We start from the raw sequence: 125,674 nt of genomic DNA, 5'->3' as shown, positions 1-125,674 counted from the left end.
GGTCTCAAAGTATGTTTGGTCCATGGTGAACAAGGTACTTGAAAGGGTTAACACCTTCTTTCTTGACTTTGTAATACCTTATGTCCGTGTAAAATATAAACTGAGTTAAGCCTAATTCATTTTCATTTCTACCTTTGCTTTTCCTACTTTGACATGTCAAAAGGTGCATTGTTTTGAAAGCCCATCTCTACACATCCATTTCCACTCCCACAGGTGTTTCCACTTGACTAATCAGACTGTGTGGCCTTTACAGGCTCAGCTTGATTGACATGTATTAAAGGGTGGAACGGTCCACTGAGGTCCCTGTGGACGGGATGGCATGTTGTAACGAGGTTTGAGTACATACAGCAAATACTTGAAGCCAGGTTACTTCACGAGTGGAAACGGGGCATTGAAGGTGATGTGTAATCCTGATTGATTCAGTGATTTTTTTGGCCCTGTTTGTATTGGATCTAAAGGCTGGTTAACCACTGTAGGAGGAGACGTTGGACAGTTTTTTTGTCTCGTTCCAGTGATTGGCATGTCTGGGTGAAGGCGTTGGATATGCGTTAGCATGTTGATGTATTTCCACTCACGCACCAACAACGCCGACCCACAGTCCTCGTTTTATCCACCACTTTCTCACCTGTACTACTGAAACTGACTGGGAAACCAAATTTTCCCCGTGGGTCGCCACCACTCGCCGTAGAGAGGCTCTCTTCTTAGTGCTGCTGGCTCGGACTCATATGAAGGGAAATATGGGGCAAAAGGTGAGAGCTAGCAGAACAAAAAAATCTGAACTATGTGTAAATTTGCAATTGTAAAAATAAAATTCAGGGTTCTATCACCAGATGAGAGACACCTCTGTCCGTCTTATTCATGTAGCATGGAGCTACCGTTAGCTAACTAGCCAACGGCCGGAGCCAACTCACAATCAGACTGAACAATGTTCTTGAAAAAAATGCTAATAAACAATACAAAAAATAAAAACAACACAGCAATATATTTCTTGTCCTGCCTATGCACCACCTGTCTGTACTTTGTATCTCCATTGCACTTTTCTGGTTAGACACAAACTGCATTTTGTTGTCTTTGTACTTGTACTCTGCACAATGACAATAAAGTTGAATCTAATCTAATAAAAAAAAAAAGATGGATGTCTTTGCACAAGAGCAGTACACACAAGTATGCGCCGTTTGGGACGTCATTTTCTCTAACTCCATAACTGTGTGTGCTCTCAGCAACTTCCTATTATTTAACCTTCTGAGACCTAAGGTCATTTTATAGCTCATTGTCCGTCTGCTTCTATTTTCTATAAAAGCTTGTAAAACCTCAACCCTGGTGTCTCCAGTCCAAGTCAACATCATTTCTTTCAGAACAAACTGGGTTATTAGGATATTTGTGCTGCACTGAGGTCACTTGAATTTTAAAAATGGTTGTAGGACCTAAAGGGAACGTGAATCTTCCAATTATGTATTGATATCACACACAGAGCAGTACGAGCTGAGCCAGTCTCCTCTAAAACACTTCTCGTATCCTGGGAGTCAAGAAAAACATTAGAACTCTACAACTATGCATTTATTTTTAGCTTAATTTACCCAACAGAACAGCTTTGGAGTCATTGGAATGAGTTGAAGTGTGGTCGTCTCGCTCCCCCCTAGCACCTGTGAGCTGAACCCCCCCCCCCCTTGCGACTTTCAGTTAGCGTGTCGCCGACTCAGCGTCAGGAAGTGTAGCGTGATATCAGGTCTTGCTAACAAGATAGCGATGGATTTCTTTTGGTGTTTTTTCACAGTATCGTCATGACTGAGCCGGTAAAAGGGAAACAGAAACTTAAGAAAGCATTGTTGGAGGAACAGAAAAAGAGGAAACTGCAGACTGACAGAGGGAAGAGTCAGACACAAGGAACAGAGGAGCTGCCTAATATTTATTCAGAAGCTGGAGGTGGAGCTCAATAGACAATACCTGCGAGAAAAAAGTGAGAAAACAGCCAAGAAATGGCCAGAACTGCATTGCTCCCTTTAATTGAAGTGTTTTCCTCTTCACTGAGGTGTGGGGTTTGAACAGTAGCTGAGAGTGATTGGTCTGCCAATGAGGCAAATTTTCGAGCCTCGTTGGATGCCAACCACCATCTACAGTAGGTAATCACTGGCTAGCTATGCAGGAGTACCTCATACCTTTTACCAGTTCAGGTGGTTAATAGTTATGGTCAAATGAAGCTTCATTAAGCTTTCTGAACAATGTTCTTCATTTTCTGAACACATTCACTCAGTAGTGTTTTAAATGTAATGTGCTGTATTTATATAGCGCTTTTCCAGTCTTAACAACTGCTCAAAGCGCTTTTACATCTACAGGGAACATTCACCATTCACACACATTCATACACTGTGGCCGGGGCTGCCGTACAAGGTGCCACCTTCTCATCAGATAAACATTCACACACATTCACACTCCGATGCGCAGCACCGGGGGCAACTCGGGGTTCAGTGTCTTGCCCAAGGACACTTCGACAATGACTGCACGGGCGGTGATCGAACCACCAACCTTCCGATTGGCAGGCAACCGCTCTACCACTGAGCCACAGCCGCCCCTAACTTGTGATTGGCTTTTTGGCTTATTATGGTTTTGGATCTGTGATTGCCCATAGGTGCTCTCAGTCCAGCAACTCTCCCGCTCATTTTTGTTAGTTTTACTCTGTCCAGCATAAATCACTGACACCATACCTCGCACTCATCCATGCATACATACTCACCTCTGACTAAACTGACTACCACCATCATTGAATTATCATTTCTTCTGTTGTGGTCATGTTCTCGTGTTTCCTTCAACCTTGCACACGGTCTTTTGTCCTGGCCTTTTCATGGGGTCATGACAAGCATCTAGGGTCGGTGTTTTAAAACAAAGAAAACACAACTGAAGCTGAAAATGCAGTGACAGGTGGATGAACACTGGCACAAGCACATGAATGGAAGTTGTAATTCTGTTTTTTCGTCTGACATTGAGACCCTAGTCGACCCAGTCCAAACCATCGCGGTAAGCCTCACTGGGTGTCCAAACTAAAATGAAAAGAGGAACTTGGTAGACTCCTTACTGATGTTTACATCTGTACTCACTATGCCCTTTTTTAAAGCACCAGCCAATCACAAGTGTTATATGTGAATAATCAATGTGTGAGTAATCAGGAAGCATAAAAGATAGTGGCAAGGTCTACCAAATGTTTAACTTTACAACCCATAAACTGTTCCTTCAAATGTGGATCACAAATTATCCAGACCATAGGTTTAAAGAGCAGAGTGGCGCAGCGGAAGCGTGCTGGCCCATAACCCAGAGGTCAATGGATCGAACCATCCTCTGCTAATTGCCATGCTTTGTGACTGGACTGTACTGCCACCTGATCACATTTACCAACGCATCTGTTGGCTGCAGTGTCTGAAGTTATACGTTCCATCTGCTGAAAAGTACACTCTTAATGGTATGTCAGGTTATTTCATCCATAAACACAAACAATAAATTACTACAATACTGTAAATAGATAATAGAAACTGTAAATCATGTACATTAAAGTGCTTGTTGTGTTGTCTGATACTCTGAGGTATTAAAAAGGGGGCATACCGCTTAGTTTGTTTACAGGAGGTCTTGGGCTGAATCTCATTTCTCTATCTCCCACCCTTTCCCTTGTTTTTGCGGGTTCACGCGAAACCTAGTGTTGTCCCAATACTCTTTTTGAACAAGGGAAAAGGGTTGTATGGCCCTTGGAACCATAGACAGTGAAATACAAAATCAAGGAGGACGCGAGCTTACTTGAAACAGGAGGAAACAGCAGCTGATCCACTTTGGGGCTGAAAGCGAGCAGAAGTTTCTTAAATCCTGTGTTCATGTTGTACCCATTCATTATTGCTTTGGTACTGAATTACTGTAATCATTTGTAATTAATTCTTGTTCATGCACTTGGTGGCACTTGGTTTTGATACAAGACACTGATGAAAGTGTGTGTGTGTGTGTGTGTGTTTTGTGGGGTGGGGGGGGGGGGGGGGGACTTACTGCCCAACGGCATCAGACTTGTCAGAATATCAGAACAGCTCTAGTTATTTGTTTGTGGTCTTGTGTGTATTTTTTTTTTGGTTTTACACATTTGAGTGCCTTTTTATGTTGTGACATGTTAGTTATGGTTCTAATAGTTGATAACGTTCGTTAATATTATATATATTTTTTTAATGTTTTTGCCTATTATGTTTAATTTATCACCAATAAAGACGGATTTTTGTTAACAAAATGTTTTTCTGAACACCAATGACATTCAAAACGGTGATAACTGAAACAGATATACAACACACACCATGTATACAGAGTGTATATGTATGTATACATGATACATGTGTATACACATATGTATTGCAAACAGACCTAAGTACTACACAGATAAGAACATCTGCCTCTGCACCACCAAAGTGAACATAAAATAACTATAAAATATATAAATATGTACATGCATATGTCACTGTTGTCAAAACCTACAGTCAACAGACAGAGACGGCATCTTGGAAGTTTGTGATTAATACTGCATGATGATGTAACCAAGTGGTGTCCCATTTTATAGGGGTATGTTTTCACCCCTACCCTACCCCCTACCTGGCTCAGTGGTAGAGCGTATGCTTTCCATGTATGAGGACCTGGCATCTCCAGCAGGTATTATGGTAGAGTCTTTAAAAGAGCTGCAAAAGATATTACCTCCTGTGGTAATCTGACTGGTAGGGTTATAGAACATAGTGGTAGACTAAGACCTCCTGTGGTAATCTGACTGGTAGACAGCACAACAAGCACGTTAAACATACATGTTTTACTTGCTATTTTACAGTGTTTATGTACTTGTACTGTGGTATATGTATTGTGTTATGCTGCAGTTTTTATGGGTGTTACATATTATGAGCACTGTAGTTTCCATTTTTATGGAAGAAATAAACTTGACATGCCATTAAGTTTACTCTTCAACAGGTGGAGACATTTCACTTCAGACACTTAACAGATGCTTGTTAACAGCCTGGACATAGACTTAATGCAGATACAAAGCATAGGAATTAGCAGAGGATGGTTTCGGTCCATCGACCTCTGGGTTATGGGCCCAGCACGCTTCCGCTGCGCCACTCTGCTCTGCATGGCTCAAACAAAAGAAATAGTATTTAACTATGATTTTACACGCGCCGAAAGCGGGACTAATGTGCGACGCAAAGTTCTACACAATTCAGTGTAATAATAATCTAATTCAGAGCAAAATACCGTAGGGTGCCTGCCACGTCCACACGTGGTGCTGCTCCTCGGTGAATGAGACACTACTCTTGGAGAGAGAAGCTCCGATTTCTCCTGTTGCCAGAGTCTTAGGTAAGCAAAATAATTTTATCTCGTAAGAGACTTGTTGTTCTTGCACATAACCGTGTTCCTGTTGCTCCTCACACAGAGAGTGAAATCACGTTAGTAAATGTCTGGTCTTGACATGTTTACAACTTGATCGTGTTTTTCAGCATATTATTTAGGTAGTTTGTTTCCCCATCCTGTATATATTCAAATATTTGTTCTTTTAATCCTATTATTATTATTTTTTCATGTATATTGTACGTATATTTCATTTATATTTTTAGTCTGTGCTGTGTGACTGTTGTACGCTGCTGTAACACTATAATTTCCCTTTTTTTGGATCAATAAATATCTATCTATCTATCTATCTATCTATCTGTCTATCTATCTATCTATCAAACTCATCGAAGCAGAAGCAAAAATCCAAATGTCACATTCCTTGCTAGGTCTACACAATGTTGTGATGTTAAAACGTAATTTCATTCCTCTTTGGTGTTGCATTGCGATAACAAATAGCTACATTTGTGTAAAGTAATCAACAGGCTTCATGTCCGTGTTGAGTAGGGAGATAAATGTAATGCATACCCCTAAGTTTTTTCTTCTTCTAATATTTATCATGAAACGAGGAAGCGATATAGAGCCCTAATAAACAGAAAGTGAGAAAAACAGCAGTGAGAGAAACAAATCAAGGGACTGAAGAGCAGGAAGAGGGAGAGCCAGAGGAGTTAGGAGAGAGGGCATGTGATGAAAGGGAGGGATCTGACACAAAGAGGGATATTCCAGAGGGTGAGGAGGATGAAGAAGAGGGTGAGGAGGATGAAGAAGAGGGTGAAGAGCATGAAAAAGTGTGTCCTTAAAATGGTGCTTTCTGCTGGAAAATTCTTTTTTTGTGTCAATACGGCTCTGTTTCTTTTTTTAAAGTACGTATTTGGCCTACATTTTGAAATGCATGCAGGTACACATGCATACAGTGGTAAGCATGCGTTTAGGAACCCATGCTGAAGTTGACTTAAAAGAGGAATTAAAAAAAATCATCTTTAGAAATTGATCTTAATGCCTTAATTTAATAAAAAGGAAAAAGCCAACCTTTAAGTATACCAAATGCATTGTCCAGCGATGGTGGTATAGTGGTGAGCATAGCAGTAGTTTTCTTTGTGTGGTTACTTGCTTTATTTGTCACAAAGTACCAGAAGGTTACTTGCCCAACCCAATTGGAAAAAATATTAGATCTCTGTTATAGTACAAACAAGGGAGCATTTCAATCAATCAAGCTGCCTCCACGAGGATCCACAGACACAGGCAGTGAACTACAATTTGCAATTTGTTTAGAGTTTATGAACATTTGAGCAAACATATACAGTGCGCTTTTTCAGGTTGTTGTGGCCGAGTGGTTAAGGCGATGGACTAGAAATCCATTGGGGTCTCCCCCGGCAGGTTCAAATCCTGCCGACAACGAAAGGTGATCTATAAGAGTGGCAGCAAACAAATGACACCTCACGGTTTACCAAATTGCAGATTGCCTTCACAAACCATATTGTGTTATCTCATAGGTACTGGAAGCCACCAATGTGTTCTTTGTCTGTGTTACAAGATTTGCAGTGAACGTTGTATTGTCCACTGGTGTGTTACTTTTTGACTATGATTTATACCATTAGCAGTGCAATTATTTTGCCCAGGTTTGATTTCCATCCACCGCAGTTGCATTTACAGGTTTTTGAAGCCATGTACACATTAACATTACATGTTTTACCCAGGTTTCTTCTTTTATTCAGTGATATTTCAATATCCTGTGGGAGTCATCCCAAAAGGATTAAGTCTAAGTCTATCTCAGGAAAAAGAAAAAAAAATCTGAAAATCTTCAGGGGATGTAGCTATTGTCTTTTTCCTTGCGAAGTTTTTTTTTTCCAATAACATTTATAAGCATACCGTTAGTTACGGTGCCTGTGTTTGTCATGATGTGGAGAACTGGTACTTGTGCAATGTGCTTGCAGGTAGTGTGGCCGAGTGGTCTAAGGCGCTGGATTAAGGTTTCAGTCTCTCTTGAGGTGTGGGTTCAATCCCCCCACTGCCATCTACATTTATTACACAGCTGGAAGCCAACCATGTGATCTCTTACAGCTGTATCAATGGGCTGAACTGTGGTGAAGTAACTAGAATCATCCATCAATTACTTGCTGAGATTGTTCCTTGTTAACCTGAGGTTCAACAATTGGTGAAACCTTCCTTTCCAGCGCTTTGGAGTAGAAAATCAACAAATAATTGTGATAATTTGATCTCCATATTGATCAAAGTAATTGTCGTTATCATTTTGGCTATAATAATGCAGCCAAAGAGATTTTATCAACCAGGTTGGGCAAGTACCTTTCTGCTGACTTCTTGTAAAAAAAAAAAAAAAAAAAAAAAAAGCAAGTAACATCAAGAATGGGAAGTGTGTTCATTTACATTGTCGCCCTTTGATAGTTCAGTTGGTAGAGTGGAGGATTGTAGAGGCATAAATCTGAAAATCTTAGGTCACTGGTTCAAATCCGGGTCAAAGGAGCACTCTTTTAAAGATCACAGATCAATGAAGTCTTTCTGATTTTGATGTAGAGATGGACAGACAACCCAAAAGCATAATACTTCTTGCCGAGACAGAACAAGAAAAAAAAGAAGAGGTGGGGGAGACAGAGTTAAGTCCTGACAGAATATTGAACTACAGACAAAAGATGTGAAATAGTGCCAAGTGTGACCAGAAGAATTGGAAAAAAAACTAGCTTCTCTTCTTTCCTGTTTTGTACACAACCCAAAGTTTTACAAATAAAATATAACTTTCCCCGAATCCCTCAGTTGAATCACAGTCAATATTTGTCTCACAAACCATCTCAATGTCCAATTTAAATAATTTATCCAACAGAATTGAAACTTTAACTTACCCCCGCTGTTTGAAATTAAACATTATAATTTCATAATTAATATGAAAATCATTGGTTAAATGTAGTTTTTCATTACTTACAAGTTACTGTTTGAAAAACTGAAAAGAATTGTTAATGAGACAGAGGCAGATGAAGTGTTTATGACCATCAATGATGACAAAAGGATACATCCGCTGTCGGGGGTCTGATTTAAAGGAAATTGCACTCTTTTAAAAGTGTTGGGGTTCTAGCGTTAAACTAATGAGGAAGAATTTGACAAATCTAAGTCAACCAAAAAAAAGTCCACGAACTTACTCTTTCAAATGTTATACCTGAATCTTTGAAGTCCTGACCATTCCCTGACCGGGAATTGAACCCGGGCCATAGCGGTGAGAGCGCTGAATCCTAGCCACTAGATCATCAGGGAGTCTCATCTATCAACTTTATCTTTGACACCATAAAAGCTAGAGTCTAATACAATAAATATATTACAGGTCAGTACATAAATACAGTAAAATAGAACTGTAAAACATGTACATTTAAAGTGCTTGTCGTGCTTTCTGATAGTCTGAGGTATAAAAGAGAGAGCATACCGCTTAGTTTGTGTGACAGGAGGTCTTAGTCTACCTCTACGTTCTATAACCCTACCAGTCAGATTACCACAGGAGGTTATATCTTCTGCAGCTCTTTTAAAGACTCTACCATAATACCTGCTGGAGATGCCAGGTCCTCATACATGTAAAGCATGAACTCTACCACTGAGCTACATCCCCTGAAGATTTTCAGATTTTTAAAAGTTTTTTCTGAGATAGACTTAGACTTATCTTTATTAATCCTTTTAGGATGACTCCCGCAGAAATTGACATATCACTGAATAAAAGAAGAAACCTGGGTAAAACATGTAATGTTAATGTTTTATATGACTTCAAAACCTGTAAATGTACTGCGATGGCTGGAAATCAAACCTGGGCAAAATGATTGCACTGCTATGGTATAAATCATAGTCAAAAAGTACACACCTGTTGCCTTTCTGCTGGACAATACAACGTTCACTGCAAATCTTGTAACACAGACTGAAAATAAATGCATTGATGGAGATGAGTGCTTCCACTACTTCTGAGATAAGACTGTCTTTGCTATCACTCTTGAGGACACCTCTCGTTGTCGGCAGGATTCAAACCTGCACGGGGAGACCTCAATGGTCAATATTAGTCCATCGCCATAACCGCTTGGCCACAACTACCTGCAATTTAGTGCCGACCTATTGGAACAAATGTTCATAAACTTTCGATTGCTATTCAAATATGCACTAATCCTTTCAATTGTTGAGTATAGCAGGACATGGGTAAAGTGCACCAAGTTTTTAGACACTTGATAAGTTAGTCATCCACTTTATGGCCTTTCAATACTTGCTGCATTGTTTCATTTTCTCTTTCAGAATAAGAGCTTCTGCAGCTCTTTGCAGACTGGACAAGGAATACCTGCTGGAGATGCTGGAGATTGAACCCCAGTCCTCACACATGCAAAGCATGCGCTCTACCACTGAGCTACATCCCCTGAAAGTTTCCAAATTTATTTTACTTTTTCTAAGATCATGATAAGAGAAGAACGCTATCGGAAAACTGACTCGGTCAGTGGAGCCATGAAAAGACCCCATGACAATCTACCTGACCATAGCCTTTCAAGTCAGTGACAATCTAAGCTGCATTTCCTTTTTACCAAAATTCAATTTCCAATTTTGGTAAAATGTTTTGTGTCAAAAGTAGTCTATTGTTCAAAATAATCAGACAGCTCAATCTGGCAGTGTTGCCATAACAAAACACCACATGCCAAACAAACTACTTGAACATTGCCCTTCTAGTCACTGACTGATCACGTTTCCTTGATGCAAAATTGCTAATATTTTTTATTGGTTTGTTTATTTGGATCCCCATTCGCTTCAGCATGAACTAAAAGCTTTTCTTCCTGGGGTCCTACATCCTTTCTTTGACAATACTCTTCATGACATTTCATTACACACACACAGACATAAATTAGAAAACACTAACCATAATTAAATCTTAAAGTTAACGCAATTTATACAAGAAATAAAATAAAAGACCTACTCCGAATAGATGAATCATTTAAGAAATAAGATAACAAAAGCCCTATAACAAACTAATTTTAAATTACATATTTAATTCCTTTGAATAAATATGTCTTAAGTGATTTTTTAAACCATACTGAGAGTTGTGTTTGATAGTCGTTGGGAGAGAGTTCCATTCACACATCGCTCTGTACCCGACAGAACGCTAAATTGATTTAGTTTTCACTTTAGGTAAAATAAAACTCCCCTCCTACTGCACGCCTCGTTGGATAATGATGTGTAGCAGTACTAAAGGACAGTTTTCTGTTTGAAATAAAAAGTGTTTTGTTTGTTATAACGTTATGTAAAAAAACCATTAGCAAATACACAATCTATTTTTAACTTTAAACCATGAGAGTTGTTCATGCATGTTATCAACATTTGATCTAAACCCACACGAGAGAACCACAAGTGCAACTTAAATCTGAATTTTTTACGTATCTGTGGTGTGAAGATGTTTGCACACCTTTTAATAACTGACAAGGTGTTGCCCATTTTAGTTACCACCTTCTGAATGTGTTTGTCCCAACACAATCTATCGTCAATTATCACACCCAAAAGTTTAGCCTCTTCTCTTTGCTCTACAGAAGTTTGCTCTATACTGAGTTCAAGTTTTGGTTTGGAACATTAAAAAAACGAGTTCCAAGCACTAAACTAGTAGTTTTAGATCCATTGAGATCAGTTTGTTACTTCTGATCCAGTCCACCACTGACTATAACTCTCTCTGTAGTTTAGTAAACAGATGGTAAATCGTTAGTAAAGATTGTGAAGAGGAGTGGCCCACAACAACTTCCTTGAGGAACTCCGTGTTCCACAAGCCTGAAAAACTTTCATTAAAGTTAACTAATTGTCTCCTATCAGTCAAATAACTTTCCATCCATAATAATGCAGTTTGTGAAAAACCATAATATTCCAGTTTTTTTAACATATAGTTGTGGTCAATTATATCAAATGCTGCAGTAAAATCAAGCATCACAACACCTATTATTTTCTCTCGTCCATATCCTTAAACCAGTCATCAACCATCTGAGTCAGGCAGTGGCAGTTGAGTGTTTTTCCTCTGTATGTTGCAAGCTGAAAACTGTAATAAATTATTATTAAAAAATAAAACTGAATCTGTTCATAAACATTCTTTCCATATTTTACAGAGAATTGGTAATAAGCTTATTGTCTACTGTTTTATCCCAGAAACGGCATTTCTTATTCTTGGTATTGGCACAACTTTACATATCTTCCATGCTTGCAACATATATTTTCCATGAAACACATTAATTATATGAGCAATAGTAGGACAATGATTTTAAACTATTGGCTTAATCCACTTATATTCAAGATAGTCCACACCAGGTGGTTTGTTTGACAATTCATCAGAAGCTACATGTTTTACTTTCCATGATCTTATTTATCAATGTTTTTGACAAATCGTGTTTGTTAGCTGTGTAGTATTTTAAGATTATTTATTTATGAAATAATCATTGACACAATTTGCTATATTACTTGGTTTTAGTAAGAAAATCACCTTCATTTTTCTATCTAAAAGGTCTATCTCTGTAGGGATCCATCCCATAATGTTGTCACACACTTAGAATAATAATCTGGTCTTTCAGCACTTTTAGTGATGGAAACGTTCTCTTGTCAAGGAGTTTAAACACAGAAACGGCAGAAAGGATAATCCCCAATCAAGTCACAATAATCAGCATGATGCCTCGTTTAATTTATTTATTTTAACTACAAAACAATACTTGAGAGCGAACAATTAAAAATGGCCAACTTCTAGTTTGTTGGTAATGATGAGAGGACCAATTTACACAAATATTTCTAAACCCACTATTTAAGGGTGACAAAAATGTTTTCCTAAAATAAAAATTACAATGACTTTCTGCCAGCCAAAAAGATGTATGTTTCTAGAGATGAGAAGAAAGTTTTTACAAAATCAAAAAGTTTCAAACATGTCTACGTTTTCCAACCAAAACGTCTTTAAACGTCTTAATGTTTCTCCTTGGGCCTTCTCCTTCCCACGGTGGGTACATTGTGGTTAGGGTTGGGTACCGAAACCGGTGCTAGTACGGCACCGGTGCCTTAACACCCGGTATCTATCAACCGATAGTAACGGGGATTTTGGGGCCTCGTTTCGGTTCTACTGAAATACCAGCGCTGCCCTTTTCCATCTAGTGGTTGTTTTTCTCATTTAGCAGCAATTGCTCGAAAAATACGTTATTGTTATTACATTTTTTTCCATTTATTTTGGACCATATAGCAATAAACAAGCTGTTCTCAAATGTTCCTTAAATGTTTGTTTTTTTATATATACATTAAAAAAATTATTTTTAAAAGGATGGGGTCAGGCACCGATTCTGGTGTCTAAATGGTAAAGGGTTCTGAGGACAGGCAGAAAACAGTCCAGCTGATCCACAATAACATACATGTTGATCAGAAGATAAAGTTACTGCTGGTCAGCCTTCAATGTGGAGAGAAGATCAGAATATAACAACACAGCTATCAGGGCATGAGGAGGAGGAAACAGCTTGGCTCTGAAACATGTTCACAACGAGGCAGGTGAATGCGTTTGTGAGTTTTAAGGCTACTACTACAAGAAAAGGTTTCCCACATTGTTCACCCAGTACGGCTTCTCTCCAGTGTGAATACGCTGGTGAGATTTAAGGTACCACTATGAGAAAATGTTTTCCCACATTGTTCACACCAGTACGGTTTCTCTCCAGTGTGAATACGCTGGTGAGTTTTAAAGGCATCCCCACGAGCAAAAGTTTCCCCACATTGTTCACAGCTGTAAGGTTCTCTCCAGTGTGAATGCGCTGGTGAGTTTAAGGTGACCACGCTGAGAAAAGGTTTTCCCCACTTGTTCACAGCTGTAGGTTTCTCTCCAGTGTGAATGCGCTGGTGGTTGTTAAGGTTTTAAGGGACCACTCTTAGAAAGTTTGTCCACATTGTTCACACCAGTACGGCTTCTCTCCAGTGTGAATACGATGGTGAGTTTAAGGTGACCACTCTGAAAAAGGTTTTTCCACATTGTTCACAGCTGTACGGCTTCTCTCCAGTGTGAATGTGCTGGTGTGTTTTTAGGGTACTTTGTAGTAATGAAAGCTGCCCCACATTGATCACAGCTGTACGACTTCTCTCCAGTGTGAACTCTCTGATGAATCTTAAATATCCTGATGTTGTGAAGGATTTGTCACAGTGCTGACACGGTGACGTTTGACTCCTCTTCCTCTCCGTTTCTATCAACAGACAGAAAAACCAAGAGAGTGAGTTAGTGAGGTGCCATGCTGTAGAGCTATCTTAAACTAGAAACAACATTTAGAGCATGTCTATGGAACATTGTTTGACTGACGCATTACCTTTCTTAATTATCTGCCTACATCACTATTATGGAGTTGCATTATGGTAAATTAACATCCATTGTTGGTTGTTAGTTTGTGATAAATAAACTACTTTTGATCAATTTATGTGTGGTCTCCATTTTGTTGCCAGCCTTTAGCCAGATGTTTAGTAACAAATGGGGGATCATTCAGGATTTTTAGTGTCGGGAAAGTTGTAAAAGATTTTAGCTTTCAGTGGTATCTGTAGGGGTTACCGTGTTGTCTTCATGTTGCTGGAACAGCTCTACTCCAGTAAGTAAATTGGAACCATTGTCCCTGATAGCCTTAGATGAGGGGCACCAGTTGACCTTTGACCTTTGTTTTTGAGGTTGTCGTTTTTGCTAAATCAAATGTGTATAGCCAGCAGTATTGTGTAAGTAAGTAATATGGTAGTGTATGTGGTATTGTCCACACAAGCTCCATTTCCTCAAGCATTTCTGAAGCTCAGCAGAGCTTTCTGCTGTGCTTGGAATAAAACTGCTGAGCATCACTGACTCCTCTGAAAAACACAAGCGTATATGTCGTGGTCAAGGATGTTTAAAAAATAGCTTTGATGTACAGTTGTGTTCAAAATAATAGCATCACTAAACTCAATCATATTTTTTGGTAAAGTGATATTTCTACAAGGCAAATAATAAAAGTCTAGAAAACCAACAGTCATGACCTGCATGCTGCTCATTCTGTGGAATTGAAGCTGTAATTGAAAGGAGCATGTTCAAAATAATAGCAGTGTTGTGTTCAATTAGTGAGCTGATTGATTCTGTGAAGAAAAGGTGTCAGTTATGGCATATTTTAATCTATATACTGTATATATACATATTTAAGGAAGGAAGGAAGTACATGTTGTGCATGCTTGTTATAGTGCATTTCACGCTGAAATACTCAGCAAAATGGCTCGTTCCAGACATTGCTCTGAGGAACAGAGGACTTTGATAAAAAGTTGATGTGAGAGGGGAAAACATATAAGAAGTGCAGAAGATTATAAGCTGCTCAGCCAAAATGATTTCAAATGCCTTGAAATGGCATCCAAAGCCTGACCGACGTGGGAAACAACCAAAGGACACATTGACTGGCCAACGGAGAAAGGAGAGCAACATTCTGGGGACTGATGAGATAGGGAAACTGGTCTTTTTGGGTCTAGGAGCCGCAGACAGTTTGTCCTCCGACCCCCCTGCACTGAAATCAAGCCCAGTCCACTGTGAAGACAGTAAAGCATGGTGGTTAGGGATGTTTCTCATACTGTGGTGTGGGCCTGTTTATCACATACCAGGGATCATGGATCAGTTCAATACATCAGAATACTTGAAGGGTCATGTTGCTTATGCTGAAGAGGAATTGCCTTTGAAACGGGTCTTTCAACAAGACAAGGACCCAAAACACACCAGGAAGGACCAAAGTCTTGGTTCCAGATGAACCAGATGGAGGTATGGAGCGGCCAGCACAACCCCGGACCTCAATCCCAGAGAACACTTGTAGGGTGACATCATAAATGCTGTTTCTGAGGCCAAACCAGTTATGCAGAGGGATTATGGGATGTAGTTCAATGGTCCGGCTGGAATACCTGTTCACAGGTGACTCCATGCAACACAGATATGAAGCAGTTCTCAGAAATAATGGTTATGCAACTAAATATTAGTGCAGGGATTCAAAACCCTGACACATTTTTCAGTTTACAGTAAACATTTGAGTTTGTAAAGAAAAATGCAAATACTGCTAATATTCCTTTTCTTCACTTCCTGTAAAGGTAGGAACACAAACTTGATCAATGTGGTAATGTTCTGATTTGGAAATTGAACGGCCAGTGTTCCCAATGCATGGTATTAGGAAATTAAAAGCTATTCTAAGGATTTGGAGCATTATCACTTCTTTAAAAACACAGCTGTTATTCTGAGCACAAACTGTATGTAAAGGTTTTGCCATACAAAGGTGAATGATTGGTCGAAAGGGGGGTGGCCTACTACACCCCCCCAACATAAAAGCATGTCCATTGATCTGCGTTTGTAGAGAAAACAGACAGAGTGAGTGAGATAGTAAGGGGCCATGGTGGAGAGAGCTAAGTAAACCAGAAGCATCGTTCACAGCATGTCTGTGTTTAAGTTTCAGCTGCATTACCATGGTTACGCGTGTGTGTGTGTGTGTGTGTGTGTGTTAATAAGTTTGGATTGAATATCTGCGTGGCCTTTTTGTTTCCGGTCTAGACATGCTCTTTATGGAAAGACCTAGGAGATAATAAATCCCAGAGTCGGTCTAGACCTGCTCTTTATCTTTATGGAAGCACAAAGAGAAAACTGATGTTGTGATTTAGCGCTATATAAATAAAACTCAATTGAACTTGGACTCTTCAGTCTGGAGTACCCTCTTTCCTTCACTCACCTCTCCTCCCTGACAACTTTCCTCTTGCCCTCCTTCTTCTTTTCTCCTCCTCCTCCTCCTCCTCGTGTTTCTGCATGTATCTGTGAAAGGTCCAGGTCCAGGTCTGTTGTGGCTCCATGTGTTCTCCTCACTGGAAAGGTGAGTGCAGACGAAGAACATCTCCTCACACTTTGTTTTTTAGGAAATACATTCTCACTCTAATTATCATTCCTGTTATTCCTTTTTTTCTATTTCTAAGGTTATTTGTGGTCTGCAACTTAGAGTCAAATTACAAAACTTTCAACTCTCAGGCATGATACCATGCTGACACTTATTTGCAATATGTAAATATATTAAATATATCAGGACCAAGAACACCAAGCATTAATATTATAGACTCATACTTACTCTGAGAACCCTTCCATTTCAGCAGAAACTCTACTCTTCCCTTCACCACTCTGCGGTCCAAAACCTCTTCCACCACATACTCCTCTTCCTCCTCCTCCTTCACTGCTGCTTCAGGCTGCTCCTCCTTTCCTGCTCTGGTCGCCACCTTACTGTTGCTGAGGACGCCTTTGGTAGACCCACGGGGTGGGGTAGGGGGGACATGCAGAGATAATGATACAAGGGTTAGAAGAACTAATGGGAGGTGTGAGTGAATTCTAGCTTACCATGTTTTGCTGTATTCAAATCAAAAGTTTTCTTCATGACAACACAGAACGTGTGTGTGTGTTTTTTTTAAATACAAAAAAGTTATTGCATTTTCTGACATTTTGTCACTTTCTCAATGTAGTGGTCCTTTTTAATGTTTTTTCCAATGTTGTTTGTTACTTCTGATGATGACATTTTCAGCTTATTTTGAAGGCCCATTTTTTGTGATGAAAAAACGACAATGGGTCGAATTTGACCCGAGGGTTAACATTTTCTATATTGGACATGATATCCTAAAACATTTTTGCATTTTATTTTGGGATGTTACATGTTATGTTTGAGAACCTGTGAATGAAACATTTCCATTTAAGGACTAAATAAATCTCTAATGTTCACTTAGTTGTTTGCCTTTTTTTTCTTTCAGGAGTTAAAAAGGAACTTTTTTGCAACTAAAAGGTACAAAATGGCTTTGTCACTGGGGCGGTACCTTAACGGGACAACATGGTACCTTTTCTAAAGGTACTGGTTGTACCTTGGTTTAAGGTACATTATTGATCCTCAAAGGTATAATATTGTCCCTTAGAAGGAAGAAACAGGTAAGGTACAAATTTGATCCTCTTATTCAAGGTACAAATACGTACCTTTGAGGGTACCACCCCAGTGACAAGCTTTTGTTCCTTAAAAGGTATTGTTTTGTACTTTTATTTTGATGGTATAAGGTGGAAGGTCTACAGTTCATATTAATTAACAACGGTATTGGGTATCGACAGATACACAAAGCCCAGGCATCGGGACTGGGGCTCTGAAAGAGTCAGATCAGTGCATCCCTAAATAAAACTGGCAACAACCTGGTCGCATCAGCTGATTTGCAGCAGACATTCATTTTCAGAGTCAAATTCCAGCAGGAGTCCTCTCAGGACAGATCTAGTAGGGGTACGCCACATTATCTACTTTACAGAGAGACAACCATTTGACACGAGCAAGCATTTGGTGGAACAGTGGCAGACACCAGGGCCAAGCCAGTACGGTTATATGATAGGAGAACACTGACCTGAACACGGCTGCTATCAGAGGCCCAGTCTGCTGCTGGTCTTCTGGGGACCTCGTTGCTCCGCTGCTCCTGGTTCTGGTTTGTCCTCCTCCTTCCTCTCTGGTCCTGAAGTCCAGCAGATCTCACTGTGGCTGCTTACACTGGGAAGAAATCTAAAGGGAAAACGTGGACTTTGGAGTTAACACACACAACTTTATTAGGTCATTTCCCCTCACACCGCTACGGTGGCCCACACGGTTCAAACACACACACACACAACAGATACAACACACACACACAAAAGATACAACACACACACACAAGAAGATACAACACGCACACACAGCTGGAGGAGCTGACGGCGGACCCGGCTGCAAAGGGAGTAGCGGGGGTGCAGCCTAATGTGCTTCACCGAGACGGGCTGTGTGAACGTTGCTGCTGCAGCTACAGATCAAATTCACACTGTTGTCTCTCAACTTCAAAACCAGCACCCCCATCCCCCTCATCTCCGGGGACTTCAATCATGCTTCCCTGTCCTCTGCTCCCCCCCCTTCACCCAGTATGTTAAATGCCCCACCAGGGGCGTCACAACTTGGATTTACTGTATGCAAACATCAAAGATGCATTACACTCTCCCCCACCTCCCCCCACTCGGCCGCTCAGATCACAACCTGGTCCACCTGGTCCCAGACTACCCCCCTGTGGGGGCCAAACAAACAACCTGTGGAGAGGCTTGTGAAGCAGTGGTTTGAGGAGGTCAGTGATAGGCTCAGAAATGCTTTGAAACTACAGACTGGGAAGCACTCTGCACCCCCACGGCACCGACACAGACAGCATGACCAAATGCATCACAGACTAGATGAACTTCTGTGTGGAGAACACTGGGCCCTCCAAGTTGGTCCAGTGTTTTCCAACAACAAAACCTGGGGACCTCTGAGATAAAAGCTCTGCTGTATGAGAAGAAGAGGGTCTTTGCATCAGGGGACAGAGAGGAGCTGCACAGAGTCCAGAAGGAACTCCGGCTCAAGATCAGGAGGGGGAAGGTCATCTATGGGAGAAAATTAGAAAAGAGTCTGGAACAGAACAAGACCAGGGACGTCTGGAGAGGGCTGCAGAACATCTCAGGTCACAGCAGAGGGGGGGGGGGGGGGGGAACCAAGCCAGCGGAGACCAGGACTGGGCAGATGAGCTGAATTGGTTTTAACAGATTGGGACTCTGCCTACTCGCCTTCTTCACCCCCCCCCCCCTCTTTCACACCTCCCCTAGCCTACTCCCCCCCAGCCTGCCACCTTCAACGACCCTCAAATCAATATTACAATAAGCCCACCAGCCCCTCCTCCCCCTGCTCAACACACACACAAAAGCTACATCACACACACAAATGCTACAACACACAAAGACACAAATGCTACAACACACACACAAAGCTACATCACACACACAAAAGCTACAACACACAAAGACACAAATGCTACAACCACACACCAAGCTACAACACACAGACACACAAGCTACAACACGCACACACAAAGCTACAACACACACACAAAGCTACAACCACACACAAAAGCTACACACACACACAAAAGCTACAACACACACACAAGCTACAACACACAAAGACACAAATGCTACACACACACACACAAGCTACAAAAACACAGACACACAAGCTACAACACGCACACACACAAGCTACAACACACACAATAGCTACAACACACACACAAAGCTACAACACCACACACAAGCTACAACACACACACACAAGCTACAACACACACACACACACACACACAAGCACAACAACACACACACACACAAGCTACAAACACACACACAAACGCTACAACACAACACAAACGCTACAACACCACACACAAAAGCTACAACACGCACACAAAAAGCTACAACACGCAGACACAGGTACAATACACACAAAAGCTCAACACACACACAAAGTTACAATACACACAAAACGCTACAACATACACATAAAAGCTACAATACACACACAAAAGCTACAACACACACACAAAAGCTACAACACACTGGCGTGGTAAAGGGCAGTTATCAATGTGTTTACCGGGTGTGTGCGGGTTCACCTGGAGCTCTGTCTTCTTAAACTCACTAATAAAAAGAACACAGCTATCCTGCAGCCAGCCGAGATCACAGTGAAGCAACGAGACTTCCGGTTTCCTCCAAGTCAGGGTTTTTCAGAATAAAGTTCAAAATGAAAGAAGGTCGCCGCCTGGAGGCCAGGAGGGGAACAACAGCTCACATTCACTTAATGAATCAGTTAGAGGTGGACTGGGACAGTATTTGGTCATTTTGGTATTGTGCGATGACGTCACACTGGGGAGAGAAGTCTCAGCTGGCACTAGAAATACGGAGACTGACTGGGATGAGGAAGAGGAGGAAAGGCCAGCAGCTGTATAATCACAAACCTGACAGGTGAGAGGGCAAATGAGGAATTGTCAAGATTGTGGGGAAGTCTCCTTCATTTCTCCTTCATTTATCTCCTTTATTTAGCAACGCAACAATGCATACGATGACTTACTTATTACTGTCAGTGAATAGCAGCGAGTTCCGTGAACGTTTTCTTTAATCTAGTGACAGGGATCATGTCGTTAGTTCGGATAAGTACTGGTACATTATCTAGATATAGGAATAGAAGGCATCCCCGAGTGTTATTTCTAAGTGTTTACCTCTTCCTCCGGTGAAAACGTGTCGCTGTGTTGGCCGGTGTGTGTGTGTGGGGCGGCAAAGCTGCGGTGGAGAGGGGTGGTGTAGGGGAGTAGCATACGGTCGGATAGCTCATACGCGCACACTCTGGCTACTCTTCATTTATCTTAACGTCATAAATGTAAATAATGTCCAGGATCTCCGGGAAAGAAACGATATGCGTGTGTCCGTTTCAAACACCACTGCAGGTTGATTGTGGGCGACAACGCCGTCGTGGTTAGCTTACCGAAACTCTACTGCCGAAGTTGGTGGCTAGCTACGAGACGTTAGCTTGATCCGCTAGCATCTGTAAAGGCTAACTATAGCCATTATATATATATATATATAACTATAGCTTTGTGTGTAACGTAACAAACCCCCCCCATCTCGTAGGAGCGATGCTTACTATTCCCTTCAATACAATTATGGTTCAAAAGGCGCACTAATGCCACAAGTATGATGTTGACAACATGGACGCATACATAGGCAACACCAAAGGCAGTCGTAATATTTACCTAGCAGGCTAGGCTAACGCTGTTGTGCTAACGTCCGGCGGCGTAGCGTTAGCTAGCTCTAAACTTGTGAAACGCCTAACAACATCCCCCGTCTAAGCTGTGTTTCACTTTCAGGTCTTTGAGTTCTTGGTTACGTCCGTCTTTGAAAAATCTGCCCGCCTAACACGGACAAATTGTACCCACCTTCCTACCTAGCTAGCTAACCTACAGCTAGCTAGCTCGCTAGCTATACCGGTTTGCTAGCTAGCTATAGCTATAGCTCTATCTCTCTCTCTTTAAATATATCTATCAATACTGTCTATCTGTCTATATGTCTAGCTATATATATAGGCTATCTATGTATATGTATGTATTATCTATAATCTGTTGCTGAACACTCTTTCTTACACTGTATCTTCTATCTCTTGTAACTCTCAATGGTCTCTCTAAGCTGGCTGGCCTATCGTCTCCCTTGTGTGACATCATGCAATGCATTGTGGGAGAAAAGCAAACCACTGTAAAATATGACCTACTTTTTCGTGTTATTTATGTTATGTGATACTTTTCAATATCATATACAGTGGATAACGTTTGAATGTTATTACCAACAATCAATAAGTGAATTCGTTGGAAAATTAACCTGCAACATGGGCTTTAAAATCAAGTACATTTTAAAAAACTTAACACTGAAAAAACACAACCAAACTGTCAATACAGTAACGTAAGTAATGTAATTCCTTATTTTCCACCTCTGCCAATACCTCACTATAAAGTGTGTATTAAATGAACCAAACTGAGTGAAACTATGTGAATTCCCCTCACCGGATATACGTATAAAGGGATGTCATTCCTCTACATCTGTGTTACTTCTTAACATTAATAGAATAATTCTACAACGTATGAATTTCTGGTGTCGATGTGCATTTGATCCGATGACGCCGTGACATCTTCATAACTTCAGAGTCAGAGAGACGTCAGAACCAGTCCAACCTGTTCCCAGGAATCTTTTAGTTTGCCTATAATCTGCATTTATTTTAGAGAACTATATATATATATATATAGATATATATATATAGTTGGTTGTTTTTTAATAAAAAAAAAAAATTCAAGTATTTTATTCTTAGCTTGAAAGTTGATGTGAGCTTTTACTTTGAAAAGTAAGAGATAGAGCCTATTTTTTAAGTTTTTATTCCAGTGCAAGCTTTTATTTTGAAATTTAGATCTGGCGACGGCACCAGGTGGGATGGCAGAAGGATTTTTTTTAGTTTGCCTGTAATCTGCATTTATTTTTTAGACAGAAATATATTTTGTAAGTATTTTATTCATAGCATGATAGTCAACGCAAGCTTATTTTTATTCAGATGCGAGCTTTATTTTGAAAAGTAGAAGCTCGGGGATGGCACCAGGCGGGACGGCATGACATGGGATGCTCCAGGCTGCAGCCATACACTCTTGGACCCAGTCAGTGTGGAGAAGTCCCCCATCAGATGATGGAGTTCTACTATCTGTCCACTAGATGGAGCTAACTGACCATTAATGAGCTGAAGATCGCAACTTGTACAGCAGCAGGTATCTCTCCAAGTGACCTCCATGTGACATACATCGACGTATACATTGTACATTTAGCTTTAGTACTTACTACCTTGATACTTCCCCCACAACAGCCCTGTTTCTCATGTGGTCTTGGGAAAATGAATTGCCCCACCTTTCCCTAGGACCAACGTATAGGAGACAGGCTAAATTATTCACAACGTCTGCTCATACGGGCTGTTTAGGGTGAAGAAAGCTAGCTAGTCTGGGCCTAACCCTAGTTAGCGGAGCGTCTGTTCCCTGGAATGTTGTTGTTTCTTCATTTTTTTTGGAGCCGGCACAGCATCGTGAAAAGTTAATCTACTGTCAGCTGTTGTCAGAGGACGCAGGGGAGGGAAACAAGAAATAAAAAACACAAACTCTCAAAACCCAAACTGCAGATCCGCTCACTGGACAGTCATGAAGTCGTTTCCTGTATATCTGTAATTTAATGTAAAAAAAATACAGACACTTTATGATCCATTTCTGTGTGAAAGGGCTGCACACACCTCGTAAAAAACATACAGACTATCGTGTTTGTCCGCTTGTAGAGCAGATAGTGAAGTTCCGGCTGTAATAGGCCTGTGTGGTTAACTCAGCTGCAAACGCAGCAGTAGATCTCTATCTTTGGTTGGTCTGGAGTCCGGTCAGGTCTACCCGGCAGCACCGAAGCTCAGGATGGGATAGGAGCGACAACCCTCTAATATGCACCCCCCCCGCTGCTCTCTGGCCGCTGTCACCAGTTTGGTGATTTGGTGAAGCGTAGTGTTGAACATCAGCTCCTCTTACGTTACGCGTGCAATGGAGCCGGCCAGCAGAGTTAAAATACTTCTATTGGAGGATTATAATATATGGTCTATTGGTAAAGCTTCATTGATCACTTTAAGGGGGGGGGGCACATTTTGTCCCCACCGGGCCTAAAATAATTCAGCAGAGTCAGGGACATGTAGACCAGAAAGGGTAATATAATCAATATATATACAGTCTATGGGTAATCCCATGCATCCCGTTATTTCTTTCAGCTAGAATATAAAGTGCAGCTTCCAGCATGAAGCGTATCCCACAATCCACTGCAACATGAGGTCACACAGGTGGGACGCCGCCTGTGCTCCAGAGACCCGTTGACAAATGTAAGTAGATATTAAATTAATTTCTAACACCGCTGCTTTTGCTGTGTTGATTTGCGAGCTGCAGTCAGGAGAAAGATGCTTTTATTGTTTTAATTTGGAGATATTCTCCTCACCCAAGAGGGAGGGAGCGGTGAATGTAAAGGTAAATGTCAAGCAGTGGAAAAAAAAAAGTACTAAGGTAGTAAATATTAACAGCTAAATGTACTTAAAGTATCAAAGTAATATGCCACACGGAGGCCACTTGGAGAGATACCTGCTGCTGTACAAGTTGCTGATCTTCAGCTCATTAGATGGTCAGTTAGCTCCATCTAGTGGACAGATAGTAGAACTCCATCATCTGATGAAACTCAGTACACAGAGACCTCAAACTGTCTGACAACAACAGGAAGGTGACAAATGTGAAGGAGGATCAGTCATTCCTGGAGTCTGAACTGGTCTGATGGTGGTTACTCTGTCTGTCACAATAACAGAAGAACAGTCCTCACTTCCTGTTCTGTCTCTAACAGAGTAGCAGTGTATGTGGACGTTCCTGCTGGCTCTCTGTCCTTCTACACAGTCTCCTCTGACTCACTGATCCACCTCCACACCTTCAACACCACATTCACTCAGCCTCTCTATCCTGGGTTTGGGTTCTGGCCTGGTTCCTCAGTGTCTCTGTGTCCGCTGCAGGACTGAGAGTCTCTCCTGTGGACAGAAACACTGACTGAAGATCAGCTGCTGAAATCAAAGTTCAGTCTGTTCACCATCACACACTCTGCACTGTGAAGCAGATCTGAGTAGTAGCTCAGTCCGTAGGGAGTTGGGTTGGTTGATTTATTCATCTGACTTGTAGAATAACATCAATGATCGACTTGTTTTAAATGTCGGGGAATGTGGAACAACTTAATGCAAAATGAGTTCAATAAAACACATGCTGATTATTTGATGGATGTATTCTTCCTGTTGTGTCTGTGTTTACACTCCTAATTAAAAGGTTAAGTTTCGTTCCACTAAAGGTTCTCTTGTTGTCTCTGACAGACTCAGAGTCTAACAACATCATGGGATGGATCCCTACAGAGATAGACCTTTAGTTAAAGAGAAAGATCCTTTTAGTTTAACATGAATCAACCCCGACATCACCATCACCAAACCCACCAGACTCCATGTAAATAATCACTACTTTTAGCGTGTATAGAGCAGCATATCTCCACCAGACTCCATGTAAATAATCACTACTTTTAGCGTGTATAGAGCAGCATATATATGTAAATGGGTGAATTAAGAGTTTATTTCAACCAGACCAGAGTGGTGATTGTTGGAACAGTGGGAAAAGGAACCAAGACCGCTTTTTAAATATTTTTTTCCTTTTCTATCGACTATAAATGAGATGTTTAATATTCAAAAAATTGCTATGTTATTTAAATGTTGCCTGGTGGAAACATATATTTGAAAACTTACACTATATTTAGTTATTTATCTAGTACTTACACATTTTTAAATATTTAAGTGCTGTATATATTAATACTCCAGTAAAACAGTCCAGTTGTTGAGTAATGAGTAATTGTCCACCTCTAACTGATTTATTAAGTGAATGTGGAGCTGTTGGTTCCCTCCTGACCTCCAGGGGGCGACCTTCTCTCATTTTGAACTTATTCTGAAAAACCCTGACTTGGAGAAACCGGAAGTCTCGTTGCTTCACTGTGCTCTCTGGCTGGCGGGAGAGCTGAGTTCTTTGTTATTAGCTAGTTTTAAGAAGACGGAGCTTCAGGTAAACACACGCACACACGTTAACACTTTAATAACGTCTCTTACATGGCTATCAAAGCGACTAGACGCCGTAGCTACGCCTGCGTTAGCTTCCCATTCGGCGGGGAAACAGGACGTCCGTTGCTGAGCAACCGTGTGCTCCGTGTGTTGCTACTTACAGTTCGGTGCGTTCGGTAAACCCACGTCACGTGGTGGGACCAGTCGCTTTGCTTTAGTGTTTCTAATATTCTAGACAAGGGGTTCCCTAAACTTTCAGCCCGCGACCCTCAAAGTAACGGTGCAAGTACTCGCGACCCCCCCCCCCCCCCCACTTTAAACATTGCGCGCAATCGCGCAACGCACTACAGGCGTATCCAAACATGAGCATATTGACAACACAAAATAACACAACAGCCATGACATTATTCTACAGTAATTTACTCAGTACTTTAATTTGAACTTAATCTCACCTAATGAGGTGGATGTGCAATATGTTTGGAGCACAGCAAGTTAAAAAGCTCTATATTTTAATTTAAAATAGTTTTTATATACATTACACACTATAGGCCCAAAAAAATAAAATCCCTTTTACCTATTTCGGCCATACAGTATTTGGTATTTCGTGGTGTTGGTTTTAATCTTTCAATGTGGTCCAAAATACTTTGCTACAGCTGAAACTTGTGCTCAATGCAGACAAACCAAATGTATGCTTTTCACAGACCTTCGGAACAGGCCACTGAATGTTCCCTCAGTGGTTACTCTTGATGGACGGGAAATACAGACTGTTACAACTATAAGTATCTTGGTATTGTTATTGATGACTGCCTATCTTTAAGCCTCATGTTCACTGTCTAGTGAGAAAGTTTAGACTAAAATTGGGTTTTTACTTTCGAAATAAGCTGTGCTTTTCTTTTAATGTTAAAAAACGGTTAGTGGCATCAACTTTTTTAACTGTGCGGGATTATGGTGATATACTATATATGCATTCATCTGCTCAATGCCTTCAGATGATTGACGCAGCCTATCATGCATCGTTGAGATTTATTACTAATTGTAGAGTTCACACCCTCACTGTGAGCTGTATTCTCGTGTAGGGTGGTCTGCCTTGGCTACACGGAGGCTTTGTCATTGGTATACATTTATATATAAGGCTATTCTTGGTGCGCTTCCATCTTATTTATGTTCACTTCTTATGAAGAAAAGTACTGGTCATTACTCTCTCCGTCCTCAGGCTGTTGTCTGTTTTCTGTCCACGGGTCAGGACTGAGCTGGGTAAAAAGGCCCTTTACATGGAATTTGCTGCAGAAGAACTTGAAACTTAGTAAATGGTTCCTTTGAGTATTTTTAAGCTGAAAATGAGAAGCTTTGAGTTGGACTCCCTCACATGTCAATGTTTAATTGAGATTTTATTGAAAGTGCATATTTGGTTTTCATGTGTGTGTCTTTGTACGTATGTAATGATGTGATGTAATTTTGATGCCCATCTGGCCAGGTCTCCCTTGCAAAAGAGATTTTTAATCTCAATGGGTATTACCTGGTTAAATAAGGATAAATAAAAATAAAAAAATCTTGCACGGTTGAAGATGCAAATTGGTTGCTTAGTTACCATCAGCGTGTCAGAGAAACGTCATAAGCGGTCTGGAGTGTAACAAACTGTGGGCATCAGCGATGGGGCGAAGGTAAAGCCAGAGTTGGTCACGCAGGCTACCACCATGAGTACGGCGGGGATGGACTCCGTTCTGGACCAGAAGGCAGCGCCGGGCGCCGCTTGTGGAAGGAGCGGTACACGGAGCTAGATGGCCGCTGGCTGCCTACGTGTTTATACAACTTTATACATCCTCAAACTGGCTGGAATCACACACATCCTCTCCAAGGAGGGCACCAGCAGGGACATTGTCTGGAGGAAGTTCAGGCAGAATGGCAGAGGAGCTGAGACACGAGTTTAGAGGAGGAAGGAGCGGGGGCGCGGTCCGAGCAGGGGGGGGGGGGGCTGTCAACTGGGAGTAGCCTATATGGATGTGTGCTGGTACAACTTCTCCACAAAGAGCATTCTGACGAAGATGGCTGAAATGATCATCAGAAATGCTCTTTGTGGAGAAGTTGTACAGCCCAGGTTTCAGGTGCATCATGTAGGAACACTTGCTGTTCTGCCTCCAGCGGTCTGATCGTCTGTGCTGCTTCTTTCAGACCAAAACTTGCACAATCAAAGCTTCTACGCACAAGCTGTGCATTTGGTGAACAGTCAGTTGCACACATCCATATAGGCTACTCCCAGTTGACAGCATGAATTTCTTATTTACTTTATCATCATTAGGCCACTTCTACTCCTACTACATCTTTCACCAACTAATGTAGGTACGTAAGTGTAGGCCTAAGCATGTTGGTGGACTTGTTCCATAAATACATTGTTGGTACGGATGTATACACTTGTATACACAAGTCTTTAAAGCCTTGAAAAACGAATTTCTCTAGAAAATAAAATATACAAAGAATGCATGTGTAGCCTACTGTGGTCAGGTCCTTAAAACGCCTCATGTATTTGGAGTGTGTGAGTGCCCCCTAGTGGAGTTATTGCATTGTGTTTGGATTGGTTCTATAAAGATAGGGGGAAACACTGATGTTATTTACTTAATAACAATAAAGCGAGCTCAATCAAAACTAGACAATTCATTTTGCAAGGTGAAAGTCTCATGGTTTTAATTTTTGGAGGTTAGTAGCCTTCCCTGATTTTACTAAGAGCAAATAAGTACAATATCAGTGGACGTTAATCAATTGTGTCTGCAGCAAACCTTTCACAAATGATACCATATTCAATGAAAACACAATACAGTTAAGCTGCCTACAATTTCAGTTTACCGATGGCCGTACTAATAGCAAAACAGACTGTAGAAAAAGAGACAAGCCTCTCCCAAATCCACTGAGCTTTGCTCATACTTGTGCTGGGTTGGATTCATTTGGTCTGTTCTTGTTCTTTACTGATTGGGTGATAACAGTACAAATGTATTGGCTTTGGAAAAGACAGGGTGGAGTCCATTAGAATTTTAACACAACGCGTTTTGATACGCGTTCTGATACGTGTCCCGATCCACGTAAAAAGCGGCGTTAAATGATCAATCCGCGGCGTTTTTTACGGCGCTGACGTAATGCGTCATGTGACGCGCGACCGATCCACGTAAAAGGCGGCGTTAAAGGAGCATTCCGCGGCGCTTTTAACGCCGCTTTGACATTGAACGACGTAAAAAACGGGGGTCTGACCATTCAAAACGCAAAGCGGAAGTGACGTTCAAGATCCTTTTGGCCTTCCATAGACACCAACACAGAGGCAGTGACAGGTTAGGTTATAAATGTTCAAAGAAAATACTTTTAGGTGTTATTTGCATGTTTACATACCGTATTTTTCAGATGTGAATGAAATAATTACGTTTTACTATGCCATGATATGAGTTATTGAAGCACCTGGGCAACTTAAGTGAATAATTAAACACGTTAAATTTTACATTTTGGTGTTATTTCGTTTTTCTAAAGATATCCTAACACAATACCTGCATTAAAATTGCAATTAGGTATTTATCATGACAGATTATAGAGTTTAGAATCTTGCGGTTCCAGTACTTTTGGAATCCCGGCAGTTGTGGTGTTAATGTTGGAGACCGCTACTCGGAAAGAAAGAAAATCAAAACAGCTGTTCCCTTTTTATTTGGTTGCTTGGTTTTATTTTAAATTTAGCCACTAGTTTTATCTTGTGTTAAAATAATGGCTAACTCTATGCTATTTCTAATTGTTTTTAAATTTTTATTTTATTTCTGGAAATCAACTCGCGACCCCCCCTCTCTGGCTCGCGACCCCCCTGGGGGTCCTGACCCCCACTTTGGGAATCACTGATGTAGTTTGATTTCATTGTTTTTTTTTTTTTTTTTTTTTCCTGCAGTATATGGTGAAGGATGAGAATCCATGTGTTTAAATGTGTTGTCCAAAGAGTGTCGGCTCAGAGCGGCTACCGAAAGGAAAGAACAGGGTGGCTGTCATGTGACCTGAGGGGAGAGAGGAGCGTCACTTGGCCGAGGAGAGTCGCCTTCAAGCAAAAAATACTATTACTGGAAGACCAGTTGTTCTGGCCACAACAGTGTTTGATGGTTAGTGTTCGGGTGTAGTTGTGGTGTGCATGTTGTCTCATTTATAACTGGTCTTATGGTTGATTGTAGTATTGTTAAACTGAAGTAAAAGTTACCATCTTACACTGAACCTAATGTTACCAGCAATAGTTCAGGAAGTTGAACATGAATATTTATTGTTCTGATATTTCATTATAAAATGTAAGTGTCCTTCTGTGTAACAGTCTGTTTACAATGTTGCATATGTAGATTGTGATTTTGGACAGTAAAAACTAAACAGGGACGCTACATAAAGGTCGTTATTACTTGCATTTAATCTTCAAATATGCGTCACATCGCCTGAAATCTTAGACCCTCAGGATTCAGATAAGACCACATTCAAAAAATACTATGATATAAGCAGGTAAATAACTGCAATCAAGTAATAATACTGAAAAGGAAAGCAGCAATCAAAGTGTGCTAACTTACCTGCACATTCTTACATTTACCCGGTTCGGCGACATTGTGCCATTGAGTTTTTTTTTTTTTTTTTTTTTTTTAATGAGTTGCCAACAGTCCAAGGAATAGTAAGATCAAAGCCATTTTGTCCAAATCTAGCCATTTGTCTCACAATCTTGAAGTTTCTGACCGAATTACAATGTAAACACGGGAAACAGTAGTTCACTTCCGCACATATTTTCCAATCTTTTTCCTCAAGCGAGAAGTCTAACTCTAAATTTGGGTGTTAACATTGTTCTACAAAGTCTTACGAATCAAACCAGACCTCTCATGAGGCAATCTGTTCCCGGGATGCAGAGATGGACAGCTTGGAAGCCAATGAATTCTAGGCATTCGATTTGGACCATCCTCATTTCGATCAACAGTTATATCAACCAGTATCAATGTCATGTTGCGTGCATTGGTGAGCGTATTGTTTGTAAACAGAGCGACTTTTAGTGATTTGTCTACTAGCTGGAAACATTATTACACACTTGTAAAGATGTTTGGAGGAAAAAAGTGGATCATGGCGGAGGAGGCAGCTGCTATATTGGTCAAAAGACCAAATGAAGAAGTAATTTCCTCTTCTGAAAGTGAAGTTTACATACATTATTACATTATAATTATTTGAGTAGTTATAGTGTGAAAACTGATTTCTGTCGGAGTTTGTAAGCAAGGGGGAAGGGTGCTGTGTGTGTGCTTCTGTGTGCTTGTGGTCGAGCATGTACTGTAACAGTGTGGATCCTTGTGTGGACCACATTTCTGCGCTTAGTCTTGACATCTATTGTAATTAACATAAATTCAGCTGGGCCTTTATAGAAGATTACACTGTTTTCTTTCTTTTAACTCCCTTTCATACAGTAGATGAGATTTGGATACTTTCTCAGACTGTGAAGGTAACCACATGGTGGAGGCCCAGCCATTGTTTTGCTGCACCATAAGCATATCCAACATAGAGTGTGTGGGGGTATAGCTCAGTGGTAGAGCATTTGACTGCAGATCAAGAGGTCCCCAGTTCAAATCTGGGTGCCCCCTGCAACGATGTGTGTAGGTGACCATCTTTATGATAGTACTTGGTGATACTGGATAAAAGCTTGCATTTAACTAATGTTGCTTCTTTCCAGAAGCCCTTGTGCTTTCTCCCCTCTCAGACTGCTGCTGTGGTCCTGCTGGACGCCCTGCACTACTACTATTATTAGTAATAGTTCCATTACCTTTACTGCTGCCATAATTACCACCAGTCCTCTTTTCATTTCTTTCTTTCTTTCTTTCTCTCTCTCTCTCTCTCTCTCTCTCTCTCTCTCTCTCTCTCTCTCTCTCTCCTCTCTCTCTTCTCTCTCTCTCTCTCTCTCTCTCTCCTAAGTAACATCTGCAAAAGGTAGTGGTGGGATTTGATCCCACACCTCCAGCGAGACTGGAGCCTAAATCCAGCGCCTTAGACCACTCAGCCACACTACCTGTGCACACCATCACACCAAATCATGACACACACACGGACCGTAACTAATGGTATGATTGTTAATGTCATTGGAAACAAACTTTTGCAAGGAAAAAGTCAATACTTTATTGAAAAAGGCCAGTACTTAATGTCTCCACCTGCTGAAGAGTAAACTTAACAGCATCTCAAATTTACTTCATCCATAAAAAAAGAAACTGTGCTCATACCTGCCGTAACACCCATAAACACTGGAGCATAATACAATAAATATACTACACTACAGTACAAGTACATAAATACAGTAAAATAGAAAGTGTATAACATGTACATTTAAAGTGCTTGTTGTGCTGTCTGAAAATTGAATTATCACTGAATAAAAGAAGAAACCTGGGTAAAACATGTAATGGTAATGTTGTATATGGCTTCAAAACCTTTAAATGCAGCTGCTGTGGCTGGAAATCAAACCCGGGATAAATGCTTGCACTGCTACGATATAAATCATAGACGAAAGGAAACACACCTGTTGTCTTTCTGCTGGACAATACAATGCTCACTGCAAATCTCTGAAATAACCATAGACCCACAATTTCCATTCACATGCTCGTGCTATTGTTCAACCACCTGCCACTGTATTTTCAGCATCAGTTGTGTTTTTTTGTCTTTAAAGCAGCTGCCCCGTGTGAGGGTTGAACTCACGACCTTCAGATTATGAGACTGACGCGCTGCCTACTGCGCCAACGAGGCTATGAAAGCTGCTGAAATGGTCGGGAAAATTTCAGAAATACTAACAATTTGGTCTTTAATCTCATAAAAACAATGTTTCTGGAAACCTATGTACTCACACAAAGGCTAAGACTGACCCTAAATGCTTTGTCATGACCCCATGAAACAACCAGGACAAAAGACCGTGTGCAAAGGTTGAAGGAAATGCGATTATATGACTACAACAAAAGAAATGATAATTCAACGATGGTGGTAGTCAGATTAGTCAGAGGTGAATGTGTATGCATGGATGAGTGTGAGGTATGGTGTCAGTGATTTATGCTGGACAGTGTAAAACTAACAAAGATGAGCGGGAGAGGTGCTGGGCTGAGAGACCTCTAGGACAATCACAGATGCACAACCAATAATAAAACACTACTGAGTGAATGTGTTCAGAAAATGAAGAACATTGTTCAGAAAGCTTAATGAAGCTTCATTTGACCATATCTATTAACTACCTGAAAGAAATTAAGTCTCTGGAAATATTATGACCTAAGCAATTAGACAAAATAGTGCAACGTAATTTTGAACCGCTCCTAGAAAGAAATCATAGGTAGCCATTGAATTCGAAACTTCTGAAGTTATTGTTGATCTCAGAAACAATGATGAACGACACCATCCTATCACAACGCCCATGTTTGTGTCTTTGTTATGCAAATACTCTGGAAGTCTACTTATTAAGAGTATGCATTCCCATTTTTCCCAATTGATTGAAAAAAGCCTTCCTGAGATTGTTGATCTCAGAAATAACCAGAATCACAACTTCCATGTATGTGATATGTGCCAGTGTTCAATCACCTGTCACTGCATTTTCAGCATCAGATGTGTTTTTTATTTTAAAACACCTGCCTCGTGTGAGGGTTGAACTCACGACCTTCAGATTATGAGACTGACGCACTGCCTACTGCGCCAACAAGGCTATGAAAGCTATCGCAATGGTTGGGAAAGTTTCAGAAATACTAACAATTTGGTCGTCAATCTTAATAAAAACAATGTATATGGAGACCTATGTATTCACACAAAGGCTAAGATCAACCCTAGATGCTTTGTCATGACCCAGAACATATTTGTCCACTTTCTCATCTTCTTTTCTCACCAATCAAACTCAAAGCTCCCTTCCATTTTTTGCCAATCCTGAGAGACTTCAAATCCATTTCTTGTCAATCAAAAAGGCGCCTCCTCTTGGCAACGCCCATCTCCATTTCCTACCAATCCAAACGCATTTTCTGCTTAAGAGAGACTTTGCATTTATAATTTGGAACTAACGAAGGCAAGGAGGTCTTCTCTGATATTATCTCTGGAAACAATAATAATTCATGTGCTTTGTTTGCTACTGTCGATAGGTTAACAAACCCTCCAGTACCAGTAGCATCTGAACTGTTATCTACCAAGGCCTGCAATGACTTTGCCTCCTTCTTCATAGACAAAATCCAGAAGATTAGACAAAAAATAGTCAGTGCCTCCATATCCAGTACAGGATATGTGTTGTCACAGTGTTCAAGCAAAACTAGTTCCAATATGAAAGAATTTCATACGATCAACCATAAAAACCTGTGAAGCATGCACGCTACCACTGAGCTACATCCCCTAAAGATTGTCAGATCCAGGGGGGCCCCGTGTTATCACATTCACATTCACAGAATGAGAAGTGCTTATGGCTATGGTAGCTCCCTTCGATAGCTCAGTTGGTAGAGCGGAGGACTGTAGAGGTATAGAACTGAAATCCTTAGGTCGCTGGTTCAAATCCGGCTCGAAGGAGAACATTTTTTCCAGAGGCTACCTTCAAGGATCAATAAAGTGTTTTTGATTCTGATGTACAGATGGATGGATGACCTAAAAGCACAATACTTCTTCCCGAGACATAACAAGAAACAAAAAAAAAAATAGGTGTGGGAGACAGAGTTAAGCCCCGACAGAATAGAGAACTACAGACAAACCATGTGAAATAGTGCCAAGTGTAACCAGAAGAACTGGAAAAAAAACTAGAACTATAAAGTACAAACCTTTCTTTAAGAAATCTTTATTGTGCTCACAAGGGCCCTTATTTATGAAATGTGCATACGACCTAAAACAGGCGTAGGACGGGGGTACGCCGATTCCTACGCAGAGTACGGCATTTATCAATTTGAACGTGAGCGTGGGCTGCAAAAAAAATCTCACGTCTGGTCCCACCTTCATGAGCCGTCTCTCTGCCTGCATATTTGAGTGGGATGCAGGGGACCTCTCTCTGTTACGAGCAACTGGGAGGGGCAAACGGAAGGGACCTCATGGTGGTGCCACTGCTGGACCAGGTGCGCATGGAGCACATCAAGAAGGGCCCTATCAAGAAGGGGGGTGTTGTCCTGACCAAGTATGGCTGTGCCAGAGGGTCCACGTCTCTGGAATTCTTTCATTGCTACCTGACCAGGTTCATTCTGTCTAAGTAGTATGTGTTTCATGATTGTACTTTTGTTTTTGAATGGTAAATGAACAACTGTGCTGGAATTTGTAATCAAAAACATGACCTTTCCCATTTTGACAAACTGTTTTGATCACTTGAGGTATTTCAATGAAGTCTTTGGTATAGGACAGTTACCTTGCAATCTAAAACTGTATATCCTATTGTCTCTGGAACAATAGTTGGCAGTTGGAGGAGTAATGGCTCTTTACAGTGAATATGCAAAAGAAGATGTTCATAAATTCAGTCCAGGTAAATGCTCAGCCCATATTCACACAGACCTAAACCTACTCACTTAATGCTGGTTACAATATTCTAAACTCAACAATGCCAGAGAAAAATGACAAAGAGTGACAACATTTTCCAATAAAGTATTGGCTTTTTCCTTGCGAAAGTTTTATTCCAATGACATTGACAAATATACCGTTAGTTAAGGTCCCTGTGTTTCTCACGATGTGGAGAACTGATACATGCAGGTAGTGTGGCCGAGTGGTCTAAGGCGCTGGATTTAGGCTCCAGTCTCTCTGGAGGCGTGGGTTCAAATCCCACCACTGCCACTTGCTGATGTTACATAGGTGGAAGACAAACCAAATGTTGACTTGAATTTGTATCAGTTACATTATACTCCTATGACATAGCTTGGTGAAGTGACTAAAGTCATTAGTGGCTACGTATTAGACTCCTTGCTGAATCTGTTGTTTTTATCTTTACTGGCAATTCCCTGTTTTTAAATGAACACCCAATCTTAAGTGTTCAATGTGAAATACTCATTCATCAACAAAATTGTCAGTAACTATGACGCGGCGCATACGCTACCACTACCATCCAAAGACTGAGACTGCAGGTATATGTTATATGCCCGTATATGTTTAACGTGTTCATATGTTTCGTTAATTTTCACAATGTTTAAAATCTTCAATTAACCTAGTCATTCTCCATTTGCCCACAGTAATCCCTCAGCTTTCTTGTGCGCACATTTTAACATCTAAAACTACGGTGCCATTCCTCGCCTAAAACAATATGACTCATTCCACAAAGTGAAAAGGAAACTCACACCTACAAAGACAAACTTGATAGATGTGACTCCCTGATGGTCTAGTGGCTAGGATTCGGCGCTCTCACCGCCGCGGCCCGGGTTCAATTCCCGGTCAGGCAATGGTCAGGACTTGACAGATACAGATGTAACATTTGAAAGAGAAACTTTTTGGTTAACTTAGATATGTCAAATTCTTCCTCATTAGTTTAACGCTAGAACCCCAACACTTTTAAAGAGTACCATTTCCTTTAAATCAAACCCCCGACAACTGATGTATCCTTTTGTCGTCTTTGATGGGTCATAAATACTTCATCTGCAATTATATCATAATTCATCTAACAATTATTTTCCTTTTTCAAACAGTAACTAAACCCCTGACCAACATTTGTAACCTGAAAACCAATGTATGTGAGTGTCAAGTAAAGTTATTGTTGGATTCAGGTCCAAATGTGGACATTTTATTGCGTTGCAAAGGTGCATAACAGATTGCTTTCTACTTACCTGGAGCAATGCAAAGCAGGGGGGGGGGCAACTAGTCAAGGAACAGCAAGAGACTTGGTATTTAAGACTACAAACTGACTATGTGACAGATGTGTAATCTGTCATGTCCTGCCTTCTGAAGCTCTAGCCAGGCGCCATTCCTCTTCACCATCTACACCACAGACTTCAACTACCACACAGAGTCCTGCCATCTTCAGAAGTTTTCTGATGACTCTGCTGTGGTTGGATGTATCAGCGAGGGGGACGAGGCTGAGTACAGAGCTGTGGTGGGGGGGGACTTTGTCACATGGAGTGAGCAGAACCATCTACAGCTCAACGTGGCAAAGACCAAGGAGCTGGTGGTGGATCTAAGGAGAGCCAAGGCAGCAGTGAGCCCTGTTTCCATCCAGGGGGTCAGTGTGGACATTGTGGAGGACTACAAATACCTGGGAGTGCACTTGGACAATAAACTGGACTGGGCCAAGAACACTCAAGCCCTCTACAGGAAGGGCCAAAGCCGTCTCTACTTTCTGAGGAGGCTGAGGTCCTTCAACATCTGCAGGACAATGCTGAGGATGTTTTATGAGTCTGTGGTGGCCAGTGCTATTCTCTTTGCTGTTGCATGCTGGGGCAGCAGGCTGAGGGTAGCGGACGCCAACAGACTCAACAAACTGATTCGCAAGGCCAGTGACGTCGTGGGGGTGGATCTGGACTCTCTGTCGGTGGTGTCAGAGAGGAGGACGCTGTCCAAACTACATGCCATCTTGGACAATGTCTCGCACCCACTCCATGGCTTGCTGCTCAATCACAGGAGCACTTTCAGTGATAGACTCATTCTCCCAAAATGCACCACAGAGCGCCACAGGAAGTTGTTCCTGCCTGTGGCCATCAAACTTTATAACTCTTCGCTCTAAGACACTCAGAGAGGTTGAAACTGGACAATATTATCTGTATTATCTGTTTTGTGCAATAACACTGGCCTGACATGTGTGCAATACTCAACTGCTACAATTATTATTATTATTATTATTTTACTTTTCACCATTGCAATTCCTAAATTATGTTAATTATGCAAATAATGTATAGTAACATTCTTTTAACTATGTAAATACCGTACATGTCCACACTCCTTATATTTCTTTATTTGTATTTCTACTCTGATATTTATACTATTTGTGCAACTGCAACACAGAGTTTCCCTTCGGTATCAATAAAGTATTTCTGATTCTGAAGGCAATTAAAACTGTTAACATATGGTCTTCCTTATCTTTGTAACGGCCTTTAAGCTTCCCCTGGCAAAATTGTATTGTATTATGTTTATTATGTTTGTATTATATACTTTAATATGTCATTAGTGTTCTGTTTCCTATTTTTGCAATAAAGATGACATGAAAAAGCTCACTGCTTAACAGCTATGTTTTCATAAATCACATGTGTGAGCCTGCTGGCTCTGGGAGGCGGGGCTTAGGCTCCCATTGGATGTTCCTATCACGCTATGAACCCTTGGAAAGGGAACGTGATTGGCTACAACTGGCATGATTGGCGTGTTGATAGCCAATGAGAGCTGTTTCTAAGATGGCCGCTCAGAGAGATGACGCAGCGTAATGGCGCTCCACAGTGGGACGTCGGGGGCTGTTCCGGGGGGAAAACTAAACCGATAAAGGCGGGGATAGTTTGATTGTGTAGGCAGCAACATGAGGAATACAAACATACCCAGCAACACGGTGCAGGGCGAGGAGACGGAACGAGGTCGGCACATGAAGTTAGCAGCTAGTTAGCACGGACTCTACAGGACAATACTCCCAACCTGGATGAATTCTTTACACCTGGGGACACTTCCGGACTACAGGATTATTAATAAGCCAGGAAAGGACGGGGGTGAAGGTTTAGGAGCTCCTACAGGTAGGGAAGAGGCATCATTTTCTCCTTCTTTTCTTCAGTATTATGAGCACTAAGATGATGAATAATGTTCCAGTAAATGAAGTGAATGGTTGAACTGCAGAGAATGGACCAATCAGACTGGAGAGGCTGTTCCGTTTCATAATGATAGCCACTGGCCCAGCAGCACGAGGCTTTGAACGCACCTTTGTTCCTTTGATGTTGATCCGGTATTATGTGCCTTCTGGTTTTTCCCCCTCCAGGGGCCTGTTGCACGAAACCAGGATAAGGGAATAAACCGGGATATTCAAGTTATCCTGGATGAATTGAGCTTGACTTGGTTGCACGAAACCAGGGTAAATTAAACCCAGCCAAGTTACCATGGAGATTAATTCTTTGCAGCTAGCCTGGTCCAGAGCAGGCTAGAGGCTAGCTTCACCTCCTGGTTACTTTCCGTATTATATGTAGGGCTGCACAATAATGGCCAAAATGATTATCATGATTATTTTGATCAATATTGTGATCACAATTGTTTGTTGATTTTAACTAAAACACATTTTATTGTCACATAGGGTATTTATAACTGCTTTCATATCCATATTATGCTACATTCTTCTTATGTTGAAGTTCTATGTTGTACATATACAGCTGCAACACATGGAAATGAAAATTATCTGAAATTGCCTAGTATATATTTAAAAAAAAAAATGTATCTCTGATAAAGCTCCTTCACTTGTTTTCAACAATAACTGATAAAAAAAGCTAAGGGGGATACAATGGACGCTACTCACAGAGAGACGGCTGACTCATTAGGAATGGATGGGGGGGGGGCGATGGACGTACTCACAGAGAGACGGCTGACTCATTAGGAATGGATGGGGGGGCGATGGACGTACTCACTTAGAGACGGCTGACTCATTAGGAATGAATGGGGGGGGTGATGGACGTACTCAGAGATTGACGACTGACTCATTAGGAATGGGTCCAGCAGGTTTCGTCCGTCTCACACGCTGTCCCTCTACGAAGACAGGTTTGCCCCTCATGCTTAACAAAATACAGCTGTGTTAATAATAATTAAAACTGTGGACAAATGTCAGAAGCTCGACACCGGTGCAGTCGCCGCTCTGTCTCTGTTGCTGGGGAGCCTGTGTTAGTGAATGGGGGGGGGGCTGCGCGGAGACTAAGAGTGAGAGACAAACAAAGGCACAGCTTTACAGAAGAAATGGGTCATGTAACGCAAAATTAAACCATATTGATATAAACAACGTTGCTTTGTTTATGGAGAGGCAGCGGATGCGACCTAGAGGAAAAATATTACTCATGCCCTAGAGCCCTGTAAGCTAACAGACACTAACTAGCACCCTAGAGCCCTGTAAGCTAACAGACACTAACTAGCACCCTAGAGCCCTGTGAGCTAACAGACACTAACTAGCACCCTAGAGTAGGGTGACCAGACGTCCCCCGAATTCACTCACACCTCCAAGTTCTTCTAACCCTTGTATCATTATCTCTGCATGTCCCCCCCCCCCCGCCTCCTTGGGTCTACTAAAGGCACCTTCAGCAGACGGCAAGCTGGCGACCAGAGCAGGAAAGAAGCGCAAGAAGGAGGAGGTGGAAGAGGAAGAAGAGGAGTATGTGGTGGAGGGTTTTGGACCGCAGAGTGGTGAAGGGAAGAGTAGAGTTTCTGCTGAAATGGAAGGGGTTCTCAGAGTAAGTATGAGTCTAGAATATTAATGCTTGGTGTTCTTGATCCTGAGATATATATAATTACATATTGCAAATAAGTGTCAGCATGGTATCATGCCTCTAAAGTTGAAGGTTTGGTATTTTGACACTACGTTGCAGACCCACAAATTAAGGTTATTTCAAGATGGCAACAGAAAAAGGAATAATAGGAATGATAATTAGCGTGAGAATCGATTGTCTAAAAACAAAGTGTGAGGAGATGTTCTTCCGTCTGCACTCACCTTTCCAGTGAAGATAACACATGGGAGCCACAAGACAACCTGGACCTGGACCTTATCACCGAGTACCTGCAGAAACACGAGGAGACGGAGGAGAAGAAGAAGGAGGGCAAGAGGAAAGATGTCAGGGAGGAGGAGGTGAGTGAAGGAAAGAGGGTACTCCAGACTGAAGAGTCCCAGAAATCTAATCTCAATATTAATGAATGCACACAGAGGGCTTCTCTTTTAGGATTTATATATTATACCGTAATTCCTCAAAGAAAAACCATTAGTCAATTAAACTGCATCCCTCTGATAGTGGTCAGGGGGGCAACACGGATAAATAAAGGCCGGGAAAATCAGAGTGGATAATCTCCTCGGTGCCTTTCATATAATGAGAAGTCAAGTTTATCGTAATGTACATTTCGACCAGTTTAATTTAACAGATTCAATATATTTTCTTCTCATTGTGTTTTTTTGGATTATGGTCCTCATGTAAAGTATTATTTTTTGTGATCACATTTTTTTTTTTATAATTAAAAAACAGAGAGAGAACAAATCCCTTGAGATGGAGAGGCTGAGAACCCTTCAGATACAACATCCAGTAAAAATGTGTGAAACACTCAAAGAAAATGTTCCATTTTCAAGTTTCCAGCACTACCAATCCCAGACCCCCCCCCGCTTGTTACCGCCTGGCTCAAGGCCGGCAATACAAACGCCCCACAGAGATATCAATCCCAACTTTATTAACACACAAAGAGCGTAGTCATGGTAATGCAAGGCAGCTTTATCTGTAGAGCACATTTCAGCAACAAGGCAATTCAAAGTGCTTTACACAAAAACAGTTAAAAATAAAAACAGATAAAAAACAAGAATAAAAGTTACAGTGCAGTATAAGAAATTACACATTAAAGAAATGAACAACCGTTTTAAAGAAGGCACATCAAAAAGAAAGGTCTTCTGCCTTGATTTAAAAGAACTGAGAGATGTTGTGATCCAGTCTCTTGGTCTTAGTGAGGACTGGAGGGATGTGAACCACTCCACTCCATTTTTTAGAGAGACCTGTAAAGACCACGTCACAGTAGTCATGTCTACTGAAGATGAAAGCATGGACAAGTTTTTCCAAATCCTCTTGACACATAAGTCCTTTAACCCTTGATATGTTCTTAGGGATAGTAGCTGACTTTGTAATTGTCTTAATGTGGCTGTTAAAGTTCAGGTCTGAGTCCATGACTACACCAAGATTTCTGGCTTTGTCTGTTTTTTAACATTGTTGTTTGAAGCTGAGCGCGGACTTTTAATCGTTCCTCTTTTGCTCCAAAAACAACCACCTCAGTTTTTCCTTCATTTAATTTCAGAAAGTTCTGGCACATCCAGCTGTTAATTTGTTTAATGCAATTAGTCAGTTTTTGTATTGGAATATAGTCCCCTGGCGATAAGGTTATGTAAATTTGTGTGTCGTACGCATAACTATGGTAACTTATTTTGTTGTTCTCCATAATCTGAGCCAGTGGAAGCATGTAGATGTTAAACACAAGAGGCCCCAGAACGGAGCCTTGGGGAACTCCTCACGTCATATTTTTATGCTCAGATGTATAATTACTTATTGACACAAAGTAATCCCTATTCTGTAAGTAGGATTCAAACCAGTTTAGTACTGAGCCAGAAAGTCCAGCCCAGTTTTCCAATCAGTCTAGTAATATGTCATGGTCGACCGTGTCAAATGCAGAACTGAGATTAAGTAATACTGAGACTGAAATTTAGATACTATCTGTGATAAGGTGGATGTCATTAAATACTTTGACAAGAGCCGTCTTAGTGCTGTGGTGTGGTCGGAAACCAGACTGAAAGGTATTAAAACTGTTGTTCAGTGACAAGAAATGGTTGACTTGTTGATAAACCGCTTTTTCAATGATTATGTATCAGGTAATGCATCAGCCCAACGTAAACACAGACATGCTGTGAATGATGTTTCTGGTTTTACTTAGCTCGCTTCATCATAGAGCCTTACTAACTCACTCACTCTGTCTGTTGCTATAGAAACGGAGATCAATGGACACGTACAGTATGTATTCTTCAGATTGCATGAGCCATTCATTGGCTCAGCTCAGTCGTGCTTTCCAACAGACTGAAAGGCGCCCAATTTGCATGTCGCTGATCAACACTAGATCTCTCACAAATAAGACTTTTATATTGAACTGAGGGTACATAATGACATTGTCTTGTCTGTAGATGCCGGGAATCCTACTGTTTTAGTCCTTTTGGACCTCACAGCGGCGTTTGATACAGTGGACCATGCAGTCCTCCTCTCACGCCTTGAGAGTTGTGTAGGCATCAAAGGCTCGGCAATCAAATGGTTCAGCTCCTATCTGTCAGATAGGAGTTTTTCTGTTATGATTGGTGACCTCTCCTCGTCAGTTGCTCCTCTCTCTTGTGGGGTACCACAGGGATCCATTCTTGGCCCTATTTTGTTTTCTTTATATATGCTTCCTTTAGGGGCGATTATTGGGAAGCACAACCTGTCATTTTATTGCTACGCAGATGATTTGCAAATCTATTTGCCAATAAAAGCAAATGACAATGTTGCACTAAACTCCCTGCTAAGCTGTATCGCTGATATTGTTGTGGCTCGCAGATAATTTTCTTAATTTGAATGATAATAAAACGGAGTGTATTATTTTCAGTACTCCAGGCATGCAGAATGGTCCAGCTGTGAGTTTGGGAGCTCTGGCTTCCTGCACGAGATCTGTTGTCAAAAACTTGGGGTTGACTTTTGATTGCAGCATGAAATTTGAAAAGCAGATCAGTCACGTTGTTAAAATGAGCTTCTTCCAGCTTCGCCTGCTGGCTAAAGTTAAGCCCTTTCTGAGCAGGCACGACCTAGAAAAGGCTATTCATGCTTTTATCAGTTCAAGGTTGGACTACTGTAATGCCCTCTATGTTGGTCTGAATCAGACGTCCATCTCAACTTGTTCAAAATGCTGCTGCTCGCTTTTTAACAAATAAGTCTAGACGTGCACACATCATTCCCATTCTCTACACCCTGCATCGGCTCCCTGTGCGTTTTAGAATAGATTTTATTGTTTGTTTTTAAAGCTTTAAATGGTCTTGCCCCAGAGTATTTGTCTGAAATTTTAACTGTACGGGAACACAACCTGTCATTGCGGTCTTCAAATCAGTTGGTTTTAGAATTCACAAGGTACAGGTATAAACGGTGGGGTGATCAGGCTTTTGCAGTTGCCGCCCCAAGACTCTGGAAAAAGTTACCCCCTGATATACGTACTGTTACAGATGTCGCTCTTTTTAGGTCCAAACTTAAAACATATCTGTTCAGTCTTGCTTTTAATACGTAGAAGTGGTGTGACAACTTCATTCTTTTGTTTCTTTGTAACCTTTTCTGATTTTACTGTTTTCCATATTTACTCTTTTTATTGTATGTTGTGTTTTTACTCATTTTGTTAAGCACTTTGGACACCTGTTGGTAGTTGTAAGGTGCTATATAAATACATTTTGATTGATTGATTTGATTTGATTCATTAATTAAATCTGTAGCGCCCCTAAAGGGCCGATATTCAACAGATTTGTTTGACATCTTAAGATGCTATATGGCAAAAGTACGTTTTGCACATTTCACGATTTTGTAAAAGAAATCCCAACCCCAAGTAGATGTGACTTTTGTAAATAGAGACCCAGACAAACCTTTTACGTATCTCGTCAATATTAAATCCTATCAACAGAAACCAGTGACGCTACTGAGAAGTAGTTAAACTAGTATTGCTACTGCCCAATAATCTTCAGCATAAGGCAACGTGACCTCTTCAAGTATTCTGATGTATTGAAATTGATTTACGATCCCTGGTATGTGATAAACAGGCCCAACACCACAGTATGAGAAACATCCCATAACCACCATGCTTCACTGTCTTGACTGGGGCTTAATTTAAGTGCAGATTATAATCTTCTGCACTTCTTTATATGTTTTCCCCTCTCATATCAACTTTTTATTCAAAGTCCTCTGTTCCTCAGAGCAATGTCTGGACCGAGCCATTTTGCTTTATGAGTATTTCAGTGTGAAATGCAATATAACCAGCATGCGCAACATGTGCTTCCTTCCTTCCTTAAATATGTATGTATATATATATATATATATATATATATATATATATATAGAGTATAGATATAGAGTATATGGATTAAATATGGGCTATAACTGACACCTGTTTCTTCACAGAATAATTAGCTCACTAATTGAACACAACACTGCTATTATTATGAACATGCTCCTTTCAATTACAGATTAAATTCCACAGAATGAGCAGCATGCATGTCATGACTGTTGGTTTGGCCTATGTTTGTCAGAGGCGTCAGTGATGCTCAGCAGTTTTATTCCAGAGCACAGCAGAAAGCTCTGCTAAGCTTCAGAAATGCTTAAGGAAATGTAGCTTGTGTGGAAAATACCACATTCCACTACCATATTACTTACTTACACAATAATGCTGGCTATACATGTTTGATTTAGCAAAAACAAAAACCTAAAACAAAAGTTCAAAGGTCAACTGGTGCCCCTCATTGTTAATGCCTATCAGGGACAATGGTTCCAATTTACTTTACTGGAGTAGAGCTGTTCCAGCAACATGGAGACAACACGGTAACCCCTACAGATACCAGTGAAAGCTAAAAATCTGTGGGAAAATGTTACATTTACAACTTTCCCGCACAAAAAAATCCCGGATGATCCCCCATTTGTTACTAAACAGCTGGCTAAAAGGCTGGCAACAAAATGTAGGCCACACATAATTGATAAAGATAAAGATTGAAAAAGTAGTTCATATATCACAAACTAACCAACACTGGATGTTCCATTTCCCCTAATGCAACTCCATAATAGTGATGTTGGCAGATAATTAAGAAAGGTAATGTGTCAGTCAAACAATGTTCCATAGACATGCTCTAAATGTTGTTTCTAGTTTAAGATAGAGCTCTACAGCATGGCACCTCACTAACTCACTCTCTTGGTTTTTCTCTGTTGATAGAAACGGAGAGGAAGAGGAGTCAAACATCACCGCTGTCAGCAGTGTGACAAATCCTTCACATCATCTGGATATTTAAAGATTCATCAGAGAGTTCACACTGGAGAGAAGCCTTACAGCTGTGATCAATGTGGGGCAGCGTTTTCTCAGAGTTGTGACCTTAAAAGACACCAGCGCATTCACACTGGAGAGAAGCCGTACAGCTGTGAACAATGTGGAAAAACCTTTACTCATAGTATTACCCTTAAAAGACACCAGCACATTCACACTGGAGAGAAGCCGTACTGGTGTGAACAATGTGGGGAAACCTTTTCTCAGCATAGTAACCTTAAAACTCACCAGCGCACTCACACTGGAGAGAAGCCGTACTGGTGTGAACAATGTGGGGAAACCTTTTCTCAGAGTAGTAACCTTGAAAGACACCAGCGTATTCACACTGGAGAGAAGCCGTACAGCTGTGAACAATGTGGGGCAACGTTTTCTCAGAGTAGTAGCCTTAAAAGACACCAGCGCATTCACACTGCCTCGTTGTGAACATGTTTCAGTGCCAAGCTGTTTCCTCCTCCTCATGCCCTGATAGCTGTGTTGTTATATTCTAATCTTCTCTCCACATTGAAGGCTGACCAGCAGTAACTTTATCTTCTGAGCAGCATGTATGTTATTGTGGATCAGCTGGACTGTTTTCTGCCTTTCCTCAGAACTCTTTACCATTTAGGGACCAGAATCGGTGCCTGAACCCATCCTTTTAAAAATACATTTTTTAAATGTATATTTAAAAAAAAAGGAGCACAAAAAGACAGTCAGCAACATTTAAGAACGGCTTGCTTATTACTATATGGTCCAAATTAAATGTAATATTTCTCCAGTAAATTGCTGCTTAATGACAAAAACAACCACTAGATGGAAAAAGGCAGCCCTGGTATTTCAGTAGCACCAAGATCCCCGTTACTATTTGGTCCGATAGATACCGGGTGTTAAGGCACCGGTGCCGTACTAGCACCGGGTTTCGGTACCCAACCCTAACCACAATGTACCCACCGTGGGAAGGAGAAGGCCCAAAGGAGAAACATTAAGACGTTTAAAGATGTTTTGGTTGGAAAACGTAGACATGTTTGAAACTTTTATTTTTTTGAAACTTTCTTCTCATCTCTAGAAACATACAAATTATTTTGGGCTGACAGGAAGTCATTGTAATAATCTTAGGAATACATTTTTGTACCCCTTATCTATTTCTAAACTCCCAAAAGTTGGCAGAAAATATAACTTTTGAGCATTGTGAGTTTAAAAAGTGCAAATTCAATATTTGTGTAAATTGGTCCAAACAGTCCTCACCATTACAGCATACTAGAAGTTGGCCATTTTTAATTGTTTTAAAAAAAGTTATTGTTGTTTTGCAGTTTTAACATGTTTTTCTACTTCGTGGAATTTCATTTAATAATCTTTCTCTGACATTTCATATTTTCTGTGATTGAATGTGGTTTCAAATCTGTTGTCTGTTCAGACAATTAAACGAGGCCTCGTGCTGATTATTTGTGACTTGATATGGTGGATTTATCCTTCCTGCCGTTTCTGTGTTTAAACTCCTTGATAAGAGAACGTTTCCATCCACTAAAAGTGCTGAAAGATTCAGATTATTATGCTAAGTGTGTGACAACATTATGGGATGGATCCCACAGAGATAGACCTTTTAGTTAAAGAATAAGATCCTTTTAGTTTAACATGAAACAGCCCCGAAATCACCATCACCAAACCCACCAGACTCCATGTAAATAATCACTACTTTTAGCGTGTATAGAGCAGCATATCTCCACCAGACTCCATGTAAATAACCTGGGGTCTTATTTATAAAACTGCATGTATAATAAAATAAAATAAATCAGATTTATTAAAACCATGTGCATGCACATCTGTAAGTAATATTTTGTTTATAAATCATATATTATCTAGAAGTGTGCATATGTGAATCAGCATCTTATCCCTCCCTGTACACGCCCACTTTTAATTTTAATATATTGTTATTTAAAGAATAACTTGTGTATATTTCAACCTGGGGCCTGTTGCACGAAACTAGGATAAGGGATTAAGCCGGGATATTCAAGTTATCCTGGATGAATTTAGCTTGGACTCGGTTGCACGAAACCAGATTGAATTAAGCCCAGCCAAGTAACCATGGAGATTTATTCTTTGCTGCTAGCCTGGTCCAGAGCCGGCTAACAGCCAGGCTAAGATTAATCCTGGAGTCTCATGTGTTAAATCAGCTGCCGTCTGATCCGAAATAAACGTGTTTAACAGTTATTCCGTTGTCTTCTGCATGTGTTCTGCTTTATTAAGTTAAGTTTTATTTAAACCCTACTACAGTTGTTTAGATGTTAGGAATGGTTGCCCTGGCACTCTGATGCGGAGTGGGACTTTTCCCGGTGGGACGGTACTGTCTCGAGGCTGCCTGGCGTGTGGCCGGTGGTCGGTGGCCGCTGCCTGCCAGCAGACCTGCGAGTCGCGTCAGTGTCCACTCTCTTTGTAAAAGTAGAGATGAGCGGCGCAGCGTCCGTGGTCTCAGCTTCAGGTTTATACAGGACGCGCCCTGGAGATTAAGTGTGACGATATTAATGTAGCGATATTCCCAGATGATATTAATGGCAGACTGGTCAGAGACCAATACATTCATGATTTCATTTTCTTGTTGCTTTTCCTTCTCTAATAAAGGGTAGTTTGTGTTACTCCTTAATAAGTGGGCCTAATGTTTTTCTTTATTATAGCTTACATTGGTTTCATAACCTTCTCCATAAGTCTCATATCACCGGACTAATAACGTGGTCTACGTACAGTAGCCTACGTATGTAGTGTAGTTTACATTCATCACACCGGGAACACCACAATGCTTCTTCATCTTTTTATTTTGGTGCGGTCACTTGTCAGAAGAATAAAAAGACATGAATATTGTTTTACATATGCTCACAGCGTGTATTGAAGTCACTTACTTTTTTTCTAGTTGTCCCTTTCTGATTGTTCTGTATGAACATTAATTGTACAAAGAATTAGGAATATCTTAGAGATTTGTGCATGGTTGTAAAACATGTTCTCACGTTGTGAATAAGGGTTTGAAATTAAGCCTATAGTCCTTGGTCCATTTCCCGAGGAACATTAGTTCCCTCTGCTCTCTTTTGAGGCAAAGGCTATATTTTTACACCCCCACACATTCAGTCGGGTCCACTATTTTGGGCTTTTTCTCTCCGTTTGATAAGAGCCGTATTTCCCTTTTTCCATATTCTTCCCTCCTCGTTACTTTCCATTGGAAGCTGCTGCTCATTGGGTGAAACATATGGCGCATGCGTCTTCTCATCTCTGCATCAGTAAATCTGTGATCGATACCGTGGTCTATTTGAGAAAGCCGTGAACGTGCACTTATCCCAGCTAGCTACACCTGGCTGGACATAGCTCCACCTGTTCATCCTGGCTCGGCAAACCGATTAAGCCGCGATGAGCGGATCACACTAAGCTGCGCTTTTTCACTTATCCTGGATATCTTTATTTTACTTTCGTGCAACAGGCCCCTGGTCTGTGCAGCTTCGATAGGTTACTATAAATATCCTGGTGTATGCTAATAGTACAGGGAGATCCTACAAAAAGAGTAAATCAATATGCTGTATATTCAGCACTGTTGAAGTCACACAGTGAAGTTTGTTAACTGTGCTTTTGCAAATTATTCCTTTTAGCACAAAGAGTTTTTTATTAGTAATCAGCAATGGTCCCCCTGATATCTGACAAGCAGGCAGAAACCAAGCTAAAATCAGGAGAATATCATTGTTTTTCTCATGATAATGTGATATTGCAGAGGTTTACATACAGACACATATCTGTCATAGGCCATGACTGCCAACAGGAAGAATTCTGAACCCCCTAGAGTTTAATATATAAACCACTGAAAGAGACAGGCTGAATAAGATATGGTCTGTTGTTCAGATAAAAAGTCTATCAAAAGCTTTGGATAGTGGGCACCCAGATAGCTCAGTTGGTAGACCGAGTCCCTGTATATAGAAATGTACTCCTTGACGCAGAGAGCCTGGGATCGGGTCTGGCCTGCGGCTCTTTGCTGCATGTCACTCCCCCTTTCATATCTTTAACTCTCCTGTCAATAAAAGGCCTAAAAAAGCCCCAAAAAATAATCTTTAAAAAGAAAAAACTTTGGATAGATAGCATAGCATCAAGTATATACATAATTTCTTATTTATTTATTATCCATTAAGGTTGTCCAAAATGAAATGGTAATGAAAAAAAACAGGAATAATACTGAAAGTCTCACATAACCTGAGATTGCCTTATTCAGTCTTCAGTGCCTGATCTTGGTGCAGCAAACACAGAAATGTAATCTGTGATCTGTTTTAGTGTGTTAGTCAGACTGTTTCAGACTCTTTCAACCTCCATGGATTTTTATGAAACTTTCCAAACTTGATCAGACTATAGAGGCCGGAAATCATTAACAGTATGTTGATAAACATTACAGGTTATGTGACTCCATCATAATTAGAATGACAGAGACATCTGGAAAGGTAAAAGGAGCACTCATATAGCCCTCTAATGTCCAGAGTTTGGAAGAAGTTTATCTGATTTCAAATTTCTTTTTGAATTCTTGTTATTTTCCACAATAAAATTTGTATTATTGTTTAAAATTCTAACCCTTTACATACAATAGTACTAATTCAAATGTCAGTGCTGGTTGTCAATAGTCTATTTTACTATGGAAACAAACATGAAAATGCAATATGCATTCGGTGATTACATGACAGACAGATAAAAACAATGTGCTGGATTTTATAGAAATCACAGGAAAGAAATTGACATCACACTGTTGGAGCTCATGCTTTTTAAGTTTATTAATATTATAAACAATTACTTAAATTAAAGGACTTCCTAGAATCTTTGCATTTTTATGTTGTAATTAATGTATACAGTTTAAACAATATATGTTATCCAATATACTGTTTATATATAAGTTAAATGTGTCTTGACTTAATCTCTAAGGTGTTTATGAATTTCTTTCATTTTCAGTCCATATATGTGCAAATTAAAACAGAGTACAGAATAATTTGTAAAGACATGAGCGCACTTTGAAGAACAATTTCTTGAGGTTTTTATAGATTTCTTTCATTTTGAGTCCATACATGATTGGATTAAAAAGAGGATGATAAATTACTAGCTGTAAAGACATTATTAAACGTACAGTTTTAGGGACATCAGTTTCCAGTCGAGCTAGAAGTACATCATATGACATCAAGCAGGAAAAGTTGATCAGAACCAACAGGTGGGGTAAACAGGTCTGTGCAGCTTTCCTCCTGACTTCTCTACTACTTCGATAGGTTACTATAAATATCCTGGTGTATGTAAAGAGTATGAAGAGTACAGGGAGAGGTACAGATCCTACAAAAAGAATTAATCCAAATATATTCATCACTGTTGAACTTACACAGTGAAGTTTGTTAATTGTGCTATTGCAAATTATTCCTTTCAAGACAAAGTAACAGAGTTTTTTATTAGCAATCAGCAACGGTCCCACTGAAAACTGACAAGTGGGCAGAACCCAAGCAAAAATCAGGAGAATATTAACAGTTGTTTCTCTCATGATAACGTGATATTGCAGAGGTTTACATATAGACACATCAGAGATGTAGCATGGGGCTAGTCCATGAAGGGCTTTAAAAACGAACAATAAAATCTTAAAATCAATCCTAAAATTAACTGGGAGCCAGTAAAGAGAGGCAAGGACAGGGGTGATATGACCTCTTTTAAGAGTTCCAGTAAGGAGACGAGCGGCAGCGTTTTGAACCAGTTTTAGTTGAGAGAGGGAAGCCTGGCTAACACCTACATACAGAGCATTACAATAGTCAAGGCGTGTTGTAATAAAAGCATGTATAACCCTCTCAAAGTCAGTGAAGGATAAAAAGGCTTTAAGCTTAGTAAGAAGCCTAAGTTGAAAGAAACTTGCTTTCACAACAGAATTGATCTACTTCTCCATTTTAAAATCACAATCCATTTTTACACCAAGGTTTGTTACAACAGACTTAACATAAGGTTGAAAAATGCCCAGGTCTATTTGTGAGACATCAGAGGTGCCACTGGGTCTAAAAACCATAAGCTCAGTTTTACTCTTGTTAAAGTTTAAAAAAATTAAGGCAATCCAGGCTTTAATATCATTAAAACAGTCAACTAATCTTGCTAAAGAACTACCATCATTTCTCTTGATGGGCAGGTAGATTTGTGAATCATCTGCATAAAGATGGAGGCTGAAGTTGTGTCTTTTTAAGATACTTCCAAGGGGAAGCAGATAGTGAAAAAAGAATTGGCCCAAGAATCGAACCCTGGGGAACTCCACATGTGAGGGACACAGAAGGTGAAATAATGCCACCAAAACTGACTCTAAAATCTCTCTCTGACAAGTATGACCTAAACCACTCTAAGGCAGTGCCCCTAATCCCCACGCCATGCTCGAGGTGAGAAATAAGGATGCTGTTGTCAACTGTGTCAAATGCTGCTGTAAAATCTAAAAGAACAAGAATTACATAATCTCCAGATTGCAGATTCAGTGCTATGAAATGTCTTAAAACCAGATTGGAACACCTCAAGAACACCATGCGTATCTAAAAATGACTGCAACTGTAAAAGAACTGCCTTCTCTAAAATCTTTGAGACAAAAGGGAGTTTAGATATTGGGCGATAGTTTGAAAGTCCAGATGTGTCCAAATTAGTTTTTTTGAGGAGTGGCTGCACCACTGCTTGTTTAAAAAAGCCTGGTACAGAACCTGAAGTAAGGCTGCTGATGACTGAGCTTCTCACCCGTTCTCTAAGGGAGACGCCAGCCCCCCTCTTGAGGAACCCCATTTCGGCCGCTTGGATCCTGGATCTTGTTCCACCTATGGTCATGACCCATTCTTCATCACCATAGGTGAGGGTAGGAACCAAAACTGACCGGTAGATCGAGAGTTTTGCCTTCAGGCTCAGCTCTATTTTTGTCACAACGGTGCAATTAATGGAATGTAATACGGCACCTGCTGCTCCGATTCTCCGACCAATCTCACGCTCCATGGTCTTCACTCATGAACAAGACAACAAGGTATTTGAACCTTACTAAACACCTTACTACACTTAATCAGTTTCCTGCTGATAACCACAGCCTCAGATTTAGAAGTGCTGATCCTCATCCCAGCCGCTTCAAACTTGGCTGCAAACCAATCCAGTGAGTGCTGAAGGTCACAGACCAATAATACCATCAGGACCACATCATCTGCAAAACGCAGCGATGAGATCCCCAGCCCACCAAAACTGCAACCCCTCCCCACCCCAACTACACCTCGATAACCTGTCCATAAATACAACAAACCGGTTTGGTGACAAAGCGCAGCCCTGGCGGAGGCCAACCCTCACCTGGAACGAGTCCGCCTTACTGCCGAGAACCCGGACACAGCTCTCGCGTTGGTCATACAGATATTGGATGGCCCTGAGAAGGAATCTCCCGTTATACGCCTTCTTCAGATCCACAAAACACATGTAGACTGGTTGGGCATACTCCCAGGCTCCCACCAGGATCCTTGCGAGAGTGAAGATCTGATCCATTGTTCCACAACCAGGACGGAATCCTCATTGTTCCTCATCAACCCGTGGTGTGACTATCGGCCAAACCCTCCTTTCCATCACCTTCAAGTAGACTTTAACAGGGAGGCTGAGAAGTGTGATACCCCTGTAATTGGCACACACCCTCTGGTCCCCCTTTTTGAAGAGGGGAACCACCACCCCGGTCTGCCACTCCCAAGGCACTGTCCCAGACTTCCACGCAGTGTTGAAGAGGCGTGTCAACCAAGACAGCCCCTCCACACCCAGAGCTTTCAGCATTTCTGGACGGATCTCATCAATCGTCCTCCTTGGGCTCGTCAGCTCTGTGCGTTGCTGTGGTAATCTTACACTAACCAACCAGTAGCAGTTTCCAGTTTTCCTGCGGCAGGGATGCACGGCCAAAAGGATAAAAACGAGAAACACAGCTACTTTTTTAACATTATCAAAGACTTGTAAAAGAAAGCTTTCTGGATATGAGCCAACCTTTTCAAAAAGCTGGTTGAAGGCATGAAGAAGGGATGCTGTGTTCACACGCTGCAACAAGTCCTCCACCGCTGGAACACGCTGAAATATTACAACATACTAGAATACTGTGTGCATTGAAACGTAGTCGTAGCTTCACCTGCAAATACCTCCCACTGTGGCTTTTATTCAGTTAGTTTAAAGGCCTCTTCTCTTAATGAATCAAGCCAATATGTTTGTAATAAGGCTCCAGAACGATGCATAAAACTGTTTTTTGATCATATAGCTTGTCAGTGCCTTCTGAAATTGTAAAAAAAAAAACATGAGCCTTTATTCTCTGCCACTTATTCTCTGCACACAGGGATAGTTGGGATCTTTGATGTGGAGTTGTATGAGGTACTTATCTGTAGTCAGTGTATTGTATTTTGCAGAATCTAATTAGATTTATAAAAATATAATCAGAAAAAATAAATATAATGGCACCCATATGAAGAAGTTTAGTCCTCCACACGGGGTTCAAATCCGATCAGGCTGATGTGTTTAATTGTTCTCATAAGAAGAATAAATAATGACCTGTTGACCTATTACTGTGATAATGACTTCAGCCAACCTTGCTACTTGTGAAGAGCCCTTCCAGCCCCAGTGCTGACTGTGGTTGTGATAACTGTGGTTTCTCAGTTGTCCCCTGAGGCCGAACACTGTGACCACTGGGTGATAATTATCTGGCTGCAGTCAGACCCCCCCTGAGGCCTGGCATGGTGTCCATCCACGCTAATGACACTCATTACTGTCTCCTTGCATCAGCCGGTGGCTTCTGTGGACGCCATATTGGTGTTGTCGAAATAGATTGCATCATACTAATTGGAGGCACACACACACACACACACACACACACACACACACACACACACACACACACACACACACTAAAAAACAATCCAAAACAACTACAATGTCCTTGTAGATTAACTTTCTGAGGACTTTGTTACCATACTCTGACCTCCTATAACATTACAAAGGTTTATTAAGAGCATTGTAAATTAAAAAGGAATCATAAAAAGATGGGGGGGGGGGTTACATTTGGAGAACAGCCGCAGAATTTCCGAGATTGAAGACCTAAATGGTGGTATCCTCAGAGTTACTGCATGTATATGCATATATACATACAGTACATGAGTCCAACATATCAAAGATAAATTGGCCTAGCGGCTCCAGGTTTCGGATGAGCTTTCCCACTCCCCCGGACCACCGGAACCCTCTGACCAAATGCTCCAGGGTTGGTTTTAACCAGACCAAACGGCGTAAGGTGTGAAAGCAGAAAGTGATGGGAAGACCTTCTAGTCCCTTTGTATCCTCAGTGAATCAAATTATTATGTTAGTTATGCAAATATCCTAAATTAGACAACATAAGACACTCTCTCCAAAAGTCGATTTTGACGTTCTTTCTATTTGGATCAATTCTTTTTGTCATTAAAGTTTTAATTTCTTCATACACATATTAATATACAATCAAAGCGTCAACAGACAGTATCCCCCCCTCCCATATACAAAGGCCTCCTGCAAATCAACATTTGCTTTTTTTTGAAACATCCAAAGTATACATTCAGTAGGATGTCTATGATTTTTTCTATTTGGATCCATTCTTAACATTTGAAGGAAAAAATGAAGCAGAGAATGTATGAGACACAGTATTGTATTTTCATATGTTTTTCTCCTTTCAGGTAAATATATAAAGGGACCAGCTTAGTTTTAGAGGTGTTGGGAGGGTGGGTAGATGTTTGATTGTTTACATTTTTTATATCTTAACACTGAAAATCTTTAATCAACAGATATTGTTTAAAAAGAAAAGTCCTACATTTTAAGATTAAAGTGGAAGATTTACAGATGTCTAGACATAATTTGGAAATCAGAGAGAATGCAGCTTTAAGGAGCTTCATTGGCTTCACTTCTTTTACACATTAGACCCAGAACTCGGTCCGTTCTCTTTACCGTCTGGGCTTCCCAACAGCTTTGGTCTGACGCTCTCTCCAGAAAAGAACAGAATCTCACTTTTAATGTAATCACGTTTAATGTTTTCTGTTAGTTTTTTTCCATTTCCTGTTTAATTTCTAACAATCAGTACACTGATAACGTACAAAATAAATTAGGTTTATTGACAATACATGCTTTTTTTTAAATCATCTTAGCAATTTCTGAATTTCTCTGTGTATTTTTCTTCGACAAATTTGTCAGGGCTGCAAACACGAAAAGATGGTCACTTATATCATCATAACCACTTAGTACTCTTTTTATAATTTCATCTGTAAAGATGTTATCAATTAAAATTGCGCTCAGTTGTTATTCTAGTTGGCTTTAAGATTGTAGGTAATACACTTTACATTGTGTCGATAAAATCTCTGCTTTAATTTTAACAATTCGTTTTTGAATCCTTTACAATCCCATGATTGTCTCCATTTGTTGATAGCCTGACCGAAGCTTTCTCACATTATCGCCCGTTGTCTTTCCCTTTCCCTTTTAGCTTTTAGTTCTTGGTTTAATGTCCTTTATGTAATGGCCCTGCCCCAGTATCAGCCATAACTACAGCAGATAACATCAAAAATAACATTAAAATATAATTATAGACCTTTCATAAAGAAATCTCCTGCTTCATTTTACCTGGCTCAAAAGGCTGGATACACTAACCCAGCATTTCAGGTGTAATGATGAAATCTGTGACCTGTCAGAATGTGTTACTGTAGCGCCGTCTACCTGCTGCTAATCATTCTGTCACTTCACAGGAAATATGGAACCCAGACACAGGACTTAATAAAAACTAAATTAAAATGGCGTTCTGTTCACTGTTAGTCTCATTTGCTGCTACAGGTCATTGAAGACCATTGTTTGAAAAATGACAGCATCAGAACCATTAAAATGTAACATATAGTCAATTTAACCAAGTTTACATATATTGTATTGTAGCGCTCCCCCCTGGGCTGCAGCGTGTAATAAGGAGGTGATGACTGATTTACAACTTCTGTGCATTTTATTTAAGAAACAGCTTAACTCCGGTCACTGTTGGCCGTGACCATGCCGAACATTCAGACCACAACAACAGCAGGAAGCAACCCCCCCCCCCATAGAACCAAATTGACCTCTGCTGGTAACATTAGTGCATAACACTAACACATTGCTTAACTGATGAACTCTTGATAACAGGGACACATTAACTCTGCTCATTACAGTATATTGTATCCTTGTGTTTCATTTATTTTTATATTCTGTGCTGTGTGACGGATTTTGGTGCTGCAACACTGTAATTTCCAATTTTATTGGGATCAATAAATATCTATCTATCTATCTATCTATCTATCTATCTATCTATCTATCTATCTATCTATCTATCTGCCAGATCTGTCTCATTGTCTGTCCCTCCTGATTTGGGTTTGTTTGCGTCCCTTCCTGTGGACCCTGTGTGGACAGGTTTCTGCTCTCAGTGTAACAGAAAAACAGGATAAAGGTTCAGCTGCTGCCTCAGTCTGCTGTAGTCAGGGGAGGGTGCTGTGTACTATTCTAAATGTTCACATACACTGATGCAGAGACTGTTTTCTGAATAACTGCTGGACACACCACAGGACACATATGAACACTATATGCAGTATATGGTTTCTACTGTTTATATCAGCTGTTATAAGACACAAAAGTGGAGAACTTCACTATGCTAAAGCTTTCCGAAAGATTGAATGTAATTGCAAATATATCACTTGTGGAAAAGAACCTTTTAAATGTCTGTCATGAATGAGCCTTGTTAACCTGGAGACATCTCTTTTTCATTCATTCAACTCTAATATTGTTCAACGAAAAATGTGAGGTTGCTTGTGCATTTTGTTATGTGACACTGACCCTTTTCTTCCATGTCAATGTTTTTAACATGTCTTTCTGAACTATCAAAATTGTTAGAAATATGCACTTTATGCAACTTACATGAATGCAGATTTATTCTAAGTGTTGAGTCACTGTTAAAATAGGACATTTTGCTGTGAACATTTTAATCTCAATTACTGTATCTCCATCTGTTCTCACTTCTCTTCTTCCAGCTCTGCTGTTGTGCAGACATGATGAGCAACAACAGCCTGAATCCTTTGTATTTTCGGTTCACTCTGTTTGCAGACTTTGGGCCCCTCAGGTATCTGTTCTTCAGTCTGTGTCTGTTGCTCTACATGACTATTGTCTCTGCTAACGTTGTCATTATTCTGACAGTCTGTCTGGAGAAGTCTCTGCATCAGCCCATGTATATTTTTATCAGCTGTCTGTCTTTTAACTCTCTGTACGGCTCAGCCGGCTTCTTCCCCAGGTTTCTGATGGACCTTCTGTCTGACACTCATTTAATCTCACGTCCATTATGTTTCATTCAGATGTATGTTATTTACACCTATTTATCATGTGAGCTGACTCTCCTCGGCATCATGGCCTATGATAGATTTGTTGCTATTTGCCAGCCTTTACACTATTACAGGAAAATGACATTTAAGATGGTAACACAGCTTGTGATTTTTGCCGTGCTCTACCCTGTATTTGCTATGGGCTTCTCTTTCTATCTTACTGTCAGATTACCACTGTGTGGCAATAAACTGAATAGGCTGTTCTGTTCCAACTGGCCTGTGGTTCAGCTCTCCTGTGTGGACACAACTCTGAACAACATAGTAGGTCTGTATCTTTTGGTCACAACCATCTTCATCCCTCTCTTCTTTGTCCTGTACACCTATCTCCGTATCCTGCTTGTTTGCAGGAGAAGCTCGTCTGAATTCAGAGGAAAGGCGTTCCAGACCTGCCTGCCTCACATCATCACATTCACCACCTATTCTCTCTCTGTCTTCTGTGAGCTGTCATTGAGTCGATTTGAGACTGATAAAAGGAATCCTATCATCACAGTTGTTTTATCTTTACAGTATTTGATGGTCCCCCCCATTAATAACCCTCTAGTTTACGGCCTGAGTCTCCCTCAAATCAAAGTAGTAATTATTAGATTTTTGAAGAAGATTCCTCCTGCAAAAATTTGAATTTTAAAATGCACATTAAGCAAACCATATATTGCAGTGCTTCAAAATATGCTTCTACAATATGTGAAAATGTATTTATCCATTTAAAAAGATTCATTTTATTTATTTATCTCAAACAATCAACAGCGTTGCAAGACAACAACAGTGAAAACAAAAAATTAAAACCATTGTATGATACACAAACAATCAGAATTTAACTAATACAATAAATAAATATATATATATATATATATATATACAGTATATAAGCATTAGTTTGAGAAGGAGCAGGTGGAAGCAATTAAAAATTACCCCTATTTCACAAAATCATCTTATTACAAAGTAAAACAATATGCAAATATAGAGTATCAGATCTCCCACTAACTTACAACACTATACAACAATATCTTTGCATTATATTTCCATTTCATGTTTGGGTTTCTTTTCTGTATTGGTCCAGTAATTTCAATTTTATAATCCCTTTTTGAACTAAATAATATTATGGCTCTTTTTAAAGTGATTGTTTAGTCCATCCCATAATCTCACCCCACAAACTGAAACACACATGCTTATAACAGTAGTTCATAATGTCCTCTTAGATGATTTCCCTCGGCTACATGATCCATTATTTTCTTTAACTTTAAACATAAATTGTGCAGTTTTGAATGTAACAATGTCCATAAATATCAACAAATGTGAATTAAAAACAGATGATTAGTGTGTTCATGTATGTGATTTATTATCCTGATTGCTCTTTATTGCAATGTGCAAATATTATTTCTAGGTACAGTATTTCCCCAAACTCCCACACAATATAACAAATATGGTAAAAAGTGTGCAGTACAGAGTATGTAATGTATTTTGGATCAATATTTAGTTGTAGTTGTTTGCAATATACTAATACTCCTGGCCATCTTCATGCACAGATATTTAATAAGGGGCTTCCAGAACAGTTCAACCCCCAGAAATGTAATTTCATAGACTCTTTTGATTGTTTTATTATTAATAACTAATTTAACATCTGTATTTGTGGTATGATTTCCAAATAAATGCATTTGATTTTGTTTAAAGTTAAGTTTAAGTTTAAAAATAACTTATTGAAATCAAAACAGAGTTTTAATTTATTCACTTTGTAAGTTATCCTCACAACATACTGCTGTTACATACATTTTAAGGGGGGGCTTTTTAAACTCACATTGTGGTGTGGATTGTCTCAACTGTTCATAAAAAAATCTATTTCCCACACAGTAAATGTTAAAGCACGTGTTAGAATATTAAACATCGCCTTTTTTAGGCCGATTGGACGCCAATTAAACTTGGGCCATTGATACCATAACCTAGAACTGTGGTTTCCAAACTTTTTCACATCCAGTACAGGACGCCCAAACTGACACTCATTCGGCCAGGGGACCCCATTTGACAGAATGGGTGAATTAAATCCATGATTAAAATAGTCAGACATTCTGATCATGGTGTTACAAATGGCATTGGATTATAATAAAAATAGTCATTCTCCCTTTTGCTGGGGACCCCATAAACCCCCTCAGGGACCCCTTTGGTTTCCCAGACCCCACGTTGGGAACCACTGACCTAGATCAAACTACAATTGACAGGATTTTAGGTGTGTTTGATTGGAATTTGGTCTCACAATATTTGAACTTGTTTGTTACACGGTTGATTCCGTTTTAATATTATTTGTGGATTGTGGGGATTGACTTACCCTTTTTTTACTATAGAATTATAATGATCCTCTCCGGGAAACCATCACCTTATCGTGGTGGAGAGGTTTGTGTGTCCCTATGAACCTGAGGGCTGTGTTGTCTGGAGCTGTGTGCTCCTGGTAGGGTCTACCATGGCAAAATGATCTTTTTTGTGCATCCCTGTGGAGGCTGGGGCATTGAACCTGAGTGGACATGTTCAAAGTTTCCATTGCTGAAGCTGTGGTGGCGAGCTGTGGTCTTAGGGTCTTAGGTGCCTCAAGGGCGGTAACCCACAAACACCTGGTGGACACCATTGGTCAGGGAAGCCGTCCGAGTGAAGAAGGAGTCTTTCCGGATATGTTATCTCAGCGGACTCCGGAGGCAGTGGCAAGATATCAACGGGCCCAAAGGACTGCAGCCTCTGCTGTGACAGAGGTAAAGCAGGGAGACGTTCAGAGAAGACATGGAGAAGGACTTAAAGTCAGCACCAAGGTGCTTCTGGAAAACCGTTCGCCACATCAAGAGAGGGAAGGAATGAATCATCTAAACTGTATACAGTAAGGATGGGACGTTGTTGACCTCAACTGGGGAGGTAATAGGGCAGTGCAAGGAGCTCTTTGAGGAACTCCTAAATCCAGTTGACACGTCCTCTGTGGTAGAGGCGGAAGGGGAGGATGATGGGGATTGTCGTCATTTCCTGGTGGAGGTTGCTGAGTTAACCTAACCTCTTTCAAGTAACATTGTTCATCATGGACAAGACAAATAATTTTAAGTAATAACAGTTGATAAAATAGCTTGGTAAATTTTATTAATTTTTTCACATTAATTTTCCTAACATCTACTGATACCACTCTGATCATATTCCCTTCCTCAATGCTCCATAAGAAACAAAGAACAATCATCAATGACAGGGAGCATATGAAGTGAATCATTACTCTCTGTCAGCTTCACACTCAGAAAGGAATATCACAACTCATCATCGTGGTCAGGGAGACCAAACACTTTAGAAACACATTCCTCAAGTCAGAAACTCTAGAAATGATCCCTGAAAGTATAGTCTTGGTTAGACTGAGGGGGGGGAACTGCATCTCATTCACTGCAGAGTGATTGTCACTCAGGGTTCAGAGGGACAGAAGCTAATCGTTACGTGCTCCAGATGACTCTGAGGTGTGAAAATCTATTTAGATCTTTAAGAAGACCGATATGTAGATTGAATTAGATTTTCAGTCACTGTTGTCTCAATACTTCAGTGTCAGCCTACTTATTCTCTACAATAAATGCTCCAGTCCTTTCTTTGCATTAATACTGGTTCTTAACATGCTTCTACTGGCTCAGATTAGGGAAAACAACAAAGTAAGTTACCATAGTTATGCAGGCAACACACTACTTTACATAACCTTATCGCCAGGGGACTATAGTCCAATACATAAACTGACTAAGTGCATTGAACAAATTAACGGCTGGATGTGATAGAACTTTCTGAAATTAAATGAAGGAAAAACTGAGGTGGTTTGTTTTTGGAGCAAAAGAGGAACGATTAAATCTGCGCTCAGCTTCAAACAACAATGTTAAAAACAAAAGACAAGCCAGAATCTTGGTGTATTCATGGACTCTGACCTGAACTTTAACAGCCACATTAAGACAATTACAAAGTCCAGCCTATATCACCTTAAGAATATATCAAGGGTTAAAGGACTTATGTGTCAACAGGATTTGGAAAAACTTGTCCATGCCTTTATCTTCAGTAGACTTGACTACTGTAACGGGGTCTTTACAGGTCTCCCTAAAAAATCAATCAGACAGCTGCAGCTGATTCAGAATGCTGCTGCTCGGGTCCTCACTAAGACCAAGAGACTGGATCACATCACTCCAGTTCTGAAGTCTTTACACTGGCTTCCTGTGTCTCACAGAATTGATTTCAAAGTACTTTTGATAGTTTATAAATCACTAACGGTTTAGGTCCAAAATACATTTCTGATCTGCTACTACACTATGACCCCCCCAGACCTCTCAGGTCATCTGGGACAGGTCTACTTTCTGTCCCCAGAGTCAGAACTAAACAGGGTGAAGCAGCTTTCAGTTTCTATGCTCCTCATATCTGGATAAACTCCCAGAAACTTGTAGATCCGCTGCTACTCTCATTCTTTTAAATCAAGCTGAAGACCTTTCTTTTTGATGCTGCTTTCTTTAAATGATGCTCATTTCTTTAAATTTCTTATGCTGCACTGTAACTTTTATTCTTGTGTTTTATGTGTCTATTTTTTTTAACTGTCTATTCATGTGTTTTACCGGTTTTTAATGCTTATGATTTTTAACTGTTTTTACTTGTATTTTATCTGTTTAACTGATTTTGTGTAAAGCACTTTGAATTGCCCTGTTGCTGAAATGTGCTATACAAATAAAGCTGCCTTGCCTTGCCTTCAGAAGGCAGGACATGACAGATTACACATTTGTCACATAGTCAGTTTGTATTCTTAAATACCAAGTCTCTTGCTGTCCCTTGACTAGTTGCCCCCACCCCTGCTTTGCATCGCTCCAGGTATGTAGAAAAAAATTCTCTTATGCACCTTTGCATTGCGCTAAAATGTCAAAATTTGGACCTGAATCCAAAATAACATTCCTCAACATTCACATACATTGGTTTTCAGTTAAAAAATGTGGGTCAGGGGTTTAGTTACTGTTTGAAAAAATGAAAAGAATGGTTATTGAGATAGAGGCAGATGAAGTGTTTATGACCCATCAATGATGACAAAAGGATACATCCGCTGTCGGGGATCTGATTTAAAGGAAATGGTACTCTTTAAAAATGTCGGGGTTCTATCTTTAAACTAAGAATTTGACAAATATAAATCAACCAAAACTAGTCCAGGAGCTTTCTCTTTTAAATGTAACACCTGTATTTGTAAAGCCCTGACCATTCCCTGACCGGGAATTGAACCCGGGCCGCGGCGGTGAGATCGCGGAATCCTAGCCACTAGACCATCAGGGAGTCACATCTCTCAGAGTTATTTTTGTAGATGTGATTTTCCTTTGTGTGTAATTTAGCATCTTTCTCATCTTTTCTCTCATTTCCTCTTTTTTTCCTCCTTTTTCCTCTTCCTTTTCTTCTTTTTCCTTCGTCCCTCTCTCTTCCCCTTTTTCCTCTTCTTTCACCCCCCTATTAGACTGTTGATCCCCAGCTTTGGCACAATGGATAAAGAGTCTGACTTTGGACTCTAGGTTTGACTCCTGGCTAGCTCGTACTGTCTTTAGCGACTAAATCTCTTGTTCGTCATTTCCAACTTTACCCCCCAGTACAAATTCTACAAAGAAAATGTACATCTATAAAGAGCCAAATGATGAGTAATTAAAGTAATCTAAGCCTCTAAGTGTCAGTCAACTACAGCAATAATAAGGCTCTTGCTGTTGTTTTTCTGTTTTTGCTTGCTAATCATCTTTCCTTGAAAAAAAATTTTTCCCTGAAGGACAGAATCAGCAGTGCTAGATAAACCATCCATGAAATTTTCATTTGTTAGTCAACAATCTGTGAAAGCGGGAAAATATCAGTAGAGTTTATATTCAGAGTTCCCACTATGCTTTCACAACAACAAGGCCCTACTGCTACCAAGTGGCTGATCGTATAGTGGTTAGTACTCTGCTTGTTGCTGCACCAACTCCGGTTCAAATCCGGGTCCCGGCAGCTTTGTAAAGCCGGTTCTCTTTTAGGCCTCCAAATTGTTCATCCTCTGCTTCATTTTACATTGATAGAAACTGCAAAGCAGGGGTGGCCAACTAGTCAAGGAACAGCAAGAGACTTGGTATTTAGAATACAAACTGACTTGGACAAGATGTGTAATCTGTCTGTCCTGCCTTCTGTCTGAAGCTCTAGCCAGGCGCCATTCCTCGCCTAAAACATATATCAGTCCAGTGAGTGAAAGGAAACTCACATATACAAAGATACATTTCCTTGATGTGACTCCCTGATGGTCTAGTGGCTAGGATTCGGCGCTCTCACCGCCGTGCCCTGGGTTCAATTCCCGGTCAGGGAATTTACTTGAAGTATTCAGGTGTAACATTTGAAAGAATTTTTGGTTCATTTAGATTTGTCAAATTCTTCCTCATTAGTTTATTGCTAGAACCCCAACACTTTTAAAAGAGTAGCATTTCCTTTAAATCAGACCCCCGACAGCGGATGTCCTTTTGTCATCATTGATGGGTCATAAACACTTCATCTGCCTCTATCTCAATAACAATTCTTTTCATTTTTTCAAACAGTAACTTGTAATGGAAATTTACATTTAACCAATGATTTTCATATTTATTATTCATGATAAGATCTCCAATGCCTCTCAGAGTATATGACTTCTGTATCTTTCCTCTGTGTCTTCTCCTTGTAGGAGACAACTGAATTTGTTATGTCTTTGCATTTTCCCACCAAGGAGGGCTCGCTGATTCCACTCGGAAATCAAAATGACAAGGAAGCAATTTTAAACAGCAGGGGTAAGTTAAAGTTTCAATTCTGTTAGATAAATTATTTAAATTGGACATTGAGATGGTTTGTGAGACAAATATTGACTGTGATTTAACTGAGGGATTCGGGGAAAGTTTATTTTGGTTTGTGTAAAAGTTTGGGTTGTGTACAAAACAGGAGAAAGTAGGAGCTAGTTTTTTTGCAATTCTTCTGGTCACACTTGGCACTATTTCACATCTTTTGTCTGTAGTGCTCTATTCTGTCAGGACTTAATTCTGTCTCTCCCACCTCTTCTTTTTTTCTTGTTCTGTCTTGGCAAGAATTGTTATGCTTTTGGGTCGTCTGTCTATCTCTACATCAGAATCAGAAAGACTTCACTGATCTGTGAAGGGAAACTCTGGAAAAGACTGCTCCTTCGAGCCGGATTTGAACCGCGACCTAAGGATTTCAGCTTTATACCTCTACAGTCAAGCGTTGGTGGTATAGTGGTGAGCATAGCTGCCTTCCAAGCAGTTGACCTGGGTTCAATTCCCAGGCATTGCAGTAGCTTTCTTTGAGTGATGTTACTTGCTTTTTTTTTTTTTTTTTACAAGAAGTCAGCAGAAAGGTTACTTGCCCAACCTGGTTTTATGAAATCTCTTTGAGCTGCATGATTATGGCCAAAATGATAATGGCAATTACTTTGATCAATATGGAGATCAAGATTAATTATCACAATTATTTGTTGATTTTCTACTCAAAGTGCTGGAATAGGAGCGTTCACCAACCTCAGGTTAACAAGGAACAATCTCAGCAAGGTGATTGATGGATGATTCTAGTTACTTCACCAAGTTCAGCCCAAATGATACACATACAGACTTGGGTGGCTTCCAGCTATGTAATATTTGAAAGTTGCAGTGATGGGACTTGAACCCATGCCTCCAGAGAGACTAGAGCCTTAATCCAGGGCCTTTGACCACTCGGCTACATTACCAGCATGCAACTCTTCGCCACATCGTGACACGCACAGGGACTGTACTAATGGTATGCTGTTAATGTTATTGGGAAAAAAACCTTTGCAAGGAAAAAGCCACTTTATTGTAAAATGCCAATACTTGTTATACATTAGAAAAAATGTTATAACACTTTGTCATTTTTCTCTGACATTGATTTTAGAATATTGTAACCAGCATTAAGTGAGTAGTTTAGGTCTGTGTGAATATGGGCTGAATTTGAGAACATCTTCTTTTGCATATTCACTGTAAAGAGCCATTACTCCTCCATATTGGGCGACAAAATTTGGGTTTCCTGAAAAAAGTTCTTTAAGTACAGGTAAACTTAGTATGCTAAAAAAGAATTTAGAAGAAAAGAAGAAAATTGTTAGCGGGCCAAAATGAAAAGCACTCAAGATCTGATTTAAATAGAGAAAAATAATCAATGTTCTAATCAGTGGTTGAATGAAGCCAACTGTAATAAAATAAAAGAAAAAAAAGAGGGTGCATCAACAGTTACCATCAACCTTTACAAAAAAATCTTTATTATTCCTTTTTTTCTACACTAAAGTGGGTAACAATAATATAATAATAGTATAATAAATAATAATAATGGTGATAATGTTGATGACAATGATGACAACATGCAGTAACAGTTACATGTAGGATGCTGTTCACTTCAGGAAGGTAGGAATAAATAATACAGTGTTTCAGTTTTCATTCATAAAAGATGCCAAACAATCCTTGCAATCAGATCAAAACTAAGCCTTTCTGTAAGGTGTGGGGAAGAACTTAACAATGATTATTTATTTGCAATTATTATTTATTGTATCAATATTTACAACCCAGCCCAGCTTTTTAACTGAGGAACACCCCAAATTCTGGAAAGTGATTTCCAAATAAGGCAATAAACAGTTTTTAAACTGGAAAACTGGACTAAAATAAAGAAACTGATGGAATATCTGCCTTGTGGACTATTAAATTACTAAGAACTGTTCATTTTAAAAGACAGTAGGGGGCAGTAAAATGCCTAGACTGGCAGTAGACTTGATGTTCCACAGTTCGATGGTTTGAATCCCAGCCGTGGCTTGCCACAAAATTTAAAAACATCCAAAAAATTCTTTAAGTGTTCATGGGGGGCTAAAATACCTTCATGTCTTCAATTTTCTCATTTCCTCTCTCTTTTCTTCTTTCTTTTTTCTTCCCCCTTCTCTTCCTTTCTCCCCCCCCCCCGCCCCCCAACAGACTATTGTTCCCCGCTTTGGCGCAGCGGGAGTGTGCAGGGCCCATAGCCCAGAGATTGATTGATCAAAACCATCCTCTGCTATTCCTAGGCTTTGTATCAGTCTGTTGATGTTTAACAAAGCAAATTAAATGTCTGCACCTGCTAAAGGTTTAACTTAATAGCATGTGAAGTTTTTTTTCATCCATAAAAATAGAAACTACAGTGCTCATACCTGCTGTAACACCCATAAAAACTGGTATAAAAAAACATAAAACATTAAATACATTACACTACAGTTAAAAAATACTGTAAATAGCACCATGTATGTTTAAAATGCTTGTTGTGCTGTCTACCATCAGATTACCACAGGAGGTAATATCTTCTGCAGCTCTTTTAAAGACTCTACCATAATACCTGCTGGAGATGCCAGGTCCTCATACATGTAAAGCATGAGCTCTACCACTGAGCTACATCCCCTGAAGATTTTCAGATTTTTTAGACTTTTTTTTCTGAGATAGACTCAGACGTATCTTTATTAATCCTTTTGTGATGACTCTCGCAACGATGCTATACAACGTTCACTGCAAATCTTGTAAACAGACTGAGACTGAGAAACACGTTGGTGGAGACTGGTGGCTTCCAGTACTTGTGAGATAACACAATATTGTTCACAAAGGTACAGCTGCAATTCGGTAACCTGTGATTTATCAAATTGTATCATTGGTTTGCTACCACTCTTAAAGCATGCCTCTCGTTGTCGGCAGGATTCGAACCTGCAAGGGGAGACCCAATGGATTTCTAGTCCATCGCCTTAACCACTCGGCCACGACGACCTGAAAAGCAGTGCTATACCTGTTTGGACAAATGTTCAGAAACTTTTCAACTGGTTACAAGAAGTTACCAGACACGAGCAAATTGCAAATCGTAGTGCACTGCCTGTTCCTGTATATCCTTGTGGAGGCAGCTTGATTGATTGATTTGCTCCCTTATTTGGACCCACAGAGATCTAATATTTTATCAAATCGGGTTGGGCAAGTAACCTTTCTGGTTACTTCTTGACAAAAAAAGCAAGTAACCACACAAAGAAAGATACTGCGATGGCTGGGACTTTTCTCTGCATCGTGACACGCAGAGGGACCGTAACTGACGATATGCTAATGTTATTGGAACAAAACTTTCGCAAGGCAAAAACCAATACTTTATTGAAAAATGTTAATAATAATAATACATTTTATTTACAGCGCCTTTCTAAGCACTCAAGGTCGCTTTACAGACATAAAAGATAGATACAGGCAAAAGAAAAGTTATGAACAGTTATGAAAAAATGCCAGAGAAAAATGACAAAGTGTGATAACATTTTTTAATAAAATATTGGCAGTTTTTAATAAAGTAATGGCTTTTTCCTTGCAAAGGTTTTTTTCCCCAATAACATTAACAAGCATACCGTTAGTTACGATGCCGGTGTTTGTCACAATGTAGAGAGTTCATGCATGCAGGTAGTGTGGCCGAGTGGTCTAAGGCGCTGGATTAAGGCTCCAGTCTCTCTGGAGTCGTGGGTTCAAATCCCACCACTGCCATTTGCATTTATTACACAGCTGAAAGCCAACCGATGTGATGTCTTACAGCTGTGTCATTTGGGCTGAACTTGCTGAAGTAGCTAGAATGATCCATCAATCACCTTGCTGAGATTGTTCCGTGTTAACCTGAGTTCACGATTGGTGAATCTTCCTTTCCAGCACTTTATCGAATTTATTAATTATTTATCTAAATTATCATGATTAGAATCTTGGCCATCTTGGTGCAGCCCAACCAGATCTAATGTTTTATCCAACCAGGTTGGGCAAGTAACCTTTCTGCGGACTTCTTGTAAAAAAAAGCAAGTAACATCACTCAAAGAAAGCTACTGCGATGGCTGGGAATCAAACCCAGGTCAACTGCTTGGAAGAAATCTATGCTCACCACTATACCACCATCACTGGGAAATACAATGTTCACTTCAAATCTTCTAAAACATCTGGGCATTGAGACTGAAAGTGTGATCTGTCACTGAAAATCCCTCCAGGGGGTCCTCTGTTACCACATCCACAAGAATGGGAAGTGTGTGTAATTATGCTATCTCACTTTGATAGCTCAGTTGGTAGAGCGGAGGACTGTAGAGGCATAAAGCTGAAATCCTTAGGTCGCTGGTTCAAATCTGGCTCGAAGGAGCAGTTTTTTCCAGAGTTTCCCTTCAGGGATCAATAAAGAATTTCTGATTCTGATGTAGAGATGGACAGACGACCCAAAAGCATAATTCTTCTTGCCAAGACAGAACAAGAAACAAAAAGAAAGAGGTGGGGCAGATAGAGTTAAAGAACCTTTTTTCAGGACACCGACATTTTGTCGCTCAACATGGCAGGCATTCTATGCATCCAGGGCCCAATGTTTTACCATTTCATCCACTACGGGCCCCGAAGGAAACAAGTGACTGTGAACTCTTGTTACCCATAGCAACGACAGGTAACAACAAGTAGAAGTACTTCTCTCTTTTCGTATAATCGCCACTATACGGCCCAGTTTCATCTCGGTAAATTTTGCAGAAATCCTGCAAACAGCTACGATGACTGTTTATCTGTAAGGATTTTAAAAATCTATCTGTCAACCCCGTCTTAACCGTATTGGATGGAATGATGTCAAGTTGCGCTTTTTATCTGTAACACATAAAAATCTGGATGCAACAAAGAACCATTTTCTCCTGTTCTGTACACAACCCAAAGTTTAAAAAAAAAAAAAAAAAAGATAACTTTCACAGAATCCCTCAGTTAAATCAGAGTCAGTAACTTTACATGTGTTGACAATAAAGATGCTCACAAAACGCTGTACTTTCAATTGGGTTTCTCGTGCACATTCATGTCCTCTTGAATACAAAGAACTGCTAAGTTCTTTATTCCCAATATCAACTCTCAGACATTAGTTCCAAATGAAAACAGTTATTATCAGAAGTGGGTTTGAACCCACGCCTAAAGTAGAGACTGCTACCTGAACGCAGCGCCTTGGACCGCTCGGCCATCCTGACTGATCCTACAGATGTTCAGTAGGACCTGTTTGAAAAATTATGATATAGTAAATTAAACGTCATGAAATGGTAGTTTCTCAGTCATCCATGTCATAGTTAACAAGGGAAGGTTTCTCAACTGTCAGCCCAAATATACGGGCGTTAATGGAGACATGGAAGAAAGTCACCAGGGTGGCAATGTGCTTGACAATGGCAATACATTGCACGGGATGTGAAGGCAATGTGCAATACAGGCCAAATCCTATGGTGGGAATCAAGATCCACCAATGTTTCTGTCCACAATGTCCACCTGAATCCACAAATATACCTGACAGATGGGAAATAAACTGATAATTGTCTTTGTGCTCTAAACGTGTCAAATATTGCCGTACAATGCCCACATTGAGTCCTGATGTGTCCGTTTTGGTTCCTGATCCATGCTGTTACCCCAAAAGTCCATAACTAGGCCGAGGGCAACTGGACTTGGTAAAATGTCCTCCGCAGATGTTTTGTCTCTCATCCAAGAGACTTCTTTAGTTTTTTTACATTACTTTTTATGAATTTTTGACATACTATACTATGACTTTTCATGACTTTTTATGAAATTTTACAACATCTTATACTATGCCTTTTTATGCCTTTTTATGAATTTTTGTCATACTTATATACTATGACTTATGAATTTTTTGACATACTCTAAAATGAATTTTTATGACATTTTAGGAATTTTTGTCATACTATACTATGACTTATGATTTTTTTGACATACTCTAAAATGAATTTTTATGACATTTTATTAATTTTTCTCATACTATACTATGACTTACGATTTTTTCAACATACTATGACTTCTTTTGAAAAGGGGAATTAGCTCAGATGGTAGAGCGCTTGCTTAGCATGCGAGAGGTAGCGGGATCAATGCCCGCGTTCTCCAGAGGACTTTAGATTCTTCTTGCTTTACAACAAGAAATATAAATCTGGACTTGTTAAGACATACTACACTACAACTTTTTAGGAATATTATACTATGACTTTTATGATTTTTTTGACATACTATACTATGACTTTTATGAATTTTCAACATACTATGACAATTTCTGAAAAGGGGGAATTAGCTCAAATGGTAGAGCGCTTGATTAGCATGCGAGAGGTAGCGGGATCAATGCCCGCATTCTCCAGAGGACTTGGATTCTTCTTGTTTTACAACAAGAACTTTAAATTTGGACTTGTTACGACATACTACACTACGACTTTTTTAACCCAGGTTTCAAGAAAGTAAAAAAAATCAGACAAACTTCAGGGGATGCAGCTCAGTGGTCGAATGCATGATTTGAATTTATAAGGACCTGGTTCAGTCCCTGGCATCTCCATCAGGTGTTATGGTCCAGTCTGTAAAAGAGCTTTAGATGATCTTACTCTGACGGATGAAAGGAAATAATGCAACAAGTGTAACAAAGGCAATAAAGTGGAAGATTAACTTAATAAGTGTCTGATGACTCTGTGCACTTTAACCATGTCCAGCTTGACTCAGCAACTGAGACGGATTTGAACAAATTTGTATAGCACAGTGTTGTGTATCCTTGCATGTATGGTACTTCATGCAAAAATCAGTCTCAATGCCCAGATGTGTTGCAAGATTTGCAGTCAACATTGTATTGCCCAGTGATGATGGTATAGTGGTCAGCATAGCTACCTCCCCCGCAATTGACCTGGGTTTGTTTCCCAACCATTGCAGTTTATTTGTCAAGAAGTAACCAGAAAGGTTACCTGCCCAACCCGGTTTGATAAAACATTAGATCTCTGTTATGGTACAAATAAGGGAACATATCAATCAAACAAGCTGCCTCCACGAGGATCCACAGACACAGGAAGTGCACTACGATTTGCACTTTGCCCGTGTCTGGTAACTACTGCTAACTAATTGAAAAGTTTATGAAAGTTTGTGTAAACAGGTATAGCTCTTCTTTTCAGGTTGTCGTGGCCGAGTTGTTGAGGCGATGGACTAGAAATCCATTGGGGTCTCCCCGCACAGGTTCGACTCCTGCCGATAACGAGAGCCATTCTTTCAGTGGTAGCAAATCAATGACACATCACAGTTTACCAAATTGCAGATGTGCCTTTATGAACAAAACTAAATGTTACCTCATAGTTACTGGAAGACACCAGTCTCCACCAATATATTTCATTTCAGTCTCTGTTACAAGATTTGCAGTGATTGTCTAGCAGAAAGGCAACAGGTGTGTTACTTGTTACTTTTTTGACTATGATTTTGTACCATAGCAGTGCAATAATTTTGCCCAGGTTTGATTTCCAGCCACTGCAGTTGCATTTACAGGTTTTGAAGCCATATACAACATTAACATTACATGTTTTACCCAGGTTACTTCTTTTATTCAGTGATATTTCAATTTCCTCGTGAGAGTCATCCCAAAAGGATTAATAAAGATAAGTCTATCTCAGAAAAAAGTCAAAAAAATCTGAAAATCTTCAGGGGATGTAGCTCAGTGGTAGGAAGCATACGATATTACCTCCTGTGGTAATCTGACTGGTAGGGTTATAGATCGTAGTGGTAGACTAAGACCTTCTGTTACACAAACTAAGCAGTATGCTCTGTCTTTTATACCTCAGACCATCAGACAGGACCACAAGCACTTCAGATGTACATGTTTTACAGTCTCTTTTTTTACTGTATTTATGTACTTGTACTGTAGTATATATATTGTATTACAGTCCAGTTTATTTGGTTGTTACAGCGGGTATGAGGACTATAGTTTCCATTTTTATGGATGAAATGAACTTGACACACCGTTAAGTTTACTTTTCAGCAGCTGGAGACATTTCACTTCAGAAACTTGCATCAACAGACTGGAAATGGCCTTACTGCTGATACAAAGCATAGGAATTAGCAGAGGATGGTTTTAATCCATCGACCTCTGGGTTATGGGCCCAGCACACTTCCACTGCGCCACTGTGCTCTGCTGTTCCAGTTCAGGGGATGGAAAATTTGTTATTCACATTTTGAGGGAATGTTTGGGGTCCTTTAGAGCACCTTTAAAGCAGGTCAGGTGGTAAGAGGACATAGTTCTCACTTCAAACCATAAGTCTGATTCCACTGGGGATTGAACCCAGGACCTTCTGTGTGTAAAGCAGATGTGATAGCTACTACACTATGGAACCTCTGATGTCCTGTCATCTTTAACATAATCGTGACAATACATTAAAAATAATGGCTGGAGGTGAGGTTCTGAAAAGACATGGGCTTATATTTCATTATTTGCATTCAATTTTTTCTAAAGACTTTACAAATGACAATTTCCAGGTGGTACCAAATACATAGTTCTTACTTTAAAGCATAAGTCTGGTTCCACTGGGGACAGAACCCAGGACCTTCTGCGTGTAAAGCAGACATGATAACTACCACACTACAGAACCTCACGGACATATATCTTTACATAATCGGAATATAAATGTGACCTTAACCATAGACTGTAGAATTAGCTGTACTGTAGCTCCGGTTCAGGAAAGTGAAAACAATGCAATGGTGAACAAAGTGAAGTGAGGTTTCTTTTCATCTCTGTAGCCTGGCTGACGGATGGTCACAGCTCTACTGAACCAAGTATTCCCAGAGCTCTTAGTAGTAACGACTTTATGAGATTTTTCAAAAAATTCTCCTGCTGTGCCTTGTAATGCCCACAGCGTCCTGCTATGCCATGAACTACTAAAAAGAACTGCTACAAACTACTATTTTTTCTATTTTTGTTATTTCCACTCTTCATTCTAACTTTCAGAATATGCTGAATACTGCACGTGTTGTCAAATTAATGAAGTTTCTTACTAGAAAAGACAGCTACATATTGAAAATAATACACATCATGTTTCTATCCTGTGTGTTAAAAAATAAGTGTCCTTAAACCCGTTTAAATAATGTGTGTGGTATTTGTTTTAATATGGTTATTGTGAAATAAATCTTGTTTTTCGATGAATGTACTTTTTTTTGATGCCTCGAGGGAAAACATACAATTTTTCTTTGGCTGCCAAATCGAAGTGGGCAAGCGTAACACTCCTCAGAATCCCGTTCCTGACGGGATTCTGGTGCCACGTGGTGGCGCATGTGAACAACGTGAGTAATTGCATGTGTGTGTTGTCAGGGTATTAAATGTTTATTTCACATTTTTAAAATGCTGTTTTATTAAAAAGTAAATGAAAATGTTTGGTTTTTCATCAACAGGTTGTTGTACAGGCTTTTGTCACAGTTAAACGAGTTAAACGTTGGGCAGAGTCAACGGTTACCAGCAGACAACAGAAGCTAATCCTCACCCCAGTGGTCCAAGACAAGAAGGGATTTTAAAGATCATTTTTATGTTCAATATAATAATATAATGCAAAATTTAGATTGTTGACCAAATCTTTTTGTTCCAGTTCATTCTGATTGTCGGCGATTCATTTGCGTCCTATCGTTGATGGGTTGGTGTTTGTGTTGTTGTTCGTTTGTTCCAATGCCAACGTCAGAAGACATCCCCCTGACGTTTGGGTTCTTGGCGGTTCCAGGTGGTTCTGCTGCAGACCTGAGTGCAGAGTTGGATAATGCTTTTCTCCCTCGGATCCCAGAAGCTGTCTGTCTGTTAGCACTCTATAACAACACGACTGCTAGCCAAACATTTCATGAGACGACAGATTTCAGCGAGCTACTAGACAGTATCATCAATAGAACAAAGGTAAGCTCTATGATTTCGTAACACTTTTTCTGTATTTGTTGTATTTGTTAAGCCCTAACTCTATTGTGTGTATTTTAAGGTCTTTGTTGTGGATTTCCCACCTTGTCTGAACGTTGACCTGGAACTACAGCGGCATTACCGACACCAATACCACCGTGTTGCAGCATGTGAAGACAAATTGTGTATTTGTGTGCAGGTTTACTGGATGATATGTACTTAAGCATACTGTTTTCAATAAATACCTAATCATTGTTATATTCTTCATTTCTAAGGTATTTGCTACTACTACTGTTGATGGAAGGTTCCCCTTACGTAGCATTGAGCTGTGGAGCTCTGATGGTGTACGTTTGATCAGCTATTTTATGGGATATGGATAAGTTTGATGTCTAGTTCCCTGTAGTGAATTTAAAAAAGTTTATTAAAGAAAGCTTTGTCTAAATTGATTCTTTCTTCATTTATTTATGTAGGTTCATCTCAGTGACACTCATGGAATACCAATCCTGGTTAGTGTTCTGTACATGGCCTCCTACGTCCAGTTTCTCGTGCCAAAGCCAGATCCAGCACCAGTTGGATGGAAAATGATTGGACAGCGCCGGAAGGTATTGTTTTTATAGTATTTTAATGGATGGCCCATTGTTCAGGTTGTTAAATATATTCTTTAGTATTTATTATTTTTTTTAGTTACAGTATTTAGGTTGCTTAAGTCTAGACCAGCCAAAAAGGCCGGTGTTCCTGACAAGAAGAGGGTTCAGTAGGAGGTTAGTATATATTTTGTATATTTCTGATTTATTTTACCCATATGCAAAATAAAACATTTCTAAGACTTATTTCTAAGATGTTGTTATTCCTTGGCTTAGTGAGCTTCGTCAACATTGCATGACTAGTATTGACCCAGTGATTCTCATCATTCCTACTGAAAGTTTAGGGTTTTAAATGATCCAAAAAGGTAATTCAGTAATGTACTGTGTAAAGTGCTGCTTTGGTTCTCACAAACGAACGATTACATACAACACTTAAACCCTTTATTGAAAATTTTTACAAGCATAGCACACAGCGGCTATAAGTGGATGGGTTGCAGCTGTGCAGCTGGGAGCAGGTGAATCAGCTTGGCAGCAATCAGGAGTAGGGAGAGTGACGTGTATCTCACTTTTATTGTGTGAGGGCTCTTCTCCTGACTTCAATAAAATGGCATTTGTGAGAATAAACCTTTTTACATTCACTCTGAATAATGAAGATCCACAGGTGAATATGGTCTGGCATTATCACATCAACATCAAATGCTCTTTCACTGATTCACTAATTTCAAACATATTTGGTGTCTGAGCTATGCAGAGATTCAATTAGTTGACATTTCCACAGGGAAATCATATGGCAGCTGCCTCAACCCTCAACAGGCCAGGAAAAAGTGTGCCAATTTAAAGAGGATATACCAGGTGAGATATTATTTATCAGGAGATCAGTTTACTTGTAAAGGGCCTGTTGTGTTAAGGCCTTACCATGCATGACATGTCTACTGGTTTCAGGGTTTCCACACATATAACAATAAATCCCTATGTTCATATTTCCCAGGAGATTAAGTAGCTACCAGTCGCGGGGGGGGGGCCACTACAGCAATTAAGTCACTAAGGTGTTTCAACCACCAAGGTCCCACAAACTATCAGTGCGTGGTCGTGCACATGAATTAATTACTGAAGATTTTACCAAAACTGTATGAAGGTCTCACCAAAAACAACAAAAGAAGGGAAGAAGCCTGGGCCAACCCCCATAGAGCCCATCAGACCCAGCACCCCTGTAACCTATCAAAATTGTGTCTAAACTAATAAAGAAAACTAAACTGCCAGACCCCTGTCCTTTAAAGAAATAAAGCAACCAGAAAGAATGGTGCAGACACCCTGGTGCAAGGGCTGCTTCAGTCTTAATATGTGAGCTATGGCTTCCAGCCTTCCTTATGTACAGGAGGTGGGGCCACCCACTAATGGCTCAATCAGGAACACCTGAGATAGGCAGAGAGAGAGAGACAAAGAACAAGGGGAGAGCCTAACACCGCACACAAGAAAATGCTCCCAAGTATATTTATTTCCTCTGTAAACGCATAATGCATGCACTCCACATTACAAATACCTCCTGTGATTTCTGGTGTTGGAGAAATCCTTCTATAAACTGACAACTGACTCCATGATGAATTAACACAGCGTTTATTCTTGTGGTCAACAGATGAAATGCGTTTCCGGGCAGTTAAACGTGCACGGACCAGATGGAAACTTGTCTAGTACAGAGGTTCCCAAAAAGGCACTTACACAATAGCGTGCTCAGGGTTATATTGGTTCCCCTTGTGGGGCCTGATGGTCAGCTATACTGTTGCTGGGGTACAATCCCTGCTCTGCCTCTTCCTTCTTGCCTGTCTATTATTTTCAGTTATCATTTACTTCACAAGACAGCTATGTTCACTCCCTTCTTAGTTTGTAGGTGTCCTGTTCTCTGAGTTATCAGACCGTCCTCGAACTTCAGTGTCCTTGGCCTCACCATCTCCTCTTCTCGTGCTCACTGTAGCTTATCTGACTAAGATAGCCCTCCTGTTCTCTCCTCCTAGCTGTACCCCCAGCTGCAAAGCATAATGTATAATATTCACATACACACACACTCTTATTTAGTCTTGGTTAATTCAGCATATACTTTAAGCCAGCTTTTTACGTGGCCGTTCCTGAGTGCCCTGTTCATCACCACCTCAGTCATTGTATTATTTTCCCACAAATTCCCCTTTTTCGCACCTACTAGGTGCGAACACTTTTTACACTAACTGCAGTGCCTCAACGTCCTCCCCGTCCTCAGGCATGGTGAGTAATGGCAGCATCCCAGCGGAATAGGGAGGCGGTGCTTTTTCTTTGGACAAGGCAGTGGTGATGAGCCGGATATCATGGTCCGCAGGCAGGGCACAGCCAGCACCCACAGGTAACTAGAATAGCGAGAAAAAACCGCAATAGATTTCAAACAGCAGTGATAAGATTCTTCCATTTGCCAAAAAAGGTTGTCATCCACCCCTCCAATGGATTGATACACCTGAGGCGTCATGCATCTCCTGGGAAAGGGCTCGAGTTGGTTCAAAGCCCTGGTGACCTTCCCATCCGGGGCAGTGTTGTTAGGGATGACCGTACACAGCATCTCTCCGAACATGGAACAGACTCCTCCTTTTTCAGCCAACAGCATCCAGCGCCATCCTATTCTGGAGCGCCATGAGGGACGTTGGGGCCATCTGCTCGGCCAGGCCTTCGATGGCATCCCTAGTTGCATTGCTCAAGCGTAAAACATTATAATGCACAAAATTATCCTATCTACTTTTTGCTGGGATGACGTGGAAGGAAGATGGCTGAAAGCAGTGGTATATTCTCAATCCTGCGGCTATTTGATCGCCAATTTGTATTCATTCGGGACACCCCTAGGAACTCCTATGCTGTCTATATAGTTGGGGTTTCCCGCCCATGGATAAAAAGCAGGGCCTTGCCTATTGCTACTACGGGCCCTGCGCCTTCTCTTTACAGGTCAGTTGCACAGCCTTAATGGTGGTATTGGGACTCATACTCCTCGCCAACACCAAAGATATGGGCATATCTAATCTAACCATAGCACAAACTCCTGACGTTTGATTTGGGAACTTTATCTGGGAGTACAACCTAAGACCACCACAATAGTAGAATAGTCCTATTCTAGCCACTGGGCCTAGGGCTGTTTTGTTTTGTACAGTTGTATTACACCAGTCTGGGGGTATATCACCTAGTTTGATTGTGGGCTTGCTTGATCCGGTGAATTGAAACAGTGATATCTTTCCCCACCCCCTTTATGGCGGTAAAATACCCTGGTTTTCAAGAGCCTGGGGGAAAGAGGGATGTATGTGTAGTACAATTGCGGGAAGCTGTCTTATAGAGTGTGTGAAGTTCAACATGCATGCATATCCTGCTGGGTCCTCATTAGGAACACGGGGCCGGGTTAGTGACATGACTGGTCTAGCTGTGGCACAGGCCACGCACCCTTCCATGTGTTGTTCTTTGGCATTCTGTATTAGCCACCTGATCCATAATTGTCCTGGCCTGCACCTGTGTATACTCTAACACATCTTCCACCCTCATTTTAGAGAAGTCCTGCACATTTACGTCTTCCTCCTTCAGGGGGGGTTTACTGTAGTCTCTGCCATGTCTGTCATTCTGTGTGTGCGTGAGGGGATCCAAAATATTATCTGCAGGGGGGTATTCTGGTCACTTCCTGCTATCCATACACCTATGGCTAACATCCACCATCCTGACCGTTCCTGCTCCCAATTGCTCTTTTACTGACAGGGTTATGGGATTTTTTCGTGGGGTCTGAACTATAGTCCCCGCTGTATAGATAATATCTCCCATTCATCTTGTTGTACCCACCAATCTCTTTTGTCTGTCAACCTCGCCCATGGTTTCCACCCTCCTGTTGTCCAACCCGCGTCATACCAGCTGTTACAGAGACTACCTTTCACCTGTCCGGAAGCGCTCCTTTCACAGTCCTCTACCTTTTGATAGTCGTCACAGATGTACACATCTGTGTTTTTTGTAGAAACTATTATACCCCCCGCAGTCTATAGCCTGACACAAATCAAAGGTAAATGACGTGTTGAGTCTCTCACATAGGGGAGAGTCAATCTGGCACCGCACCTTGGGGATGGGCCCTTAGTGTGTTGCTTCACTACTGCGGTTTCCTGTTCGCCAACAGGACCTGCGTAGAAAGGGCTGAAACCAGAGATGTTAGCTTTTTCATATAGTCTGTCATTTCTATTGCTGAACATCTAACATTGGCATGTGGCCTCCATCTAGTGGAGGTCCTGGCATTTTTCTCCCTGTCATTATTTCATGTGGGTCAAATGTGTTTCTGTCTCTTATGTCCTTCTGAGGACCTCATAGCCATGAGGGCCAATGGGAGCGCTTCTACCCATGTTAACTTGCTTCCTGCACATGCCTTGGCTATCTTAGCCTTCAATGTCTGGTTTGCTCTTTCCACCATTCCCTGTGACTGTGGATGATAAACTGATCCGAAGGCATGAGTGATTCCCAGGGCTGTTCTACTTCTCTTAGTAGTTTGTTGTTAAAATGTGTGCCATTATCTGACCTTATTGCCTGGGGACCCCATACCTCGGGATGAGTTCAGTTTTGACCATCACATTTCACCACTGTTTTTGCGTCCCTTTTCTGGTGGGAATGGCTTCTACCCACCTAGAGAACCTGTCTACCATCACCAGAAGATACCTTTTTCCCCTACCACATTTTCTGCGCACATATCAGTATAATCTATACTGATATCTTGAAAACAAGCTGTGGGGACTGGGTACGCTCCTTTAGTGTGGTGTATGGTTTCTGAACATTATGCTCTCCACACACCCTGCATTCCTGACAAAAATGTGTCACCATGTCCTCAAATTGGGGTGCCACCACAGCTCAGACAGATTCAGGAGAGTCTGTTTTCTTCCTTCATGTGTTGGTCTGTGTGCCTCAGGTAGCAACATTCTGCACATCTCGGCTGATGCTGCTATCTTTCCTTGATGAGACCTCCATATCCCATCTTTGTCTTTTGTGGCGCCGCTCCGCTGCCACTGATTCCATTCATAGGCTCCTGCCTTTTTCTGCATTTCTAGAATGTCTTTAGGCTCCAGTGCCATTGGTTGTTTTCTATCTCTTTCGATAGTACCATCTGTTTGGGGAGTATCCTCCCGCTCTTTTGGCTGCAGAATCTGCTGCCTCGTTTCCTGCACTTACTCTTCCTTGCCCTGCGTCATGTCCTTTGCATTTCATTATGGACACCTTTAGTGGAGCGGCAATAGCCTCCACTAGCTCCATATCTCCTCTGATGTTTTATGGGCATTCCTGCAGAGGTGAGTATCCTCGCCTTTTCCACATGATCGCGTCCAAGTGTGCTGTTCCATGACATAAGCAGAGTCTGTAAAAATGTTCACTGTTCTTCCTTTGGCTAGCAGAAGGGCTGCGATCAGAGCTTTTATTTCTGCTTTCTGTGCTGACGCTGGTTGGTTTATTATTCCTGCTTCCAATGTCTGATGTGTTCCATCTGGGTGTTGTTGGACTACTGCATATGATGCTTTGTTAGTCCCATCCTTTGTTTTGTAGCAACATCCGTCTGTGTAGAGCCACATGTCAGCCGACATGTCTGGTACGTTTTCCAGATCTGACCTTATTCTGCTTTCTTGGGCTGCTTCTTCCTCGCAAACATGTGGCACTCCCTGTCTACTCATACTGTTGGCCATGTTTATTCCTTCTGATGAGTAGGTGATGTGCGGTTGGGTACAGGCAGTCTGCAGTTTGTTCTCCTTGTGGCACTGTATGCAATTCCTTGCTGGCCAAAAAGCTGTGACACCATGTGTGGTGTGGATTGTTATTGGATGGCACATTACAATATGTGCTGTTTTGTCAATGGATTTTGCCAGCGCCGCTACATAGCGGGCACAGGTTGTCTGTCCTTTTTCCACTGTATCCAGCCTTGATGAGTGGTACATCAGTACATGTCTGTCTCCCCCTTTTTTCTGAAATAAAATGGCATTGAGAAGCCTTGTTTTCAGAAACATCCTATGAATGGGAGTGAGTAGTCTGGGGAGGTGAGTGTCTCTGCCCTTGCTAGGGCACTTTTGAGGTCAGAGAAGGCGGCCTCGGCCTCTGTTGTCCATAGGAGGGGGCGGTGAGACAGCGATGACCAGCAGCAGCCACCAGTTCCCTGAGCGATGTAGTTCTGTTGGTATAGTCAGGGATATGTGAGCGGCTGTATCCTGTGAGGCCCAGAAAAGACAGCATGTCTGCAACTGTGAGGGGAAGCGGGTGATGCAGAATAGCCTGTCTATGGCTGGGAGACACCCCAAGGCCTGCTGATGAAATTTGTCTGCCCAGAAAGAGGACTTGTCTCCTAGCAACTTGTACTTTGTCCCTTTTGACCTTGTAGCCTTTTGAGGCTAGGAATGTCAGCAGTGCCATTGTCTGTTTCCACACAGGTGAGGGGATCTGTAGCAGCCAGCAGAAGGTCGTCCACATACTGTATGAGGACCACAGTTGTGGGGAGTTGCAGCTGCAGAAGATGAGATTTGAGGATCCTGTTGAACAGTCCAGGTGAGTCTCTGTATCCCTGTGGCAATCTGGAATACGTGTATTGTTGACCATTGAAAGTGAATGCAAAGTACTCCTGTGAGTCTTGGTGTAGGGCACAGAGAAGAAAGCATTGGCCAGGTCAACCACTGTGAAGTGGGTGAAGGAGGGGTTAAGTGATGTCAAAGAGACATGTGGGTCTGGGACAGGATGCACAGCTGGGACAGTAATGTCATTAATGGGTCTGAAGTCCTGCACCATGCGCCATCCTTTTCTCCAGCTTTGGGGACAGGTAAATGGGAGTGTTCCAGGGAGAACGAGTGGGATATATGACACCAGCTTCTAAGAGTCCCTGAATGGTTGGAGCTATGCCTTGGACCTGGTCAGGGGTGAGTCCTATACTGTGGTCTGTGAATGACTGTGTGGTGCTGCGGTCTGATTGTAACAGTCACAGGATGTGTTTCTAAGAGTCCAGTGTCATATGGGCCGGTGGTGAACAGATGCTGGGGAAGAGTTAGTAGGGCGGTAGCTGCGCTGGGATGGTCAGTGCAGGGGAGTCCATGTTCTCTGGGAGTGGGAGAACTTCAGGCAATGTTTTCTCTGTTGTGTGAGGCCCTTTAAAGCACCACATGTCTTCAGCGTCAGTGTCAGCTTTTAGAAGGCCAGGTGTGGAGGTGGAGCCATTTAAATGTTAGTGCACGTTTTATCATAGGCCCAGGGACCTGGCCTGCTGGCCAAATCCTACTGCGAGTGTGACATGCGGGGAAGAAGAGTCCCAGAGTGTGTACCAGTCTTCAGAGGAGTGCGTTAAGACCACAGAAGCAGCCACCCCTTCTTTACCACAATATATGCCTCTGCATAAGAGAAGTGGGTGCTGTCCTTGCATGTTTGTCTCCCAGTCATCTTGATATGGGGTGTCCAGGTCGTCAGCTACATGTAGAGTACAGTGTACTTGTGGGAGTGGGACATGTAGGGTGCAGTCTGTATATGGCTGGTTTCAGGATGTTGAATGCATGTTGAATGGAGGGTGTGTCAGGGCCTGTGGGAAGCAGGCGTAACCAATATACATATTGGTGTAGTTCTGACACTGGGGTTGGTGTGAGGGAGAGAATGTGACTGGGGAATCAGGAGTGGATACTGGAGGAACAGGAGTGACATGAATGCCATCCACATTCATCCATATGCACAGATTCAATTTACACATAAGAGCTCTTCCTAATAAATTTACTGGGCATGCAGGGGAAAGCAAAAAAGAATGTGTGTGTGTTTGTGAGTTAAATTCGGTTAACAATGGCTGTGTGAAGTGCTGTAAGATAGGGGTCCCACTGACTCCCATAACTGACTGAGTTTGAGCTGAAGGAGGGAAGTAGGTGGAATTTAGACAGGAGAACGTTGCTCCTGTGTCTGCCAGCATTACATGTGGTTACCTTGAATAGTGAGGGTAATGAGGGTTCTGTGGTCAGACCAAAATGAAAATCAGTGGGAGGACACCTTCATTGTGGACCCTGTTGGTCATACCATTGCTGTTGTAGGCCTGATTAGCGGGGACAGTGGCCATGGCTCACCGGGGTATGGTTGGGGTGAGGGATTTCTCCCTGGCCCTCTAGGGGGCTGTGCTGGGGGCTCTTGGCATTCTCTTGCATAGTGGCCTTGCTGACCACAGTTGTAGCAAAGGAAGTAGGGCTGAGAGGTCCTTCCTCCAGGCCTGGACCTAGTCATTCCTCCTCCTCTCTGAAAACCTCGCCCTCTTCCTCTTGTGGGCCAATTTTGCTGGCTCGTGTTCGCTGGCCATGGTGGTTGTGGGGGTGGTGGCCAGGAAGCTTGTGCTCTCTGTAAGAGTTGAGTGACTGCTTCCAACACTGGGGCTTCTGACTGTTGGGGGTTCTGTGAGACTGTCATTTGTTTAGCTTTGCTGGGCTTGGGCTTGTTTAATTCTTCCAGTTGTTTCTTCAACAATTGAGTTTGTAGTCTTTTTAATTCATCTTCTTGTTGCTCTGCTCCTTTTTGGTGTTTTGACAGGAAATGACGCACATTCTCGCCCCATGTTGCATCGGTCATTGTTTGCAGGCCTACTACTCCTCCTAACTGTGTCTGAACTGCTGTGGGTAATCCCCCTAGTACCCCATGGCGGAACAGCGCCACTGTGGCGGCGGACTGGTCCCACGGTTCCCTCATAGCACGCTGCCAAATCTTTTTTGCTCTATCTGCATAGGCATCAAAATTTTCATCACTTAGTCTTTTTAAATCATGCCATGCTGCATGATCCCCAACTGTGGGATACATGCGGTGCAGCTCAGCCCAAATGCCAGGGGTTACTGCTGATGCAGGCACTGATGCGGGAACAGTGGGTCCAGCTCCCCCTCTGGTGAGGGCAGCACTAGCTTCATCTGCTCCCATTACTCTACCCAATACTGCTCTGAGATCTCCCAAACACAGCTGCACTCCTGCTGTAAGACTATTGAAAGCTGTGAGGAAATGCTCAGCTTTTCCTCACAGGAGGGGAGTTTTGCACACAGAGCATCTAAGTCACCAAAACTGTAAGGGGTGTACATCAACAGTCCTCCTCCTCCTCCTACTGGGCGGAGTGGGCATTGTAGCCCCGCCTCTGGTGTGTGGCGCGTCTGCTCTTCCTCACTGAGCTCATTCACTGTTCGACGCAGCTGCTCTTGCTGCTCTTTTATCTCTCTGAACTCTTTGTTAAGTCTTTCCCTTATTCTAGTTGATCTTCGCAGCATAACTTCGTCAGGGTCCTCGTTGGTAAATTTACCTTTAAATGTGCCTGCTACAAAAACGTCTTGAGGACTTTGTGATCTAGATCTGGGCCTGCGTTTATGTCGTTTTTTAGTCCTTTCCCTAGAGCTAGAGCTTCTGTCTGTTTGCTCACTTTCCCTGCTGCTGTCTGACTGTTCGCTATCTTCCTTACTTCCTGAGTCTTGTGGGGTACTATGGTGAGGTGGACTGGGTCCTTTTACTGACATGTGAAAATGCTCTGGATTTTGTTGGCAAAAAGACGCTGAATATGGGGTACTAGCTTTGCTTGGGCCGGCTGGGACTGTGGCCGCTGGTTGTGGTGGAGCCGCTGCTGCTCCCCTGACGCTGACTGTACCATTAAATTTAGATAACATTCTAAATCCTGTACGCGGCCCTCTAATGCGGTATCAATGGGTCCTGTGGTACGTCTATTTGTAATGCATTTGGCTGTAAATGGGCAGTTACCACTGGGGCTTGGACTGTGGGTTTTGATGCCGTTGGACCTGTATACGGCGGCGGTGGAGCGGAAATTCTTAGGTTTCTTATGTCTGGATAAAAAGGGTTTGTTGGCGGGGGCGCCTCAGCGGGCAGCGGGGTTTTCTCTGCGCTAGCGATTTTATTCTGTTCAGCTTCTGTCTCAGTTTTTGGTGAACTTTTGTCATCTTGTTTTGTCAATCCCAATTGTTTCTGTATTGCATTTGTCATTTTCAACCCCACCCCATATTTCTCTTTCTGCGCTTCATACTCCTTCTGCTTTGGTTTAGTCAATTAAACCATTTTCTTTCTTTTCCTCCTCTGCCTGCCTTTCCGCATACTCCAACTTACTTTTTCATACTTCACTATTTCATTCACTTTCTCCGGGGACGGCGCCCTTCTCCCTTAATCCATCCTCCTCTCTCCCATTCTTTCACAATCTCTTTTGCTACTTTCTCCTCTCCTTTATTGCCATACTTTTTCACTGCCCCTACTAACATTTACCATAAGGGTCGTCATTTTACAACAAATAAGCAGTGAGAAAAAATCCAACAAGCCAAACCACAACAAAAATCACACATGCAACAACAACAACTTTTTCATTAAGACTCCATCTAGAGCCTTTTTATGTACATCTCTATAATCTTTACAACTTAAAAAGTGACCTCTCACTCCTTTGCACAAATACACTCGCGGTGGACTCGTAATATTACAATGACAATCTGTTAACTGCAATTCTTTTTCAGGTTGTTCACACAGAACCAAGGGTGGCAATTCACAATCACTCATCTGAACTATCTGTCCTTAGCAGTCTCCTACCTCGTCAACCATCTGGACGTATTTTCCTCTGACTATTTGTCCCTTTCCTCTCCTACCGCCACCCGTATTATTCAACAATTCTCTCACAACTCTCTAGTTGTTTTCTCTGTTTAATCACATCACATGCCCAACATTTCATCTGTTTATATCCCTTTAATTACAGCACATTCAATCAATACTTTTCGCTTAAAACAACACTTACGACAGTTGAAATGTGATCACATCAATTTAGTTTTCAGCCAATAACAGAATTTTGATTTTAAACAGGCTTCTGCTTACCTTTTTGTTGAGAGCTCTCAGTGATCACACCAACGAATCGCAGTATCGCCGCTCAGTCCCTTCACGGGCTGCGGGATGTCAGTCCGGTGGCTGAGCTGAACCGGACCGTGGACACAATGCCAAGGTCCAGTTGGATTCTCCTGTCCATTACGTTATCACGTCGGGGTCACCAAATTTGTTGGAGAAATCCTTCTATAAACTGACAACTGACTCCATGATGAATTAACACAGCGTTTATTCTTGTGGTCAACAGATGAAATGCGTTTCCGGGCAGTTTTACGTGCACGGACCTGATGGAAACTTGTCTAGTACAGAGGTTCCCCAAAAAGGCACTTTAACAATAGCGTGCTCAGGGTTATATTGGTTCCCTTGTGGGGCCTGATTGGTCAGCTATACTGTTGCTGGGGCACACTCCTGCTCTGCCTCTTCCCTCTTCCTTCTTGCCTGTCTATTATTTTCAGTTATCATTTACTTCACAAGACAGCTATGTTCACTCCCTTCTTAGTTTGTACGTCCTGTTCTCTGACTTATCAGACCGTCCTCGAACTTCAGTGTCCTTGGCCTCACCATCTCCTCTTCTCGTGCTCACTGTAGCTTATCTGACTAAGATAGCCCTCCTGTTCTCTCCCTCCTAGCTGTACCCCAGCTGCAAAGCATAATGTATAATATGTCACACATACACACACTCTTATTTAGTCTTTGGTTAATTCAGTATATACTTTAAGCCAGCTTTTACGTGGCCGTTCCTGAGTGCCCTGTTCATCACCACCTCAGTCATTGTATTATTTTCCCACATAGGGTAATAAGGTACAATGAGCTCTTTAAGATAATATGGTGCCTGACCATGAAGAACTTTGTAGATGAGAAGAAGGATTTTAAATTCTATTCTAGATTTTACAGGAAGCCAATGCAGAGAAGCTAAAACAGGAGAAATGTGATCTCTTTTCCTGGTTCCTGTCAGAACACATGCTGCAGCATTCTGGATCAGCTGAAGAGTCTTTATGGACTTTTTTGAGCAGCCTGACAATAAAGAATTGCAGTAATCCATCTTAAAGTAACAAATGCATGAACTAGTTTTTCTGCATCAATTTCAGACAGGATTTTCCTGAATTCCTGAATGTGATAACTGCACTATGGAAACTGCGGTATGCCTGGCCACGATTTCACGTCAGGAATATTTTTCCGTGAAGGTTATTGAGAGTTCAACTCAGCAGAGTTTGATTGTGCGAAGTCAACATGAACAAGGAAATGTGTTTCTGTCCTGTTTTGACAGGGTACCTTTCGCGTGTGAGGCGAATGTGATAACCACTACACTACAGAAATTGTTGAAAACTGATTTTTTGCATGTTTGTGGGGAAATGCACCATTCATTATTTACTGTAAATGTTTAAAATGCTGTTAGACATGTTCATTTAACACAGAGATTTTCAGCTAGATTGAGTCACAGATGCTTTGTCATGGATTTGAGTGACAGCAAATATGTAGTAAAACTTAAATATATCTACATGTATTTACTGTGGTATAAATGCTAGAATAGCGCCGCCTATCAATTGATGTGCCAAAAATAGAGATTGGGCATTCCTCGTTACTATAATGGACAGTACCTCCGCCTGTCACGCGGAAGATTGGACCTTGGCTCAGGCTGTGATAATGTATGTAAAATTACATCTTTTTTTTACAGTGTGTTAAGTCCTGACTATTCCCTGATCGGGAATTGAACCCGGGCCGAATCCTAGCCACTAGACCATCAGGGAGTCTCATCTATCAAATTTATCTTTGTACATGTGAGTTTCCTTTTCACTTACTGGAATGACTCATTGTTTTAGGCGAGGAATGGCGCCTGGCTAGGGCTTCAGAAGGCAGGACATGACAGATTACACATCTGTCACATAGTCAGTCTGTATTCTTAAAACAGAACGAGAAGACGCCGGTAAGACAAAGCTGATATGACTAATGTTTAACCTGTGTAACACTTTGAAATTAAATAAACAGACACATAGTTAACAGAGATCTGAGTGTTGCGTGGTTATTGTAAATAGGTAATGTTTGTGAAGTATGGTATGGTTTTACACAGAGTGACGGATTGATGAATGCAGCAGTAGCATGTGGTAAAATGGAGAATGGCTAGGTTAACTGGCTAGGTTAACTGAAGATTTTAAACATTGTGAAAATGAACGAAACATATGAACATGTTAAACATATACGGGCTTTTAACATATGGCCAGCCTTCGCATGAAGTACCAGATGTCCAGCCGTATGTGGAGGTCTGGCCACTCCCCAAACCTTGTCTGCAGCTTGCTGGACCCCTCACTGATGCAGCAGCCACAGTCCACATACAGCAGCAGTGGGGGTGCAATGGCTGACTGATGATGTATCAGTCATTTTGCTGGTGGTTTCTTGGTCACAGCAACAAGCTTGATCATTGACATACAGTTACACGCCACGTATCATAAAACTGTTGGGTGGGGCCTTATATATTTGCTTGTATTACATCAAGTGACCTGCATACCAATGACCGCAAAGAGTCGTATGTACATGGTTTGCAGAACTGTACCTTCTAATAGAGGTAAGGCCACTTGGGTTATCTGTGGGCTGCTTTATGGTCTTCTGCAAAAGGATAAATCCCAGAGTTGACTCTCTCCAGGTTATTTAGGCAACAAACGTCCCTGGGTAGACTTGAACCACCATCCTTTCGCTTAACAGCCGACTGCGCTGACCTATTGCGCCACAGAGACTGCATCTGTCTGATACTTTATGAGCGGGAACTTGATCTTTAAGCCACAAGCATTTGCTTCATGGCTTTTTGAGGTTGAGCGGCACATGTATGCTGACATCAAGTAACCTGCATACCAATGACCGTCAGTGATGGCAAAAGTACTCAATGCGCGTACTCAAGTAGAAGTACAGATAATTGTGTTAACAAATACTCTGGTAAAAGTAGAAGTACTGATTTAACTTCTTTACTCAAGTAAAAGTAACAAAGTACAGGCTTAGTAATTTACTTAAAAAGAGTATGAAGACTCGCTCCAATGGTGCTATTAAAAACCTTCACCATTCTGGCGGAGACAATGTCTAAGGGACAGTTTGTAGGTTTCATGTGTTGTACAACCTCACTAAGTAACGTCAGAGAAACGTGCTTAAATTCCTCAAACACAGCTGAGTGTGTAGGAGAAGCAGATAAAAAGACCTTAACATTAGCACCAGTAATTTTCCTGATAGATGCTACTTTGTCAATAAAATAAGCAAGACAATTCTCACATGTACTAATTGACACATCTATCGGAGCAGAGGTGCAGGGAATTATGACAGAGTTAAAAGTATTAAATAACAATCTAGGTTTGTGGCAATTGCTAGCTATGACAGAAGAGAGATGCTGCATCTTCACCACCTTCACAGCATTCTGGTATGTGGACAGACTGTCCCTTAATACACCCAGTGACACATGTAGATTGTCTTTCCATTTTCGTTCAGCTTGTCTGCAGTGTTGCCTAAGGGCCCTTGTGGTGTCATTTAGCCAGTGGTCCGCCTTAGGTTTAACAGCTTTTATCCGATAAGGGGCAATAGAGTCTAGGATTTCAGTGCATGTGGAATGGAACTCAGAGAGAATGTTATCTGGGGAAGAGGGAGAGACCAGACCATTCTTGGCATAAAACTGTGAGCTCACAAACGCAGATGCAAACTCTCCAGCTGAAGAGGAGGTGATGCAGCGGCGCCTAGAAGCTGAGGAGACAGGTTTAATTGCGGGTGGTGGAACATGTCTATGTCTGCGGACCCTCATGGAGGCAGCTTGATTGATTGTTATGCTCCCTTATTTGTGCAATACAACCAAGATCTAATGTTTTATCAAACCGGGGTTGGGAGAGTAACCTTTCTGGCTACTTTTTGACAAACAAAGCAAGTAACGTCACTCAAAGAAAGTTACTGGCTGGGATTCAAAGCCATATCAACTGCTTGGAAGGCAGCTATGCTCACCACTATATCACCATCACTGGACAATACAATGGTCACTGCAAATCTAACAACACATCTGGGCATTGAGACTGAAAATAAATGCTCAGAGATGCATCAGTGGCTTCTGGTGATTATTTGATATTACAATATTGTCCATGAAGGCACATCTGCTATAAAGGGATGTGTGACCACCTTTGAATTACTACTTTCGTTGTCGGCAGGACTTGAACCTGCGAGGGGAGACCCCAATGGATTTTTTGTCCATCGCCTTAACCACTCGGCCACAACAACCTGAAAAGCAGTGCAATACTGATTTGCAGTAATATTTGCACTGACTCACGAAAAAAACACGAGTAAAATAAAAAAATACTGCATAAACTTTGCTACCGTGTGTTTATTTAAATATGGGTACACTTCACATGTAGGTGTATACTTTACTGCAAATTAAACTGAGATGTCAGTGTTTCAATCTCCACCTCTAAAAAGTGCTGCTTCTTAGCCGGATTATGTCTGGCCATGTCGTAAATAGTCAGGGCGAGGACTCAAAACCGAGAATATATTGGGGCGTGATATTTTAATTGTTGTGATTGTTGTGTGCCTTTAATATCACACATGTGGCTATTATGAAAGAAACTCCCTAGCAAACCCTCGCAAGACTTTCGATGGTTCCATGGTGTAATGGTTAGCACTCTGGACTCTGAATCCAGCGATCTGAGTTCAAATCTCGGTGGAACTTGTTTTTAAGCCACAGCACAGGTGAAAAAGATCAACCTTTCAACTTTCCACATCTAGTTTAAAGTAAGCTTACAGGTTTAATATCCTTGGCCATTTGGATTGTAAACAGTACGTTGGTGGGGGCATGTTGAGGAGTCACCTGGTTGTTAATGTAACTTGAAGGAGCTCCAAATTTGACAGTATTGACTGGAAGTGATGGGCTTTGAGTTACATGGGGGATACACACTTTGCATTCAGTCTCGTAATCACAGAAATTAGGGATCACTGAAATTTGAACTTGTGTTGCTGCAGTCAGAGTATACAGTGCTCATCCTGAATGGGCCAGTATAGTGCATCAGAACTGCTTGTTGAATGTTCTATTAGCTTTGGAACCCCCCTTTCCCCACAGCTTTCAACTGTCAGATATGGATGGGGGAGTGGACACTGTGTCCAACCTTTTCTGTGTAAAAAAAACACTAAAAAAGTCTCTTGGATTAAAGACAAAACCTCTGCGGAGAACCTTTTACCAAATCCAGGTGCCCTTGGCATAGTTCTGATCTTTTGGGGTAATAGCATGGATCAGAAACCACACATCTGAACTCAATGTGGGCATTATACAGCAATATTTGACATTTAGACCATGAAGACAGTTATCAGTTTATTTCCCATCTGGCAGGAATATTTGTGGACTCAGTTGGACATTTTGAAGATAATGCACAATGTTGACCCAATTGTCAGTCTATTCCCATCTGGCAGGGACATTTCTGGATTCAGGTGGACATTGTAGACAGAAACATTGGTGGATCTTGATTCCCACCATAGGATTAAGCCTGTATTGCACATTGTCTTCACATCCCGTGCAATGTATTGCCATTGTCAAACACATCAGAATCAGAAATACTTTATTGATCCCCGAAGGGAAACTCGGTATCACAGTAGCACCAGTAGTAAGAAGACAGAGACGGAGCACTGCAACAGGCAGCTCGCACTTTTCAGCGCATGCGCACACTTCACTTCAGATGCATCAGAAACAGAATCAATCAGCATTGTAGCAAGATAAAGTACAAGACATAACAACATAACATAATGCAAGACAACACACAGTTCATGTGGACACATGAAGGAATTTTTTGAGGTGGCATATAGAGGGTGCGAGAAACACAGAAAGGAGGCAGACATATGGATGTGGGGCGGGATGGGGGAGGGAGTGTATGGTGTGTGTGTGAGATAGTGAGTTGTGTGTGCAATGTGCGCGTCAAACTGTCTGTGTTGTTAAAAGCTCAGTTCATCGGCGTGACTTTGAAGAGATAACCAGAGCACAGGACGAGATAGAATGGCCAGCTGCTGGTTGTTTTCCTGCTCGGGTGAAGGGTGGCGGGGAGGGGGGGTGTGGGTAGTTGATTAGTTGCAGTCCAATTTAGGTTGACTCGGTAGAATTTATCCAAATCAATGTCCATCAATCATTTGTCACCGACCTCGGCGTCATGCGAGCATCCATATCACGCATTTATTTTTGCAGTCCATCTACCTTCTCTGCCAGTCCGGTGGTCACACGAATTAACTCCACCGACTGGGCCCTGATGGTATCAATCCCCTTCTGCGCTTCCACGGTCCGGTCTGAGATGTTACGAGACAGTTCACTAAGGGGGTTAGCCCTTAGATGTAAAACCTTCATCCCCTCAACCACTCCGTGTAGGCACTCTTTAAGTTCCCCAGACAGCTTGTGGGTGAATTTGCTGGCGGCTGTCTTACCAATTTTCCGATAGGTCAGTGAGACCCCAAGGCCGACAATCAGGAGCCCCACCAACAGAATTCCAATTATCCAAATATCTTCGACGTCCTCCACAGTGAGAACGTCCAGGCAGACCACCTGCCACTCCCGGGAATAGGAATCGCGAGCGTAGCCTGCAGGGAACGTCCCGCTGGGACAATTCGGCTCACCCGGAGAAGCATGTTTAGATAAAAAAATCTTGTCAATATCGCTGAGTGACCAGTTAATCAATTCCATATTCGAATGTCTCAGGAAAACAGCAGGCAGGGGACAAAGAGAAAAGAAAAAGATTCCACAAGACAGGGTAGACAGACTGGGAAGGAGCCAAGCTAAGATAAGAGGGGAGAGGAGGAAAAACACGTCTGCTCTCGCCAGAAGCAGGAAGAAGACCCTGGTGACTTTCTTCCATGTCTCCATGAACGCACAAATATTTGGGCTGACAGTTGAGAAACCTTCCCTTGTTAACTATGACATGGATGACTGAGAAACTATATCATGACATGTTTAATTTACTATATTATAATTCTTTAAACAGGTCTTACTGTAAAATTGTTGTATCAGTCAGGATGGCCGAGCGGTCCAAGGCGCTGTGTTCAGGTCGCAGTCTCCTCTACAGGCGTGGGTTCAAATCCCACTTCTGACAACTATTGTTTTCGTTTGGAACTAATGTCTGAGAGTTGATATTGAGAATAAAGAACTTAGCAGTTCTTTGTATTTAAGAGGACATGAATGTGCACGAGAAACGCGATTGCAATTACAGCGTTTTGTGAGCATCTTTAAACCGATGGATATGATTAAAACCTGTATACAGCCCAACCACTTACCAATCACATCACTAGAAAGACAGCATGACTTGAGGGTAGTGGATGTTAATTTGTCAAAATAAACTGCCAGAACATGATTTTCCTGAAGAACATTACTTTTCATGGTGCTGTCAACAATTACAGCGGTTATATCATGATTCAACTCACCATGGAAATCAACTTGAGGGTCATCTCTTGATGAATCACCCTTTCAGAGAGTCTACCATTGTGTCACCAGCAAAGGATGGTTTCGATCCATCAACCTCTGGGTTATAGGCTCAGCATGCCTCAACTGCGCCACTCTGCTGAAAATCACCCAATATATACTAGTTCAGGAGAAATACATATACAGTTCTGGAGATGTGATGAAACAGTAACCTTGACCTTTGACTTCCAAAATCAAAATCTGTTCATCCGCGACTCCAAGTGGTTATGTATACCAAAAAAAAGTGATTCCCTCTAGAGGTTCAGAGATCTTGCATTCACAAGAATCGGATGGAGAGACATGAAGACGCAGTCACCTTGACATTGAACTTTTGACCCCCAAAATCTCATCATTGATTTACGAGTTCTTGTGAATGTTTTTGCAAAATTTGAGAAAATTCCCTCCTGGGGGGGGGTCCTGTGTCATCACATTCACAAGAATAGGAAGTGCTTTCATGCATGTTGTCGCCCTTCGATAGCTCAGTTGGTAGAGCGGAGGACTGTAGAGGCAAAAAGTTGAAATCCTTAGGTCGCTGGTTCAAATCCGGCTCGAAGGAACCCTCTTTTCAAGAGTTTCCCTTCACGGTTAAATAAAGTATTTCTGATTCTGATGTAGAGATGGACAGACGACCCACAAGCATAATAACTTCTTGCCGAGACATAACAAGAAAAGAAAAAGAAGATGTTGGGTAGACAGAGATAAGCCCTGACAGAATAGAGAACTTCAGACAAAAGTTGTGAAATAGTGCCAAGTGTGACCAGAAGAATTGGAAAAAAAATACCTTCTCTTTTCTCCTGTTTTGTACACAACCCAAAGTTTTACAAAACAAAAGATGACTTTTACCAAATCCCTCAGTTAAATCACAGTCAATATTTGTCTCACAAACCGTCTCAATGTCCAATTTAAATAATTTATCCAACAGAATTGAAACTTTAACTTACCCCGCTGTTTGAAATTGCTTCCTTGTCGTTTGGATTTCAGAGTGGAATCAGGGGAGCTTTCTGACCCTCTCTCTCAAAGATGTTTGGCGAGGTTTAGAGGCAGGTGATCATCAGATCCCTGGATGCATGCCCTCATCAGTCACCGGTGGAGTCCCTTTCTGATTCCTCCTTGAAATCCTGTTTGTGACGCCAAACTGTGGTAGAAGTTTCTTGTTACAGCAAGGGAGGAATTTGGCTGAAATTAAGACTCTGTATATAGAATAAAGACTGAAGGCTGCAAACTGAATCAAAGTCCAGTCTCCGGTGAAAGTTTGATTGTTTTCTGCAGAGAAAAATCAAAATGACAAGAACAGCTCTCACAATGCACAAAGTTACAGAGTGACAACAGTTCTGTGTGAATACAATCAGTTATACATTTCTTTATATCCAGTGCCCCCCGAGGAGAAAAACCCTTGTTTGGAAAAAAGTTTAATCTCAAACATAACAATCAGTGGACCTCAGGCAGACAGTTAGTTCCATTAAGTATTTCTGAATCTGCCCTCCTTGTGTCAAGTGTCTTGACCGGTCATTCTATCTTGCTGAAAAAGAACATCTTGTCTCTTGGATAGGCTATGGTCTCGACCTGGGACCTGCTATGATAAACACAGCTTTAGACAACAGCTTTTTAGTTTCTTTCAGACTTTATGCCATTTGTCCTTGGAGACAAATGCAAAGTCATAACAAATTCAGTTGTCTCCTACAAGGAGAAGACACTGAGGATAGATACAGAAGTCATATACTCTGAGAGGCATTGGAGATCTTATTATGAATAATTATTATGAAAATCATTGGTTAAATGTAATTTTCTGTTACAAGTTACTGTTTGAAACAACGAAAAGAATTGTTATTGACATAGAGGCAGATGAAGTGTTTATGACCATCAATGATGACAAAAGGATACATCCGCTGTCGGGGGTCTGATTTAAAGGAAATAGTACTCTTTAAAAGTGTTGGGGTTCTAGCGATAAACTAATGAGGAAGAATTTGGCAAATCTAAATGAACTAAAACCAAGTCCAGGAACTTAGTCCTTCAAATTTGTCAACTCTTGACCATTCCCTGACCGGGAATCGAACCCAGGCCACGGCGGTGAGAGCGCTGAATCCTTGCCACTAGACCATCAAGGAGTCACATCTGTCAAATTTATCTTTGTAGATGTGAGTTTCCTTTTCACTTACTGGAATAACTCATTGTTTTAGGCGAGGAATGGCGCCTGGCTAGAGCTTCAGAAGGCAGGACATGACAGATTACACATCTGTCACATAGTCAGTTTGTATTCTTAAATACCAAGTCTCTTGCTGTTCCTTGACTAGTTGGCCACCCCTGCTTTGCATCGCTCCAGGTATAGTCCCTGACAAAAGTCTTGTCGCTTATCTATTTTGTAGAAACACCTGCAATTACCCGGACTTTTAATTAATCAATTGGTGTACGAAATAACTCATATGAAAAGCTAAAACCCTCCCAAATAATGTTCAATGCACTGAAATAAATTAGTTTCACTGAAAAAAGATTTATCATTTAAACAAGACAGAAAGGTCAAATTTTGGCAAGACAAAAGTCTTGTTGCCTATATAGAAATTGAACAAATTTACTGCAAATATTAAAATATGTCAGCAAATTAAATAGTGGTGCTGTGAGATCCAAATTTAATATCTTGTATGACTTCAATGAGCTTGAAGGACTGCATCCATGCGGTTTGGAAAGGATTCATACAAAGTGTTGATGAAGTCATCAGGAATAGCTAGGAAAGCAGTCCTGCTGCCTCCCAGAGTTCATCAATATTCTTTGGTTTGGTCTTTGATCCTACCCCACATATGCTCCATGATGTTCATTTCTGGTGACTGGGCCGGCCAATCCTGGAGCATCTTGATCTTCTTCACCTAGAGGAACTTTAAAAAGGAGATGGAAGTATGCGATGGAGCACCATCCTGCTGCAGAATTTGGCCTCTTTTATGGTTGGGAATATAAGAGGTAGCTAAGATTTCTTGGTATTTGAGACTATTGATGTTGCCTTCCACCCTGCAGATCTCTCGCACACCCCCATACTGGATGTTACCCCAGACCATGATTTTTCCGCCACCAAACTTCACTGTTTTCTGGGTGAATCTTGGATCCATGCGGGCTCCAGTAGGTCTCCCGCAATATTTGCGGCGACTGTGGTGTAATTGAACAGAAGATTCATCTGATAAATCCACTTTCTTCCACTTTTCCATCGTCCATCCTTTTAGCAGGCTGTGGGCCTTGGCACATGCCACACGGTTTTCAATTGTCTTTTGTTTAGTTCCGGCTTTCTGGGCACTGATTCGACCATGGAGGCCATTTCGAGACAGAATCCGACAAACTGTTCAGGTTGACACAGGGACTTCAGGGGACCAGGTCTCGTGGAGCTCTGCTGCAGTGGAAAATGGGCTGGCCTTGGATTTTTGAGCCAACAAACGGTCCTCTCGAGCAGTTGTCTTGCGGGGTCTGCCTGACCTGGGCTTGTCAAAAACGTCTCCAGTGTCTTCAAATGTTTTTTCAATCCTCTGTACTTGACGCTGAGACACATTGAAGGTGTCTGCCACATCAGCAGTGGATGTGGTCTTCAGCCTCTTGATAATCCACACTTTAGTCTCAGGGTGAATCTTAAGCATGTTTTCAGATGTCTAGTTGCGGTTGATGTGAAGGTCTAGTGTACTGGGGTTGTGTTTATATACACCTGAGACCTGATTGATCCATTATTAGTCACAGGTGAAGCTCATATGACAAGGCGACAACACTTATGTCTTTGCAAAAATTGACTCAATGGGCTTTACCAAGCTGTGAATATTAGAATACTTTTTGACAGTTTTGTTTTGCACTGAAACATTATTACAAAAGCTGTTGGAATTAAAATGAGCCATTTCTTTTAAAAATAAATCTTGATTAGAAATATATTTCAGCGGCACTTCAGGTCAATTTGTACACAAGCGACAAGACTTTTGTTAGGGACTGTATATCATGTATAGTTATTAGTATAGGCTGGTTTTTGAGACATGCATATCAGGGCATAGGGTATGCACGTAACCAAGGACCAATGTCAGAGATTGTACAGATCTTTCTGCAGACTTTCACCAGCTCAATACAAATTCCCATACCGGGAGTTGAACCAGGGCCACCTGGGTGAAAACCAGGGTTTTCATTACTATTAGAAGTCTTTAAGAGCAGCACCAAGACCTTTTGGACACCACTTAGGCCAAATGAATGTAAAATCTAACTAACTGAAAGCTTTCTCAGATGTACTGATTGTAGTCTCCAGAGGACTCCTTAAGAATGTGTGTAAAGGTTATTTAGGCAGAATCCAGACTGCTAGACCATATGGGACTGACATGTTGAATTATAACAGGGATTTTATGAATACATCCATAGATATGCCAGGAACATAAATACATATATTATTTGTTGATAAAACACTGCAAGAAGTGGCAGTCAGGATTCAGATTTTCAACTTTTCACCACCACTATGTCTAGTTAAAGTTTTACAATGTTTGATATAGAGACATATTTTATGTCTATCTATTATCATTATAGGAGTTAGGTTTGGGGAAATGCGTATCAGGGAATAGGGTACATAGAGCTCTCGTTTAATACAGGACCGATGACTAAGATCTTGCTGCAGATCTTCATCAGCTAGATACCGATTCCCATACCGGGAGTTGAACCAGGGCCACCTAGGTGAAAACCAGGAATCCTAACCGCTAGACCACATGGGACGGACTAGAAATTAATAACAAGGATTTCATGAATCATTTCATAGTCTGGCTGGAAACAGGCCTTCTCTTGAACGTGAATGAAGAAGCTTCTTATGTAAGTTTTATCTTGAAGCTTTTGAGTGTTCTCTAGGTTTTTATCTACTTTAACTATTACCGGACAGCGGGGGCACGGAGCAGAGCAGAGCGGCCGTTACGGAGGAATCCTCCTACGTGTTCAGCTCCATTTTGAACCTGTAAGCTCACTTTAAACTAGATGTGGAAAGTTGAAAGGTTGATCCTTTTCACCTGTGCTTTGGCTTAAAAACAGGTTCCACCGAGATTTGAACTTAGATCGCTGGATTCAGAGTCCAGAGTACTAACCATTACACCATGGAACCTTCCAAAGTGTTGCTAGTGTTTGCTTGGCAGTTTCTTTCATAATATCCACATGTGTGATATTGAAGGCACACAAATCTCACAACAGATCAATGATAGTTCAGGGGATGTAGCTCAGTGGTAGAGCGCGTGCTTTGCATGTATGAGGCCCAGGGTTCAATCCCCGGCATCTCTAACACGTGTTGTTGTCCTGACTATAAAAGAGCTTGAAGAGCTCTTATTCTGAAAATGGAAATAATGCAGCAGGAATTAAAAGACAATCAAGTGGATGTTTAACTTAACAAGTGTCTACCAACTCTTTGTACTTTACCCATGTCCTGCTTTACTCAACAATTGAGAAGGATTTGAGCATTTTTGTATAGCACAGTGTTGTGGGTTGTAGTGACCTCCTTGTGTTTATGGTAATTAATGCAAATCAGTCTCAATGACCAGATGTGTTGCAAGATTTGCAGTCAACATTGCATTGTCCAGTGGTGAGCATAGCTAATGACCAAGCAAATGACCGGTGTTGGATTCCCAACCTTAACTTAACTTAACGTTCAAGCCAATGTCTTTTTTTTTGGAGTTAAACATGTTTTGTTGCATGCAGAAATTCATTTTCCTGCAGTCGTTCATGAATGTGACACAGTATAGGCCTAGTTTGTTTATACATAGCACAAAGGCAAAAAAAAAAACTTTATATACAGTGTTATTTTATTTAAAATTTCAAAAGGGTTTTGTGGCTCCCAGTGTTTTTGTCCCAGTGTCTTTGAGTGGTAAAGGTTGGACTCCTGGGGCCTGTTGCACGAAACTAGGATAAGGGATTAAGCCGGGATATTCAAGTTATCCTGGATGAATTTAGCTTGGACTCGGTTGCACGAAACCAGATTGAATTAAGCCCCGCCAAGTAACCATGGAGATTTATTTTTTGTGGCTAGCCTGGTCCAGAGCAGGCTAACAGCCAGGCTAAGATTAATCCTGGAGTCTCATGTGTTAAATAAGCTGCCGTCTGATCCGAAATAAACGTGTTTAACAGTTATTCCGTTGTCTTCTGCATGTGTTCTGCTTTATTTTTATTAACATCCATTAGCCTACTTGTCACTATTGTTGTCGCGAGTTTGATTTAAACCCTACTACAGCTGTTTAGATGGTCAGAAATGGTTGCACTGGCATCCTGATGCGGAGTGGGACTTTTCCCGGTGGGACGGTAGTGTGTCGAGGCCGCCTGGCGTGCGGCCGCTGTCCGGTGCCTGGTGCCCGGTGCCCGGTGGCCGGTGGCTATTGCCTGCCAGCAGACTTGCGAGTTGTGTCAGTGTCCACTCTCTCTGTAAAAGTAGAGATGAGCAGCGCAGCGTCCGTGGTCTCAGCTTCAGGTTTCTACAGGACGCGCTCCGGAGATTAAGTGTGACGATATTAATGTAGCGATGTTCCCAGATGATAATAATGGCAGACTGGTCAGAGACCAATACATTCATGATTTCATTTTCTTGTTGCTTGTCCTTCTCTAGTAAAGGGTAGGCTAGTTTGTGTTACTCCTTAATAAGTGGGCCTAATGTTTTTTGATATACCTTACACTGGTTTCATAATAAGTCTCACATCACCGGTATAATAACGTGGTCTATATACAGCACGTATGTAGTGGAGTTATCATTCATCACAATCATTATTTTGGTGCGGTCACTTGTCAGAAGAATAAAAAAACATGAATATTGTTTTACATATGCTCACAGCGTGTATTGAAATCATTTACTTTTTTTTCTAGTTGTTGTCCCTTTCTGATTGTTCTATATGAACATTAATTGTATAAATAATTAGATGTATCTTATAGAGATTTGTGCGTGGTTGTAAAACATGTTCTCACGTTGTGAATAAGGGTTTGAAATTAAGCCTAAAGTCCGTAGGGTCCATTTCCCGAGGAACATTAGTTCCCTCTGCTCTCTTTTGAGGCAAAGTAGATATTTTTAAACCCCCACACATTCAGTCGGGTCCGCTATGTTGGGCTTTTTTTCTCCGTTTGATAAGAGCCGTATTTCCCTTTTTCCATTTTCTTCCCCTCCTCGTTACTTTCCATTAGAAGCTGCTGCTCATTGGGTGAAACATTTGGCGCATGCGTCTTCTCATCTCTGCATCAGTAAATCTGTGATCGATAACGTGGTCTATTTGAGAAAGCCGTGAACGTGCACTTATCCTGGCTATCTCCACCTGGCTTGACATAGCTCCACCTGTTCATCCTGGCTCGGCAAACGTGCAACCGATTAAGCCGCGATGAGCAGGTCACACTAAGTCAAGCTGCGCTTTTTCACTTATCCTGGATGTCTTTATTCTACTTTCGTGCAACAGGCCCCTGGCAAACACTAGCAACACATTTAAAGGTTTCATGGTGTAATGGTTAGCACTCTGGGCTCTGAATCCAGCAATCTGACTTCAAATCTCAGTGGAACCTGTTTTTAAGCCACAGCACAGGTGAAAAAGATCAACCTTTCAACTTTCCACATCTAGTTTAAAGTGAGCTTACAGGTTCCAAATGGATCTGAACACGGAGGAGGATTCCTCCCTAACGGCCGCTCTGCTCTGCTCCGTGCCCCCGCTGTCCGGTAATAGTTAAAGCAGATAAAAACCTAAAGAACACTCACAAGCTTCAAGAAAAGTTTTTTTTAAGAAGCTTCTTCGCGTTCAAGAGAAGGCCTGTTTCCAGCCAGACTATGAATTGATTCATGAGATCCCTGTTATTAAATTGGGTTCGGTCCCATATGGTCTAGCGGTTAGGATTCCTGGTTTTCACCCAGGTGGCCCGGGTTCAACTCCCGGTATGCGAATAGGTATCTAGCCGATGGAGGTCTGCAGCAAGATCTGTAACATCTGTGTCATTGGTCCTGTATTAAATGAGAGCTGTATGTACCCTAAGCCTGATATGCATTTTCCCAAAGCTAGCTCATATAATGATAATAAATAGACATAATATGTCCCCATGATCAAACATCTATTGTAAAATTTTAACTAGACATGGTGGTGGAGAAAAGGTGAAAACCTGAATCCTTACTCCCAGACCAGACTTCTTGCAGTGTTTTATCAACAAGTAATGTATGTATTTATGTGCCCTGTTCCTGGCATATGAATGTATTCATAAAATCACTGTTATTATTCAACGTGTCAGTCCCATATGGTCTAGCAGTCTGGATTCTGCCTAAATAACCTTTACACACATTCTTAAGGAGTCCTCTGGAGACTACAATCAGTAGATCTGAGAAAGCTTTCAGTCAGTTTGATTTTACATTCATTTGGCCTAAGTGGTGTCCAAAAGGTCTTGGTTGCTGCTCTTAAAGACTTCTAATAGTTAGGAAAACCCTGGTTTTCACCCAGGTGGCCCTGGTTCAACTCTCGGTATGGGAATTTATATTTAACTGGTGAAAGTCTGCAGAAAGATCTGTACGATCTCCGACATTGGCCCTCTATTAAATCAGAGCTGTAGTTACGTACGTAAAAAGGCAAAAAAGTGGAAGATTAACTCAAGAAGTGTTTAATAAAGATAAGCAAGTACAGCTGTATCTGTATCTGTTAACCATGTGAATTATCTGTATCTGTATCTGGCCAAACCCGGAAAGTGGACAGGATTTAAGCTGGAAGTGGGTTAGGTTGTCTTGAAATGGGCGGGGCTTTAACCAGTATGTTATTTTAAGCGTGCAATGGATATGGGTTGATCAGAAATTGTTATATTTATTGCTGAATGCAAGGGACCCGAATGGCGAGGCTGTGGTCTCAAGAGTAGTAAAAAGAGGTTCCATGGTGTAATGGTTAGCACGCTGGACTCTGAATCCAGCGATCTGAGTTCAAGTCTCAGTGGAACCTGTTTTTAAGCCACAGCACAGGTGAAAAAGATCAACCTTTCAACTTTCCACATCTAGTTTAAAGTTAGCTTACAGGTTTAATGTCCTTGGCCATTTAGACCAAAAACAGTACATTGGTGGGGGCATGTTGAGCAGTCACCTGGTCGTTAATGTAACTTGAAGGAGCTCCAAATTTGACAGTATTGACTGGCAGTGATAGGCTTTGAGTTACATGGGGGATACACACTCTGCATTCAGTCTCGTAATCACCATAAAAATTAGGTATCACTGAAATTTGAACTTGTGTTGCTGCAGTCAGAGTATACAGTGCTCATCCTGAATGGGCCAGTACAGTGCATCAGAACTGCTTGTTGAATGGTCTATTAGCTTTGGAACCCCCCTTTCCCCACAGCTACTAAATGTCAGATATGGGTTGGAGAGTGGACACTGTGTCCAAACCTTTCTGTGTAAAAAAGAAAAACGACTAAAGAAGTCTCTTGGATGAGAGACAAAACTTCTGCGGAGGACCTTTTACCAAGTCAGGTTGCCCTTGGCCTAGTTGTGAACTTTTGGGGTAATAGCATGGATCAGGAACCAAAACGGACACATCTGGACTCAATGTGGGAATTGGACGGCAATATTTGACACGTTTAGACCATGAAGACAGTTATCAGTTTATTTCCCATCTGGCAGGTATATTTGTGGACTCAGTTGGACATTTTGAAGATAATTGCACAATGTTGACCCAATTGTGAGTCTATTTCCCATCTGGCAGGGACATTTCTGGATTCAGGTGGACAGTGGTGGATCTTGATTCCCACCATAGGATTTGGACATAGGACAGTTGAGAAAACTTCCCTTGTTAACTATGACATGGATGACTGAGAACCTGCTATATCGTGACATGTTTAATTCACTATATTATAAGTTTTGAGACAGGTCCTACTGAGCGTCTGCTGGATGAGTCAGGATGGCCGAGCGGTCCAAGGCGCTGCGTTCAGGTCGCAGTCTCCACTGGAGGCGTGGGTTCAAATTCCACTTCTGACCACTAGTGTTTTCATTTGGAACTAATGTCTGAGACATATTAGGAATAATGAACTTAGCAGTTCTTTGTATTCAAGATGACATGAATTTGCGCAAGAAACACAATTGCAAGTAAAGTGTTTTGTTTTTATTGTAAAGAGATGTAAAGTTACCATGTGTTTGTACACAGTAGACATATCTACTGCTGTATTCACTGTCTGTGGGAAGTCCTTTAAAACCTGTTGTTGACTTGCTTTTTCCCACATCCTCTGAACGCTTAGCTAACTAAATGACTTAAGTTGGCCAATAATTGTTGCTTTTTCATCTTACAGGTTTAACTGTGTAATATTCACACTGGCAGTGAGAACCAATGTAGAAATTATTATCTGGGTCATGAGAGAGATTGACGGACATTGATTCGGACAATGCCACTGAATCAACCTAAATTGGAGTTAAACGGATTGTCTTTTTTTGCCTCATCGGGTTGGACTGCATTTTTCTTAGGTGGCATATTCCCCTGGGCCTGGTGGTAGCTGGCGGCACCAGAGCACCTGAGATGTCAGGGTTTCAATCTCCACCTCTAAAAAATGTCGCTTCTTAGCCGGGTTACGTCTGGCCATTTCATAAATAGTAGAGGCAAGGCCTCAAAACCGAGAATATATTGGGGCGTGATATTAATTAAATTACGATCGTTTCCAGCCGCTGAATTTATTAATGTACGATCATTCTTACGCTCTGATTGGTGTGATACAAACGTTTCATGAATCTCACGTAAAGCCTGTCGTAAGAGGATTTCTGTGCTCATGTCTGCGCTGGTTTCTACGTTAGGTTGATAAATGAGGGCCATTAGCTCTAAGGATGTGCTTCAATACATAACTGAAGTGAGCACACTAATGAGAAGCACAATGGTGCAATTTGTTTACCTTGTCAAGCTAAAGCCTTTTTCTAAGCTAAAAGAAAACAAGGCACTCTTCTGCAAACACACAGCTGGGAGTGCTTGAGAGCACTTTTGAGGTGCAGTGTGTTTTTTGGCTGAGATGCTTCTGGTGTGTTTAGGGGTGAGCCCAAATAGTCGTCGAACAACAAAGACAAGACAGTGATCAGGCGGTGGAACCAGGCTATTTAAGTCCTGTCTATGCAACCGGTACATATGATTAAAACCTGTGTACAGCCCAACTACTCACAAATCACATCACTGGAGAGTCAGCATTACCACAGGGTCCTGACAGGGTAGTGGATGTGGATCTGTCAAAACGGACAGTAAACTGCCAGAACATGACTTGCCACTTTTCATGGGCTGTCAACAACTTTTCCAGCAGTTATATCATGATTCATCTCACCATGGATATCATCTTGAGGGTCATAATCTTCTGATGCATCACCCTTTCAGAGTGTTTACCATTGTGTCACCAGCAAAAGAGAGCTAGCAGAGGACGGTTTCAATCCATTGACCTCTGGGTTATGGGCCCAGCACGCTTCCACTGCGCCACACTGCTTAAAATCACCCCAGATGGGACTCAAAGCCACAATACCTGGCTTAGGAGGCCAGTGCCTTATCCATTAGGCCACTGGGGCTTTACATTGACCAAGTTCATCAGTTTAGGAGAAATACATATACAGTTCTGGAGACGTAACGAAACAGTAACCTTGACTTTTGCACCTTGACACTGCAAGTGGTTATGTATGCCATATTTAAAGGGATTCCCTCTAGGCGTTCGGAGATATTGCATTCACAAGAATTGGATTGACAGATGAGGCGCAGCGTTTGTCTAGACCGGCGGAGGTGGGTGTATAGCCGCAGACATGGCACCCCTTCTCTATTCTGCTTCTTTTCACAGTTGTCAGATTCATTAACCATATAGTCAATAATATAATAAAACTAGATGGAGGCAGGGCAGTATTTCCCGATCCAGCAGGGGAGAGTTCTAGCCCAAGCAGGCTCCTCTCTTTAACCTGTCTCTCTTAGTTACGCTGTAATAATTTTAGACTGCCGGGGGACTTTCTTTGACACACTGAGCTCCTCTTTCTTTTATCTTTCCATTTGTGTGCATCAATGTCCCAGAAATGCTTGTTATTAACCTCGCTCTGGGGAGTCATTCCCCGAAGTCCTTATGTTCTTTTTCCCCCAGCATGTTTCCTTGGATCATGGAGGCACTAAAATCCTGTTTGCAGCTGTCGCCGTGGTCCTGCTAAACATCATGCAATGCCCTGTTACATCCTGCTAGGCCAAATCACAACAACAGTTATCTGACTGCGCTTTTCATAAAAGAGCAGGTCTAGACCATACTCTGTGATGTTATTTACAGAAATCCAACAATTCCCACTAAGAGCAAGCACTAGGCGACAGAGGCAAGGAAAAACTTCCTTTTAAGAGGCAGAAACCTCGAGCAGAACTATGGCTCAGGGAGGACGGTCATCTGCCTAGACCGCTTGGGGGTGAAAAGAGACAGAAAGAGAGAGAGAGACAGACATGGAGAATTGCAGCAGAGGGTGTCGAGCAGGAACATGGAGGCAGCAGGTGTCTCCACCTCTACCCCACCTTCATGAGCTGTCTCTCTGCCTGCATATTTGAGTGGGATGCAGGAGAACTCTCTCTGTTGCGGCGGGCAAAGACAGAGCAGCTCAGGCAGGAGGGTGTGCCAGCCATCACTGATCATGCGGTGGATGCAAAGATCAATAAGAAGGAGCTGAGCCAGTACTGTCTCAGGAGGACACGCGGTGAGGAGGCCACCATCTGCAGAAACTAAGAGGGGCAAAAGGGAGGGACCTCATGGGGGTGCCACTGCTGGACCAGGTGCGCATGGAGCACATCTGGCGTGTGCAGCAACAACACGTCAAGTGCATCCAGGACCTGCCTGGTGTGCAGCTTTATACAGAGACGGGTACCATCAAGAAGGGGGGTGTTGTCCTGAACAAGTATCGCTGTGCCAGAGGGTCCACGTCTCTGGAATCATTTCATTGCCACCTGAACAGGTTCATTCCAGGTTGGTGTCTCCCTTACAGTACATCATAAACACCCAGTATAGTCTTTTATTAAAAAAAATCATTAGATTGGAAAGCTAGACCTTTTTAATAGACTATTAATATTTTATTGTTTTGTCAGGAACCAGTGCAAATGCGCTGAATTTCAGCTTTACCTCCTGGAAGGCCTGAACAGGTGGAACCAGGATCGGGGGAGTGTGGCGGTGACCAGTAGGCCATCGTCTCTGCTCACCTACGCCGGGCATGTGACCCAGTGTGTCAACAGCAGCAGCTTGAAGGTGTTTGGCCGGCCATTTGTGCCAAACTTCAGGCCACCCTCCAAATACACTGGTATGCTAATGTAATAATAACTGTCTACCTAGTATTTTTGGTTTGTTGGCTTCTAAGTGTTTCAACTGACATTCAAAAGAAAAAGCTAACTATATACTTAACATGATACATGACATTAACTAATTAATTACGTGTGCATGCTTGGGCACATGTTTATGTGTTCTTTTTTAATAGGAGAGCTGCTTGGTGTTGACTACCTGTTAAGTCAGACTGGGCAGCCCCTGCAGGTCAGCCCTGACTCAGAGGAGACAGAAGACATGCTGGAGGATGTGGACGGGGGCGAGGAAGACGATGAAGGCTTTGAGGAAGACCAAACAATTGACCTCACAATGTCAGGTCTCCTTGATGACCTAAGTGTCTCAACACAGCCTGGAACCTCCTCCCAGCCTGCTACCTCCTCCCAGCCTGCTGCCTCCTCCCTGGCTGCTCCTATCCAGCCTGCCATCTCCTCCATGGCTGGGGATGTGTCTGGGGTATGTAAAACATATTCATTTGCTAATAAATAACATCACTGTTATTTAGTTTTGTCCCAACTTCACTCATTTCAAAATTCTCCTCCTTGTTTTACCAGGCATGGACAGAGTGGACAGCTTGGAAGAATATCTAGTGGAGCTGCTCAACCAGCCCTCACTAGCCCTCACCAACCAGCAGGTCAGGAACTTATATTGTCTTGTTTTTTCTCCTCTGTTCTCTGTCACAAATGTACACACTTGACTGTTTTTGCTATCTCATGTGCTGTTCTTTGTATGTTGTCTTTCCCAGGTGAGCAATATTGTCGCTCTGTGGCAGAACTTCCTAGACTACGGGTTGTCTTTGCTGCCAGACACAAGACTAGGCTGGACACAGGGAGGTTCAAGCCTTCAAAGATGAGGCATGAGTTCACTCCAGGGGTGGAGAGTGTAAAGCGGCATGCCCTCACCATCGCTGCCCCGCTTGCCCAATGGCCAGATTGCTGCCGCCTGGTGGAAACCATCTTTGTCCGGCTCTGTGCCATCCACCGCAGTCCCAAGAAGAGATCCAGAGAGGACCTCATCCTGGAGTACTACAGACGAATCAGGCGGCGCATTCTGGCCAACGGGTTAATTATCAGCAAACCACCCTGCAGCTGGTGGACGTGAGCCACACCACCCTAGTGCAGTGGCACAATAAGACGGTGAAGAGGCAAGACAGCACGGTGGTGATGCAGGGTCTGGCCCTGCCAAGCCGCTTGTCTGTGGCGGCTGACCCTCTCCCCAGCGCAAATATGTGCCCCCCCCCCACCTGGCCCGGCTCACCAGTACCACTGTGTGTCAAGCGCAGGTTAAGAGGAAGGCTGTACCCACATTCGTGACACCTGTGGCTGTGAGGCCCTGTACTCAGCGGCAGCTCTTCCCGGCTCCGCATCCACCTCCCACGTCAGCTCCACAGCTGATGATGCTGGTTCCAATGAGTACACAGGTGCCTGTCCTGATGTCTGCCCCCCAGGCCCTGGGGTTCAGCCTAAACCCAGGTTGGACTACATCCAAAATCACATTTGGCAGTGCTGCAGCATGCCAAACTCCTGCTCCTCCTGCTCCTCCGGCTCCTGGGGCTCCTCCTGCTCCTCCGGCTCCTCCGGCTCCAGTCTGAAAACTGACCCGCAGAGTATTGCACAACACGTGCAAGAAATGCGGGCAGTTCAGGACAGCTGAGACAGGACACAGCCAGTACAAAGGGACTGTGTACTGCCCTTCAGTTGAGACTGTCCCCAAAGAACAGTGGCTGGAGGACTTTAAAAAAAACAATAACATTTATGATAATTGTTTTGTATTTGTTGTACTTTTATGGTGTGTTTTAATTAAACCTTTACAAAAAATCTTTATTTATTCATTTTTTTCTACACTAAAGTGGGTAACAATAATAATAATAATAGTAATATTAATAATAATAATGGTGATAATGGTGATGACAATGATGACAACATGCAGTAACAGTTACACGTAGGATGCTGTTCACTTCAGGAAGGTAGGAATAAATAATACAGTGTATCAGTTTTCATTTATAAAAGATGCCAAACAATCCTTGCAATCAGATCACAACTAAGCCTTTCTGTAAGGTGTGGGGAACTGAAGAATAATTATTTATTGCAATTATTATTTATTGTATCACTATTTACAACCCAGCCCAGCTTTATAACTGAGGAACACCCCAAATTCTGGAAAGTGATTTCCAAATAAGGCAATAAACAGTTTTTAAACTGGAAAACTGGACTAAAATAAAGAAACTGATGGAATATCTGCCTTGTGGACAATTAAGTTACTAAGAACTGTTCATTTTAAAAGACAGTAGGGGGCAGTAAAATGCCTAGACTGGCGGTATACTTGATGTTCCACAGTTCGACGGTTCGAATCCCAGCCGTGGCTTGCCCACAAAATTTAAAAACGTCAAATAAATTCTATAAGTTTTCAGGGGGGACTTAAATACCTTTATGCCTTCACTTTTCTCATTTTTTTCCTCTTTTTCTCTCTTTTCTTCAATCCATTGACCTCTGAGTTATGGGCCCAGCACGCTTCCGCTGCGCCACTCTGCTCCACTGCTCATGCATAGGAGATAGATCATAGATCACTGAATAAAAGAAGAAACCTGGGTAAAACATGTAATGTTAATGTTGTATATGGCTTCAAGACCTGGTGGTGGCTGGAAATCAAACCTGGGCAAAATGCTTGCACTGCTATGGTGGAATCAGACCCCAGTCTTCCGTGTGACAGGCGGAGGCGGTCATCCAAAGTTACAGTAATATAGTGGTTTTTGCGTTGGAACAAGTTGCACTATTTGAAATATACCTTTGAGATACAAGAACTTCTTCACTTGGAAGAGCAACTGACTCCCAACCCGATGGGAACAATCCTGCGCTTTCAGCCTTGGAGGGGCTGACTTTCATCCCGACTGCTTGGCACTGGACTTTAATCTGCACCAGTGGGCATCAGAGATGGGAAGTAACGAAGTACAAACACTTCGTTACTACACTCAAGAACAAACTTCATTTACATTTTTAGCTATAGAGCAGCATATCTCCACCAGACTCTATGTAAATAATCTTTACTTTTAGTGTATAGAGCAGCATATCTCCACCAGACTCCATGTAAATAATCTCTACTTTTAGCGTGTATAGAGCAGCATATCTCCACCAGACTCTATGTAAATAATCACTATTTTTAGCGTGTATAGAGCAGCATATCTCCACCAGACTCCATGTAAATAATCACTACTTTTAGCGTGTATAGAGCAGCATATCTCCACCAGACTCCATGTAAATAACCTGGGGTCTTATTTATATAACTGTGCTTATAATAAAATTAAATAAATCAGATTTATAAAACCATGCTTATGCACATCTGTAAGTAATATTCTGTTTATAGATCACATATTACCTACAAGTGTGCATATGTGAATCAGCCTCTTATCCCTCCCTGTACACGCCCACTTTTAATTTTAATAAAAAGTTGATATTTAAAGTATAACTTTATTTCAACCTGGACTGTATGCAGTAGCATTTTGAAATACAATCTTTGAGGGGCAGGAAAACAGTGGTAAGACCTCCAAACTGGAGTGATGTGAACACTGAGTTAATATATATATTTATCATAACTTAAACCATAATTTCATACAATAATAACTTAAGAAATGTACTCACGATATTAACATATACACACACACAAACTTACTTTCTACATTTTCAGGATTTTAAATATTTAAATAATATTTAAGAACATGTCAGGTTGGGTTTAATTATGTATACTCTATATTACATATTGTTTTGTAGTTTTTCCGTTGTTGTTTTTTGTAACCGTTAAATAATTTATTTTGAATGTGTTCAGTGTTACAGTAAAAATACAGTTTTTTAAAATCTGTTGACCTACTTTAATTCTATTGGTTGCTGTTAACTTCCCGTCCAATCAGCTGTCGATGTGAGGGCAGATGGGCGGGCCTTCGGCGGTGACGCGGAGAACGACCGTTATCCGTAATGATGAAGAGAATCAGTTATCTTTACCAGACTCTGACTCACTGAAACGGACAGAAGGTAAACATTCATATATTCATCCATTTCCATATGTAAACATATGGAAAACATACATATGTGTTTGTGTTAATATTGTTTTACATCCATACAGTTTGTAAAAGTTATGATACCAACGGCTGTTAGCATCGTTAGCCCGCTAGCATCGTTAGCAGTTAGTGTAGCTCAAGCTAAAGTCCTTGTGGAGGGTGACCAGACGTCCCCGGTTTCCGGAAACAGTCCCCGGTTTTGGTGACCTGTCCCAGGATATCTTCCCGGTTTTCGCTGTGACTGACAGACCTAAAATAGGAATGAGAGAAAGAAAACACTGACCCAACTGACCTAACTGGCTCTATTAGCCTACAAGCTAGCACTAGCTTGTAGGCTAATAGAGCCAGTTAGTAGTTGTTTTAAGTGAGTGAGTGAAACCATAGACAGTTAAAGAAGTGGACCAACAGGTCCCGTTGTTCTGGACGGAGACCAGTGAAGTCTATTAGAAGCTCTTTCCCGGTGATGTTGAGCGTTACTGCGCAGTCTCCAACTGAGCTTGACGACGTAAATGTGACGTGAGCAACCTGTCTGAAAGTTGTAACGTACGTAATTACTGCTAACTAACATGCTAGTTAACATTAACATAGGCACAGGCTAATTACTGCTAACTAACATGCTAGTTAAAATTGACATATAGTGTGTTCCAAATCGCGCACTTCCCTTAGTGCACTAACGGAAGTGCACTTCGTAAACTACGTACTTACTTGGATAGTGCGTAAGATTTTACTTTGAGTGTCGCGCACTTCTTATTTGTACTTACCGGAAATGACGATCACAACAGCTCATTCCTCCTCCTTCTTCTTCTGTGAAATTGTAAATTGCACCCAGAAAGAGAGCATTCCCGCCACCTACTGTCGCCCGCGAAAAATACACTTCTGCTTTGTTCATCAAGATGAATGTGATTGTGGTTATTGTTGCTTGTATCTGCCCTCTGTTTTTTGCGAGAATGAGAGGATTGCGACGCCGCCGTCGTATCATCCGCCTACTTTTAACGGAAAATATACCGGTATGTTGATATTCATACTTTTGCTCTTAAATAATTTATAAAAAACACCAAAAACTTGCCATTATGAGTTATTTCAGCAAAAGTGGAGTGCTTAAAATTATGTCCAACTGATGTGTTAACTTAAAGAATAAATGTTTTATTACCATCATTATTATAATAATAATTCATTTTGTTCTACTTGTTATACTGATGTATTTGCTTTGAGCTGCTGTAGTACAGATATTTCCCCTGTGTGGATTTCACATTTTAGAAGCTGGAACTAGTGACTTGATAAAGGACTTAATTATGAATCTATTAATTACAGTGACAATACAAGAGTAAAAACAGATAACATTTAACACATTCAGTCCAGTTTTATTTTAACGGTCCTGCGTTACTTCTCCAGGCTCCAGACCCCCGGCAGTACTGCCAGCTCAACCATACGGTGCCATTGCTGGCGCTGTATTTTGACGGGGAGAGCAACATGAGGGTGGACTTCCGACTCTCTCGGGGATCCTTCCACGCCCTTATGGCCATCCTCGGCACGGGGTCTGACCATGGCTGGGGACCCGTCATTGAGGCCCTGGTCTTCCTCTTTTGGCTGGCCAGTGGTACCTCCTACCGCGTGGTATCCAGGGCCTTTGCCATGCCCAGGACCACTGTGCATCGCGCTGTCCACAAGACCAGCAGGAAGGTCCTCTCTCTCCTCCCCCAGGTTGTCCGTCTTCCGACAGAGGAGGACTTTCCTCATATTGGAGCAGGATTTGCGCGGCGGGCCGGGTCGGCAGCCTTCCACAGGGTTGTGGGCAGCATCGACGGCTGCCACGTCCGTGTGACCCCCCCAGCAGAGGACGCAGCCTGTTACTTGAACAGGAAGATTTTTTATTCTGTTCAGTTTCAGGCTGTGTGTGACCACACAGCAAAGTTCATTGATGTTTTTATTGGTTTCCCTGGGTCAGCTCATGATGCGAGGGTTTTAAAGAACAGCCCCCTGTACTACCAGCACCGGTACCCTCCTCCTGGTTTCTGCCTCATCGGGGATGGTGGCTACCCCTGCCTCAGGCAACCCATCGCCCTCATGACGCCCTATAGGCAGCCTGTCCACAACCACCTCCAGGTCCGCTTCAACAGTCACCTGTCCAGAGCGAGGTGTGTTGTGGAGAGGGCATTTGGCATCCTGAAGACCAGATGGAGGTCCATATTTTTGAAGGCGCTGGAGGTGGATGTCCTCTATGTACCGGAGGTCATTGCCTGCTGCACAGTCCTGCACAACATCTGCCTGACCAATGGGGACCTGCTGGAGCCAGAAGCTGATGTGGAGGGAGAAGCAGAGGACCATCCCCAACCCGCTCCTCAAGGGGCCATCTGTGGAGCAGAGGACAGGCAGAGGATGGCCATGATGTGCCTGGTGCCTGACCACAATTATGCCTAAATGTGATTATTGTAATTATATTGTTATTCTGCTGTTCTTGTTGATTATTGTTATTATATTGTTGTTCTGCTGTTCGTGTTCATTTGTGTATTATAATCTGTTTAAAAAAACATTTAAGCAATCCAAATGCATGTGTTTTCATTTAAATGTAGTGATATAAAGGATTTGCTGTACTGTATATACACATTTCCCCGTGTGAGCAATGAGGAAGTAGGTTGTGTACCATGGCTGACATCAATACTATTCAGCTGCCTACCAACTGTAAAACACCATAACAGATTAGTTATTAGCAACAGTAATAACAGACAGATCAGATAGTTATTTATTTATTTACAAGTCTTTCGAGCACAGACAAAAAACGCTCCTCCCTCATTACTACCTCCCTGTCTCTCCTCTCCTCTCTCTCCCTCACCTCCCTCTCTCTCCTGTCATCCCTCTCCCTTATTTCTTTTAAATGCCTCTCCTCTCTCTCCACTGCCTCCTGATGCCGCCTCTCCTCTCTCTCATCTCTTGCTTCCTCTCTCTCCACTGCCTCCCGGTGCCGCCTCTCCTCTCTCTCTCTTGCCTTTTCCTCCATATTTGCCATGTCCCTCTCAAAACTGTCCTCCTTTTCTTGGAGGTCTTTGAGGGCCTGTGCGACATCCACCCTCCTCCGTTTCGGAGTGGATGTCGCACAGGCCGTGGCTAGGTCCCTCTCTGGGGTCACCACTGAGGGGGGCTCGACAACCGCCACGTCCTGGCAAGATGAGGCAATGAGGACAGGCGGTGTAACCGACGGCCTGCCCCCAATTGCCTCATCCATCAGAGGATACCACTTCCAGGACGCAGCGGTTGCCTCACCCCCCTCAGTGCTGACCCCAGTTCTGGGGCACTTCAGATCCTACAGACAACAGAAAACACTCCAGTTTAATTTCAAACGTCAACTACATATTTTTTCAACTAAAATTGAATGTTCCCAGACATGGGGCTGATTAACTCACAATGCTTTTAACAGTTAACCAACCTTGTATTTTTGTTTTAGGTTTTCCCATTTTTTCTTCAGAAAAACGGGGGTAACCCTAGCCTGCAGCCCTCGACTTTCAATGTACGCCCTAACGAAAATACAATTTTGATGTAGCTAGCAATGTAAAATATAGGTCCACAGATATAACAATAGTAAGATGAGATGTACATTTACTTACTCGTATCCATTCAGGGCTGCATTACGCTTCCCTGTGAAGCTGGAGGCGTTCACCGTCCTCCACAAAATGAGGGACCTCGTGTCCTCGTCTGTCCCTAACGATGATATAAATCAGATCAGGGCAGGAGCAGCACTGTTTACACATTAACGTACTTTAACATGACCGCTAACGCTTGCAGCTTTGAGTAGGTATAGGTATAGCAAAAAGACTCATGTTCAACTTACATTTGTATATCTCTGCCGTCCCCGCTATCGCGTATACGGCCGCCATTAGTGAAAAGTTTTTCGACTGTTTTTAGCTCCGCCCCTTCCGCTACGTAGCCAAGATGGCGGCCGTTGAGTGTGGAAAGTGTGCATCGGTCCGCACTCAATTATTGGGCCGTTTTGAGTACACCATCCGGGTATTAAAGTGTACTGCATTTGACCGCACTTCGAACAATGTGAACGAAGTGTACTCAAAAAGTTAGTATTTAGTACAGAAGTGCGCGATTTGGAACACACTATAAGACCTCCTGTCACACAAACTAAGCGGTATGCTCTCTCTGTTATACCTCAGACTATCAGACAGCACAACAAGCACTTTAAATGTACTTGTTTTACAGTTTCTATTTTAATGTATTTATGTACTTGTACTATAGTGTAGTATATTTATTGTATTATGCTCCAGTTTTTATGGGTGTTATGGCAGGTATGAGCGCTGTAGTTTCCATTTTTATGGATGAAATAAATTTGACATGCTGTTGAGTTTACTCTTCAGCAGGTGGAGACATTTCACTTCGGACAAGCAACAGATGCTTTGTTAAACATCAACAGACTGGAAATGCTGATACAGAGCATAGGAATGCTTAGCAATTTGCAGAGGATGGTTTTGAGCTATTGACCTCTAGGTTTTGGGCCCTGCACGCTTCTGCTACGCCACTCTCCTCTGCTGTTCATAGAGTGATAACATTTTTAATAAAGTACTGGCATTTTTCAATTAAGTATTGGCTTTTGACTTGCATAAGTATTGTTGAGGAGGATTGAATTAGGACTGTATATTAAGCTGATCCCAGTTTCCAACTTCGCCCAGGTGTGTCTGCCAAAACACGGACGGAAACCACTTCTCTCCTTTTATATTTTATTCAAAAAGTAACAGTACAAACATGGGCGTCTGCTAATACTCTGTTTAGCTGAGTAGGTGTGTGTGCGTGTGTGGTTATGCAATGAAAAACAACACAATACACAATGCATAAGAACCAGATGCAGTCTAGCAAAAAATAAGAAATCCATAATTTAGTACAATATAAACATATAGGTTAGCTGTTAACAACAGACTCCCCATTAAGCACATTATAATTATGCTAGGTCACTACTATAGCATGTAAACAGTGCACATAAATTGCTACCGTGAGCCAAGGCGTAACAACTACTGTTATATTGGATGAACAGACACGTGTAACCTAGCTAACAGGCAAAGAACAAAGACAACAAATCACTAGCTAGCTTAAGTCGGGTTAGCACTATACACTTTAAACCGTTAGCCTACAACAACAAGCTTAAAAGAACTGACAACACAAGTTACATGACTCACAGATCTCGAGGACGCACACAGACAGTCTCAACCTGCTCATCAAACTCCAAACAGTGTTGTCTCCGCTTCTCTTTCTCCTATGTCTCCGTGTGGTGCGCGTGCACGCTCACGGTGCGACGCGCGTGTCCGCGTCAGATTTTGGCATGCACCTCAACAGTCACTACCCACAGGCAGCTTTTATACAAGTATTGTTCCACTGCCATTTGCAAATTTTACATAGCCGAAGACAACCAACGTGATAACATGAAGTTGTAGCATGTTGAACTTGCAAATGTCATTAGAGTCAACATGGCTGACAGCTGTGTATATATCTCTACTGTGCAATTTTTACAGCTCTACTCGCAATGCAATGTTTTTAAATGACCAACCAATCACAAGTGTTCAATGTGAATTACTCATTCATTGCCAAAATTGTTGGTAACCGTGACGGGGCGTATGTCGGCCGTCGTGGTACCTAGCGAATTACTACCCATACCATCCAAAGACTGAGTCTGTAGGTACAGTGGGGCTCAAATGTTTGGGCACCCCAGGTAAAAATTTGTATTAATATGCATAAAGAAGCCAAGAAAAGATGGAAAAATCTCCAAAAGGCATCAAATGACAGAGTAGACATTCGTATAATATGTCACAAAAAGTTAGATTTTATTTCCATCATTTACACTTTAAAAAAACAAAAAACCATGGGTTCTTCTAAGCAGTTGTCTAGAAAACTGAAACTGAAAATAGTTGATGCTCACAAACCAGGAGAAGGCTGTAAGAAGAGTTTTCAAATGCCAATATCCTCTGTTGGGAATGCTATTAAGAAATGGCAGTCATCAGGAACAGTGGAAGTTAAAGCAAGATCTGGAAGACCAAGAAAAATATCAGACAGAACCGCTCGCAGGATTTTGAGAAAAGCAAGTCCAGACCCACGTTAGACTGCACGATCCATCCAGAAAGACCTGGAGACACTGGAGTTGTGCTACACCATTCCACTATAAAAAGAGACACTTGTACAAATATGGTCTTCATGTAAGAGTCATCAGATGAAAACCTCTTCTACGTCCTCACCACAAAAATCAGTGTTTGAAGTTTGCAAATGAACATATAGAAAAGCCTGATGCATTGTGGGAACAAGTTCTGTGGACAAATGAGGTTAAAATTAGAAATTTTTGGCCGCAAGGAGCAAAGGTACGTTTGGAGAAGAAAGGGCACAGAATTTAATGAAAAGTTCCTCTTTCCAACGGTTAAGCATGGGGGGGGGAGGAATCAATCATGCTTTGGGGTTGTATTGCAGCCAGTGGCACAGGGAACATTTCACGAGCAGAAGGAAAAATGAATTCAATAAAATTCCAGCAAATTTTGGACGCTAACTTGATGCCATCTCTGAAAAAGCTGAAGTTAAAGAGAGGATGGCTTCTACAAATGGATAATGATCCTAAACACACCTCAAACTCCACTGTGGATTACATCACAAGGTGTAAACTGAAGGTTTTGCCATGGCCTTCACAATCTCCTGACCTCAACATAATGTAAAATCAATGGATAGACCTTAAAGGAGCAGGGGTGACAGACAGCCCAGAAATCTCAAAGAACTGGAAGACTTTGGAAGGAAGAATGGGCGAAGATACCTCAAACAAGAATTGAAAGACTCTTGGCTGGCTACAAGAAGCAATTACAAGCTGTGATACTTGCCAAACAGGGCAGTACGAGGTATAACTCTGCAGGTGTTTAGCAGACGCCATATTTTGGTTTTCTGTTATTTTTAAAGTGTAAATGATGGAAATAAAATCTAACGTTTTGTGACATATTATACGAATGTCTACTCTGTCATTTGATGCCTTTTGAAGTTTTTTCCATCTTTTGTTGGCTTCTTTATGCACATTAATACAAATTTTTACCTGGGGTGCCCAAAATTTCGAGCCCCACTGTATCTTCTAACCTTTACTTTAAAGTATTTGTATAATATACAGTATACACAGATCAGATTGAGCTTGTTCACAAGCAGCATATGTGTAATCTTTATTGTTCGTATCTCAAGCATTTTAGGATGACATATCTTTCTTCACCTAGACCGATTTTGGTTTGAGTAATTAGCCAGGCCCCCTCATCCAGTCTCCTGTAATTAAACACAACATAATGAGCCATACTAGTTATTGCATTATTAAATCTTAATAATGTTAAAAAAATAACTTGAAGTTAGTTCAAATATCTAAACATAAACATGTCAGCAGTTATTAACATTAACAACTGAGAGCTAACCATCCAATCCCATTATTACTCTTTAATGCTCCCAACATGTTCGAACCACCAACCTCAAAGCTTGATAAAAGCCCACAAATTCCTTGCGCCCCTCCAGCAGTAAAACAGAGAAGAATGAACAATAAGCTCACTTGAAGCCACAGAAGGTATTTTTCTTACACTTCAATCGGACTGTGACTTTGAATTCAAATATTTGGTATTCAAGAAAATTCCGCAACTTATGATGTATCTGTGATTTTACTAGTGGTTTCTCCGAAGTTTCTCACAGAAACTAGCTTGTTCATTGACATACAGTTGCCAACCAAACATCACAAACTTGTAGGGTGGGGCTTTACGTATTTGCTTGATTGCCATCAAGTGACCTGCATACCAATGACCGTAAAGATTAATATGTACAGTGCATGCAGCTCTAGATTCTCCTGCAGAAATATAAACACCAGAGTTGGCTAACTCCAGATGATTTAAGCAACAAACATCCCTGGGTGGACTTGAACCACCATCCTTTCAGTTAACAGCCGACTGCGCTGACCTATTGCGCCACAGAGACTGCATCTGGCTGAACTTCCATGAGCGGGAGCTCGATCTTTAAGCCACAAGCATTTGCTTTATGGCTTTTTGAGGTTGAGCTGCACATGTATGTTTATCAGGCTATTTTCCTGTTACTTAGAAATTGGGGTCATGGGATAGGAGAACTTTAATTGGCCCCCTGGTTTTTGGCTTTAACCTAAATGCTTTGCATCTACATCCAACTGTCTCTTTGACCCCTTGTCAAGGTAAGAAAGTGCACTCTCATGACCTCTTCAGGCTAGCTAGCTAACTGTAGCTAGCTAGCTGTAACTAGCTAACAGTAGCTAGCTAGCTGTAACTAGCTAACTGTAACTAGCTAACTGTAGCTAGCTAGCTGTAACTAGCTAACTGTAACTAGCTAACTGTAACTAGCTAACTGTAACTAGCTGGCTGTAGCTAGCTAGCTGTAGCTAGCTAACTGTAACTAGCTAACTGTAAGCTGTACTAGCTAACTAACTGTAACTTGTACATTCAGGCAGATTTTAAGGTTGAACTTTGTTGAAAACAACATAAATGTCCTGTCACTGTAGATGGAGTGATCAGAAATGTCCAGGCCAGAACTGTATACCACTGTATATGTGATAAATTAATTTTATTGTGTCTTCTAAATATGTAATTAGGGTTTCACTGATGTAGTACTTAGCTAAGAAATTATACAGTGTAGTTTGATATAATTATGTTGAATATTTTTAAATTAGTGAGATATTCTTTAAAAAAAATCAAATTCAATCTTTTATATAAAAGCTATTTTATCAATTTATAATGTAACTATCAATATCTAAACAAAACGTTTAGAAGAAATAAACCTGGCTATTCAGTTAGTGTTTAAATATTAATGATGAAATGAATTCGTAAAGTTACAGAAACGATAATCTTCTAGCCTGCCCTTGCTAGATATTAGCATGGCAACAGTCTCCACCAATCAGAGACTTCGCTGTCTCACACACACACACACACACACACACACACACACACACAATCAGTCACATACACGAACACACACACGCACACAAACAAACACACTCACTCACACACATACACACACACATTTTCTCTCTCTCACACACAAATATACACACTAAAAGTACTGTTTTTTTAAATGGAGTCTGGTTGGTTTAGTGCTAGCTACGTCAAAGCTGTTTCTGGGGAACAGAAAGACCTTAAATAGGTTATAAAAGGTTATTTATCTTGAAGGGTTAAGACACTTAACACTTCATCATTAAAACAAAACTGTATGTATTAAAAAAGATTAGCAAAACTGGGGTGTTTTATTTATATACAGTCTATTAAGGCTCACATCACTAAACCCACCAGACTCCATGTAAATAAATAGTAATTTTAGGATAGTACAACACACTTCATTCAAACGCAACAGAAACGAAATAAAACTATGAAAAGCCCTTTTTGGTCTTCTCTACAACTTCCAAACATGTATAAATCTAGTGTTTGTTGAAATAAACACATACTTTACCAATTTACATGTGAAATTATGTTGGTTCTATACACGCTAAAAGTACTGTTTTTTAAATGGAGTCTGGTTGGTTCAGCGCTAGCTACTTCACAGCTGTTTCTGGTACACAGAAAGGTCTTAAATAGTTTTTAAAAAGTTATACATCTGTGTATATCTATACCTTTATGTAACCAGCTACTCAAAGGCTGATCACTTTTATAAGAATAACCAATAAATTTACCTGACAATAAGAGATATTTCAGCTATCCAGATGTTCGGAATTGGGCCAGATCAGAAGATTATAGGTTTGCTCGCTGAAGCCAAAGGATTGAATTACCACAGTGAAATAACACACACATCACAGGAGAAGTTTAACTGTATGTATTAATTGCAATAACTAACAGGGTAAGTAGCATTAATACATTAACAATTATATACATCAATTGAAGTAAGGTGAAAAGTGAAAAGTGGATCCCATATAAAAAAGTAGAAATAAAATATAAAGTATCAAAATAATAAATGTTCAGTCCAGTTTAATAAAAATAAATTAGACCCGGGTCTGCTAAAATACTGTTCTCACTTCCTTAAGCGCAAAAAGGATATTTGTCCTCCTTCAAGGAAATGAAGTGTGCACACAGTTCTACCTGACCCCTTGGCCAAAGGGGTAATAGATCAAGTTTCTCCGCTGTAAGGCCTCTAGGTTGCAACCTCCTGGCTACAACCGGCTCTACATCAAGTGGGCTTGGCTCGCCATCCAGTTTCTCTACGCTCTATGTTTCTCTGTTGATTTCCACCGCCGGTCTAGACTCCACCAGACTGCGATCCCTCAACTTTGAATCGAGCAAAAAAACCTGACCAGTACAAAAAGACAGCTCAATAGCTTGAACCTGCCTTCTTCAGTCCCTTTCCAGTGTTTCTCAATATTTAATTTACGTCAACAGTCACACAACTTAACATTAGCCTTAAAATGTATAAGTATATGCTGCTACGATGATTCAGCTTTTCTGGAGTCACTTCCGGTCTCAGTCAGTAGCGCGAACGGCTGAGAGGCGGCCTAAACACTCTATGGCTAGGGTGTAGTAACACTCACTTTATAGGCTAATGCCACAATAACAATATGCCCTTGTATTGGATATCTATGTTAACAAGCGATCATGTCAATAAACCATTTATTTATACTTATATATAGTTTTCACATGTATTTTATAATCACTTGTATATAATTACTCTATATTTATTACATATTTATAGGACGTATTTATTCTATTTATTGCCCTTTTATATGTGGGTTACATTTACCTATTCAAATATACACACACACATACACAATCTATTCAGAACTCTAATTTGCTATTCCAGAACACGTCTTTGTGATGTCACTGGCGTTTCCTCATGATGGAACTTGTCATCACAGTTGGTGTTCCGGTCCCTTTACCTTTAGAACAACACACACACACACACACAGTGGGAAGCTCATTCTTAAGAAACTTAAGTGTTGAAGGGTGGATCTAGATTCACTCCTTACTCTGAAGTTATCGTGTTGGAACCTTGTTTAACATTATCATGAAGAAAGATTGTGCAAAGACTCTTGTTTTTCCGGCCCTAAGAAGAATCCGAGGTTAGTGTGAGATCAGGGCAAATCCCACTGTGATCTGTACTGTGGGATAATTAAAAAAACAAACAATTAAAACATTTAGCGGCTATAATTCACAACAAATTGATGTTTTTCTCATTTGTAGAGCGTTATGTCAGGACACCAGCGACTGCACATGATGGACCGACTAGAACAATTAAAAGAAAGGCCAAGAAGACCCTTAGGAAAAAGATAAGGGTTTCTAAAACTGAACACCCAAACACCTCTAGGGGGGATGTCGACGTGAGAGGAGGGAAGAGGACACGACTTGGCCGTGTTAAGCATGACATGGAGACGGCGTCCTGCTCAGCGGACACTGGTAGGCTGGGAGCTGATCATGTGACATTACTGTTGGGAGTGTATACCTCTATCGTTTTACTGAACACGAGGGTCAGGGCAGTCGTGAAATAAGTTCTCAGATCTTTAACTTAACTTAAAGTAGCAATACGTAAGTGATATATAAGTAAAAGTCCTGCATTCAAACATTTTTAAAGTACAAGTACTTTAGAATCATACCTAAGTTCATATTTGAGTAATTATCTTAGTTTCTTCTATGACGGGTTCAAATTTAGTGGATTCATGATTAAGAAATGTCCATCAACTGGGAAAGTGGTATTGATCTAAATACACTTTGGTTCACCTGATTACAAAGGAAAACTAATTTGCTTCTCGCTAGTGGTATCTTTGAAGATAGTTTTGGATTTTCCTCTATAAATACCACTAGAGGACAGTGAGAAATACTGTTGTTGATAAGTCTTGGCAGGCTTTTTAAAAACTTTATACAGAACCAGGCTTACTGTTTCTTTATAATAAGTTAGGCTGAACACAGCTCAACTCCAGCTCCGGCAGCAGAGCATAAAAGATTCATATGTACCGTTACTGAATGCCAAATACATAGAGCGGGATCAGCTGGGCCAGGGAGGATGTGGATCTGTGTTTGCCGGATATTGCAGAGCAGATAATTTCCCTGTAAGTGTTCCACACGCATTCTTGAACACGGACATAGTATTAACGGGAAGTGCTGACCAAAGTCCTGTTTGTCCTCATAGGTCGCCATCAAACATGTCCCGAAGGACAAAATCTTCTGCAAAGTAGTGGTAAGTGAGCAACACCTACTGCTGTTGAAATCAGCTGTATTCAACACTGCACTCTCTTACTGAACGCATTATGGATGAATGATTCTATATTATTCTCTAAAACGTTCCTCTCCCTCATCCTCCATTTTGTTGTGATGTTTCAGGAGCAGAATGGGAAGCAGCAGTCTGTGGAGGTCGCCGTCATGTTGAAACTTGCGGCTGGAACGAGTGGATCGGTGGGGACGACAGCGCCGGTGGCCCTACTGGACAGGTAGGTATGATTTGGACCAGGAGCTGATCCTGGTGCTGGAGAGACCAGTTCCCTCCAAGGACCTGCTCAGCTACGTCTAGGACAACGGAGGTTCCCTACCGGAGGAACAGGCCAAGGTAAAATACTGGAGGATCCTGTGTGTGTGTGTGTGTGTGTGTGTGTGTTTGTGTATGTGTCTCTGTGTGTGTGTCGCTGTGTGTGTGTGTATGTATCTGTGTGTGTGTGTCTGTGTGTGTATGTATCTGTCTGTGTGTGTGTGTGTGTTTGTGTATGTGTCTCTGTGTGTGTGTCGTGTGTGTGTGTGTATGATCTGTGTGTGTGTGTCTGTGTGTGTATGTATACTGTGTGGTGTGTGTGTGTGTTATGTATCTGTGTGTGTGTGTGTGTGTCTGTCTTGTGTGTGTTGTGTGTGTCGCTGTGTGTGTGTGTGTGTCCTGTGTGTGTGTGTTGCTTGTTGTGGTTTGTTCTGTGTTGTGTATGTATAGTGTGTGTGTGTGTGGTAAGTATTCATCTGTGGTGTGTGTGTGTGTCTGTCTGTGTGGTGTGTGTTGTTTGTGTATGTGTCTCTGTGTTGTGTGTCGCTGTGTGTGTGTATGATCTGTGTGTGTGTCTGTGTGTGTATTATCTGTGTGTGTGTGTCTGTCTGTGTGTGTGTGTGTGTGTCCCTGTGTGGTGTGTGTGTTGCTGTTTGGTTTGTCTCTGTGTGTGTGTATGTATAGTGTGTGTGTGTGTAAGTATTCATCTGTGTGTGTGTTGTCTGTGTGTGTATGTATCTGTGTGGTGTGTGTCTGTCTGTGTGTGTGTGTGTGTGTTTGTGTGTGTTTGTGTATGTGTCTCTGTGTTGCTGTGTGTGTATGTATCTGTGTGTGTGTGTCTGTGTGTTGTATGTATCTGTGTGTGTGTGTTGTGTGTGTCGTGTTGTGTGTGTCGCTGTGTGTGTGTGGGGGTGTGTTTGCTGTGTGTCTGTGTGTGTGTCCCTGTGTGTATGGTGTCATGTGTGTGGTGTGTGTTATGTGGGTGTGTGTGCTGTGTGTGTGTGTTTGTCTCTGTGTGTGTGTGTTTGTGTGTGTGTGTGTCTCTGTGTGTGTGTGTGTGTGTGTGTGTATATGTATCTGTTTTTCTCTGTTTGTGTGTGGGTTGTGGTTGTATGTGTCTGTGTGGTATGTATATGTGTGTGTGTGTTGTGCGTGTGTGTGTGTGTGGGTGTGTGTTTGCTGTGTGTGTGTGTCCCTGTGTGTATGTGTGTCTATGTGTGTGTGTGTGTTGCTGTGTGTGTCTCTGTGGTGTGTGTGTGTGTGTGTGTGTGTGTCTGTGTGTGTGTGTGTGTCTCTGTGTGTGTGTGTCAGGTAAATGCAGTAGTACAGTGTTTTCCTCTGAAGTACAAGTACACAGTAAGTCAGTAGTCTGTATCTTCTCTTTCCGACCACTGCTTTATCTTTACCCATACACACACACACACACACTAAGACACACACAGACACACACAAACAGACAGACACACACACTATCATACACACACAAACACACCCACAATCTCACACACACACACACAGACAATCTCTCTCTCTCAGACACACACAGACACACACACACATAAAGTAAATAAACTCTTAGGCTACAGTAATGTTAAAAGTGATTCCCAACATGTTGAGAGAAGGTTCCTAACTTAATGTAACGGGTTTGATTTGGACTGGATCAATCTGGACTTCATACCCTCACCAGCTGCTTATCAGGAACAGCTGCATGTGGAAGAATACGTCATGGTGAGCGCTGATTGGCTGGTACTGGTCTAACAACTACCAACCATATAGGGGTGTGGGCGGGACATGAAGTGAGACTCAGTGCTGATTGGCTGGTAGTGGTCCAACATCTACCAACCAGATAGTGTTGTGGACGGGACATGAATTGAGACTCAGTGCTGATTGGCTGGTACTGGTCTAACATCTACCAACCAGATAGTGTTGTGGGCGGGACATGAAGTGAGACTCAGTGCTGATTGGCTGTTACTGGTCTAACATCTACCAACCACATAGGTTATATTATATTATTATAAGGATTTTGTTATTTCCATTTAATGTCTTTTATTCAGATTAATGTGTCTCTGAAAGTTATTATCAGAAACATGTTTACAGGACCACAGATGGTTGTTTATAATAATTACTCAGAAATCACAATCATATTATAAAGTTTGTTACCCATGGTCTTTTCTTACAAAGACGTAACCACAGGCTTCCTGAGCACAGACTCACTGGTACATCTGGTTGAGCGCCCGACCGATATATCGGGCGGGCCGATATTAGGCATTTGCTGATCGGATGGTATCGTCATCTATAATGGCCATTAAAAAAAAATAATCAATGCATTCATCAGAATCAGTATGATGACAAATACATTTTCTGACAAATTAATATTTGATTAATAAAAACAGACTGTGAACCATGTTATGAGCGTTGGTGTTTGCAACGTCTCCACCAGAGGGCGCTCTACAACGGCCTTGTTTGTTATGGTTGGATATATGTCTTATTTATTGTAATAATCTGTTTTCCTGTGTTTCTTCTTAGCCTGGTTCTGTCATGTCTTGTGATTATTGTGTGGTATTTTGGTCTTGTCTTGTATATGTTCTGTTTCCTGTTTTATTTTGAAGTCTGGGTCTCTGTCTCAAGAGGCTTGACAGGGGCTGCAGTTGCCTAGCAACGGTGCTAAACTGCAGTCATTGGTTGGCTCTGCGGGTTGTTCTGTGACATCAATTCTAAAACGGCTCTGATGTTTTTGATGTGATGTCATACAACTTTACTTGGTATATACACAAGAAATTCACTGTGCAAGGTTATTTTGAGACCTGATTATAATTTGATACAAACACAAATCTACAAAAATCTATAGGCTACTAAATACCTCTTTAGATTTATTGCGAGAAGAGCAAGAGTCCTTGAAACACGAAACAGGATTT

General features: G+C 41.4%; 2 protein-coding genes, 2 long non-coding RNA genes, 13 other non-coding genes and 1 pseudogene across 17 annotated transcripts; 12 read left to right on the top strand and 6 right to left on the bottom strand.

Moving 5' to 3' along the window:
- Positions 1 to 24,079: 24,079 nt before the first annotated feature.
- Positions 24,080 to 42,926, top strand: LOC116683818 (uncharacterized). The gene is made up of 3 exons (XR_004330707.1): positions 24,080 to 24,149; positions 40,720 to 40,725; positions 42,916 to 42,926. It is a non-coding gene; the product is annotated as an uncharacterized LOC116683818 (long non-coding RNA).
- Positions 30,950 to 31,021, top strand: trnac-gca (transfer RNA cysteine (anticodon GCA)). The gene has a single exon. It is a non-coding gene; the product is annotated as a tRNA-Cys (tRNA).
- Positions 31,363 to 31,444, bottom strand: trnal-uag (transfer RNA leucine (anticodon UAG)). The gene has a single exon. It is a non-coding gene; the product is annotated as a tRNA-Leu (tRNA).
- Positions 32,096 to 32,168, bottom strand: trnam-cau (transfer RNA methionine (anticodon CAU)). Its single transcript has one exon. It is a non-coding gene; the product is annotated as a tRNA-Met (tRNA).
- On the top strand, positions 33,857 to 33,944 carry trnay-gua (transfer RNA tyrosine (anticodon GUA)). The gene is given in 2 exon segments: positions 33,857 to 33,893; positions 33,909 to 33,944. It is a non-coding gene; the product is annotated as a tRNA-Tyr (tRNA).
- Positions 35,099 to 35,180, top strand: trnal-uag (transfer RNA leucine (anticodon UAG)). Its single transcript has one exon. It is a non-coding gene; the product is annotated as a tRNA-Leu (tRNA).
- Positions 42,927 to 50,052: 7,126 nt separating the features above from the next.
- LOC116683815 (olfactory receptor 52E2-like) lies at positions 50,053 to 52,067 on the bottom strand. The gene is made up of 2 exons (XM_032510000.1): positions 52,061 to 52,067; positions 50,053 to 50,678 (listed from the first exon to the last, which is right to left on the bottom strand). The coding sequence occupies exons 1-2, from the start codon at positions 52,065 to 52,067 to the stop codon at positions 50,053 to 50,055; spliced, it is 633 nt and encodes a 210-aa protein (XP_032365891.1).
- A 904-nt stretch (positions 52,068 to 52,971) lies between these two features.
- LOC116683817 (uncharacterized) lies at positions 52,972 to 71,690 on the top strand. Its single transcript, XR_004330706.1, has 3 exons — positions 52,972 to 53,044; positions 53,416 to 53,420; positions 71,680 to 71,690. It is a non-coding gene; the product is annotated as an uncharacterized LOC116683817 (long non-coding RNA).
- LOC116683816 (olfactory receptor 6N1-like) lies at positions 57,066 to 58,073 on the top strand. The gene is made up of 2 exons (XM_032510001.1): positions 57,066 to 57,737; positions 57,820 to 58,073. Exons 1-2 carry the CDS (start codon positions 57,146 to 57,148, stop codon positions 57,921 to 57,923), a joined length of 696 nt encoding a protein of 231 aa, XP_032365892.1. The 5' UTR covers positions 57,066 to 57,145; the 3' UTR covers positions 57,924 to 58,073.
- LOC116683820 (small nucleolar RNA U3) lies at positions 60,616 to 60,830 on the bottom strand. Its single transcript, XR_004330709.1, has one exon. It is a non-coding gene; the product is annotated as a small nucleolar RNA U3 (small nucleolar RNA).
- trnal-aag (transfer RNA leucine (anticodon AAG)) lies at positions 67,911 to 67,992 on the top strand. Its single transcript has one exon. It is a non-coding gene; the product is annotated as a tRNA-Leu (tRNA).
- An 863-nt stretch (positions 71,691 to 72,553) lies between the features above and the next one.
- Positions 72,554 to 72,626, bottom strand: trnav-uac (transfer RNA valine (anticodon UAC)). The gene has a single exon. It is a non-coding gene; the product is annotated as a tRNA-Val (tRNA).
- Positions 72,627 to 89,747: 17,121 nt separating this feature from the next.
- Positions 89,748 to 89,829, bottom strand: trnaf-aaa (transfer RNA phenylalanine (anticodon AAA)). The gene has a single exon. It is a non-coding gene; the product is annotated as a tRNA-Phe (tRNA).
- Positions 89,830 to 93,499: 3,670 nt separating this feature from the next.
- On the top strand, positions 93,500 to 93,587 carry trnay-gua (transfer RNA tyrosine (anticodon GUA)). Its single transcript is given in 2 exon segments — positions 93,500 to 93,536; positions 93,552 to 93,587. It is a non-coding gene; the product is annotated as a tRNA-Tyr (tRNA).
- Positions 93,588 to 98,218: 4,631 nt separating this feature from the next.
- trnaa-ugc (transfer RNA alanine (anticodon UGC)) lies at positions 98,219 to 98,290 on the top strand. Its single transcript has one exon. It is a non-coding gene; the product is annotated as a tRNA-Ala (tRNA).
- Positions 98,291 to 100,838: 2,548 nt separating this feature from the next.
- trnae-uuc (transfer RNA glutamic acid (anticodon UUC)) lies at positions 100,839 to 100,910 on the top strand. Its single transcript has one exon. It is a non-coding gene; the product is annotated as a tRNA-Glu (tRNA).
- Positions 100,911 to 101,868: 958 nt separating this feature from the next.
- On the top strand, positions 101,869 to 101,940 carry trnaq-cug (transfer RNA glutamine (anticodon CUG)). Its single transcript has one exon. It is a non-coding gene; the product is annotated as a tRNA-Gln (tRNA).
- A 19,725-nt stretch (positions 101,941 to 121,665) lies between these two features.
- LOC116683819 (serine/threonine-protein kinase pim-1-like) lies at positions 121,666 to 122,840 on the top strand (annotated as a pseudogene).
- The last annotated feature ends 2,834 nt before the right edge of the window (positions 122,841 to 125,674 follow it).

The sequence above is a fragment of the Etheostoma spectabile genome, unplaced genomic scaffold (genome assembly GCF_008692095.1).
Source record: "Etheostoma spectabile isolate EspeVRDwgs_2016 unplaced genomic scaffold, UIUC_Espe_1.0 scaffold00019125, whole genome shotgun sequence".
Lineage (NCBI taxonomy): Eukaryota > Metazoa > Chordata > Actinopteri > Perciformes > Percidae > Etheostoma > Etheostoma spectabile.
The sequence above is the reverse complement of the archived record's forward strand: the minus strand, read 5'-3'. Positions and strand labels throughout refer to the sequence as shown.

Bases quoted from the DNA above. Each gene is read 5' to 3' on its own strand.
- LOC116683816 (XM_032510001.1), top strand. From the start codon at position 57,146: ATGATGAGCAACAACAGCCTGAATCCTTTGTATTTTCGGTTCACTCTG. The intron at 57,738-57,819 runs GTCTGTATCTTT...GCTTGTTTGCAG, and splicing joins AACTCTGAACAACATAGTAG to GAGAAGCTCGTCTGAATTCA.